This window comes from Hoplias malabaricus, chromosome 5 (genome assembly GCF_029633855.1).
Source record: "Hoplias malabaricus isolate fHopMal1 chromosome 5, fHopMal1.hap1, whole genome shotgun sequence".
Lineage (NCBI taxonomy): Eukaryota > Metazoa > Chordata > Actinopteri > Characiformes > Erythrinidae > Hoplias > Hoplias malabaricus.
In genome coordinates this window covers 13056671-13185743 of record NC_089804.1, presented here as the reverse complement: position 1 = coordinate 13185743, position 129073 = coordinate 13056671, and the positions used below count along the sequence as shown (strand labels likewise).

The 129073-nt window shown below is 41.7% G+C and overlaps 2 protein-coding genes, 1 long non-coding RNA gene, 8 other non-coding genes and 6 pseudogenes across 11 annotated transcripts; 4 read left to right on the top strand and 13 right to left on the bottom strand.

Moving 5' to 3' along the window:
• The first annotated feature begins 7824 nt into the window (after nt 1-7824).
• Nucleotides 7825-51318, top strand: LOC136697253 (chemokine XC receptor 1-like). The gene is made up of 3 exons (XM_066672291.1): nt 7825-7936; nt 25335-25545; nt 50472-51318. Exons 1-3 carry the CDS (start codon nt 7825-7827, stop codon nt 51316-51318), a joined length of 1170 nt encoding a protein of 389 aa, XP_066528388.1.
• A 3653-nt stretch (nt 51319-54971) lies between these two features.
• Nucleotides 54972-60193, top strand: LOC136697251 (chemokine XC receptor 1-like). The gene is made up of 3 exons (XM_066672290.1): nt 54972-54975; nt 55328-56241; nt 60158-60193. Exons 1-3 carry the CDS (start codon nt 54972-54974, stop codon nt 60191-60193), a joined length of 954 nt encoding a protein of 317 aa, XP_066528387.1.
• Nucleotides 60194-63633: 3440 nt separating this feature from the next.
• On the top strand, nt 63634-64405 carry LOC136696227 (uncharacterized). The gene is made up of 3 exons (XR_010802592.1): nt 63634-63756; nt 63918-64025; nt 64292-64405. It is a non-coding gene; the product is annotated as an uncharacterized lncRNA (long non-coding RNA).
• Nucleotides 64406-80272: 15867 nt separating this feature from the next.
• LOC136697250 (chemokine XC receptor 1-like) lies at nt 80273-81360 on the top strand (annotated as a pseudogene).
• A 35895-nt stretch (nt 81361-117255) lies between these two features.
• LOC136698421 (5S ribosomal RNA) lies at nt 117256-117374 on the bottom strand (annotated as a pseudogene).
• Nucleotides 117375-117586: 212 nt separating this feature from the next.
• LOC136698348 (5S ribosomal RNA) lies at nt 117587-117704 on the bottom strand (annotated as a pseudogene).
• A 219-nt stretch (nt 117705-117923) lies between these two features.
• Nucleotides 117924-118042, bottom strand: LOC136698542 (5S ribosomal RNA; annotated as a pseudogene).
• Nucleotides 118043-125825: 7783 nt separating this feature from the next.
• LOC136698333 (5S ribosomal RNA) lies at nt 125826-125944 on the bottom strand. Its single transcript, XR_010803097.1, has one exon. It is a non-coding gene; the product is annotated as a 5S ribosomal RNA (ribosomal RNA).
• Nucleotides 125945-126151: 207 nt separating this feature from the next.
• LOC136698331 (5S ribosomal RNA) lies at nt 126152-126270 on the bottom strand. Its single transcript, XR_010803095.1, has one exon. It is a non-coding gene; the product is annotated as a 5S ribosomal RNA (ribosomal RNA).
• Nucleotides 126271-126492: 222 nt separating this feature from the next.
• On the bottom strand, nt 126493-126611 carry LOC136698900 (5S ribosomal RNA). The gene has a single exon (XR_010803466.1). It is a non-coding gene; the product is annotated as a 5S ribosomal RNA (ribosomal RNA).
• Nucleotides 126612-126817: 206 nt separating this feature from the next.
• On the bottom strand, nt 126818-126936 carry LOC136698330 (5S ribosomal RNA). The gene has a single exon (XR_010803094.1). It is a non-coding gene; the product is annotated as a 5S ribosomal RNA (ribosomal RNA).
• A 206-nt stretch (nt 126937-127142) lies between these two features.
• LOC136698419 (5S ribosomal RNA) lies at nt 127143-127261 on the bottom strand (annotated as a pseudogene).
• A 222-nt stretch (nt 127262-127483) lies between these two features.
• LOC136698899 (5S ribosomal RNA) lies at nt 127484-127602 on the bottom strand. Its single transcript, XR_010803465.1, has one exon. It is a non-coding gene; the product is annotated as a 5S ribosomal RNA (ribosomal RNA).
• Nucleotides 127603-127810: 208 nt separating this feature from the next.
• Nucleotides 127811-127929, bottom strand: LOC136698329 (5S ribosomal RNA). The gene has a single exon (XR_010803093.1). It is a non-coding gene; the product is annotated as a 5S ribosomal RNA (ribosomal RNA).
• Nucleotides 127930-128137: 208 nt separating this feature from the next.
• LOC136698236 (5S ribosomal RNA) lies at nt 128138-128256 on the bottom strand. The gene has a single exon (XR_010803002.1). It is a non-coding gene; the product is annotated as a 5S ribosomal RNA (ribosomal RNA).
• A 206-nt stretch (nt 128257-128462) lies between these two features.
• LOC136698418 (5S ribosomal RNA) lies at nt 128463-128581 on the bottom strand (annotated as a pseudogene).
• A 221-nt stretch (nt 128582-128802) lies between these two features.
• LOC136698253 (5S ribosomal RNA) lies at nt 128803-128921 on the bottom strand. Its single transcript, XR_010803018.1, has one exon. It is a non-coding gene; the product is annotated as a 5S ribosomal RNA (ribosomal RNA).
• Nucleotides 128922-129073: the final 152 nt, after the last annotated feature.

The window sequence follows — 129073 nt, the reverse complement described above, 5'->3', positions numbered from 1 at the left end:
TTTTGGGGAACCCTGAAAAAAGTTCATAAAAACATGAGAGAAAAGTTCATAAAGACTCTGGCATGCAGTAAACTTGTATCACAGTTGTACGATGGCTACCTCTCCTGTGTTTGTTATTATTATTGGTGTCATTCTTTTGTACATAAACATTGCTTCATATTCCAGAGTCTATGGCAAGCTGTTTTAGCCTAAAATGACACCAGTGATAAGTCCTAACTCCACTTTAATAGTAAGAACTCTAATTCAAGATTTCTCTGATATAGTTTTTACTAGTAACAACTCCCATTTCAGCTTTCAACTACCACATTTTCGTCTTAAGTCTTATTTCTGAGGGAGTTAGTCAGGGGCCATTTGCTCTGAAGCCTGATGTTTAATTACACGAGATCTGACTTGACAATGGTTTTCCCGAGACTTGAAGTCGTTCTGTACAAGGAATAATGCCGTTCTGTTGAATGCCTGAGGCTTGAGGATGTCCTAAAATGTACACCGTACTCCAGGGTCCTGGAGGTTGTGGGTTTGAGTGCTGCTCCAGGTGACTGTCTGTGTGGTATTTGCTGTGTTCTCCCAGTGGGTTTCCTCCGGGAATATCATACGGATGTCTCACAATAGCAATTCGTTATTATTAAAAAAATTCTAAAAATTTAACCAAGACACATTTTTCCAAGCTAAAGGTTGTAGTATGTTGGTAAGATGTGTCTCTATACACTACATTACTACACTACTACAGTAATGTTAGATCTTCATATCATATGGATCTTTTACAGTAGAGATTTGTTACTTTAAAAAAGTCAATCAGCCATTCCAGCTAATTCCAGTAAATGTACTCAGTGAAATGGAAATATGTGGTATTTTGGCAAAATGTAATGAGTGTAGTTCTCTGATCCTCTATTAAGAGAATGAAATCTCTGAAATTTAAGGACATTGTTTGTGAGCACTGTGAGGAGTTGGTGTGTTCTCCCCATGTTCACGTGGGTTTCCTCCGGGTGCTCCGGTTTCCGCCCACAGTCCAAAAACACACGTTGGTAGGTAAATTGGCGACTCAAAAGTGTCCGTAGGTGTGAGTGTGTGAGTGAATGTGTGTGTCTGTGTGTGTCTGTGTTGCCCTCTGAAGGACTGGCGCCCCCTCCAGGGTGTATTCCCGCCTTGCGCCCAATGATTCCAGGTAGGCTCTGGACCCACCGCAACCCTGAACTGGATAAGCGGTTACAGATAATGAATGAATGAATGAATGAATGTTTGTGAGTAAGAAGAGGAGCGAATATCTGATGTCAGTCTAACTTTACCAACCTGTGTATAGATGCTGGAGAAGGAGTGTTGCAATGTGGTGAAACTGACTCTAATTAATGCTCAATTGCTTTCAAACAAGACATATTACAGAACGAGTTTCATGTCTTCCAGTGGCTTGGACTTTATTTATATAGTTGCAACCAGGATAGAACTCACAACTCACTGAAATGTGCGCATCGGACTATAGACATTTACTAAAAATATCCAGCCAAAACCATTCTGTGTCCAGAATGGAGTGGTTCTGTCCTGACCATGGAAGAATAGGGTGAAATGGGGGAAATAAAATACAAAGCAACCAATGGACTGTAGTCTTTAATTATAAAAATATAACGGCCTCCTGTGAGGTCAGTGGAATTCAGAGATTGGTCAGTGAGTGTAGAAACAAGGCAGTGGTCATAATGTTACGGTTGCTCAGTGTAAATTCATTCATTCGTTGCCAGTAATCACTTTCTCCTGTTCCTTTAAAACTGTCTGTGAGTACTACATTGTTTGGCTGTAATCAACATGACCACATTATGCAGGTGAGACTTCCTTAAAGAGAATGTCAGAGCTTTAATGTTTGGTTTGTGACAGTGATATTGAATAAAGCCTATCCACCTGTACTGCCAGGATAGAACAGAGTTGAGGAACTGTCACATAAAATACAGCAATTACACTCACTAACCAAGACAACACCTAAATACACTGAGGGTAAAGGGTAAAGTGGCAGGTGCTCAAACCATGCATCCAGTTCTGAGTAGCCTGCAGTCTTTCAGAGAAAAATAAATGAGTTCATGTAATTCTAAAAATATACAACAACTTCTGAAAACTGAACAAAATTTTAAAAAGCTGGTTCAGTTCTCACTGAATGAGGAACAGAGATGGTGGTGGGGTGTGAGTTTGACTATGTAAAAAGCACCCTCTTCTGATGTCAGGAACGTGGGGCGGACTGACAGAGGCGGACGCACTCGCTAAAGCACAGTATATTTAATAAAGAAGGATAACAACAAAACAAAGAGACTTTAACATAACAAAAACAAACAGGGAGCCAAACAAGTTAAACGGGACACGAGGAGCAAATCAGGGCAAACGGGACAGACAGACTAAAGAACGAGACGACAGGAAATGAAACGACAACGTGGAAACTTACAGAGACAGACTGGATAACACGACTGACATGACAAAGAACGAGAGAACAAGAGAACAATGACCAACAACAGGAAGTGCAGGAAGGGGACTTAAATACAGACACAAATGAGAAACACCTGGACAGATAATGAGGACGGGTTAACACATGACACGGACGAGAAGGCGGGACGAGGGCGGAGACAAGGATATAAACAAAACATAGCCATGTGCTTTTAGGGGACAACAGACATGACAGGACGAAGGCATGACAGATGCCCCCCCCATGAATGCGCAACTCCCGGGGCGCGTACTCCTATACCCCCCAGGAGCTGGCACAGGAGAGGGCAAGGAAAACAAGACAGGACTACAGATCGACGGGTGACTAGACTCAGGACAATACGGGAACAGACACTGGAGCTGGGGACACAACAGGACCGAATATACGAGACGGGACATGGGACATGACAGATGACTGATAAAGGGAGGTAATAAAAGACTGGAATGGACTGGACAAGACGGGAGTGGACACTTGAGACTGGATGGGGTGCTTAACATTAGACTGGACAGGGGTATGTGACTGGACAGAAGACAGGACAGGTGACATGACACTAGACGGATACGGAGACTGGACATGACTAACAGGGGACTGAACATGAGACCGGACAGAGGGTTGGAATGGGGACTGGACAGGAGACGGGACTTGAGACAAGACAGAGGGTTGAAATGGGGACTGGACAGGAGTAACAGGGGACTGGACATGAGACAGGACAGAGGGTTGAAACGGGAACTGGACAGGACTAACAGGGGACTGGACATGAGACAAGACAGAGGGTTGAAACGGGGACTGAACAGGGGGTTGAAACGGAGACTGGACAGGGCTGACAGGGGACTGGACTGGACTTGACAGGGGAACAGGGACCAAGACATTTGTAACCCACAGTTAACTATGGTTGTAACTGAAGAATTATTTTTGATCTTGTAAAACACAAAAAGTTGTTGTTTAATAGTTGTGTTTTGTTTATAGTGAATTATTGTCATGGTCGGCAATTAAAGAGTTAACCCCCCTTTCTGAGAACGGGGGTATCGCTCTTAGCCAATGGGTTGCTGCCAAACGGCGCATTGTCCCGCCCACTGCTTTTGCCTCCAAGTGCGGGCCTTGCTCTCTCTTTTCCGGCTGCAGTTTCAGTGTTGAGCGGGCTTATTGAACAAAGGAGACAGAGATTTGCTGAAAAAGAGAGTTAGATTAGAGGCTGCGCCATTTTTGTGCTGCTACGCTGTCCTCTTGTGAGATCGGTGAGAAAAGTTTTCTCTTTCTATAGTTAATTTGCAGTTTAGTGAGTTTTGTGCGAGTAAAATGTTACTAAGTGTGATTAAAGAAATTGTTTATATTGTAAATTGTATTAAGAATGTGAGTGAAATGGTGAATGTTTAAACTCTTAAGAGTAGCGTTAAACGACTCTTCATTCGTTTACAATTGTAAGGTTGGTTAATGTTACAGAAAGTGCTAACAAAGTGCTAGCAAGTGCTAACAAGTTGTGTTTAATTGAAATCTCATTGTGATTTATGACGCTGTCGTTGACAGGTCAGGTTTATTTTCCTTGGTTTTATTTTAATTGTCGATTGATGCGAATTGGATCATTCCACGATGTGATGGCGAGCCAACCCCACAGACGAGCCGGTTAACCTTTTCCCGTGCTGCCCTGCACAGTGCGGTAGACCAGCTACAACAAGGACCTCTGCTGCACCATTCTGCACCTGCTGTCCCTTCTTCTCCCCTCCCCCACACACACACGTACACAGACATTCCCTTGGACTTTTGGATGCTTTGCTAGGACTTTTAAGGACTGCTTTCGGACTCTACACATTCCACACAGCAGGAAGTGGACTTGGTATGGACAGGTTGGATCCATCCCTCCAAACTAAGGTTTTGTTGCAACAGTTGGTGAGATCAATGCAATTTGAGATTCATTTTTGAAGTTGAAGTGGTTTTATTGTGAACTGAAGCCTATTGTAAATTAGAAAGGTGCACCCAAATAAGTAGAAAGTATTGATAACTGTGATTGTGATTTAATAGAACTATTGGTACCAAAAAGAGAACTTTTATTTAAGAGAAAAATTATTTTATATTATTTGCTCCAAATATTTGATTTATTGTTTTGTTTTGTCTAAATACACAAGCCAGGCATGTACAAAAACTTTAAGCTTTTGTCTGAGTCTCATTCTTTTCCTATCTCCCGCATGAGCCGAACCTTCTGGCCCAAACCAAACCAAACCAAACCAAACCAAATCAAAATTTAAGTATTTTACATTTATTTTAGTAAAGTGAAATCCTTTAAGTAACTTGAGTGTTACACATTCACAGGGACTGACACAAACATAGTGACCGGGACAGGGAGAGAGACAAAGGCTGACACGGGCACAGGGACAAGGACAGAGACAGGAACCAAGACAGGGACAGACAGGGGAACCTATATAACAGGGGGTTGCCCAGGACTGGCTAATGTCTGTGGGGCAGTCTGAGGAACCAGCCTGGGCACAGTTCCGGGGATCGGCCCCGAAGTCCTTGGGGCCGTCCCACTGACACGACCAGGAGCTGCCGGAGCCACCGTCACGGGTGCCGAAACGGCCGTAGCCACAGTCACAGGGGCAGAAGCGGCCGTAGCCACAGTCACAGGGACAGGAGCGGCCGTAGCCACAGTCACGGGGACAGGAGCGGCCGTAGCCACAGTCACGGGGACAGGAGCGGCCGTAGCCACAGTCACGAGGACAGGAGCGGCCGTAGCCACAGTCACGGGGACAGGAGCGGCCGTAGCCACAGTCACGGGGACAGGAGCGGCCGTAGCCACAGTCATGGGGACAGGAGCGGTGGGTGCCGCCATCACGGAGACAGGAGCGGCTGAGGGAGCCGCCTTTACGAAGACAGAAGCAGCGGGTGCCGCCATCACGGAGACAGGAGCGGCGGGTGCCGCCATCACGGAGACAGGAGCGGCGGGTGCCGCCATCACGGAGACAGGAGCGGCGGGTGCTGCCATCACGGAGACAGGAGCGGCGGGTGCCGCCATCACGGAGACTGGAGGCCCTGCATCGACGTCCACGGAGGCAGGGGAACCTGCGACGTCGTCCACGGAGGCAGGGGAACCTGCGACGTCGTCCACGGAGACAGGGGAACCTGCGACGACGTCCACGGAGGCAGGGGAACCTGCGACGACGTCCACGGAGGCAGGGGAACCTGCGACGTCGTCCACGGAGGCAGGGGAACCTGCGACGTCGTCCACGGAGGCAGGGGAACCTGCGACGTCGTCCACGGAGGCAGGGGAACCTGCGACGACGTCCACGGAGGCAGGGGAACCTGCGACGATGTCCACGGAGGCAGGGGAACCTGCGACGTCGTCCACGGAGACTGGAGAAAGTGCGACGACGTCCACGGAGGCAGAGGAATCTGCGACGTCGTCCACGGGGACTGGAGAAAGTGCGACGACGTCCACAGAGGCAGAGGAATCTGCGACGTCGTCCACGGAGACTGGAGAAAGTGAGACGACGTCCACGGAGGCAGAGGAATCTGGGACGTCGTCCACGGAGACAGGAGAGGCGCGGGTCGCGTTCACGAAGACAGGAGAGATAGGCGCAGCTGGAGGCGCCGCGCTCTCGAGGACAGGAGTTTGTGCTGCTCGCCGGGCTCACGCTGGAGCTGTAAAGGGTTTAGGGGGTTTCACAGGCGCACCCTTCAAATCCCTCGGAGGTGCGCCCCTGTTAGCCCCAACATCGTCGTCCTGACGTTGAAGGCTAACAGCCCCTACCCTTAACGCCCCCCCAAAAATTTCCCCGGACCTAAGGGGATAATCCTCCAGCGAGGGGGGGACTCCAGCATGCTTCTTCCACCGACTCTTTCGACTCCCGCTGGCGCAACTACTCGATTCACGAGTCGTCTCCTCAGGTATAGGAATCGGAACAGCGCCAGGCAGGAGCTGGAGCCGGCGACTTCCGAGGCCACTTTCAAAGCCTCCCCCACAGGATCTTTGGGGCCTGTGCGGAATGGAGTCCGGCGAACGGCACACCCCTTGGGGTAATAGTTTGTGCTAGCTGCGTCCATGTAGTGGTTGGTCATTCTGTCAGGAACGTGGGGCGGACTGACGGAGGCGGACGCACTCGCTAAAGCACAGTATATTTAATAAAGAAGGATAACAACAAAACAAAGAGACTTTAACATAACGAAAACAAACAGGGAGCCAAACAGGTTAAACGGGACACGAGGAGCAAATCAGGGCAAACGGGACAGACAGACTAAAGAACGAGACGACAGGAAATGAAACGACAACGTGGAAACTTACAGAGACAGACTGGATAACACGACTGACATGACAAAGAACGAGAGAACAAGAGAACAATGACCAACAACAGGAAGTGCAGGAAGGGGACTTAAATACAGACACAAATGAGAAACACCTGGACAGATAACGAGGACGGGTTAACACATGACACGGACGAGGAGGCGGGACAAGGGCGGAGACAAGGATATAAACAAAACATAGCCATGTGCTTTTAGGGGACAACAGACATGACAGGACGAAGGCGTGACATCTGAATTGTTCCGCTCAGTTCAAACGAGAGCTCAAACTGTTCTAATATCTTGACATTTTAAAAAGATAAAAGTTTTGCTTCAAACCTAAAGAAACCAAATTAATTTTTTCAGGTCTTCACTTTGGAGAAAATCATTTTATAAAATTATTTGGGCACAAAAGATATGGGTAAGTTCTGCCTTTTTAACTCTGAATCATAGTTTTTGATTTATGTGAAGTTATGCTAATAACATAATTTTGGGAGTAGGACCACGCCCGAACTCCTCCTCTCATCCCTATATATACCCTGCAAATTCACGTCATTTCTGCGACAGACAAACTCGCCTCATTTAGTTCAGGAGACGGATCTTGACTCGACTGCTTCACGACGTCAGCTTGCTCCTCCGCGCTGAGTCATTCCTGCTGATCCCCATATTCGGAGCCGTGTTCGGCCTTTATCAAGCCCACTGAGCCTCCTGTTTTAAACTCGCTCCTGCTAAACAGCTATGGGACTGCCCGGTATCTGAAGTAACGTACGGCCGTTGTCACGCCTGCAACTGCTTCAACTGTTCTATGCTCTGCTGTCTTACCCGCTCCGGATCGGTGCTCTGTTCTCCTGCTCCTCCTCCCACTGCATTCGGCCTCCCGAGTGACCCCCCGCATATCCCTCCGACACTGGCGAAAGGCTTCGAGCCTCCCCTTAACTTCATCTTCGGCTACACTGCTACGGGACTGCCTCGCGTTTTTGGGGAACGCGAATCTACCGTCGTCATGGCTGCAGCTCCACATCTACGAGCTCTACAGCGCCTTGAGACTCCCATTTCCTCCTCTCCGGCAGAACAGCCTCGGCGTTCCAGCAACGTGCTCTGAAACAATGGCGTCGCTCACTCAGCTAAAGAGAGAGAAACCCGTCTGCCGGTGTAAGGATCCCCTGCGCAGCAATGCGATGACATCACAACCGTCTATCTCCGATGCCCCCTGCTGGAGTATCCTTCGTCTTCCCGTTACCCTTTCTGGTCGTGTCTAAGCTGGAGACATTAGCCTCAATGTCTTATAGTCTTTGCTGTCTCACAGGTCGGTGCCTTAGAGGGCTGTTTTGATAATATAATTATCCGAGCTGAATTGGATAATGGCTTAGAATCTGCATTATTTATGCACATCTCCCATGCAGTAGTTTACCTACACTGCTTGCCAAACTGGTCCTATCTGAAATGTTGGGAAAAAAAAAAAAAAAGAGAGAGCAAAGCAGGCAGCATGTTTAAGCCTCCATTCCAAACCGGCTCCTCTTTCCATCTGAACACTACCTTGATTGACAGCATCGCACCCATTTAGACAGCCCTCCGAGTTCATTTCGTTCTCTCTTATCCTCTCTACGCATCATCCCATCATATCATATCATCCCACCCGTCCCCCCCTTTTTCTTTCTCTACATCTGTCTCTACACATCATCCCACCCCTCCCTTTATCATCCCACCCCTCCCCCCCCCTTTTTCTTTCTCTACATCTGTCTCTATGCATCATCCCACCCCTCCCTTTATCATCCCACCCCTCCCCCTCTTTTTCTTTCTCTACATCTGTCTCTATGCATCATCCCACCCCTCCCCCCCTTTTTCTTTCTCTACATCTGTCTCTACGCATCATCCCACCCCTCCCTTTATCATCCCACCCCTCCCCCCTTTTTCTTTCTCTACATCTGTCTCTACGCATCATCCCACCCCCCTTTTTCTTTCTCTACATCTGTCTCTACACATCGTCCCACCCCTCCCTTTATCATCCCACCCTTCCCCTTTTTTCTTTCTCTACATCTGTCTCTACGCATCATCCCTCCCCTCCCTTCATCATCCCACCCCTTCCCCTGTTGCAGCCGCAGCTGCATGCCTCAGACCTTCTAGCTCGCACCCCTCTATAGGTGCTGCGGTGGGCCTGTCTCCTGTCCAGCGCTCTGACCACTCGACACGGTCTACTCTTCGTAGGTCTACTCTACACATCATCCCACCCCTCCCTTCATCTTCCCACTTTTTCCCCATTGCAGCCACAGCTGTAAGCCTCAGACCTTCTAGCCCACACCCCTCTATAGGTGCTGCGGCGGGCCTGTCTCCTGTCCAGCGCTCTGGGCATTCGATGCGTTCTTCTCACTGCATGGCTTCCTCATTGCTGATTCATTTTCTTTCCACCCCCTTCCCCTGCTGCTGCTCTATGCCTCATACTTTCCAGCTCACACCCCCTCTATAGGTTGCCGTTGCGGGTGTTGTTAACTTTTGCTGTGTTGTGAAGACAGGTGATGGAAAAGAATCAAAAAACACACTGAACATTTCTTAATACTGTCTTATGAGGCCGTCTGATAAATATACCTCATAATTTCCTCCCTTCGAGACTGTTAAAATCTCGTAAAAATTTAAGCAACCCATACATGTAAATGTCATAACAAATAAGTGATACCTTCCTACACACAATTTTAACATCACTTGCATTATGATGTAACAAAATTTCATGGAGTGTGAGGGCGAAAAAACCTGCCCGGCAGCCATCTTTCTTGAAAATCCTTCAAACATTTTAGACAGGAAAAATTCCCTCAACGATCCCTCTGCCTAGGCGATCACAAAAAATTGTACTCCAATCCAATTAAATTTATTCTATATGTGTAGGGAGTTGACTTAAGTAAATGTATATGAAAATCTCAGAAAATAAAATCAAACCAATGTCCAAATTCAGGCTGGTCGACCCATCGGACCTTCCAGTGGACCTGTCCCTACCTGACACACCCCTTGGCCCTAACATCGATAAAACAAACAAAAACTCTGAGATTTCAATACACTTACACAGATTACATTTCATCAGTCTATAAATCTTCATAATACACAGTTGTTACAATTTTTAATATCACTCATATAATGGTTTATCACTATCAAAAATTACTAATAATAAACAATTCAATAGAAACATATGACATAATATTTTCTTTTCAGCAATTTTGTCTTCTGATGTGATGTTGATGACATATTGAGCTTCAGCAAGTCTTCACCATTCTGTTTCAAAGTCCTTCTGTTTTATTGTCCTCTTTTGAGATTTTGGATCCCTGTAGCATTTCAGGAATCTCGAACAACCATCCTCCCTTACAGTGATCTTCCCCCCTTTTACTTTCTGGAAGAAAGAAATAATAGCCAGTATCTTTTGCAAAAATGACAGATGCACATAAACATCAAACAAAACTTTAATAATAGTAACATTAATGGATTAATACGTTTTATAAGCTACAGTGTATACTTCATCCTACAATCTTTATACTTGATTACTAAATAATAAACCTAACAAAATAAAAGATAATGTCATAAGTGAATGGAAAAATATATAATAGTGGATATTCAAAATGGATATCTTTCTACCAGGTTGTATTCCAACATTTCCTTCTCATGTTTGTCTGAGTCGGTTCTACTTAATAATGGCATCTGTACTTGATCTCCAGGCATTACAACTCCAACCCATTTCAAAATCATAGCTTTTGCACAAGTTAACAACAGTGTACAAAAACAAAACATTATACACACTGCTAAAAGAGCTGCTCCAAAACTTGAGCCAACATTGCTCCTAGTGGTCCGAATTTCTCCAATAACCAAGCATTCACAGACCATCCAGCTCCTTTTGATGGACCAAACGCCTCCCTTATATGCTTCAATGCTTCTATAACACTAGTCATATTATCAGAATTATCCGGAATCAAAGTATAACAGGCATCCCTTGTCAGAGTCAAAGCTACACATAAACCCCCTTGCTTAGCTAAAATGTAATCCAGAGCCATGTCATGTTTCAACAAAGTTAATCTGTGACTTTTTTGAGTATTTGACAAATACTGAAACCCTCTTATTGTTTCATTAGCAAACCCTTGTAAAGTGTACGTAATATCTATATGATCTGCTAAAAATGTCACACCATACCATGGGAATAATCCTATACCCCATTTTTCTCCTATACTGATTCTCCAATGATATGCTTCCAAGTTATGAAACTGAGCCATTTCACTTTTCTTTCTTCTCACAGAATTACCTTCAGAATTCCCTTCATCAGTTGCTTCAACTTTTTGGAGAGTATAAACCTCATAAGGAAGCTTTAATATTGCCATATAACAACAGCCTGTCCACCCATATGGTAGAAATATGTATGCTTTATCTCCACAAACCCACCAAATATCCTTAAAATTTCCTATAGTCACATTTACAGGCAAAATGTCATACTGCACCATTAATGTTCTACTCTGTTTGCTATCTGGTGTATGAAAATTCACTTTAAACAAAACGTCCTTAGGTTTAGGCTCTTTAAAATTCATCTTATAACGAGCACAATCAGATATTCCCATAAACATCCCCTGTCCATTGTGAGTATCATTGGAACAAAAACAGTCTTTAGTCTCCACAGATTTTACTTCCATCTCATCAGGCCGTGCTGTCAGTATATTTTCATGCCGATTAAGGAAATTCACATATGGCAACTTCATCAACCAAGTACAATTTAATCTAGGTCTAAACAAATGCACTGATAAAGCCATTATTATATCTTCTTCAGAGTTTTGCTGATATATTAACCACGATAAAGCATAAGATTGACACATAGCATGCAGTGGTTCTGGTACTGTCTCTAAAATTGATGGCCATGTGCTTGGTGATGGAACTTTCACCACACATGGACCAGTCGACATCGTACTCATTCTTACGGAATGGGTTATTTGCTGAAACCATAAATTTCTAGATGCCCATGGGTCTGTGATTTGTAACACTGAAGAATCAAATCCATATGCTTTCCATTTTGCTTCTCTTTTCTGTAATGCATGGTAATGGTCAGTCATTTCTTTAGATGTCCAGTCAGAATCAAAAAACTCTCTCTGCCCTTCTAAAGTGATTTTCTCAGTGGTTACTAAACCCTTTGAATCCATGTCTTCCATTGGGTTTCTAGCTTCAAAAGTCACTTGACTGATATTCACTTCATGCTCCATATTTAACTCTGGACCCTGTGTTATGTTTACTTCCTTCTGCAATGGAAAGGACATTAGTTCTGGAGTCTGGGTTACTTTTACAACATTATGTGATCTTGTTATTTTTCCCTTTTCAACAGTTGTGCTAGATTCAGATGTACCCGAAGCAGAAGTCATCATTGCCAGTGTAGTGCTATTCATCTCCTTTAATGGCATATCTAAAGTAGTAATCCGATTAGTTACATTATTTCCTTTACTTATTTCTGGAGCTAAAGTAATTGGCTTAATTTGTTCTTTAGTAACCTTTAGAGTCATTGCCATAGTGGTTTGGTCCTTAACTCTTTTAATAGATGTAAAAACTTCAATAGGACTCTGGTCCTTTATCATCACTATCACTGTACGAGTTATGTACCCTTCTCTCCACACATTTTGAAATGGCACAAACTTAAGCTCTGGCTCCAAATAAGTACAAGTGTATTCCCCTTGATCTTCCCATGTAACATTACGTAAAAGAATTGAACAATCATCTCTAACTCTGAACCACCTAAAGGCATTAAACAAAAAATACTTTCTCTGGTCATGAGGCAAATGATCAACTTCAGGTCCTGTTAACACCACTTTTTCACCACGACTATTTTTCCACTCAGGAGGACTATTACCCCCTGTATTAAATCTTCCACATTTACAGGGAAGATGAACCGCTTTACCTAATTTAGCTTTACCACCTTTAGTCTTGAAAGGTGATGACGTTGTTGAAATTATCAAAGGCATTAGTGTAGTTAGATGTGATCCATTTACCCCCTCACTAACTTTTGACACTGAAAAAATAAAATTCTTTAAAGTTTCATTCTCTTTAGTTCTCATACCGTTTAGGTCTAACCTTTTTCCGAACTGGTCTTGGACTCTTCTCTTGATCCAAGTCTCTGAACTGTTTTGAAATGGAATTACTGCTTTCTGGAATAGGACCTGCTGTTTCTGGGACATATTGAAATTCAATTTCTCCAAACCTTTTGTCTCATTTACAATCTGCTGTGTCATGTCTGGCATCATCAGAAATATACACGGAGTCATCAGCATCATCCAAACCAGGGACAATCTCCTCTTCAGGAGATCTACTCTGATTTGTTTCTTGCATGTTATTTTCAACCTCTTCTCCCTCATGTTCTTTTGGTCCTCCTGAACCTGCAACCTCTCCTCCCTTTGAGAAAGGCTCCTCTTCACTTGGTGCTTTAACACAGTGAGATAAATGATACCACGTTGGAGACCCCTTGACTTGAACTGCCGTTCCAGTACTGCGAACAACTTCAAAAAGTCATTCTCTGCGTTCGTTATACCGTTTTCTTCTAAATACCTTTACAAACACCTTGTCTCTAGGCTGCACTGTATTCTTCCTTTGCTCATCCAGTCTCTCCTGCTCCTCCTCTTTTCTTTGATTTTCTGAAATGTATGTGGATATTCTTTTATCTAAATTAGCTAAGTATGAAACATATGCTCTCATGTCATCTTCTAAAAGAGCTAAACTTGGACCTTTCCCACTTTTACGCAAACATGGCGTTGGCATTTGTCTGCCTGTCATCAACTCATGAGGAGTCATGTGTAAATCACACAGCTCACTTGAGCGACAAACCATTAATGCTAATGGAAGTGCTGCTATCCAATTTAACCCCGTGTGCTGACAGATTTTAACAATCCGATTTTTCAAGACACCATTCATTTTTTCACAAATCCCTTGACTTTGTGGATGGTACACAGCTCCCAGACGCTGTTTAATTCCTAATTTTTGCAAAATTAATTTCACCGTTTTATCCACAAACTCTTTCCCATTATCGGAGGATATTCGATCTGGAAGTCCCCACCTGCTTATGACTTCTCTACACAAAAACTTGGCAACCGACTGAGCATCCTTACGCTTGGTTGGACATGCCTCAGGCCATCGTGAAAACCTGTCCACAACAACCAGCATAACCCTCTTACCTTCAACTGGTTTTATCATGTCAACAAAGTCCACAACTAACTCACGCATAGGACCCCTTGGTGTTGGAATGTAATCAGGCGGAACCATCAACCCCCTGCGAACATTATTTTTCAAACAAATTATACATCTGCCAATTACGTAATCAATCTGTTCAAGCAAATATGGTGCCCAAAAACCATACTCCTTTGTAATCTTCCTCCTAACTTCTCCCCTAGCCACATGAGCTAACCCATGTGCCTCTTGAATCATCAGACCTAACAAGTCCGGGGGTGCTACTATCAGCCCCTCATGGTTTCTCCAGAGACCAGTAGAATCCCTGCTGGCACCTCGATCTAACCACAATTGTTTATCTATTTCAGGAACAGCTTCCTGCATTAAAAGTACATCATTAAGTGTCACCTTCTCTTCGAAGTCCACTTCATGGGTTACCAAAAATACTTCCCCGAGTTTGTCCGCTCCTGTAATGGCTTTGGCAGCTCCATCAGCTGCTCTATTCTTTTGTGAGACCCTTGATGCATCCATTTTATGAGCTGCACATTTAGCTATTGCTATTTCTTTAGGTTTCATCATAGCATGCAACAGTTTCATTATTTGAGCATGATGCTGTATTGGTGACCCATCAGTTTTCTTAAACCCCCTGTTTTTCCACACTGATCCAAACAAATGACACACATTATGGGCATACGCCAAATCTATGTATATGTTCACTCGCTTACCTTCAGCCAACAAACATGCTTCTGTTAACCCCACAAGTTCAGCAAGTTGTGCAGATGCAGGCTGTGCAATTACTTCAGCCTTTTCAACAACAAATTCGGTCCCCTGTGCTCTTACTATTGCATAGCCAGCCCTCAATTTATCTCCTACACGATAACAGGACCCATCAGTCCAATACTCCACTTCAGCCTCACGCAATGGAATAGCTTGCAGATCTAAGTCTCGAATACCTCTCTACGTCCCGTACACAGTCATGTGGTTCACCATCCTCTGGAGTTGGCAAGTTCTCAGCTGGATTTACTGTTACACACCTCGCTAGGGTGACATCTTCTTGTTCTAAGAGCCTATGATAATCTCTAATTCTAGGCATAGTTAGAGTATATTTACCAAAATTTAAAAGATTTCTAAGACTATGATGTGTAAGAATTGTCACTGGATAACCCATCGTGACAGATGATGCTTTCTCATACATTAAGTACACTCCCACCATTGCTCTGTAGCAACTTGGTAACCCCAATTCCACTTCTGAAAAGGCAGTTGAATAATAAGCAATTGGTTGGGGATTGGTTCCCGTACCTGTTGGCTGACAAAGAACTGCACATGCATATTTTCCTCCAGTAGAAGTGGACACGTATAACAAAAAATTCTTAGAATAATCTGGCAGAGCTAATGCTGGAGCCTCTTGTAACCTCTGTTTTATTGTCTCAAATGCTAAAAGGCCATCCTGTGTCCAGGAAAAATTACAATAAAGTTGAGCATTCCCTGTATCTTTAATCATAGCTCTCAAAGGTCTTGTTAAACTAGCATAGTCCTCTACCCATGCGGAGGAATACCCTGCAATACCCAAAAATGTCATCATTTCTCTAACTGTTCTGGGTTTGGGAGCTTTGCAAATAGCTTCTAACTGCTTACCAGAAATACATCTGTGTCCCTGTGTTATGGTCTGCCCTAAATAAACTACCCTTTCCTGACAATATTGCAATTTTTTCTGAGAGACTTTGTGCCCTTTCTCTGCCAGCACCTGTAACAAAGTAATTGAATCCTTATGACATGTTTCCTCATCTGGTGCACAGAGAAGAATATCATCCATGTATTGAATGACAGTACTTTTTAACTTCTGATCTACCCCAACTAAATCATCTTTCAATACTTTATTGAAAATGTGAGGACTATGTTTATATCCCTGTGGTAATCTCTTATACTCATAGAATTGTCCCTTGTAAGTAAACCCAAATAAACCCTGACTTTCTACACTTAGTGGAACACTAAAAAATGCACCACATAAATCTAATACTGTGAAATACTTTGCATCCGGAGGAATTTGGGCTAACAAAACATGTGGATCTGGCACTTCTGCTGGAAAGTCTGCTACTACTTCATTTACTGCTCTCAAATCATGTACTAAACGATAAGAGTTATCTGGCTTCTTCACAGGCAACAAAGGTGTATTACTCTGCGGATTCTGTGTTATCTTCAGAACATCTGCCTTCACAAGACCTTCAATTTGTGGTTTGATCCCTTTGATTGCTTCTTCATTCAAAGGATACTGAGGCTTCCACGGAGGTTTTGTTCCTGGTCGGAGTTCAACTTTCACTGGTTGAGCTGACTTCACAAATCCAATGTCAGTGCTATGTTGTGACCATAAACATTTTGGAACATATCGCAGCATTTCCTCTTTCAAAGAGTTTGAATCCATCTTCTCATTGTAAAGTGATTCATGTGTCATCCTGACGACTTGTGGATGTCCTTGTCCTTGAGCAGTAATCATAATCTTAATAAATCGCTGATCTTCACTCCTCCAGATGGAAAGATTCTCTTTAAGCGGTTTAAAGACAACTTCTTCTGCTTCTGCCATCATTTCACCTATTTGTTTCTGCTCACAATCTTCAGACACCAGCAAAGTCACATGTGGTACACTTTTTCCCATCTCAAACTCTTTATGCAAGTAATCATTTTTGTCTATCTTCATAGCAGCTCCTTGTGGTCCCAAAATTATGCAACATGAATGTAATTCAACTTGCTTTGGTTGATGACTCAGCCATTGTTCTCCATCTGATTGTTCAGCATCCTTAAAGTATTTCAGTGTACAATGAAATGGATACTCTGGAGTCTTTGCATCAGGCATGTTTGCTACAATAAACTTCTCCCACATCTTGGCTGGTTCCAAGAATTCTTCGCTAAGATTTCCAATCCAAAATACTGAAGAAGCTTCAGTCTCTGTTTTCATAATCAGTTGATCAATCATTTCACTCGGCACTTCCACCAGGAAGCCGTCTGGTGTGCATTTTATTGTACAGTTCAGTCTGCACAAAGCATCTCTTCCCAAAAGTGCAATAGGTGTATGTTCTGATACCAGTATGGGTATTGTAGTCTTCAGATGTTTATAGCAGAGCTCAATTGGTTCTGTGAGAGGAATCAGCTGTTTTACTCCCTCAAACCCGATTGTCCGAATCATCTGACCAGACCTGGGGAGGTGTATAGCATCTTCAGGCCGAATACAGGTGAAAGCAGCTCCACTATCTGCCATCATTGTCAATGGTCGATTATTTATTTTCACCTCTATTGTTGGATCTCTCTCCGGCAATATTGCTACCAGCTGACACCTCCCACACGAGTTCTCCGGGCATCCCTAGAATCCTGGTTCCGGGCCCCTATAAGGGTTCACAGGTCCCTTGATTGACCTTGGTTGTCCTCTGAATCCTCCTCTAAAGTATCCCCTGAAGTTTCCTCCTGGCCGGTTGCATTCACGAGCAAAATGACCAAACTGTCCACAATTATAGCACACTTCAGGAGGCTGCTGAAAGTTCAGACTGAATCTTCCTGGTCTTCCTCTTCCTAGATTTCCTTGACTTCTTCCTCTCCATGTCTGCACCTGACCAAACACTGGCTGTGGCCAGGGAGTCACTGGAGCAACTGATGCTGACTGGCTCACTTGAGGTTGAGTCTGATCCAGATGCGGTCCTGGCTGATTAGGAGGCTGACTTTGTATGACTACAGCTTGTTTCTTTTCTTTTTTCTTGTTGTCCACCAGTTGTATTTGGTTCAGCTTTCTGAGGGTCTCTTTATCCTGTATTTTCTGATCATTTTCCTTCTTTCTATATAGCTCCACTTGATGGGCTATATGATCTGTATAGACACTCTTTGCCATGCTTCCAAGACCCACTACTTCTGCCAGTTTACTTCTCACTGGTAAGGGTAGTCCCTTCTGTAATTTGGCTCGCAAAATTGACTGCTCCATCTGATTTAAATCTGGATCATTTCCTGTGACATTTCTCCATACCTGATGGACTCTTGACACATAGGCTCTTGGGTTCTCTTCTTCTCCCAAAGGCTCAATCAGGATATTGTCAGGATGCACATTGGTTGGAAATGAATCTTTCAATGCTCTCCACATTCGACCTCTGATTGCAGCAAACAGCTCTGGATCATTAACAGCAGTTCTTACATATCGTTCTAGGCCCGCTTTCTGTAGAATTTCTTCCATGGCTGGAACTCCCAGGAGATTTGCTAAAAGTCTCTTTATGTCACCTATTGCTGGCTGCGTTCCCACCAGAAGCTCTTCCAATTTTGAAATCCAAGGATGTGCTCCTTCTTGCAAAGTAGGCAACTTTTCCATGATATCTGACATATCTGTATTTTGCCAAGGCTTGTATTCCAAATTTCGTCCACGGACTATCACTGGACACATCTTTTCATGTGATTTCCCTTTCCTTGGACGCAAAGTGTATTGTCTTTAAGATTTTTTAGTGTCTTCATTTTTCAGATCCTCCTCATATGTCTGCAACTCTTTCAGTTGTGTCTCCAGTGAGCTAGAAGCATTATCTAAGTTCAATAAACATTGGTCTATACTTTTTTCTACTTCTCTCAAAGCTCTTCGCCTGTCTTCTCCTCTTGTGCTGGATGTTGCAGGAAAGAATCCTCTTTCAGAGAAAGATCCCTTACTCTTCCATCCATCATCACTTTCTTCATTCTCTGTTTCATCAGAACTTCCATCTCTTGAGTCCTCTTTCTTTCTACTCACATCTCCTCTTTTTTCTGCTTTAGCTAGCATTCGTCTGATGGCTGGATCATATCCACCCATGGCCTCCTCCTGGTCACTCAGATCCTCATCTCCAATGGTCCTCCTTCTCATTCTCAGTTCACCTCTAGTCTGCAGACGTCGAGTTTTCTTCTTGCTTTTGGAACTCGGATACAGTTTTATCGTTGTCTCTGCTTGTCCTGTTTCAATTATGCATTCATCTTCGTCTTCAATGTGATAATCTCCTCCTTGACTAATCACTGGAAGCTGAGGATAGGCTTTTTCACTTTTCACTTCCTTCTCATAAGGTGGTGGTGTCTTAACTGAGTCCACATGTGAAAAAGACACATTAACTTCGGCCATCTGTCTTTCGGTTTTCTTCGTAAGTTGGTTAATCGCTTCTACACTTTTCTCCCTCTTGTCTTTCGCCGCCTTCATCAGTTTCTGACTCTCTTGTTCAAATAACTGGAGAATGCCAAGCTCTATTACTTTTTTTTTCCTTTCGCTTTTCTCCTTGACGCCCTTTCTTCTGTCCTGCTTTATATGTTGATACAAGTACCTCTATTGTTTTAATTACATCTGGGTTAAGTGTCCCCTCTACCGGCCATGGTTGGTCTATGTCAGGCCATCGCTTATAAAATTTTTCTGACATTCTTGCAATGCCTTTTATTAAAGGATTATTTTTCTTAACTATATCAACAAGAGTAACCCCTTTTGAAACATTAGTGCCCATTTTTGGCATAATAATGACTAAATATGTTCCCAACTTACACTTATTAATTATTTCTCTCCCTTTTTTATTTATTTATTTATTTTTTTCTTCCTCTGTTTATATGCCACTATATTACCACAACCAATAAAAATCAATCCCCAATTGAATTTGCCAACTTCAGAGAAATCAAACCTTAATATGCAATACAATTCAAACCACTAAATCACCTTTACTAAGTGATATAACTACTAAGTGCACCATAAACCTAGATTTATTAAACATTCAATAACTATCTTGTAATTAAAGAATATACAAACTTATATAAGACTCAACAAGCACTTCTAAATATGATTACCACTAAATATTTGCAACCCCATACACTTATAGCAAAGCTTAGATCAGAAATCCCTTTTCAAATAATAATTTTTCTTCATAAACCACGTTGTTAATTCTTTATAATCAAATTATTATCTTAAAAATGAACAACATGTTGCCAAGCTTTCTTTGAAGAAGTCTATGTCATGTACTATAGCACCAATAATGGACTAAATGCAAATAGATAAACAAATCAATGAATTTCCAATTATTACTTTTTAATAATGAGACCTATTAATGATTTAATCTAAATGTATCAATGCAGGTGTTTGTGAAAGAAGTTTGTGGATAAAATGACTGGCCTTTGTGCAGTCTGCTCTGCTATGGGCAAATTTGACCCCCCTTTTTTCCTCCTGGTCCTCTTCTCACCGTCTCCTCACAGATGAGAGAACTCACACACATATACACACACACCCCACAGGATAAAAAGACAAATAGAAATTTAATACATTCAGCTTACTTCTTAGTAATTAAACATTCAATATGCTTATTTGTATTTTATTTACCAACTTTTAGTTCATTCATAACATTTTTACCCTTCATTCAACATTGTAAACACCTCCAACAACTCTTTATTGGCTTGAAGCCTAAACGACCTTAATCTCAACCCCCCTAAAAAGGGTCTAAAGTGATTGATGGCAATAAGTTCATCCTTAATGCAGCTCCCTTTAACATCTGGTTCGGCTTAACCAGTTTAGCATAAACATTTCACATACTATTCTATGACCACATGATAGTAAATTTCCAACACTGCATCTTGGTTCCTAAGATGTATATATTAAGATAAGATTAATGTACTATGTTGTACTCTTCACATATAAACATCGCAGTGATATGTTTCCCCAGAAAGCACCAATGTGAAACACTCAGAGTTTTCCAATATTCACACATTGGCAGTATTTTTCAATTATCAGTTGGCAGCTAAAAATTATTATTTTTCTCATATAAAGTAACAGTACTTCACAGAGATCTCAACACCATAGACTATAAAATTCACCCCCTTTTTCTGAGCAACTGAAATAACACCATTCCAACACACTTTATTAATTCAATTCTAATTTCCATCCTGTAGCAGCTCTCTCCATATAAGGCCATTCCTCAATTCCACTGGCCTAAAACAATTACCCCATTCAATGTATCTCAATTTCATCAAACTATTGCATTCAAAGAGAACACAAACAAATTACTGCTCCACCAATTCACTCTCACACACTATGTTAAATTAATCCTCTATTCCCTTTTATTTTAGATCATAAGCACAACACAAGCACCACACCCATAAAAAAAATTCTGTTCAAACGCACCCATTCTCAGGAGCTCCAAACCTCTGCACAGCACTATACATCAATATTTTCTAATTTGCCCAATAACTATTAGTTTCTATTTAAATCAAATCAACGTGGCTTTTATCAGTACATCACAAATCAAAGTCCTGCCATTTCTCTCTTTTTCAAAAGTGAATTTTAGGCCTTACACACTTTCAGAAAGAGACCCCCCTTGCAAAGCATAAGATTTCAAAAATTCAATAAAATGAGAGGAACTAGACCCATGATCCCTTTTTTTTCCCAATAAAAGCCATCATATGGAGATTTCAAATATTTTTCTCCTTTCCCCAATAACAATTTTCCCTTTAATTCCCATGATTAAACCTCACAGTTTCCCCAATGTACCCTATTAATTACTCAGCTTTACACCTTGCTCTCCTTTCTCCTATTCTCAACATCTAAAAACGTCTTTCTGGAGCTCATTGTCTATAATTCCTTAATGTATAGTCTCCAAGAAAGCTCATAAAAACGTTTCTCTGGAGCTCATTTTCTACTGTTTTCTTTAATTTACTGTCTCCCAGAAAGCTCATTTATTTTTACTTTATATATTTTTACTTTAAAAACGTTCCGTTCAGGCTCATTGTCATAAATAAACAAACCCCTCATTTTATTGAGGTTCATATTCATTTAAATAACTGTCCTTGAACGAAGCTCATAATTTTTACCATTACAAATTTCTTTCCCTATTAATTTCTAAATCTCTCATTCTTTATCACATTCCCTTTTTCTTTAAACACTCCCACAGAAAATTCATGGCTCTTTTACAGCGCAAGGGAGAAACCAGTTCTCCTCCACTTTCTCCTTTTTCTCTCTCTCTGACACTCTCTAGGCAGAGGTGTCCTTTCCCCCCTTTCTCTAAACACAAGGCAAGGCAAGGCAAGGCAAGGCAAGGCAAGTTTATTTATAGAGCACCTTTCATACAGAAGCAATTCAAAGTGCTTTACAGAAAAAGAAATTACATTAAAAGCCAGAGTAAAATCATAAATTCCAATAAGACAATTACATAAAAAGAGTAAAATGATTAAAATGATTAAAACAATTTAAAATGACAATAAATGAAAAGAAATAAAAGAAATAAAATGCCGTTACAGAAAAGTGCAGAATATTTTAAACTGAGCTGTAAGCCTGCTCAAACAAGAGAGTTTTAAGTCTTGATTTAAATGTGTCTAACGTTGGGGCACTTCTAATATTCTCAGACAGCTGGTTCCATTTAAAAGTGGCATAGTAGCTAAATGCTGCCTCTCCATGTTTAGTTTTGACCCGAGGCAGGACTAACTGACTAGTTCCTAAAGATCTGAGATCTCTGCTCGGCTCATATCTCTGTAGCAGATCTGATAAATACGCTGGTCCTACCCCATTGAGACATTTATAAACCAGTAATAACACCTTAAAGTCTATTCTATAACAGACTGGTATCCAGTGTAAGGATTTGAGGATGGGGGTGATATGATCTCTTCTTTTGCTCCGAGTGAGAACTCTGGCAGCTGCATTTTGAATCAGCTGAAGCTGTTTAATGGTCTTTTTTGGAAGTCCAGCTAAGAGACCATTACAGTAATCAATCCTGCTAGAAATAAAAGCATGGATAAGTTTCTCTAGGTCTGGTTTAGTCAGAAAATCTCTAATCTTACTGATGTTCTTAAGATGGTAAAATGCTGATCTAGTAACCGCTTTAATATGACTACTAAAACTGAGATCTGAGTCCATTGATACACCAAGGTTGCGAGCCAGTTCTTTAGATTTGAGGGCTCTCGAGTCCAGATACGTAGCCAATCTTTGTCTCTCAGTGCTATTCCCAAATAGTATAATCTCAGTTTTATCTTTATTCAGCTGCAGAAAATTGTGTCCCATCCAGTTTGTGATGTGTTCAAGGCACTTGCTTAATAAGTCAACTGGGCCAGAGTCGTTTGGGGACAGGGCCATGTAAATCTGAGTATCATCTGCATAGCTGTGATAGGACAGCCCATAGTTCTGTAGAATCTGGCCAAGAGGAAGCATATATAAATTAAATAAAAGTGGACCAAGAATAGAGCCCTGGGGGACACCACAGGTTACTGGCATGTTCTCTGAAATATTATTTTCTATTTCTACAAAGTAGTTCCTGCCTTCCAGGTAAGAAATGAACCACTTCAGGACTGTTCCTGAGAGTCCAACCCAGTTTGCGAGTCTATCTATAAGAATCTTATGGTCAATGGTATCAAAGGCAGCACTAAGGTCAAGAAGTAATAGAAGAGATACCTTTCCAGCCTCTGTATTGAAGCGGATGTCATTAATTACCTTGATTAGAGCAGTCTCAGTGCTGTGATTAGACCGGAACCCGGACTGGAATTTGTCTAGGCTACTGTTTATGGACAAGAAACCAGTGATTTGCCTGAAAACTATTTTCTCAATGATTTTGCCCATGAACGGTAGATTAGAAATTGGCCTGTAGTTACTTATCAGAGAAGATTCTAAATTTTTCTTTTTTAGAAGAGGCTTTACAACTGCAGTTTTTAGTGAGCTCGGAAAAACCCCCGACATGAGTGAGGTGTTTACAATGTGGAGTATGTCTGGTGCTATAGTGTGAAACACACTCTTTAAAAAATTGGTTGGTAGTGTGTCAAGACTGCAAGTGGATGATTTGAGATGATTAACTGTGTCAGTTAAAATATTACTATCAACAGTACTGAACTCTGACATTTTAACTAAGGAGTTTTTATGAGGTGATGGAGAGGGTACAGACTCATTGTTGGATATAGATGTACTAATCGCTTGTCTGATATTCTGGATTTTAGTGTTAAAAAAGAATGCAAACTCATTACATCTCTCAGTTGATACTAATTCAGGGGCCATTGGTGTGGGTGAGTTAGTAAGTCTGTCGACCACGGTGAAGAGGATTTTGCTGTTGTTAGTGTTATTGTTGATGATACTAGAGAAATAGGATTGTCGTGTTTTGCATATTGTCGCGTTGTATTGACGTAGCCTATCTTTGTAGATTTCTTTGTGAATATGAAGACTTGTTTTACGCCATCTGCGTTCTGCCTTGCGACACACACTCAAAGGCAACCACAGAAGGGAGGGGGTGAGGCACACACACTCAGCTGACACACACACATGCACAGCAAGACACTCCTTTTTTCTTAACTCACTAGGCACACACACATACTCCAACATCCTCCAAACAGCGCTTACACACACTCATCATTTTCAACACAATTTCTCATAGTCGACCCATTCACACATTAACAGCATGCTTTTTATTGCCGCCCTTACCTTATTTCCTTATTTCTTATTCCTTATTTTTAATTTATGCTACCTTATGAGGTGTAATAATTCAAAAAGAGGCAGCATCAATACAGTGTTCGTCAACAGTGTTTCGAGTGGGCATCCCTAATGAAATCTCTGCATCACACCTCCAGTTTCTCATCAAACTGACCCAAAAAATCACCTAGTGAATTTTTCAGGATTTGCGGCCGGGCTAATCCCGCCTCTAAAAAGAGGGCTTATCCGAATCAGCGGCTTCCTTTCTTTATTTAACTCTCTTATTGTCTCTTTTCCTCTTTTTTCCATATATTCCTTTTCGTTATCCTTAAAACCTTAAATTCCTTTTAACCTTAAATAAATTTTAACCAAATGCCACTGGGCCCAGGGCTTCTCACTATTTCAATACAATCCAATTCCACAATACTCAAAGCTTACTTTCACGCAATGACTGTGATTCATGTCTTACAGTTTCAAGCAAAAATAGGGCCCTGTTTACCCAAACGTGCATGTCATCATCAGCTCACCTTATCGTTACTAATTAAGCTATTCTACACTTATACTTCAACATTTCCTTTTTACTGTTTCTTCATTATTCCCTTTTATTTCCTTCATTTCTCTATTACAATGACTATAGTTAAAAATTTAGAACGGAGAATCTTTATCCAACACCATTTCCAACACAACACTACATACACTATTGAGTCTATTTATGAGTGCAACTTTTTCCGCATCAGACAGCCCAAACACCCAACCAGCGCTCAAATTTGTGAAAATCTCACCTTCTATTTGCCCACCTCCACCCCATCTCCACCCTTTCCTCATATTACTTTATCCAACGGGGGGGTCCGGCTTCATACGCATTCATAAGCTGCCCTAAACTCTTCCCCAAAAGACTTCTGAGTTTGCCTCCCCGTTCCAGCTTCTGCGGGCCTGGTCCGTACTAGCAAACTTAGATTTAAAGCCAGCAATGATTCAAATGACTGGACTTTATAAATTCACTGACTTGCTGTAATGATGACCTTCTCACACAAAAATAACTTCCTTACTTCATGTGTTGTTAAGTGAAGAATTGTATTAAGACGAGATTCAGTACTAATCTGTTTTTTCTTTGCTTTCCAAAACACAGTACAGATGCAGAAAATAAACGTGTACCGATGCATGATACTTATGATGAGGATGAAACTGATGAAATATGTCACAAGGAAACTGTAGCAAGAGTTGGATCTATTGCAATTCCCATATTCTTTACCATCGTGGTTTTTCTCAGTCTCACTTGTAACATAATGGTTCTGGTGATCCTTTCCCTCTACGAGTCCCTGAAATAACTGACCAACCTCTTCATCCTCAACTTGGCTGTGTCTGACCTGATGTTCACTCTTGGACTTCCATTTTGAGCCTGTTACTACATCTGGGGCTGGATATTTGGAGATGCAGTGTGCAAAGGTGTCAACTTTATCTTCTTTACTGGATTTTACAGTAGCAGCATTTTCCTGATGTTGTTGACTATTCAGCGCTATGTAGCGGTGGTCTACCCTCTGTCAGACTGAGAGACAGGTCAGAAGTTTGCAGTTGTTCCCATCTTGGCTTGGGTGGTGAGTGCTGCAGCAGCAATACCAGCCTCAGTGCAAAGCTGAAAATATGAACTGTTTTTGAGAGGTTTCATATGTCATACAGTTACTGTAAAAACACAATGTAGATGGAAAACAGTGCAGTGTTTTGTTTGATGAGGGAATAAAGCATACACAGGGAAAACACACCACACTCTTCACAGACAGTTGTAACCAACCTGGTCACTAATTATGGTATACCTCCTCCTATCCTCTAGGGGGCAGGAGGGAGGTTAACATGTCTAGGGTTATAAATAGGGGAAGCCAAGTAAGAGTAGGAGAGAGTTGACCTACAGGCACATGTACTCTCTGCTTGGAAGACCTCCTTGTGAGAAACTTTAAGTTTCAGGCTCATTGTGAGTATGTATTACTTATGCAACAATGCTGATGTTATGCTAATATAATGCTAATGCTAGTGCTAGGCTAAGCCTGTTTTTTATACTAGCATGCTAATGCTAATGGATTAAGAACATGTTAGTTGGGGAATTCATTTTCACCCTTTTATACAGAAGGAGGTTCTTAATGTGCGGATGGCTGTGATTTGAGAAACTGCTTGGAGGGTTTGCCGTACTCAAGTTCCTTCAAGTCTATATCTTCCACCTGCTGCTCATCCTTTCTGGACTGCATTTCAAATGGTGGGACTAATTATCTCCTTTTCCATTAAGGATCTACCAAACCTAAGCCCATGCTCCTATAGGATAAAAAGGACTGTGTTTTGAGGAGTTATTTTGTTTATGGGTTTTTTCTTTTGGTTTGTTTAATTGGTTAGTTGGTTTTGTATATGTTTTTTTGTATGTTTATATTATATGAATATATACATTTTTTTTCTTGTTATTAATGTTGTAATATTATGAGTAAGATAATTAGTAAACATTATACTAGATAAAAGGTCTCATTTCAGCTACCTTGTCTTCTTTTAACACTGTAGCATTTATGCTGTCCCATGTGGTATCCCCCTCATATTTTTGTAGCAAACATTCTAACAATATCGTTTAGGGTAATTGTTACATAGTGGCGCCCGAACAGGGACCTTTGGGATTCTAGCTGTTAATGCTATTTGTGTTCATAACTGTGTCTTGTGTTACAACTGTCCAACTGAGATGGAGGTTGGAGCCTCACCCCCACTAGATTTCACGGCTGGACCATTTGTCACACGTCGGGATGCAGTCAGTGAGATCATTGATACCTTGAGTCACCTGTATATTGCATCTGAGGAAGAGGAAGATGATAGGAGTTCGGTTGGCCAAGAAGAAGCACCTGACTGGCCATTACCCCCTCCACCTCCACCGCCAGAGGACAGCCTAGCAGACCAACTTCGGATCATGGAGGAGCGGATTTGCTCCCTAGAAACTAAGCTGCAAGAGCAACACAGTTGCTTAGGTGATGCCAGGACACTTAAAGAGGCACTGAGGACTGTAAAAGAGGAGCTGGAACAGAATGACAGAATAATTGAAGAACGACTCACATACCTACTGCAGAGACAAAATGAGAAACTCAAGGAAGTGATAGACCTTGAAGTAATGGAACTGGGAAAGACAGTGCTGGACTGTTTTAATAGAAGAGACAAACAACTGGAGAAGAGGTTTCAAACCCTACTGCCTGTAACCTCCACTCCCTTCCTGTCAACTCACAATAGGGTACGTACTATAAGAGATCAACAGGCCCAACCAAGCTCCACTGGTGACAGTTTGACTGCTACACCATTGAGCCCCCCCATCAAACTGGAATTCCCAAGATATGGAGGTCTCGATGAAGAGCAAGACCCTTTAGCTTTTATTGAGAAGTGTGAGGAGTTCCTCGCTGTCCGACCCCTGAATGACCTAGAGATACTAGCAGCCCTCACTTCTGTTCTATCCGGTACAGCTAAAGACTGGTGGAAGGCAGAAAAGAAGGCGGTCAAAACCTGGACCCAATTCAAAACGATCTTTCTTCGCTCATTCTTGTCCGAGGACTATCAAGCAGAGGCGGAGCGTCGGTTGAGGGACCGGAGACAAGGACCCCATGAGAGTATCAGAGACTTTGCTTTCCAGTACCGAGCTCTATGCTTAAAATGGAGGGAGGACATGACTGAGAGGGATCTACTCCAGGCTATTCTGAGGAACTGTAACCCTAGGCTTGCAAGCCTACTGAGAGGGACGGTCAAGTCGGTGGATGATCTTGTGAGAATTGGAACACTGGTGGAGAGGGACCTGTCTGCTGCAAAGAGTTACTGGAATCAGGTCCAGCAGGACACTGCAGGGAGTAGACTTCAGGCTTCTAAGACCAGCCGAAAAGGCTCAGCTCAGGACCCTGCTCACATGAGTGTATTCCAACCTGCTCCACCTCCCATTGGGATGCTGACACTACCACTCTTCATCAAAGGTCGGGAGTTCTTCGCCGTAGTGGACACTGGCAGCACATATTCTATGATGCAAGAGTCTCTGTGGGAAGTATTGAAAGAGAAGAAGGAGGTTTGGAGACCTTGTACGGGGAAAAATTTCCTCCTTGCTGATGGTCAGGCCAGAGCTGCCAAAGGTCTAGTAGAATTAGATTGTCAGTTGCATACCCACTGCAAGCACCACCCATTTTACATTATGGGTTATGGGGATTTGGCATTTCCACTTATTGCTGGCTTAGATTTTCTCTACTCATTCGGCCTCAACATCAATTTTCAAGACACCACGTACTGCTTGCCAGGGGATTTCCCAACCAGATTCTACAGGGCAGACATGGACAGCCAGATGTCACCACCACGTATAGCCAGCGTGCACCTCTACATCGCTGAGCCCATTAAAGAAGCCCCTGATGCCGAGTTACAACGGCAAGTAGAAAGTCTAGTAGCGAAGGCTGACGTTTCTGAAGATCTCAAGCAACAACTAGAAAAATTTTTACACCAATGGCCATCAGTATGCTCCACCAAACTAGGGCGAACGTCAGAGGTTCTTCACCGTATCACCACCACTGATGAACTCCCTGTCCGCCAAAGGCCTTACAGAGTATCGATGGAGAAACAACAGATAATCAAAGGAGAAATAGAAGATATGATAAGAAAAGGCATAATCCGACCATCCACTTCCCCATGGGCTGCTCCGGTGGTCCTTGTGCCCAAGAAGGATGGAGGCACGAGATTCTGTGTGGACTACCGGCGACTGAACATCAAAACCCATCTTGATGGCTATCCGATGCCTCAGGTACTGGAGATTTTGGAGTCCCTTCATGGAGCAACCATTTTCAGCACCCTTGACCTTAAGAGTGGGTACTGGCAGGTCAACCTGGAGAGGGACAGTATCCAGAAATCTGCGTTTGTCACATGCGAAGGGTTATATGAATTCTTGGTTCTTCCCTTTGGCCTAAAAAATGCAGCAGCAACATTTCAACGCCTGATGGAGATCGTTCTAAGAGACCTGAAGGGGAAAACGTGTTTTGTCTACATAGACGATATTGTAGTCTATTCCTCTTCGGCCAAGCAACATTTTCACCATCTTCGAGAAGTGTTGGAGCGTCTCCATCAAGCGGGTCTGACATTAAACCTGAAGAAGTGCAACCTCCTGCAAACCTCCCTCACTTTTCTTGGTCACGTGGTCTCTGAGGAGGGCATAAGTACAGAACCCAGCAAGGTGGAGGCAGTGAAGGATTTTCCCCAACCTCAATCTGTCAAAGAGGTGCAGAGGTTTTTGGGGATGGCAGGGTGGTACCACCGGTTCATTCCATGTTTCGCTGAAAGAGCGGCCGCCCTCAATGCCCTGAAGAAGAAGAATGCTACCTGGATATGGACGGAAGAATGCTCAAGAGCTTTTGAGGACATCAAGCAAGCCTTGATCACTGCCCCAGTCCTGATCTCCCCAGACTTCAGTAAATCCTTCCAAATTCAGACGGATGCAAGTGAGGAGGGACTTGGTGCTGTACTCTCTCAAGACATAGATGAGCAAGAGCATGTCATTGCTTATGCCTCAAGACTCCTGCGAGGGGCTGAAAAACATTACTCCACTGCAGAGAAAGAATGCCTGGCAGTGGTGTGGGCCGTTGAAAAATGGAGGGTGTACCTAGAGGGACGACACTTCCAAGTGATCACCGACCATGCTGCACTCACTTGGGTTTTTAACCACCCTAAACCATCATCAAGATTGACCCGGTGGGCCATACGTCTGCAAGGTTTTGACTTTACTGTCCGCTACCGAAAAGGAAGGTGCAACATGGTACCAGATACCCTCTCTCGCATCCACACTGGTCAAGTGGAGGGGATGGTAGCCACTTACCAGGTAGCTGGAGCAGTGGTGGAAGACTTGCCAGTAGATTGGACAGACCTCACTAGGGAACAAGAAACAGATGATTCTCTCCAGCCACTACGAGACGAGGCAAAAAACCCACAGGGGAGGCAAGACCGGATCCGTTTTGTATTTAAGAATGGTGTTTTATTCAGGGAGGTGCCCAAGCAACATCAGGGTCAAACCTGGCAAGTGGTGGTCCCAAACAAGTTCAGGAGAGCTTTTCTTCAATACGCCCATGACAACCCATTGGGTGGACATTTGGGGCAACTAAAGACACTTCTACGGCTATTAGAGGTAGCATATTGGCCTTCCATTCGGAAGGAGGTATGGGCCTATTGTCGTGGTTGCGAGATTTGCCAAAAGTACAAACCACGCATCTCCAAGCTTAGCGGATTATTACAGTCCACTCCTGTCGTCGAGCCGGGATATATGTTGGGTGTAGATCTCATGGGCCCTCTACCCAAGAGCCTACGGCAGAATGAACACCTCTTGGTTGTGGTGGACTACTGTAGCAAATGGGTTGAGTTGTTCCCTATCCGAGTTGCTAAGGCACCCCAAATCGCCCGAATCTTGAGTGATGAGATCTTCACCCGGTGGGGGACACCTGCCTATCTGGTGTCCGATCGAGGAGCTCAATTCACCTCCCACCTGCTCCATACCACCTGTCAGCAATGGGGCGTAGTGCAGAAACTCACCACAGCCTATCACCCCCAAACCAACCTGACTGAGCGAGTCAATCGGACCCTAAAAACCATGCTCGCATCCTTTGTACGGGATAAGCACCGACGATGGGACCAGTGGCTCCCTGAGTTTCGGTTTGCTATTAATACTGCATGGCAGGAGAGCACTGGGTTCACTCCAGCTGAGGTGGCATTAGGGAGGAAGCTCAAGGGACCATTGGAAAGACTTTTGAGTCAGCCACCTGACCCTGAACAGGCCGCCTACAAAGTCATCCAAAGGCAACAAAAACTGTTTCAGCAAGTACGAGCGAACATGGAACGAGCTCAGAATAAACAAGCCAAATATTACAACCGTCGCCGTAAGAAAGAGGAGTTCAGTGAGGATGATCTGGTCTGGGTGAGGTCCCATCCTTTATCTCGAGCCAGTTCTGGGTTTTCAGCCAAACTAGCAGAAAAATGGAAAGGTCCAGCAAAAATCGTAAAACAACTCAATCCAGTAAACTACCATGTAACTTACCTTAATAATCCCAAACAGGTCGACACCGTCCATATAGAACACCTCAAGCGGTACTATGGTCAGGCCGGGTCGACTCTTGGGGGGAGGGGTATGTAACCAACCTGGTCACTAATTATGGTATACCTCCTCCTATCCTCTAGGGGGCAGGAGGGAGGTTAACATGTCTAGGGTTATAAATAGGGGAAGCCAAGTAAGAGTAGGAGAGAGTTGACCTACAGGCACATGTACTCTCTGCTTGGAAGACCTCCTTGTGAGAAACTTTAAGTTTCAGGCTCATTGTGAGTATGTATTACTTATGCAACAATGCTGATGTTATGCTAATATAATGCTAATGCTAGTGCTAGGCTAAGCCTGTTTTTTATACTAGCATGCTAATGCTAATGGATTAAGAACATGTTAGTTGGGGAATTCATTTTCACCCTTTTATACAGAAGGAGGTTCTTAATGTGCGGATGGCTGTGATTTGAGAAACTGCTTGGAGGGTTTGCCGTACTCAAGTTCCTTCAAGTCTATATCTTCCACCTGCTGCTCATCCTTTCTGGACTGCATTTCAAATGGTGGGACTAATTATCTCCTTTTCCATTAAGGATCTACCAAACCTAAGCCCATGCTCCTATAGGATAAAAAGGACTGTGTTTTGAGGAGTTATTTTGTTTATGGGTTTTTTCTTTTGGTTTGTTTAATTGGTTAGTTGGTTTTGTATATGTTTTTTTGTATGTTTATATTATATGAATATATACATTTTTTTTTCTTGTTATTAATGTTGTAATATTATGAGTAAGATAATTAGTAAACATTATACTAGATAAAAGGTCTCATTTCAGCTACCTTGTCTTCTTTTAACACTGTAGCATTTATGCTGTCCCATGTGGTATCCCCCTCATATTTTTGTAGCAAACATTCTAACAATATCGTTTAGGGTAATTGTTACACAGTCATCCGGAGGAAACCCACGCAGACACAGGGAGAACACACCACACTCCTCAAAGACAGTCACCCGGAGGAAACCCACACAGACACAGGGAGAACACACCACACTCCTCACAGACAGTCACCCGGAGAAAACCCACACAGACACAGGGAGAACACACCACACTCCTCACAGACAGTCACTCGGAGGAAACCCACACAGACACAGGGAGAACACACCACACTCCTCACAGACAGTCACCCGGAGGAAACCCACATGGACACAGGGAGAACACACCACACTCCTCACAGTCACCCAGAGAGGTCCCTATTATTATTATTATTATTATTATTATTATTGTTATTATTATTTATTTTCTTATCTCTCTTTATCAGCTGCATCTAGGGTCTGTCCTCTGGAAAACATATTTGTTAATTTTGCACATTTGGCAGCATCTCCTTTCAAAGCATTTCCTTTTTTTATCCTGGCTTTTCGGCTCCACCTGCCCTCCATCACCACAGACTGTTGCTTTGTGCTTTTCTGCTGCTATATTTAATTTCACTGCTCCAGAAAAGACAACTTGTGGGCTCAACCAACATTTGGGAGGGGAGAATTCCCTCAGATGGTAGAACCCATCTAATCTACTGCAATGTAGGAGCTGTGCTGTCAGATGAATGGTGAATGAATGCATATTTGAATGGAGAACGAATGCAAGAAAAAGATTAGATAAGTGACAGATAAGTGTCAAAATTATTTTTCCCATCTCATCCTGCCGGGTCATCACACACTCACATAGACACTAACACACTCTCACCGATGGGCATTTTTTAACTGATCTCCCTACCAGCCTGTAATTTTGCTCTGTGGGAGGAAACCAAAGTGTCCAGAGGAAAACCATGCAGACAAAGGGAGAGCTCATCAAATTCCTCACAGACAGTGAATCAGGGCAGGGATGGAACCCACAACCCCAGGACACTGGAACTGTGCATCAGTGACACTACCTGTAGACCCCTGGTAAATAAATACGAGATAAAAACTACACTAAATTTAGAGACTATTAAAGGGTCAACATTCCTAAACCACAGAACAGTTGTTTCATGTACTGGGCTTCAGTTTTGTCTCACACTGGGTTTACTCTGCACACTTTTGAACTTTAGACTACATTTGAAAATCTAGTGGTAAGCAATGAGCTGGATTCTCTTTACTGCATATAAGTTGTGCTGAATGGAATCTTGAATGAACCCAGCCAGTGTCTCTCAATGCGAGTGTGAACACTGCTTCCACTTTCATCCTGAAAGAAAGTCACAGAGCAAACTATGAAAATTAATGAGCAGTGATGTATCAGCAGTTTCTAAATTATATCTATTTGTTTGTTTGCAGTAATATATCCCTGGAAAAAAAATAAACATGTACTGATGACTTATAAAAGCTTTTAGAGTAATAGGAAGTTTCTAAACTCAGACCTGAACGGCAACACCAGCTCTTCATTCCAGCAGGGGCTTGGGATTGTTTGATAATGTCTACATTTGTCACTTTAGAAGTGTTATTAAACCTAACTGTATCACTTGGTTTTCTGTGTGTGTTTGACCAGCCTTTAAACTAATGTTGGCATAAGATCTGTATGTTTTTTTGCATATTTCGATAAGCTGTTTAATAGATTTCACTGTGTTTTCTCTGGCTGCATGCCCTCAGACACCCAAAGAGATTACTGTTCCACATTCCCAAAAGTACATCCTAACGTTCCTCACTTACTCCACAACAGACAAACCTATATCTGGGGCAACACTACAGTTCCTTGATTACACAGTATCCATGCTGGGGATCAAACGGCAATCTACATAAAGTTTTGAGAGGGTTTTTAATGCTTTGTAAATAAAGTTTGGCATGTGTAATGTGTGTGATGTCCAAAGATGCATTGGTGCCATATCCAGTTTGTTTTCCTAATCTTGTGCTATCACCTCTCTAACACACACCTGATGTGGTCAGTTGCAGGCTGACTGCTATCACATCATCCAAGTAGATGCTGCAGATTGGTGGTTTTTGGGGAGACCCTCTAATGTTCCAAAGGATGTTAATACCTTAGAGTCTCTAGAAAAAAACTAAGTAAATACACTCAGAACATTATGATCACCTCCTTGTTACCACCTTCACTGTCCATTCTTTCAGCTCCGCAATTCTACAGTTACAGACTGGAGTCCATTGTTTGCCCCTTTTCACCAGAACCCCCAGAAAACCACCACAGAAATGGTATGATTTTGGTGGTGGATCATACTCGGCGCTGCAGTGACACTGATGTGGTGGTGGTGTGTTAGTGTGTGTTGTACTGGTATAAATGGATCAGACACAGCAGTGCTGCTGGAGTTTTTGAACCCATCAGGTCAGTGCTGGACGGAGAATAGTCCATCAACTAAAAATATCCAACGACAGTGTCGTGTCTGCTGATGAAGGGCTAGAGAAAGTCCAACACAAACTGTGCAGCAACAGATGAGCTACTGACTTTGCATCTACAAGATGGACCAACAGAGTAGGTGTTTGTCTAACAGAGTTGACAATAATTGGTCAGTGTTTAAAAACACAATTTTTAAACAGACTTTAATCTGTAATTATAAAATTACTAAGTGCTCCTGTGTGGTCAGTGGAACTCAGATAATAGATTGTGAGTGTAGAAATAAGGAAGTGGTTATAATGTTATGGTTGATTCGTGCAAATTCATTTATTCATTGCCTATAACTACTTTCCCCTGTTCAGTTACAATGCTTGTGAATACTACACTGTTTGGTCAGTAATCAACATGACTACATTTTGCAAATGTGACACTTCCATTAAAAAAAAAAAAGGATGCCAGAGATTTAATGCATGGGTCGTGTGGTGATGTGCATATGCTGTAGTGGAAATACTTATACACACATTGCGGTGGCATAAGCACTGCAAAACGGAGTCAATGATACTTAATTATTTAATTCATTTTGCTAAGCTTAATGTTTGGGAGCCATTAAATAATATGTGGTGTCTTTACCTGTCTAATTTTAGCTTAGACAAGTAGGCCATCTTCACATATTATACAGCAGAATTAATGAATTATGCTCATTGACCCGTGGGTTCTTCACTCTGAAATTGAATCTGAACTAGAAGTCATAATTCTATACAAAAAAAGTTATACAAACAAATAACCAAGGATTGGTTTTATCACACACTGGTTTATTAAAATTAATATCAAATTATGAATATTGATTATACATTCATATAATGAAATGGATTACAGCGATACATGAGGGAACAGGGAGATTAGTATATGAGGGAACTTTTCTATGATAATTACCCTAAATTCTAAAAAAGACTATGTTTATCCCAGCAAGCACTCAGCACCAACCTCCTGAGCAATGAAAGAAATGAGACCATGTAATCTTACATATCCGTGGAGAGGGCTGGAGATAGTTGGGAGTATATCGCTGACGCGTGGTGCTTGCCGGCGCGACTTCCTGGAGAGTTGCAGACGCGGGCCGTGCAGTTTGCAGCCGCGGGCATTTCTTTTCTCCTGAGACTTTCAGATACAGCGACATTTCAGTCGGAGCTGGTGGCGTTCTGAAGTTCACTGTAAGGATTTTCCGTCATCGCTGATCCGCTGCCTTGTGAGACACAGTCCCTGCCGGTCTCTCCTGGGCAGGTCTCTCCTCATCTCAGAAGGTCATTCTGAGGGTGCGTGTGGCTGTCTTCTTCATCATTGCTGGTCCAGAAGCTTTGTCAGAGGTCTCCTTCATGCTCTGGGTGTGGTGTCAAATTCTTGCTGGAATAACTACAGCCCACGTTTAAGGGGCCCAAGACTGTTTAAGAAAGCCATGAGTCTGACGCCTGCAGAGGAGCCTGCAGAGTCATTTAAAAAACCGAGTCATTTTCCTCTTTAGCCGTGAAAAAGGCTAAAAAGAAAACGCCCCAAATGTCTGAAGCCTTGAATTGAAGAGTCGAGAAGCAGAAGGGGCAGAGAAGGGAGAAGGCAGAGAGAGCAGAGAATTTGGCGCCACTGGTTTTAACCAGAGTTTAGAAGACCCGCCTTTAATACCAATTGGATAAGACTGGAGCCTCTCTTGCTTCCTGTACCTTGGTTGTGACATCACATACAATTTATGACACTTGACAAGACAAAGACTTGAAGACAGTTCCTGACCATCCCAGAATTCTGAATCATACTTTTGCAATATAAAAATTATATGTTAACACAAAGTAATATCATTCAGACAAATCATGTTTTACATAATTCTTAACCAAATAACGCACAATATGTGTCTACCTTGGTTCTACATAAATTCTTATAAACAAAAATGACTTTACACACATGTAAATTAATCCCACCCATTTTGATTGTCCAAATGAAATTAATTTGAAACAATTGTGCACATATGTGCCTTCAAATTGTTTTAAACCAATGGGAATTAAGGTTTAATTCTATAGTTTGAAAAGTTCTTTATTAAGCAGTTCATACAGAGCATAAACTGATCCTCAGGAGTGTCTCCCAAAACATTCTTTTCTTGACCCTGTGGGTCCTTGAGTCACATAAAAGGGTCCTTGGAGAGGGGTTTATGAGCCTGCTCTCTGTTATCTGAAATTCCCATCTGGCTTCTCTAGAGATGTCTCTGAATTAAGAGCTAAAGTTTGCGTATTTAAAATAAAACTCTCAGAAAGTCACAATTTCTTATTAGAAGTTAATACACATTCATCATATCACACTACAAATCCCTCCTTTCAGATCATGATCTCTTTCTAGAAGCATTGAGCTGATAATGCAGAGATGAATGTGAACAGCAAAGTCAGTGGAATCATTCACTCATACACTCAGGGTTGATGCCTTTTTGGGATCATTTAATATGAGAATAAACCTTTATTGGATTTGATCCAATATGCTGGTATTAGTGTTCACCTTACTTTAAAAGTGTCTGTTAACTAGGAAATATTATTGTTATCTAAGGAAATTTTCAGGGGTAGTTACCCATGCAAATACTTAAAAAAGTCTTTGCCTTAATGATAATTACTATCCAGTAATCCAGGGTGTTCCTCTATGCTAAAGCTAACTATTAAGAATTCTGATTTAACATGACTAGTGGGCATAAGCGTTGTCACTTTAGATTGTTGATGAAACAAAGAGACTGCATCACCCCCCTTTTGAATAGTTTGTCGTGGCTTAATGAATTAGCTGTGCATAGCGACAAACAAAGAAACACGAGTTAGAATGGAATATAATGCTTAAAGTAGAAATTAGAATTTTTTTGTCTAGATTGATATACCACGGATTACTTTATCAGGCAGACACAACGTAAGTACAGATGAAAGTTTATTTTATATATATATATATATATATATATATATATATATATATATATATATATATAAGTCTCATGGTGATTTGGTGATGTTCCATCTGGTTGTGAGGAACCCAATCCAGCGCTTTGCTGATCTTTATTCACATTCCTGAACAGAGGATGAATGGTAGGGGAAAGATTTAGGACCCTACCTAAATGTGGGTCTGACTCATGTGGCAGGAGCTTATGAGCTTGTTTCTCACTTTTCATGGACTTTTGGGCCAGTTTAATTGAGTTGTACTTTTGCAACTTGTCCCCCCTTTTCAGCCTTTCACGGAACACATGTTGGTCGTAACCATTTTTGCATCCCCTTTTTGCTCTTTTTCAGTCTCTGCTGGTTGACTACAAATGCGGCTCTGAGGAGTTTTGCAAACTGTCCCTATCCTTTTGTGTGTTGTATGTATTTTGCTGGACTATGTGATGTTTTACTTTAATCCCTTTTTGTCCTGCACTTGGGATTTGAATGGAATCAAAATCATGTGGGATGTTTTTGTGGTTACCCTGGTTTGTCTGGTCTTTTACTTTTTCTCTTTCTGGAGGCCATTTGGGATCTAAATGGGTGTTAGCAAAAGGGACTGTTATTGTGTGGACAGTCATTTGTTCATCATGAGCTGAGATTCTCTGGCTCATGGTATCCTTTGTCTTTGTTGGAGTGTGAAAGGTGTTAATAGTCTCTGTGGACCTGGTGTTTAGGTGACAGGACTGAGTTTCAAGGTGATGTGAGATGGGCAGGGGTTTGTGAACCTAGGCCCAGATTTTCAAACCCTTGAAGTCAATCAGTGGCTCAAGCCTGTTGAGCAGGTCCTTGCCAATAAGGAAAGGAATGTTTTCAATAGGAGACACATATACAGGGTGAACCCGACTTATGGGTCCTATTGTTATGAGCATTCTTGTCACAGACTTTATTTTGATACCAGTGTATGAATAAGGCACAAGGGACCAGTTTTGTAACTGCTATCTCCGTGGGGCGTGGTCTGCTGTAGCCCACACTTCATCAAAAAGTGTGGATGACATCAGAGTGATGTCTGATGCAATGTCCAAGAGAGCTTCTTGTCTAAGCTTCTTTTCTAGGACTGTGGTCAGGTTTAATCTATGATCACCCCCCTTTTCTGTTAAATGGCCCAGGAACTGTGGTGCAGGTGGATCACCTTGAACAACCGTGACATTAAGAGGAGTCTGATTTTCACCCCCCTTATTAAATTGGTCAGACGTGCAAGTCTGAATTGCGGGGGTCCTTGGGACATGCTTAGTTTCACCTGAGGTGTCTGACAAGAGATCAGCTGTCTGACGCTCCTCTTTACACAGGTGTGAAAACACCTGTTCAGCAGTTACTGGAATTTCTGTGCTAATTCCAGATACTTCTGACTCATTCGCATCATCTGAGCTTTCACACTGGTGCCAGTTCTCATCCCTGTTCTTGTTAGTCAAGTTAGGACAGGGGATTTTGTCTAGGGTTTTGTCGCGTGTGTGAGAGTTTTGGGGCCATCTGTGGTCCAACATATTTTCCTTGGGTGCTGGATTCTCATGCCTACTGGCTGGGAATTTATTCTGAGGTTGCCCTGACATTAACTGATTAACACAGGGGTTTGAGTGATGTTGGATTTCACCTGACCAGTGAGGATTGGAGTGAAGAGAACTCCTATCGGATTGTAAAGGTTTATTATTTTCCTGATTTTCTGTAGGCCTGTGAGATGGAGTGGGTTTTGGATACCATGATTCAGCCCTAGGGGCTTCCTCTAGCGCCATAGGGAAAAGTCTGAGTATAATGGCTAAAATTTTGTGGCATTTCTGGCTGTTGATTTAAAGTTTGCTGTTCTTTTAAAAAGCCTCTGAGTGCTAAGTCATGCAGCTGTTTGCTAGATAAGGTGCGTGGACATGTTGCAACCCCTAGATAATAACTAGTATTGGGATGGAGATTTAGGACAAACAGTGTTTTGAAATCTAACTCTTCTTCCATTCTTGGTTAATTTCGAGGCCCAAAATAAGCTTGTCTAAGGCGGTGATAGTACTGATGGGGTGACTCCTGCCTTTGTTGTTTAACTTGCAGGGCTGTGATCAGTCCTGCCTTTGACAGCTGATTGGAGAACTCCTTCTCCAAAGCGTCACAGAGCACATCATATTGTTTCCTCACATAGTCAGGTTGCCGTTCAATGAAACTGCTGACTTCCCTACTGGATGTCATTCTGTTCAGGTAGATTTTGTCATCTACCGTGGCTCCTGGGAACCTTTGCAAAAAGAAATCTATATCTTTTAGGTACAAATAGATTTCATTTGAGCCATCCGGCTTTGGCTCGAAGCGCGTTATGTGGTGCGCGATTCTGTCTAGGTCCCTGTAGGAGGGAGTCTGGTACTGTGCTGAGGGCACATAGCTAAACTGAGAGAACCTATGTTCAGCTGTGTTTGGGAGGACTCTGTTAACCTCCAGTGGTGGAGCTGGTGTAGGGGCTGTTGGTGCTGGGAAAGGTGACTCAGGGATACCTTTGGACTTTGGATTCTGCAGCTACATGTGAATGTGAGTGGTTCTCTGTTGGTTTCTAAATAGCGGTGAGTGTGCCTTCTCTAGCTCTGCTTTAACAATGTTTAGCTTGCTTTCTGTCTCTGACTGCAGGTGCTGAGACAATTTGAGTTAATCTTTGACTGCAGTAAGTTCTGCTGTTGTTTTTGCATGCATTGCCATTAACTGATCAGGCTCTTTGCGAGCATTTCTGATGTTCTACATTTTTGGGCTCATCATTTGTGTTTACACTGCTTCTAATTCTATCTCCTGGAAAGTGTGTTTAAGTTTTTCTATTGCTAGTGTAGCCATTTGGCTGGCTACCTTTATTAAGGCCTCGCCTTTAGGTTTCTCCATTAAATGGAGCACCATTAATTGTGACATCATATTTGCCATGTGAGAGGGCTCATCGCTGTGGATCATGGCTGTATATTCTGACACTGTGGCTCCTGTTGAGCATGCTAATTACAAATACACCTCAGTCAGGGGTCTTAACACTGATGCTTGGTGACTGGGTTGTGTGTCAGATTTAATACTAATTAATGTTTAATTAGATATGCAGTTTTAATTTATTTCACCTCAACCAATATTGATTTTATAATCAGTAATTGGTTACTTCTACTTATGGAAGAATGAGTAAAGGATAGAAGCAGTACCACAAATATAACTTACAATTTACACTTGAATTTGCTATACTCTATGAAAGACAACTGCTTTTAATTAACTTGCACTTACACAAGTCATTCCGCAAGAGTGCACCAGAGCAACTTTAAATGCAGTAACGCAAGTCATGTGAAAGGGGCACTATAAATTGACTTCAGTTGCATTAGCACAAGTCATACACAAGGGTGCACCAGAGAAATTTAAATGCAGTAGCGCAAATCATACAAAAGGGGGCACCATAAATTGACTTTATGACTTTAGTTGCAATAGCACAAGTCAGCCAGCCTCGCTTTAGAGCGAGTTCACTATTCATGTTGTTTTACAAATTCAAGGCACAAAATTCTGCGTGCAATTATGAGCGCGGTATTCGCGGTCTCACTACTTATGGGTTAAATCAATGCTTCTCACAAACAATTCTTTATGAACGTATTTTAACAAGCCGTATATCAGAGGAACAAAATTTGCCGATCAAAAGCTGGAATTCGCAGACTTTTGGGCAATTCAGAACATACACATACACGGAGATTCTCGTGCAGTGGTTACGTCAACCTCTCACGGGTAGAGGTGGGCGGATTGATCCAAATATCCATAATATTGATACCAACGCTGGTATTGGTATTGATCAATACTCGTGGAAAAAGATCGATACTCAAGCATTTTTCTCTCCCGCTAAAGTCTGTGGGTGTATGTTGTTATTTTTGTGCCACCATTCTGCACGCACGCGGATATTTTTGAGCCAGCAAGAAGGTTTTTGCAAGCGTGCATGGATATTTTGAGCGAGCAAGAAGGTTTTTGCGAGCACGCATGGATATTTTAAGCGAGCAAGGAGGTTTCTTGAACGCACACTACAACCTACACATCTTGCTCTCCTGTCCTACGCGCGTCTCTGACCCACACGCTCGCTCCACACTTACAGCCATTACAATGTGCCTCAGTTTCAGCCAATCAGAAACGTCAAATGACAAAGGTAATTTCTGATTGGATGGCTTGACCGCCAAGTGTTAAGTACATACAGGCCGGAGACCAGTAAATAACTTTCTAAAGGAAGCTTAATACTGCAGTTCAAAAACTGTTCATGTAGAGAGAGGAAAGTAGGTTTAAATCAACCCACCTGAGCAACCCTCCTCAGTTTTACACACACACACACACACACACACACACACACAAAACCTCAGAGGTCAGAGACATTGCACGCACAGAAACCAGAAAAAGTGCGTGCAGAATTGTGGAATTGTGGCACAAAAACGCATCCCACTCCACCCCCCCCCCCCCCCCCCGCTCTTGTCTTTTGCTTCAGCACCTGAAAATGGTGAAGACTAGCAGTATCGGTATCGGTATCAATATTGGCGATACTGACCCTGTATTTACTTGGTATCGGATCGATACCAAAACTCCCGGTATCGCCCACCTCTACTCACGGGTGTGTCATACGCTTTTCATGCAGGCGATTACAGTGACGAAGCACAGCTGATAAACCCACAGTATTACTTCACAATTAGGCACACGGCGCTGCCTAATAATTTCATGAATGAAAAGCGTGTTCACACTAATCATTAAATCAAAACGACAGTGAAGTGTCAATCATCGCTCACATTTGAGGCTTAATTTAGGAACAGGTCCTAGTTATGAATTAGAGGGGATTAAGGTTGGGAGGAACCAAGCACTACATAGTGGAGTCAATGATAATCAATTATTATTTTATTAATAATTTATTATTTAATTCATTCTGCTAATCTCCATGTTTGAGAGCCATTAAATAATATGTAGTGTCCTTACCTGTCTTAATTTTAGCTTAGACAAGAAGGCCATCTTCACATCTTATACAGCACAATTAGCTAGAATTAACTATTATTAATGAATTATGCTCATTGACCCGCTGTGGGTTCTTGACTCTGAAATTGAATCTGAACTAGAAGCTATAATTCCATACAACAAAGGTGCACACACAAACAAATAACCAAGGATTATTTTTTATCACACACTGGTTTATTAAAAATAATATCAAATAATGAATATTGATTATAAATTCATATATTGAAATGGATTACAGTGATAAATGAGGGAAGAGGGAAATTAATATATGAGGGAACTTCTCTATGATAATTATTACCCTATGTTCTAAGAAAGGCTATTGTTTATCCCAGCAAACTTTCAGTACCAACCCATGAGCCATGAGAGACATGAGACCATGTGACCTTACTTATCCGGAGATGGACAGGGAGCATGTCGCTGACGGTGCTTTCCAGCACCACTTCCTGGAAAATTGCAGACACGGTCCTTGTAGGTTGCAGCCGCGGGCGTTCCTTTTCTCTCCCTGTTCAGACACGGCGATGGACTGGATAGCTGGGAGCATGTCGCTGACACGTGGTGCTTTCCGGCGTAGGCCTTGTAGCGTTGCAGACGGGCGTTCCTTTTCTCTCCCCGTTCAGACATGGCGACCCCTCCGTTGGAGCTGGTGGCGTTTTGAATGTCTCTGTGGGGATTTTCCATCATCACTGGTCTACCGCCTTGTGAGAGAGAGACACGCCCTTGCAGGTCTCTCCTGGGCCTTTGCTCAGAAAGTCATTCTGAGGGTGCATGTGGCCTTCTCCGTCGCTGGTCCGGAAGCTTTGGTCACCACTTGGAGTGTCAGAGGTCTGGTCTCCTCCAATGCTCTAGACGTGGCACTGAATGTTTTGCTAGAGTTAAACTATAGCTCTTCTAACTATAGTTTTCTATTAGAGATAAAAATTAAAATAGAAAAAATCTGTTCTTTCTGGACCACAAGGGGCCCAAGACTATTGAAGAGAGCCATGAGAGAGCCTGTATCTGCAGAGACGTCTGCAGAGCAGGAGAGGTCTCTGACTACCCTATCTGAGAAGCATTGTCTGCTGGAAGCAGGAGAGAGACGTTCTTCAGAAAAAACGTCTTCCTCTCCAAAATTCTCAAAGAGTGTGTCTCAGAGGAGTGTTAAAAGAGTGAGGTCTAAGTGTGGTGTGTTACTGGCTTTTACCAGAGTTTAGAAAACCGCAAATACCTGATTTGTCCTCAATGAGGGAGAATTGGAGCATATCTTGCTCCTGAGTGGCTGTTTCCTGTACCTTGGTGGTGGCATCACATAGAATTTATGACCCTGGACAAAACAAAGGCTTGAAGACCATCTCTTTTGAATGAATCTCCAAGATTTTGAATCATAATTTTGCAGTATAATAGATTAGATATTAACACAAAGTAATATCATTAAGACAACCATGTTCTACATAATTATTAACCAATTACACACATAGTATGTGGCTACCTTGGTTCTACATAAATTCATATTATGAACAAAAATGACTTTAAACATATGTAAATTAATTCCACCCGGTTTGATTGTCTAAATGCAATTAATTTCAAACGGTTGTGCCCATATACAACTTGTTTTCCATGTAAGAACTCTGGGATATTTGAGTCTTTTAGAGTTAACAGTCTTTAAAAAGGTGTAAGAGGACATGGAATAAAGGTGGGTCTGTGTGTCTCTCAGCTTTGCAAAGATTCTTTTCTTGACCCTGGGGGTCCTGGGGTCAAAAAAAGGGTCCTTGGAGAGGTTTATGAGCCTGCTCTCTGTTATGTGAAATTCCATCTGGCTTGTGTGGAGACGTCTCTGAAACAAGCTAGAGTTTGGGTATTTAAAATAAAACTCTCAGAAAGTCAAATTTCATATTAGGAATTAATACACATTCATCATATCATACTACAGGTGTTAAAATACTGGTTTTACTGGTATAGGAAAAGTTACCACAATTACATATATCGATATGATTAATGTAATAATTATTGAACAAAACAGAACCTTCTGAATTATTGAACCTTCTTGTTGCCTGACCCCTCATGTCAAGTCAAGTCAAGTCAAGTGAAGTTTATTTATATAGCACATTTAAAAGACAGTGAATGTCAGCCAAAGTGCTCCACAATAAAAATCAACTAACAAACAAACAAGATAAAATTATAAAACATACATATAAAAAGAAATAAAACAAGTAAAAGAATCTAACAATAAAAACGTTGTGGAGAAAATACTGATGGCAAGACAACATAAACCAAGGCAGAACAAATGGCTAAAATAATTTAAAAGGACCCAAAGGCCAGAGAAAATAAATAGGTTTTCAAATTGGACTTAAAAGTCACTATTATAGGGGATTGCTTTATGAAGAGTGGGAGACTGTTCCACAGTCTTGGAGCGGCTACAGCAAATGCCCGATCTCCTTTGAACTTCAACCGAGAGCGAGGGGTGTCTAAAAGCAATTTGTTAGAGGAACGTAGGGCACGTGGGGTAGATCGAAAGCAAAGAAGATCCAAAATATATTTCGGAGCCAGGCCATGGAGAGCTTTAAAGACAAACAGTAAGATTTTAAATTCAACTCTGCATTTCATTGGTAGCCAGTGCAACGATGCCAACACAGGGGTAATCCTCTCCCTTTTCTTAGTACCGGTCAAAAGCCTTGCAGCTGCATTTTGGACCAGTTGCAATTGTGACAGGCTCGAATGAGATATCCTCAGGTACAGAGAATTCCAATAATCGATACGGGAGGAGATAAAAGCATGAATAATAGTTTCCAGGTCTTTAAAAGACAGTATTCTCTTAAGTTTTGCTATATGACGTATGAGTTGAAAGAAACTACCTCTAACAACAGTGCTTATTTGTTTTTCAAATGTAAGATCAGTGTCAAAGATGAAACCAAGGTTTTTTACTTGGCTGTGTACATTAGATGACAGACGCCCCGATTCATTGGCCATGGTTGGACTCAAGTGGGAATTTCCGAAAATTATCACATCTGTCTTGTCTTGGTTCAGTTTGAGAAAGTTCTTAGACATCCAGCACTCCACATCCCTCAAACAATCCAACGTGAGTTTTACTGAACAATTCTCTCCTGATGTCCGCAGAAGATAAAGCTGTCATCCACATAACAATGATATGAAACATTATATTTTTGAAAGATTGACCCCAGAGGGAGCATGTACAGGGAAAAGAGGATGGGTCCCAAGATAGAGCCCTGAGGTACACCACAAGTAATAGATGCAGGAGAGGAAGAGGAAGACTGTCCTATATTAACAGAAAAAGTTCAATTTTCTAAGTAGGAGGCAAACCACTTCAATGCAAGATCCTGGATGCCAAGTGATCTAACAGGATGGTGTGGTCAACTGTGTCAAAGACTGCACTTAGGTTCAGGAGAATTAAAACAACACACTTTACTGAATCAACAGCTAAGAGTATGTCATTTAATACTTTAAGAAGAGCAGACTCAGTACTGTGGTGTGCTCTGAAACCTGACTGAATGTCTAAGACATTATGTTTGTCTAAAAAAGAAGAAAGTTGATGAAAGACAACCTTCTCCAAGACTTTTGACAAGAAAGGTAGCTTAGAGATTGGTCTAAAGTTATTGAGGACTGATGGATCTAGGCCAGACTTTTTTAAAAGAGGCTGAACAACTGCATGTTTAAAACAAGAAGGCACAACACCATTAACGAGACTGCTGTTTATTATGGACAATATACTTGGACTAACTGAAGACAGCACATCCCTAAGAAGCGGTGAGGGGAAGGCATCCAGGGAGCAAGTGGTTGGTCTCATATGCAGAATTATATCAGTGAGATCCAACAATGACATGGGCTCAAACTGACTTAGGAATGCAGAACGCATAGGTAGAACAGAGGAGCCAATGTCACGGATCACGGGGCAGACTGACAGAGGCGGACGCACTTGCTAGAACTCGGAGAGTTTTATTTTAACAAAAGATATAACAAAACAAAGACAAGCTATAACGAAAACAACAAGACAGGGATTATAAACTACTTGAGACAGGGAAGGAAGAAAACAACACCACATGACTGGGAAACGAAACGACTAGACTAGGAGAGGGAAAGAGACAACACGACAGGACTCGGAACATAGCAAAAACACGACTTGACTAGGAAACTAACAATACAAAATGAACGACAACAGGAAGTGATGGAAGGGGACTTAAATACACAACATAGACGAGACGCACCTGGACAGATAACGAGGAGGACGGGTTAACACATGACACAGACGAGAAGGCGGAACAAAGGCGGGACAAGGGCGGAGACAAGAACATAAACAAAACATAGCCATGTGCTAAAAGAGCACATGACCGGGGAAAAAGGAGGTGACGAGACGAGGGCGTCAGCCAAGTGCCGGAGAAATGTTAAGTGTCTGTAAACTGTCGGCTTTGGAAATGAAAAACCTCATAAATTTATCACATAGATCAGAGTTTGCATCAAGCGTGGGTGAAGCCAGAGGGTGCAGTATCGTTTTAATTGTGTTAAAGAGAACTTTAGGACGGTGTAAATGCTTGGCAATGATATCGGCAAAATGTTTAGCTCTGGCTGCTTTTACCGCATGCTGATAATTATTCAGACATTCATTAAGAAGTTGATAGGAGATTTGGAGTCTATCTTTCTTCCATTTCCGTTCTGCTTTCCTACATTGCTGTCTGAGTGCACGAGTAACACTGTTGAACCATGGCTGAGACTTTACTTCAAATTGTCTATTTTTCAGTGGAGCAATTTGATCGATAATACCAATGCAAGTAGAATTAAACAGATCAGTCAGCTCATCAGTATTAGTGCCAAAAGGGGGATTTTCCATAATACAAGCTGAAGGAGAGGTTACATAGGCAGCAGAAAACTGACTGGCTGTATGGGGTGTGATGGAACGTGTACAATAATATACAGGCAGAATATTTGTAGGAGAAGAGCATGGAATTAGAAGATCAAACAGAACAGATCTATGATCAGACAAATATATATCTATAATTTCTAAATTGCTTACTGAAAAACCAAAGGACAAAACAAGATCCAGAGTATGGCCTTGCACATGTGCAGGACCAATAATGGACTGAGTCAGGTTAAAATAATCGATAAGTTGTGAAAATTCCCTGACCAGTGGTTTAGAAGGACAACAAACATGGATGTTAAAATCACCAAGAATCAGGACTTTATCTGTACTAGATAAGGTGACAGACAGAAAATCTGAAGATTCTTGAATGAAGTCCTTGTTAGGTTTAGGAGGTCTGAACAGTAGAATATAGAGTATAGGACATGACAATTCCACTTTACACAGCTGCATTTCAAAACTTGAATACTCTCCTGCAGGCAGTAAGTGGCATTTAAAATGGTTTCTGAAAATTGTTGCAAGCCCCCCTCCCCGACCAGTAGATCTGGGGGTATTAAAAAAGGTACAGTCACAAGGAGAAAGCTCAACAAGGGGGCTTGAATCATTTATAGTTAGCCAAGTTTCCACCACAAATAGAAAATCCAGACAGCGGGAGACGAAGAAGTCATTTAGTAGAAAAGTCTTGTTAACCAGCGATCTAGTGTTGATCAACACTATTTTAACTGGTGCCAGTTCTGAAACTGATTGTGTAAGATTGTTCAGGGTTGAGTGTGAATACACCAGATGACAGTGGTTACCAAAATTGACACTATTTCTTTGACCCCATGGTCTTATTTGATGGCGGCGAGATGCTGAATATATAGATGGAATAAGCTCTTCGTTGGTAGTGCATTCAGAATTCAAATGACTGCTCCCAGAGCATAAGATAGAAGTTTTACATGTTTAGCGCAGAAATAACTTGTGTGGAATGTAGTGTTTAATATTAATTAACACACACCACAAGATATTGTGTACATTTTGGACAATCAAAATAAAACACTGAGGCTGAGCATAATATTAATTATCATTATATTAGCGGTCTGTGGTTATGATAGACAACGCTAATGGGTGAAATTAAACTATAGCTATAAATCTAGCTGACCAGAGAAGCTGTGTAATATTTTCCCTCACTTCTCCCATGCACAGAGCAATTTTGCCAGAGGTGATAGTGGCAACATAGTTGATTTACATTTGAAGATATAGTGAAGTACTTGAGATGTAATTCTCCTTGGAAACACATCTAGTATTTTTGCTTTTTGATGCTCTTTATTCCATTAAGAGACATGGCATGTTAATGGAGCTTACAAAAACCTTCAAAATGTTCTTAGTAAAAAAGGTATAAAAATCTGCATGTTTTATCAATGTATGCTTTTGTCACAATAATGTTTTGCAATGTTCCTCTATCAAACCCAGTTTTTATTACTGAACATGATTTGATTCACAACTGTTAAATAAACTCAACTGTATTACTTTGGTTGTCTGTGTTTGAGCAACAACTGAAATGACTGAATGTTTATATTTCTGTGTTGGCATTAGATCATAATATTTTGGCATATTTTGAAAAGCTGTTTAATAGATCTGACCATATCCTGCCTGTGGCTGCCTGCTCTAAGAACTCAAAAAGTGTCCTGCTCCACACCACCAAAGTTCAACTGAATGTTCCCCTCTTGCTGACATCACAACTACAGAGAAACCTATACCCGAAGCAACACGACAGTTCCACAACTGCACACAATTCATGCTGGATAACAGACTGTGATCTACAGCTGAGACATTTGTGAAAGCTTTAAAAATATCTAGAGTTTTACTTGAATTAAGATGTGATGTAGACAATTTTGGCTGTCACTGGGTTGTGAGGGGCTGGGGGTCAGTGTGAAAGTTGTTCATCTGCCCAGTGTGTTTTTAGGTTATTTATTGTGGTGGTCTTTGTTGCAGTTGTTCTTTAAGATGCATTATTTCTCTTTTCAGTTCCTGTTTTATTTGCTCAAGTCCTTTTCTTGTGCTGTCTTTTACGTTTATCAGCTCATTCCTCAGTGCTTCTTTCTCCTGATTGGCTGTTTGTCTGACAGTGCTGAGCCACGTGATGGTGCATCAACAAAAAATTGGTATATAAATTCATGATAAATTATCATTATTATCTAAAATTAATACCACTACTACTAATAATAATTCATAATTAATAACCATAATTTAAGCAGAAATAATCCGAATAATGTTCCCATGCTACATTAGACAGATGTTGAGTTATTGATCTTGGAAAATAATAATAAAAAATAAAGATGCTTTGCAAGCACTATAATTACTGCACAATAAACAAAAAATGTCTTTCATTTCCTTGGGGTGAACAACGTAAAGACGTTGGGGAAAAGGAACACTTTTGTTGTTTAAGAACCAACATCTCCTGAATTGCACTGAACGACTCTCATATCCTGACTCGTTTTAATCCCAGAATAGAGCTTTTCTTTTAAAACAGAACCACCTTTTTTCACTTTTCATTTCCACAGTTAACACTTACAAAGTAAATCATTGCGCAAAGAAGAAATGGATATGTACAACTTTTTAAACTCTTTTTCTTTTATTTAAAAGTAGTAATGATTAAAATCATTCACTGTACTTTGTAACTTCCCTCACTTGATGTATTTATGACTTTTTGCAGATTAAATATGTCTAATGGAAACTGTAGCAATAGTTGGATCCAATGCTATTTCCATATTATTTACCATCGTGCTCCGTCTCAGCTTCATATTTTACATTCAGAGCACCAGAGTATATTATTTTACTCCTAAAATATATCTTTGGGACATTTAAAAAATATGTCTGAGTAATGCTAAGAAATACTTAAGATTAGTCCTCTGTTCTTAATATGTTTAAAAGTTATTTTCTTTGTTTTACAGAACAGATCACTACACCTACAAATGAATATAATACTGATTATTTCTATGGTCAATCAGAGTTTTGCTCCCGGGAATATGTAGCAAGAGTTGGATCTATTGCAATTCCCATATTCTTTACCACTGTGGTCATTCTCAGTCTCATTGGTAACATAATGGTTCTGGTGATCCTTGTCCTCTACGAGTCCCTACAATCACTGACCAACATCTTCATTCTCAACTTGGCTGTGTCTGACCTGATGTTCACTCTTGGACTTCCATTTTGGGCCAGTTACTACATCTGGGGCTGGATATTTGGAGACGCAATGTGCAAAGGTGTCAACTTTGTTTTCTTTATTGGATTTTACAGTAGCATATTGTTCCTGATGCTGATGACTATTCAGCGCTATGTAGCGGTGGTCTACCCTCTGTCGGACTGGGAGAAAGGTCAGAAGTTTACATTTGTTCCTATCTTCGCTTGGGTGGTGAGTGCTGCAGCAGCAATACCAGCATTAGTGCAAAGCTCTTTCATGTCTGACCCAGACGACCCCAACAGTCTTCGTTGTGAACCAAACAGTGAATCTGGCATACTTGTTTTGACATATTTACAGAACTTTTTCTTTGTAAGTGCTTTTGTTGTCATGGGTTTTTGTTACATACGAATTCTACAGACTGTCTTCAGGATACAAGCCCAAAGGAGACACAGGACTATAAAGCTGATCTTCTGCATTGTGGTTGTGTTCTTTGTTAGCTGGGCTCCTTATAACACTGTCATATTTCTGCAGTCGTTAAGTCATCATGGGATTGAAGCTTTTTTAGAGTGTAATGTCAGTAAGAATCTTGATTATGCACTTTATGTCTTCAAATTTCTCGCATTTTCCCACTGCTGTCTAAACCCAGTGTTTTATGCCTTTGTTGGTGTAAAATTTCGAAACCATTTGAAGATGTTTTTACAGGTTTCCCAAAGGCAACATGACACAGACCACGACCAGCAACGAATTACAGCAGTTTAGTCTCAGTGCTCAGTGTTATAATACTGAGACATCTATACGAGCAGTTATAGCAGTGCTGCTTGAGTTTTAAACACTGTGCCCACTCACTGTCCATTCTGTTATACACACCTATCGCATTGGTCCGTCTTGCAGATGTAAAGTCAGAGACAGTTGCTCATCATTGGACACAGGACACTGTTGGCTGGATATTTTTAGGTTGTAGGACTATTCTTAGTCCAGCAGAGACACTGACAAATTTAAAAACTCTAACGGCACTGCTGTGTCTGATCCACTTGAACCAGCACAATACATATGAAAACAACACCACCACGTCAGTGTCAATGCAGCGCTGAGGATAGTCCACCACCCAAACATATCTGCTCTGTAGTGGCCCTGACTATTGAAGAACAAAGTATGCAGAGCAACAGTTGAACAACACTCTGTTATTGTAAAACTAGAAAGTGCTGATGTATGGATAGTCGATCTGAGAGAATGGACAGTAGGTGTAAACACAATGAGGTGGTTATATTTGTATGTTTTACAGTTTGATGTGTAATATACACTGTAGATCCTTAATGGTGGTGTCTTTGTTATGTGTCTTCCATTATAAACATAAAATTAAACCCATCCAATGATTCTGTATCTCATATCTTCTGTAAGTACAACCCTCTCCAATAATTTTAGGTGTTAAAACACTGGTTTTACTGGTATAAGAAAAGCTACCATAATTACATATATAGATGTTATTAATATAATAATTATTGAAAAAAACCTTCTTGTTGCCTGACCCCTCATAATTAGAATGCCTGCTCCCAGAGCATGAGATAGAAGTTTAAATGTTTTCTGTAATATATGCCATTTTACATGTTTAGTGCAGAAATGGCTTGTGTTGAATGTAGTGTTTAGTGTGAATTAACACACACCACAAGATACTGTGTACATTTTGGACAATAAAAATAAAACACTGAGGCTGAGCCTAATATTATTCATTCATTCATTATCTGTAAGCGCATATCCAGTTCAGGGTCACGGTGGGTCCAGAGCCTACCTGGAATCATTGGACGCAAGGCAGGAATACACCCTAGAGGGGGTGCCAGTCCTTCACAGGGCAACACACAGACAATTTTGAGTCGCTAATCCACCTACCAATGTGGTGGATTAGGAGGAAACCCACACGGACACAGGGAGAACACACCAACTTGTCACAGACAGTCACCCGGAACGGGAATCAAACCCACAACCTCCAGGCCCCTGGAGCTGTATGACTGCAACACTACCTGCTGCGCCACCGTGCCGCCCCAGCCTAACATTAGTTATCATTATATTGGCTGTCTGTGCTTATGACAGACAACGCTAATGGGTGAAACTATAGCTATAAATCTAGCTGACCAGAGAAGCTGTGTAATATTTTCCTTCACTTCTCCCATGCACAGAGCAATTTTGTCAGAGGTGATAGTGGCAACATAGTTGATTTTCATTTGAAGATATAGTGAAGTACTTGAGATGTAATTCTCCTTAGAAACACATCTTGTATTTTTGCTTTTTGATGCTCTTTATTCCATTAAGAAACATGGCATGTTAATGGAATTTACAAAAACCTTCAAGTTTTTCTTAGTAAAAAAGGTATAAAAATCTGGATGTTTTATCAATGTATGCTTTGGTCACAATAATGTTTTGCAATGTTCCTCTATCAAACCCAGTTTTTATAACTGTACATGATTTAATTTACAACTTTTAAATAAACCCAACTATATTACTTTGGTTGTCTGTGTTTGAGCAACTACTGAAATGACTGCATGTTTATATTTCTGTGTTGGCATTAGATCATAATATTTTGGCATATTTTGAAAAGCTGTTTAATAGATTTGAACATATCCTGCCTGTGGCTGCCTGCCCTCAGAACCCAAAAAGTGTCCTGCTCCACACCGGCAAAGTTCAACTGAATGTTCCCCTCTTGCTGACATCACGACTACAGAGAAACCTACACCCGAAGCAACACAACAGTTCCACAACTGCACACAATTCATGCTGGGTAACAGACTGAGATCTTCAGCTGAGACATTTGTGAAAGCTTTAAAAATATCTAGAGTTTTACTTGAATTAAGATGTGACAACGATGAGCAACATCACGAAGACATTCTGCAAAACAAAATAGATCCACTCTATTGTTGGCCTTTTTCGACCATGAACTCTGGTTCTTTAACTGGTTCCTTTCAGGATCCATGAACCTTGGTGCCATCCAGAGGCCTGAGTTTGCATGAGTTTTGTTGGGAACCAACGCTGTGTCAATTCATAGAGCTGCTGTCTGTTTGAACCAGTACAGAACCAGAGCCATAAATAAATCGATAGTGGCAGGAAACTGTTATTGTTTATCTACTTTTTTTTTTACAGCAGTGAATGAACCTTGAGTCACAATGAGCACAGCTCAAGAAAACAAAGGAGCATTTTCTTATTTTTATTTCCTTGAAAAAGTCCTTTTATTTTTTATTTTATTAATTTATTTTTTTTAAATAAGAAAATGAATAACAGGTCTGCTTTACCATACATCTTTAGTCTCTGTGGAGCTTTAGTTTGAAATGCACACAGATGTCTTTATGGCTAGGTTTTGTTTTATGTGGTGGAATAATACTTGAAGAGCTTTGGTCAGGTTAGAGGTTTTTAATACCTTAAAAGGTCTGATGTGTAAAAATACAAACTCAAATCCAACACACGTTTTAAAAGACCTACACACCAAAATATTTAACATTTTCTAGGTTAGGCAGATCTTGAGTTATTGACCTTGGAATATAATAAGAAGTAGCAGAAGAAATAAAGATGCTTTGCAAGCACTATAATTACTGCACAATAAACAAAAAATCTCTTTCATTTCCTTGCGGTGAACAACATAAAGACGTTGGGGAAAAGGGACAAGTTGATTAGCTCCATGAAACCACCAGTGGTTTCAGACTAGTAACTGTTACATTCTCTGCTTCATAACTTTTTTAGTTTTTAAGATATTTGCATGGTTAAGGTGACATATGAAAGTTGGAACTGTGCTCTTTCAATTGAAGTGGTGTATAAAGACAGATAAATATAAAGACAAATAATGAGAAATCTGCCTCAAGCAAACTTTTTGCAATCCTTATTTTTTCTTTAAAAATATTGTATGAAGATTTCATCTTATGTTTTATAAAAGGAAATGCACATTTATCATGCAATACCATTTAACGGCCAGAGAGGGCACCCTAACCATTAATTTAACGCCTTATTCAAGGTGATTGAGCACTGTTTGACATCATTTTTGACACTTTGGATATTTATTACCACAATTATTCCAAAAGGACTAATATATACATTCCTAGTAAGTCCATTTTTGCTTGTTAGAACCTAATAATGCCCAAAATGGCTTTTCATAGCCCAAACATATACCATGTAATGTATATTGGAAGTAATTCATAAAACAGAACAAAACAAAAAAATGATGAAACGAATTTCGATTCCCCAGTTTTTTTGGAAATTCAGAAAAATAACTAGAGCCGAAGAACCAACCTCTCCTGAATTGCACTGAATTGCTCTCATATCCTGATTTGTTTTTGTTCCCCAGAATAGAGCTTTTCTTTTAAAACAAAACCACCTTTTTCACTTTTCATTTCCACAGTTAACACTTACAAAGTAAATCATTGCGCAAAAAAGAAATGGGTATGTACAACTTTTTAAACTCTTTTTTCTTTTATTTAAAGGTAATAATGATTAAAATCACTGTACTTTGTAACTTCCCTCACTTGATGTATTTATGACTTTTTGCAGATTAAATATGTCTAATGGAAACTGTAGCAATAGTTGGATCCAATGCTTTTTCCATATTATTTACCATCGTGCTCCGTCTCAGCTTCATATATTTCATTCAGAGCACCAGAGTATATTTATTTTATATATTTTATAAAATATATCTTTGGGACATTTTAAAAATATGGCTGAGTAAAGCTAAGGAATACTTAAGATTAGTCCTCTGTTCTTAATATGTTTAAAAGTTATTTTCTTTGTTTTACAGAACAGATCACTACACCTACAAATGAATATAATACTGATTATTTCAATGGTCAATCAGATATTTGCTCCTGGGAATATGTAGCAAGAGTTGGATCTATTGCAATTCCCACATTCTTTACCATTGTGGTCATTCTCAGTCTCATTGGTAATGTAATGGTTCTGGTGATCCTTGTCCTCTATGAGTCCCTGCAATCATTGACCAACATCTTCATTCTCAACTTGGCTGTGTCTGACCTGATGTTCACTCTTGGACTTCCATTTTGGGCCTGTTACTTCATCTGGGGCTGGATATTTGGAGACGGAGTGTGCAAATGTGTCAACTTTGTTTTCTTTATTGGATTTTACAGTAGCATATTGTTCCTGATGCTGATGACTATTCAGCGCTATGTAGTGGTGGTGTACCCTCTGTCGGACTGGGAGACATGTCAGAAGTTTCCAGTTGTTCCCATCTTGGCTTGGGTGGTGAGTGCTGCAGCAGCAATACCAGCCTCAGTGCTAAGCTCTGTCATGTCTGACCTAGAAGACCCCAACACTCTTTACTGTGAACAAAACAGTATATCTGGCATATTTGTTGTGACATATTTACAGAACCTTTTCTTTGTAAGTGCTTTTGTTGTCATTAGTTTTTGCTACATACGAATTCGTGAGACTGTCTTCAGGACCCGAGCCCAAAGGAGACACAGGAACATAAAACTGATCTTCTGCATTGTAGTTGTGTTCTTTGTTAGCTGGGCTCCTTATAGCATTGTCATATTTCTGCAGTATTTAAGTTATTATAAGATCGAGGCTATTTTAGAGTGTAATGTCAGTAAGCATCTTTATTATGCACTTTATGTCTTCAAATTTCTTGCATTTTCCCACTGCTGTCTTAACCCAGTGTTTTATGCTTTTGTTGATGTAAAATTCAGAAACCAGGTAGTGTCGCAGTCACACAACTCCAGGGGCCTGGAGGTTGTGGGTTCGATTCCCACTCTGGGTGACTGTCTGTGAGGAGTTGGTGTGTTCTCCCTGTGTCTGCGTGGGTTTCCTCCGGGTGCTCCATTTTCCTCCCACAGTCCAAAAACACATGTTGGTAGGTGGATTGGCGACTCAAAAGTGTGTGTGTGTGTGTGTTGCCCTGTGAAGGACTGGCGCCCCCTCCAGGGTGTATTCCCGCCTTGCACCCAATGACTCCAGGTAGGCTCTGGACCCACTGCAACCCTGAACTGGATAAGCGCTTACAGATAATGAATGTATAATTAATATTTATTTTGTTGTGCAGCAACACCTAATAGGGACCATTGAAGAACAGGATGAAAGCAAAAATAGAAAGCAGAGCAACATATGGACTGCAGTTTGTAATTATAGAACAAGATGCTGCTGTATGGTCAGTGAAGCTGAGAGTATGGACAGAAATATTGTGGTCATAATATTATAACGTCTATGTAGTCTAAAATGTAATTGAAACAGCTCTGGCTGACACTGTGTTTTAACATTTTTACTGGGGCAGATCGAGTACTATGCTACAATGTGAATTTATCAGCACAGTATCCAGAGCATGGAGGAAATACCAGGAGACAGGCCAGTACACCAGTAGACGTGGAGGGGGCCATAGAACTGCATAAACCCAGCAGCAGGATCGCTACCGTCTCCTTTGTGCAAGAAGGAACAGGAGGAGCAGTGCCAGAGCCCTGCAAAATTACCTCCTGAAGGCCACTAATATCCAAGTTGCTGCACAAACTGTCAGAAATAGACTCTTTGAGGTTGGTAGAACATCCACCTATCTATCAGGAGCATGCTAAGGTGTTTTAGGGAGGTCATACGGCAAGCGGAGGCCACACACTACTGAGCCTCATTTTAACTTGTCTTAGGGAATGCTGGATCTGCCTGTAAATTGAATTTTCACTTTTATTTTGAGTATGTTTCCAAATCCAGACCTCCATGGGATAATAATTTTGATTTATATTTTTGTGATTTTGTTCTCAAAACATTCCACTAATTTAATGAATAAAAAATTTTAACTGGAATATTTCCCTTCTTGGATTGGGGCCTGTTTTGGCGGAAAGGCTTGTGTGGTCTAATGACTTCCAGAGCTATGTCGTCGGGAGGTGTTAGCTGCCAGTAAAGTCTCCCATGGTGAACACGTCTGGAGTGAGGATCCATGATCCAAAAAGCACCCCTATGAACAGCCTAAAAGGAATAAAGTGTACCCTGCCCAGGAGAGGGTTTACTACTCCACTCTACACATACTTTGTGGATTTGGAGAAGGTGTATGACTGTGTTCCCCAAGAGATTCTATGGGAGTTGCTCCAGGAGTATGGGGTGCCAGGGTCGCTTCTGCAAGCTGTATGGTCCATGTACTCTCAGAGTTTGAGCTGTGTTCAGATCGTCTGCAGTAAGTCAGGCTTGTTCAATGTGGCATTGGATTTTGTCAGGGCAGTGCCTTGTCTCCACTCCTGTTCCTGATTTTCATGAACAGGGTAGCGAGGCATAGCCTGGGACAGAAAAGCTTTCTTCAAGGGGCTCAGGAGGTGGCATCTCGGCTATTTGCGGATGATGTTGTTTTTTGGGCTTCTTTGCATGGATGTTCCAACTCGAGCAGTTTGGCACTGAGAAACTGAGATGGTTCTGGAAACTGAGATGACAGACATAGCACACCTTTTTGCCACAGCTTGCATTGAGCAGTCAGTATGCCAATCAGCACCTCCAAATCTGAGGCCATGGTTATTTCCCGGAAAAATCTGTTATGCTCCCTTCAGGTAGGGGGGTGAGAACCTACAGAGGGGTCAGTGTGAACCTGCTCTTATCTGTGAAGAGCACAGGGCACCAATGGCAAATCTGTCAATCTTCGTGTTATCTGGCAAATGTCAGGCGCCCTGCACGGTGTTGGGCTGTGAGCACAAGCCCCACTTGTGGATGTCGGGCCCTCATACCACCCTCATGGAGCCTGATTCTGACCAAAAGTCTCCTGGTGTACTGGTCTGTCTCTTGGTATCTCCTCCATGCTCTGGAAACTGAGATGACAGACATAGCACACCTTTTTGCCACAGCTTGCATTGATGTGCCATTCTGGATGAGCTGCACTACTTGAGCAACTTCTGTGGGTTGTAGACAACGCCTCATGCTACCTCTAGGGGTGGGAGCACGGATAAAATGCAAAAGTGACCAAAGCATCATCCAAAAAGGATGAGAACAGAGAAGTGGTATGTGGTCACCACCTGCAGAACCACTCCTTTATAGGGGTTGTCTTCACAATGATTCACAGTGTTGCTTCCTAACTGGAAAAGTTGATTTCACAGAAGTGTGATTGACTTGGAGTTACATTGTGTTGTTTAAGTGTTTCGTTTATTTTTTGAGCAGTGTATTTTTCCAGTATTTCAAAATATTTCAATATATTAACTTTGTATATAAATAATGTTGTATCTCAAAATATCGAGATGCAACTTACATATTAATGAAAAAAAAGTGTTTTTTTTAAGGCAGAAACTGGCTTCAATATTTATCCATGAAAAAGTTAAAAGGAACAGTGTAGAAATGGTTAAAGATAATAACAAGAAACAACATAACAAGTTGGCATTGACAAGCCAACATAAGAGGTATCTATGTGTCACGCCCTCGTCCTGTCATGTCTGTTCTCCCCGCCATGTGCTCTCTCAGCACATGGCTCTGTTTGTTGTTGTCCATGTCTCCGCCCTTGTCCCGCCTTCTTTCCCTCCTCCTTGTCAGTGTCCTCGTCAGTGTTGTTTGTATTCCTGCCCCTTTATTATTAGTCTCAGGTGTCCTTGTGTGTATTTAAGTCCCCTTCTCTCACTTCCTCTTGTCGGACATTTCTCCTTTGTACTGTTTCAGTCCCTGTTATCAAGTCTGTCATGTTATCAAGTCTGTCTGTCTCTGCAGTTTCTCTGTCATTGTTTTCCACGTCATCGTTTCATGTTGTCGTTTCATTTCCTCTGTCGTTGTTTCATTTTGTAGTCTGGTTATCTCTTTAGTCTGTCTGTGCCGTTTGCCCTGTTTAGCTCCCCGTGTCCAGTTTAGCCTGCTTGGCTCCCGGTTTGTTGTCTTTCTGTTAAAGTCTCTTTGTTTTGTTATATTTCGTTAATAAAGTACTGTGTTTTAGCGAGTGCGTCCGCCTCCATCAGTCCACCCCGTGATCCTGACACTATGGAACATCAGTTAAAGATAAATGTGACACAATCAAAATATGACCAGATTTTGGGGAACCCTGAAAAATGTTCATAAAAACGTTGGAGAAAATTTCACTTGTATCACATTTGTACGATGGCTACCTCTCATGTGTTTGTTATTATTATTGGTGTCATTCTTTTGTACATACAGCCTACGATCGTAAAATATTGCTTCATATTCCAGAGTCTATGGCAAGCCGTTTTAGCCTAAAATGACACCAGTGATAAGTCCTAACTCCACTTTAATAGTAAGAACTCTAATTCAAGATCTCTCTGATATAGTTTTTACTAGTAACAACTCCCATTTCAGCTATCAACTACCACATTTTGCTCTTAAGTCTTTCTTCTTAGGGAGTTAGTCAGGGGCCATTTGCTCTGAAGCCTGATGTTTAATTACACGAGATCTGACTTGACAATGGTTTTCCCGAGACTTGAAGTCGTTCTGTACAAGGAATAATGCCGTTCTGTTGAATGCCTGAGTCTTGAGCATGTCCTAAAATGTACACCGTACTCCAGGGTCCTGGAGGTTGTGGGTTTGAGTGCTGCTCCGGGTGACTGTCTGTGAGGTATTTGTTGTCTTCTCCCAGTGGGTTTCCTCCGGGTGCTCTGGTTTCCTCCCACGGTCCAAAGATTTTATATACGAATATCATATGGACGTCTCATAATAGCGATTTGTTATTATTAAAAAAATTATAAAAATTTAACCAAGACACATTTTTCTAAGCTAAAGGTTGTAGTATGTTGGTAAGATGTGTCTCTATGCACTACAAGTAATGTTAGATCTTCATATCATATGGATGTTTCACAGTAGCAATTTGTTACTTCAAAAAAGTGAATCGGCCATTCCAGCTAATTCCAGTAAATGTATGTAGTTAATTTCAGTATTGTGAAGAAGACACTAAAAAAGACCTCTACGCCGACACCATTATTTCGCTGCAAAATAATTTGATTTATTACAATGAAAAGAACAGCATCTTAACCCTTTGGGGTCTATGGACATTTTCTAAAATTCGTCTTTAAAGTACTTGTCATATAATTATAGTGCCCTGAAAAACTTAAATCTGATTTTAGAAAATCTTTATATTTCTTATGAAAACATGTGGATGAATAGTTTTGGTGATTCATATAGTTTTATCAGAGTCTTAAAAACAAGCGAATCCACCAGTTAGACACGGCAAGAGGCAGAGGAGGCGTGTCTCAAGCTTATACATAGGCTCATAACTCAGGATGTACAGTAATTCAGGATGTTGCGTAGGAAAGAGAAGTTTCTGCACATTCACAGAGTGTTTGAACTGCATTTCTGCGCTGTGCTATTTCTAAGGTATTAAGAGAAACATCACAAATGGTCGTTGACGTGCCGGTGCGTTCTTCGACCTCAGTTACCGCCACCTTTGCTTTAGTTTCCAAGCCTGTGCTTCTTGATTAAGATGGTGTTTTGCGACATAATCGGCTACATTTTGAGGCTCGGGGGCTTTATTGGGTGAAAGTCAACCAGGAGCCACAGAGGTAGAGCAGAGTCCAGTAGAGCAGATGCAGTGCAGGGGCAAAGTGCATATTGTGACACAGAATTGTTTGATTAATTTATTTATTTTCTTTTGTTAACTTCAGAACAAATTTGAAAATTTACATCATCGCCTACATTAAACCTTGATTCTGTGTTCTCTAATGAATGATGAAATTTGACTTCAAATTTATTCAGAAATATAAAAAATTCTAAAGTAAAGCCACTTACAGAAACCTACAGCTATTTCTGAACATTTAATCATATCCCCAAACATTAACACATCTCCGTCTGTAGAGAATTTGGAGTATGTGACTGGAGCACACTGCTGTATCCCAGAATTCCATGTGGTTCCTTGGACCCTGACTTTAAAATCTTTTTCGATGCTGTCATCCAGAGACTTTTGCCAACTCGGTGATGCGAATTGTGTATTTGGACACACTATCCGCTCTGACGCTGCTCTAGCATACTGTCAAATTTCAAATTTAATTGTATAGTGCATTTTTTTCCAACCAGGCAGGTGAGCAAGAGCCGTCAGCAGCCAATCTTCCCTCAGTTGTCCTGCCGGACAGGAGGGCAGTCGTTAACTCAGAAGGAGTAGAGGGGTGGCATTATTTCAGTTTCTGTTCATGGATAATAGACTATATGAATATTGTCAGAGTGTGGCGAGCGACTCCGGCGGGTTTAACTACAACAGTCAGTCTAAAAGGAGAGAACCAGCAGGTAACTCTGAAACACTGGCATCTCCCTGCTCCAGCATCAACAAACCCGAGTGATCGTTCATGAGCGGTGGGACAACAGCACCAGTACCTCAGAGTACCGTGTAGTATGGAGGTATGCGATTTCGGATGCAGCCGTCTACTTGGGGGAATTGACTATCCCCGAGCAATCACTAACCCTAGATTTCTTTAGGTTCTAAATAAAACACAATGATAATTCAGGGTTTAAATTAAAGATGGCCGTTGGGGCAAGATATTTATTCACACCCAGGCTTTAGTTTCCACCATTTAATTTCCATTTGAGAAACTCAAATAGAGAACAAAGCCAATACAACAAGAAACGCCTACTATTCTGCAGTTTACTAATGTATATCTGGGGTTTGGTGAACATGGGTTTGCCATTTCTGTACATCTCTAAAGCACTCATTCAGCCGTAGGGGCTCACGGGCGCTTCCTCCCTTACCCAAACCCAGCGAGTGAGTGATCTCTGCACATAGTCTATCTTTGTCTACGCCTGAGTCCCTGCTATTGGTCTACAGAGGTTCAATCACCTCTGACCCGCCTGCTAAGAGCCGTAAGCGAATCCGTGCGGAGAGTGCTTCGAGGACAGCGGCACTCATTGGTCCAAAATTAACACTGGAATCTAGGAAAAAACACCCTAACCTTTGTATTCACGAAGCCATCACGCAAAAATCCTTCTATTGTCTGGGCGTCATTACGTAAAAAAACGTTCCGTTGCCTGGGCTCTAGGATCTCCGGAATATTTCGTTAGCATTAAATCCCAGGAAACAAGTTGAAAACAAGTCAGTTATTTCAGGACCAATTGACAACGTCAATGGACGTCCGAAATGCGTAGAAAACAAGTCCGTCATTTCGGGACCAATTGATAACCTCAATGGACGTCCGAAATGCGTTGGAAAAAAAGTCAGTTATTTCGGGACCAATTGATAACGTCAATGGACATCAGAAATGCGTTGAAAACAAGTCAGTTATTTCGGGACCAATCATTGGACATCCAAAATGCATTGAAAACAAGTCAGTTACTCCGGGACCAATTGATAACGACAGTGGACGTCCGAAATGCGTTCAAAACAAGTCAGTTATATTGGGACGAACTGATAACATCAGTGGACGTCCACAATGGGCTTAAAACAAATCAGTTAATACAGGACCAGTTAACGTCAGTGGACATCCAAAATGTGTCTGTTATTTTTGGACAAATTAATATTGTCAGTGGACGTCCGGAATGCGTTTTAAATCAGTTAAAAGAGAGAGAGAGAGAGAGAGAAAGAGAGAGAGAGCCCCTCCCCTTCAGATAACGGTTACTCTGAGTTTGAATACAGCGTCAAAATAAGTTTCAGTGGATGATTTTTCAACGGTTTGTGGAAGCAGGCATTACTAAAACAGCGGAGGAGGCTCGTATATTCAGAGGTAAGTGATATTTAATCTTAATAAAACTTTAGTTTCACTCATTCTGGTAAAGTATAAGTATTTAAAGAGCTCTAGCAAAGCAACAGCTATGCTAGTTTAGCATCTCAGTGAAGACAAGTGAAGGAGAAGAGGAGGATAATAGTTAACCCATTCTGTATAAAAAAAAAAATTCATAGTAATATTACATTATTAACAGTAATGTTTTTGACATTTATTTCAGCAGGTCTGGGTTGCAGTTACATGCAAGCCACCTTGCTAACAATGCGAATGTTAACCAAATATTAAAAGAAGTGCTGGGCTGGAAAGTAAAATCATACAATACCATTTGCGCAGGCCACAATTGTGCTTTTCCAAATATGTGAAAATCATCAGATGAACGGTACTTTTATCTGAAGTTGTGCGTAAAATATCGATGTATTGTACTCTGTTATTACTTTTACTTAGAAAATCAATACATATAATTTTATCAGGTGCACCAAAACATTTACATATGATACAATATTTTGTTAGACTGACAATTTTTTTTCCCACTTAGGTATCCAACTAACATGGAGTACTTTCATGTTACCAAAGGTTTAACTGTGAAATATAAATGTTGTGGGGAACAGTAATGCAAGTATGTATTTTATTATATTGTAGAACTAGTAATAATATTATAACTTATAAGCTGTGATCTGATGCATACATGTTTTGAGTCAATACTGTCCATCCTCCAGCACACCTTGCATATGTCACTCAAGCAAAAGCTAGAAAATGTGCCACTTTTCAATGTTGCAGAGATCTGAAGGTTTCGGTAATTTTATCAGGCAAGGAAGTCAACAGATGCATCAACAGCATTGTCACCAAATGCCCAGTGCCGGTAGCAAGTGAACCAACATCATACAAGTATTATTGTATCTTTTATAATTCTGAAAATATTATATATAATATGTATAATATTATTATAATATTTATAATATAATACTATAATATACTAGATTTATATTATTTTTTTACTGTAAGACCATTATTAATATTCTATTATATTAATATTTGTCTAATATCGTTTCCTTATTCTAGCTTATTTGCACTACACTATTGTTTTATTGATATAATTTATTGGATTATTATAATGAAGCTTTCATCTATTGTGTTCTGCTTTGTTTTTACAGTTGTCTGATGAGGTTGATGGAATCCATACCCTAACAGTGAACAAAATTCACCAGTTCAGCAATGGATTTACAGCTGTACTCACTAAAATACACATTGCCACACTGACGTTGAGATGAGAGGACTTCAAAGCTTACAGGTTTGATTTAAACATTTGACCTAAATAATAATTTAACAATTATTGCATCAATGTGGCTTCTGTGCTTTCATTCATTCATGTATTCATTCATTGTCTGCTTGTCCAGTTCAAGGTTGTGGTGGGTACAAAATATTTACATACTACCTGGATTCACTCTGCGCAAATCAAATCAAATCAAATTTATTTGTATAGCGCTTTTTACAACTGATGTTGTCACAAAGCAGCTTCACAGAATTCCAGTAAGACAAAGCAAGGTGGGAACACACCCTAGACAGGGCACTAGTCCTTCACAGGGCACCACACACCCACAAATTCACTCACGCACTCACACAATGGACACTTTTGAGTAGCCAATCCACCTGCCAATGTGTGTTTGGATCATGGGAGTAAACCAGGAGCACACAGAGGAAAATGATGGAGAATTAGGAAAAAAGTGAGCATATAAAAATATATATGAATCCACTTATTCATAGATCAGGCATGGGACATTTCCCCAGAGGTAAGAATATAGAAAACATGTGACTGTAATAATCAAATAATATAAAGACATGAAAATTATTTTAAACAAATGAGTTTTGTGGCAGAGGATATTAGAATGGTCAATGGGATACTTGAGTTTATAACTCAGGCCTATACTCTGTAGAAAAAAAAGGAGAATGGTGTAGCATGAGATTGTCTGGTACAGTATGATATATGACATCCTTAGAAGATAAGGATACCTTTTTAATTGGGCTCCTATGATATACTGCATACCTAGAAGATGAGGGTATCATTTTAATTGGGGTCCTATGGAATGCAACCTAATAGGAGGGGCGAGATGATCTCACCCCAAAAAGTGTATGTAAACTGTGGTTTTCAGTATGTCTTTGTGAGTGAGTCTGCAGGAGGCTTCTGAGACCGCTCACCAATTCTTTAAAAAAATAAAGAGCTTGCTGATCTTCCAAGAAGTCGTCTTCATCTTTCAAGTATTTTTAAAAAGAACTAGAAACTTTTATTAGAACTTATTTTTTCAAGTATTATAGTTAGACTAGATATAAGATTAATACGTCGTGGTAACGACATTTTGGTGGCCCATACTAAGGGGACTTTGAGAGGCCCCGACCGGTGGCAAAAGATCGTTATAAGCACCAGAACTTGTGCATTTCATTTTGGGGGTGAGATAACCAACCTCATCGTAGCATGCATCATTAAAACGGGTAAGCAGAGCCTTTTTTCATATAAATTCTGCATATTGATGAGCTTGTGTCTCTCTGCCACAAAAAGTTGTAATGCAGTTTGTTATGTAAAGAAGGCTTATTGGAAGAAAGGCATGATTAAACAACTTTTGAGAAAAAGGAATAAAAGGAAAAAACAGCCTTAAAAAAGTCCTAAATATAAAAAATACAGTTGTGGGTCCTTTAAAAAGCTGCTGAGACTTACACAACTGCAGAGTGGAAGCTCAGAAAAAAGGCCACAAGCATAAAAATACTAAAAAAAAACCTTTGGCTGAATAAAAAGTAATAACAGAAAGAGAAAGAGCTCAGAAAAGAATAGAGAAAAGAGAAGGAAAAATAAAAGTGCACAGAAAGAGAGAGAAAAAATGCGCATGAAAAGTACCAAGAGTTAAGTGTTGTGTGTTTGTTTGTCTATGGTTAAGTAATGGTTAATAGTTAAGTTAAATAAAGAAAGGATGTTGCAGATTGGATTAAGCCCTCATGCTGAGGCGGGATTAGCCCGGCCGTAAACCCTGAAAAATTCACTAGGTGATTTTTTAGGTCAGTTTGATGAGAAACTGGAGATGTGATATAGAGATTTAATTAGGGGTGCCCACTCAAAACACTGTTGACGAACACTGTATTGATGCTGCCTCTCTTTGAATTATTACACCTCATAAGGTAGCATAAATTAAAAATAAGGAATAAAGGTATAAGGAAATAAGTAGAGGTAGAAAATAAAAGCATGCTGTTAAAGTGTGAATGAGTCGAATATGAGAATTGTGTTGAATGTTGAAAGTGATGTGTGTGTGTGTGTGTGTGTGTGTGTAAGCTTAGTGAGTTTAGAAAAAAAAAGGACTGTTTCTGTGTGTGTGTGTTAGCGTGAGTGTGTCTCTAACCCCTCCTTTTCCCCTTCTATGTGTGTGTGTGTATGGTCAGCTGAGAGATGTTTGTGAGTGCCGAGTGCAGGTGGGGGAATGATCACCCCCCTCCTTTCTTTGGTTCATCATGAGAGTGTGAGCAGAACTGGTCTCTCCCTTGTGCTGTAAAGAGCCATACATTTTCTGTGTGTGTGTTTAGAGAAAGTAGGAAAAAAACACTGCTGCTCAGAGAGTATCAGAGAGAGTAAAAAAGTGTTTAGAGAAAGTGGGAAATGTGATAAAGAATGAAAGATTTAGAAATTAATAGGGAAATAAATTTGTAATGGTAAAATTTATGAGCTTCGTTCAAGGACAGTTAGTAAATAATTTTATGAACCTCTAAATTGAGGGTTTTGTATTTGTTATGAAAATGAGCCTTGAACAGAAGACGTTTTTAAATAAAAAGTAAAAACAATGAGCTTTCTGGGAGACTGTAAATTAAAGAAAACAGAGCTCCAGAAAGATGTTTCTTATGAGCTTTCTGGGAGACTATAAAACAATGAGCTCCAGAAAGACGTTTTTTAGATGCTGAGAATAGAAAAAAGGACAGCAAGGTGTTAAAGCTGAGGGTACATTGGGGAAATTGTAAGGTGTAATCATGGGTAAGTTAGTATTGGAGAAAAAATTTGAAATCTCCATATGATGGCTTTTATTGGGAGAAAAAAGAGATCACGGGTCTAAGTTTCTCTCAATTTCGCTGGATCTTTGAGATCTTATGGTTTGCTTGGGGGGTCTCTCCTAACAAGTGTGTAAGGCCTAAGATTCACTCTTGAAAAAGAGAAATGACAGGACTTTGATTTGTGACATACTGATAAAAGCCACGTTGATTTGGTCTAAATGGAAAATAACAGTTTCTGGGGCAAATTAAAAATATAAATGTATGAAAAATATTGATGTATAGTGCTGTACAGTGGTTTGGAGCTCCTGAGATTGGGTGCGTTTGAACTAGGTTTTTTTTCCAATGGGTGTAGTGCATGTATGGAGTTTGACTGGAATGAGGAGACTGTGCTTAACCCCAGACCCACTCAAAGGAATGCAGCTCCAGGAGAGCATTGTGGGTGTACAAAGAGACAGGATGAGAATTAAGAGATACACTTGTGCTGAGCTTAAATTATGTAAATGATACCAGTAATAATTGGAATAACATACATAAAATAAGGTAGGGAATTAATGTGGATAAATTAACATGTATATATTTTTGTCAAGCAAATTTGTGTTACAGGACCACCAGAATAAAGCTGAAAGCAGGTGGTGCCATCAGTACAAGGTAGAAGGAGAGAGAGAGAGAGAGAGAGAGAGAGAGAGAGAGAGAGAGAGAAGCCAAACTGAGTAAGGGAAGTGTGAATCTATTCTCACACATATACACAAACACAGGATTAGTTTGTTTACACTACAAACACACAGTTTAAGTTGAAGTAGTGACGTGAAAATGGGGAATAACTTAATGAAAACGAAAAAAGATATTATACCATTTTTCCTGATGTTGTTTGAAGGGGTAGGAACGAAGGCAGAATTGTCAGAATGCATAAAGCAGTGGAATAAAAAAACAGCTAAAAAAGAAAAGCATTGGCCGCTTAGAAGTTCATTTGATGTTGAATTATGCCAGGAGGTGAGAGAGATGGTGGAAAGAAAAATTACTAGAACTAAGGCCCAGGTAGGGAGGAAATTATGTTGCTTAGCTATAATACAAGCTTTTGAAACTCATGCAATTAAAATGAGAGGATGCAGGAGAAAGAAAGGGAAGTTCCTGGAAAAGATACAGTGACACAGTGACGAAGGAAGACCCCCACCGTATGCCCCTGAAATAAAGTGTGTCCGCTCCCCCTGTCCCCTTCCGGCGCAATCTCCGCAACCTATCTCCCACCCACTTCTCTGCCCTTGTGACTTCTGCTCTCCCACCCCCCAGCACCTTCTCATCTCTTGAGGTCAATGACGCCACAGAGTCACTCTGCACAACACTGAGCTCCAGCTTAGATCGCCTGTGCCCTCTGACTACCAGACCCGCAAGACCCATGCAGCCCCACCCGTGGCTTACTGACTCCCTTCGATCAATGCGCACTAACCTCAGAGCTGCTGAGAGGAGATGGCGAAAAACAAAAGACCCATCACACCTGACACAACTACAATCCCTGCTCTCAGCCTTCTCAACAAATGTCACCATTGCAAAAAAGTAATTCTACCAAGACAAAATCAACAAATGCTACTGACACCCGGAAGCTGTTTTCAACCTTCAAGTCTCTGCTGAACCCTCCACCTCCACCCTCTGCAACCAACCTCACCGCTGATGCATTTGCTGACTTCTTCACCAGCAAAGTTGCTGCAATCAGCAGCCGGTTTTCTGACCCCTCTACACAGCCTCCGGCTCCCCCTTCGAATCCTCCTAAACCTACTGCTTCCTTCCCTTCTTTCACTCCTCTCACAGAAGACGAGGTATCAAATCTTCTTAGAGGTGGCCGTCCCACATCCTGTCCACTGGATCCCATTCCTACCACCCTACTGCAAACCATAGCCCCGTCCATTGTGTCCGCAGCCACTCATGTAATTAATTCCTCACTAACCTCTGGAACATTTCCAAACACCTTCAAGCAAGCTCAAGTAAGACCTCTACTCAAAAAACCTGCTCTTGCTCCTTCTATAGTAGAGAACTACCGACCAGTCTCTCTCCTCCCCTTCCTGTCTAAAATCATTGAAAGAGCTGTCTTTAAGCAGGCAACAAAATTCCTCTGCCAACATAACCTTCTTGACTCGAACTAATCCGGCTTCAAGAGCGGCCACTCGACGGAAACTGCACTTCTGTCAGTAATGGAAGCTCTTAAAGATGCAAAAGTAACAGGTCAATCCTCAGTTCTCATTCTGCTCGACCTATCAGCAGCATTTGATACGGTCAACCACCACATCTTACTAAACAAACTCACTGACATGGGCTTCAAGAACAATGCACTCTCCTGGTTTGAGTCTTATCTCACTGGACGATCCTTCAGTGTGTCATGGCTTGGACAAACATCAGCGCGACACCACCTCACCACAGGTGTGCCCCAAGGCTCGGTGCTGGGACCCCTCCTCTTTGCCTTGTAAACTACCTCTCTAGGCCCAATCATACATTCGCACGGCTTCTCCTATCACTGCTATGCAGATGACACACAGCTTTATTTATCCTTTCCTCCAGGAGACACTTCAGTGGCAACTCGAATCTCTGACTGTCTCTCTGACATATCTACATGGATGAAAGAACATCACCTCCAATTGAATTTATCCAAAACTGAACTACTGGTCCTCCCAGCCAAGCAAGCTATTCTCCACAACATCAGCATCAAGCTAGGGTCCCTATCAGTGTCTCCCACCAAGGTTGTAAGAAACCTAGGTGTCATGGTTGATGACCAGCTGACCTTCGCAGATCACGTTACCACTGTAGCTCGATCGTGCCGCTTCTCCCTATTCAACATAAGGAAGATTAGGCAATACCTAACTCAACATACAACACAGCTCCTCGTTCAGACGTTAGTAATCTCCCGTCTAGACTATTGCAACGTCCTCAAGAGCACATGTCACGCCCCTATTAGTTGAGCTGCATTGGCTACCCTTAGCTGCTCACATCAAATTCAAATCACTAATGATGGCCTTCAGAGTATTCACTGGTTCTGCTCCCATCTACCTCAATAGACTCTTAAAACCATACGTTAGCGCCCGCCCTCTCCGTTCCTCAAAGGAGCGCCTACTAACACGACCAACCCCCCGTACAGGTCAGTTGAGGCTATTCTCATCTCTGGTACCACGCTGGTGGAACGAGCTTCCAAGCACTATCAGAGCAACAGAAACCCTCTCTTCATTCAAGAAATCATTGAAAACCCAGCTCTTCCGAGAGTATCTTTTGCACTGAATGTCTTTCTTTAATGCACTTATTACTTCCTGGCATATTGCACTTAATGTAAGGTATTTTGTATAATTTGTGCTGTAGTTCGAATGTTAGATCCTCTTTTGTAAGTCGCTTTGGATAAAAGCGTCTGCCAAATGCATAAATGTAAATGTAAATGTAAGTGTGCAGCAGACAAAACAGCCAGAAGCACAACAGTATCAGAGATCTCCTGTATACTGTTGGACTTGTGGTAAGCCAGGCCACTACAGTTGTGATTGCCAGAGTCAAGAATGGTATTGAAGGTGCCCAGGAGACCTAAGGGGGGAGTATCTGAATTTGGTTGCCTCAACAGTGGCAAATGAAGCACCAGTAGTGCCAATTAGCATAAATGGTCAACACTTTGTGAACAAAGTGATTCAAAAAATCTCACAAGCACTGAGAATCAAACACAGACTAGGGTGTGTTTATCATCCTCAGTCACAAGACAGAGTAGAAAGGAAAAATGGAATAATTTGTGCAAAGATTGCAAAGATTATGGCAGATAGTAAACAGAAAATCATTTGGTTAGATGCGCTGAATTTAGCATTGATGAGCATGAGAATGCCAACCAACAGAGTCACTCACCTAACGCCTCATGAAATGTTAACTGGTCGACCAATGCCAGTAACATATTTGAAGGGACCCACCTGTGGCCCCAACCTTGAACAGTTGCAAAAAGAACTACAAGAGTATGTCAAGTGAAAAAAATAAAAAAAAATAAATAATAAATATATTAATAAATAAATAAACTCCCATCAGCTACATCCACTGTGCAACAACAAAGCACAGACACAGGAGCAGAAGCAAGGGACCAGACAACGCCAGCACCAGACGTCATCAAGCCAGGTCCGAGCAGAGTACAAGACCGGTAACTAGGAGCGTCACTAGAGCTACACCACCATCAGCTGACTGATTCTGACTGATTGATGTTGAGTCTAGGCAACGGCTGGCAAACAGTCATCCAGACTCTTTTTTTTTTTTTTTTTTAGCTCAGTTTGAGGAGTGAGCCAAGCGCCGCCTCTGCTGCAGTAATAATAATAAAAAAAAAACACAGGACAACTAATTAAGTCTGACTGAATAATTTGACATTATGCCTGGTTGGCATCCATTTAGACATCCTGGACTTTGTGGACTGAAGGGAACCACTTGTGTATTGTTTATGTTGTCCAGTATCATTGTGATAATCATTCTGTCTGCTGGTATTTCTTACACAGGTAATGACCCACAAGGTAATTTGAATGATACACATGTGTTCATATCACTAAACACATCCACACAGGTCAGAATAAATGACATTTAGTTCTGTAATGGTCATTTAGTAATGGTCTAGTTCTAATTTCACCCAAACGTGAGAAGCGAGCAGTAGCCTTATCTCTAGAATATTCTGCAGTACAGCAGACTTGGAATACATCAGGAGGATTAGTTTGTTGTCCAATAAATAGTCAGCAAGTATGCATGGGGACATCAAGTTTTTCACCAGGAGAATACAATGTACTTAATGAATGGACATTGGTGAGAGGAAATAAGAAATACACGAGGTCAATGACATGCTTACATAGGCCAGGTATATCTAATTGTACTCAAATTCCAAATTGTGTTAATCCAGCTTAAAAAAAACCAAGACAACAATTTCATAAGATACGTTGTGCCTTGGCACTAATAATGGTACATTACCTAAATCAGTCCAAAATAGAGCAAGATTATTTTGTGAAATATCAGAATTTAGGAGCTAATGATACAATTACAGACATAAAGGGTAAGTTCCACTCAACTGGAACTCAAAAAAAAAAAAATTGACAATGTTCAAGCCATGGGATTTTCACTTTTAGTGCACATTGTGACTTGCTTATGTGCTATGAAAGTATACACCTTAATTATTCACACAGAGTAGTCATACACAAATGGGAAGCCCTAGAATTGTACATACTAATGGGAACTATTGATTCAGAGACTAAAAATGTTACTAATGATGACAATGATTGCATAGCGTGTTGCTCTAAAAAAGGGGTCCCAACAATTGTTCCATTGGGAGGTTTAGCTGAATGTGTAAATAAGTCTACAGTATGCCCATTAATTTGCTTATTGTGGAGCATGAATGTTAACTATAATCCTGAACGGGCTCACAGTTGTTCAACATTGTACAGACCATTCACTCATCCTCCACCTATGGTGCAGGATGATGGATGGCCATACCTATATTTTTTCTGTCAATATTCTGTCCCAAATGAGAGAGGAATAGTTCACAGATGCACAAGAAAATTAAATAGTACAGGTTGGGATCTGGACAGTAATATAAAGTTATTGAACATAGACTTGGGTGAGGGAACAGTACCAGTGGCTGATATATTTTGGGTTTGTGATGATGGTAAACAAATAGCTCAATCTTTAGCTCCTACCTGGAAAGGATGTTGTGCTCCAGTTACTTTATCAGGTCAGGTTGCACAATTACCTGTACACATACCAACAGCTCGGAACAAGCGAGATGTATCATCTTGGCTTGCAGGTAAAGACACTATATTTTCGAAACCTACTTTAACGTATTCTGGAGTGCCAATTGACGTACCAGCTGAACACATGGTAATGTCTCACTCTAATATTGACAGTTGGGTAGCCTTTTTTCCATGGCATCAGACTTATAAAAATGCCCATTGGATTAATTATATTTGGTACAACCAGCAAAGGTTTATGAATATCACTATTGGTGCTTTGGCTTCTTTAGGCCAGCAGATAGATGCAACTTCTAAAATGGTGGTACAAAATAGGTTTGCTATTGATTCTATGAGAGCTCCAGATGATGGTGTTTGTGTTCTGTTTGGGGAAGAGTGTTGTACTTACATTCCTATGAACACTGCTAAAGATGGTAATTTCACTAAATTTATGACACAATTAAAGGAATTGAGAGATGAACATGTGGCCAACACAAAGGGAGGAGTCCCTGGAGAGGGATGGTTGTCTGGGCTATTTTCAGGCCAATGGAAAGCTGTGTTGATTAGAATGGTTATGTTTTTGCTTTTGTTTCTTTTTATTTTGACGGGAAGTTGTGTTATGCCATTTATTCGCAATATGGTGGGAAAGATTATATCTGGACTCACAGGACAATATCCCGTACTTCAACCTGTACAATCCAGTGGATCTTCTCAAACTATTCGTGTGACATGTCATGTCCGACCTTACACCAACTCGGATCGTCAAGTCATCTGACTCAGGTGAAGTGCTAGCAACCTCTCCCTATAGTCAGCAACGTGCCTATCCATGTGATGTAAAATCACAATAGGTAGAAGATAACGTCTTCAGGAGCAAACACCTTCTTTGCATGCTTCATGTTATCCATGTATTTACTCATATGTTATTCTTTTTGTTATTATTTGCTGTACTCAATTATCCATATATTCATTTGTATTTACTCATGAGAAAATGCAGTTGCACATGCCATTCTTGTTTATTAGGAACAGGGACAGTTAAGCTTGCTAAATATTTACATATACATCACTCCCAGATAGACTCTGTATTGTATGGTAGTCAATATTAGGATGTAATTTGACCTATTGGGTATTGGCTGATTAGCCGCAAAGACTGTGAAAGTGTGTAAAGACAGGGCTATAAGGCTTGAGCAGTTGTGAAATGCCCATATAATGGGAGAAAGGAGGACCTGAAGATTCAGCATTATGGACCTATTACCCAAGAGAGGGTTTGTGCTTGCTTGATGAGCATGGTCTATGTATATAAGCTGTGCAAGCCTCCAGTTTTGACTGACTCTTAAAGTCACCCAGGACAGTTTGTCCAAGGACAGTCGACATTTTTAAAAGTTGTTATAGCCGCCCGTGCTAGGATGTGTCTTATTAAGGGTACCTGCCTGGTATTCTATCATACAATAGTATGACCTGTCTGGGAGGAATGCTGGTATGTTTTGGTATGTTTATTTTTTATAGTATGTTTTACTTTTTAGTCCAATTCTCTGCATTATTCAGACACATATATCCAGCTATTATACACAGTATATACTAACTATATAAATGTATATATGCACCTTTATTTACACTTATAAAAAGATGCAGTGGTTCACGACTAGTAGTCGTGAAAGGGGGAATGATGGAGAATTAGGAAAAAAGTGAACATATGAAAAATATATGAATCCACTTATTCATAGATCAGGCATGGGACATTTCCCCAGAGGTAAGAATATAGAAAACATGTGACTGTAATAGTCAAATAATATAAAGACATGAGAATTATTTTAAACAAATGAGTTTTGTGGCAGAGGATATTAGAATGGTCAAAGGGATACTTGAGTTTATAACTCAGGCCTGAACTCTGTAGAAAAAAAAGGAGAATGGTGTAGCATGAGAATGTCTGGTACAGTATGATATATGACATCCTTAGAAGATAAGGATACCTTTTTAATTGGGCTCCTATGATATACTGCATACCTAGAAGATGAGGGTATCATTTTAATTGGGGTCCTATGGAATGCAGCCTAATAGGAGGGGCGAGATGATCTCACCCCAAAAAGTGTATGTAAACTGTGGTTTTCAGTATGTCTTTGTGAGTGAGTCTGCAGAAGGCTTCTGAGACTGCTCCCCAATGCTTTAAGAAAATAAAGAGCCTGCTGATCTTCCAAGAAGTCGTCTTCATCTTTCAAGTATTTTTAAAAAGAACTACAAACTTTTATTAAAACTTATTCTTTCAAGTATTATAGTTAGACTTGATATAAGATTAATACGTCGTGGTAATGACAAAACCCATGCAGACAAAGTAAGAAAACACCAAACTCCAGAGGGGGGCACCAATGTAAATTAATAGTAAATAGGTATGGGATCATTATTAAAGCATTTTTCTTCATGATGTATAGGCACTGACTTCAAGAATAAACTTGTTTTTCTTGACTTACAACTCCGACCCCCTCATTAAGTATGATAAAGTAAACTGTTGCCACACCAACTGAAATAGTCACAGTCAATGGAAAGTCCGTATTATGTCTTAGTTTGTCATGCCAAGTCTATTTCTGTTTTTCTGTAGGGTGAACCTACAACATTATATCTGATAATTCACCTGAAAGATCAGGACTGGGAAACTGGTGTTTCCAGAGGAAGTCAGAGTGTGGTGAAAGCTGAGTTGAGGTTTGCTGTCATAGTGCAGTAGATGAGGCCTTCTTCACAAACTCCTGTATGTATCACGACTTCAAAATTGAATACCCTGCACACCTGAAAACATCATGACATTTCTCCAGAGATGCATTTTAAACATGGAGTTGCAGAGTGTGACTCGAGTGATCAACCTCCTGTACCTTTCATGCCTCCGCTGAACCAATGCACACAATTTCTGCATAGAAAGTTTACCTTTGCCAAACTCAAACAACACATTGGCCTGTGCGTGATCATGTACAGTATAACCTGTGGTATATGACTGCCAGTACACTATTTTCATGTTTCATTCTAACAGAAGATGTGTACTGAAAACACAAGCAATAATTTTCCTTCCACTGTCATATTTTTATTAATTAAATGTATTGGGTTAAACAGATAAAAAAAAAGGTAAATTTTAATGTATATATTAAAATGTCAGTTTTGCGTATTTCTTCTTCAGGTGGATTTTTATTAATTTAAAAATTGCTATATTTTTGATTTTGCCTTTTTACATAAGTAATTGTTTTGTACACTGTTGATTATGAAAGCTTATCAGTATTAAAATAAAAATGAAAATATAATATAGGCAAAATGGCAATAAAATTCTAAGTTTGAATTTAAATTTCCCTTTTGTATATGCAAGTTTTATCTCAAAATTACAATTCAATAATTCCATTTACATTTGCAATTTCATAGACTTCTATTGACATTTATTTTTTTTAACTGAATCTATATTGTGCATGTTTACAACTAAATAAACAGCACAGAAAGTCATTATGAATATTTGTGTTAATAATTCTGGTACACTTTAGTCACTACAGGGTACAAAATGGTTTGTCACTGGTGTGGTATATATAAAGCTAATGTTAATGATACATTTTAGCCCCTTATGGTTCCAAGTATATTAACTAGTACAAAAACATGACTACATAAAAGAACACTGAAAGCTACTGTATTGTACCTAAAAGAGGTACAGCCCCAGTGACAAGTTTTGTGCACTCTATACTTTGTACTTTGTTCAAATCTGTACTTCATTTTCTTAGTATGCAAATTTTTGTTTCATTTACATGTGTAATCGAATACAGAATATTATTTTCATTATATATATATATATATATATATATATATATATATATATATATATATATATATATATATATATATAATTTTATTTGATTTTTTTAATACATTTATACATGTATGCCATGTTTGAGTCACATATTTTGGGCTAATTACAAAAATTTGCCAATATGTTTATAAATATTTTGCTTTTACCTATGGGTGTAATGTTTTTCCAACCGGGATTGTGAACTGACAGGTACAATTAAATACTAATAGAAGTGTTACATAATGGAAACTATTAAAAGAAATAATGGTTAAACTATTAGGAACCATTAAGTGCTAATGGGTTACATGATGAAAACTGTTAGATGTTGACACCATTAAAATCCAGTCTGAACCATTAAATTCTTAATGGAACCTACTGTACTTTGAAAGTACATTTGTAATGTGACTCTGTTACTCCTCTTTTCAAAGTTTATGTTTGGATGTCTTTTCAACTTTAATTCAGTGTTTATTGAATGACATTTAGGTACATGTGTTGAAATAACGGCTTTAATGTGACTTTGTTAGTTGTCTTTTCAACGTCTGTGTTTGGACATCTTTTCAACTTTAATTTTCAACCTTAAGAAAACGTTGATTGAACGACATTTAGGTACGTGATTTCAACGTTGAAATAATGGCTTTAAAAGGACGTCTTTAATGTGACTTTTTTAGTCGTCTTTTCAACGTCTGTGTTTGGACGTCTTTTCAACTTTCATTTTCAACCTTAAGAAAACGTTGATTGAACGACATTTAGGTACGTGATTTCAACGTTTAGTTAGGGAGACATACGGATCTTCCCTTACCAAAAATATCAGAGTGCACAGACTAGTCACAGCAGTCAAATGACCACTATAGGGACAATTAAAAAAATGTAAATAAATAAATAAACAAACATACATTACACACATTGACATTTTTTTCTTCTTTAGGATTTTGATATTCTATTACTTTATATTTTAAACCTGACTTTCATATTGTTGAGAAGTTTAGAAAATGCCCTATGAATTAAGCTAAAACTGACATTAGCAGTGACTGTATGACCTCTATGGTCACACACAAACACAAGTGGGGGGTGGGGGTGCAGCCAGGTTTTGTTGAAATAAATGTCTCGATCAGGAAAATAAATTGAATTGGAAAATTATTGTTAATAGGTTAACTCTAAAATAAAACTGCATTTGTTTTCTCTTCCTGTTAAACATGGAAGACGCACGGGAGGACTGAACCATGAAGATGGATGCGATCCATAATCCCACGGTGCAACAAGATCCAGTAAATGTGTCCATTGTGACAGAGGTCAAGCAACTGCTGAATGTGTGTGGAAAGCAAACCAAGGCATGTATGCTGTGGGTGGGATTGATTCAGGCCCTCAACCTTCTGTATATCTACAAGCTCCAAACGTGACATGTGAACATTGCAGAGGGCTGAGAGAGCCAGAGAGGTTTGTCAACATGGCGAAATGCAGAACTCTAGCACCAACCAGCCATTGGGAGCATCTCCAAATGACAACAGAGACTTTAAAAATTATTTTGTCATTTTATTTATTTATTTATTCATTTACTTATTTATTTATTTTTGTGAGCTACAAGAAACAAATAAAATCTTCTCTTCTGACTGGATTTTTTTTACGCGGAGCTGCGTTCATTCCCACTTAATATTTTCCCGCTTAACCCTTTGGGGTCTAAGGATATTTTCTCAGTTTTATGAAATTCGTCTTTAACAAGCCCTAATGGACAGCTTGCTGAGAAATTAGCCAATATCTTCTCACTTCAGTCCAAAGCTCCTCTGTTTATATAGGTTGGTTGTTTTTGTGAAACTAAGGTAAATATATTTTCTAAGGTAAGCATTTTATTCACTTAATCTTATCTGTCTTGGACTGAGAGACCTATCTCTAGTGAGTCCTGGACCTTTAGACTAGGGACCACTGATCTAATTATTAAAATCCATTAAAGAAATCATGCTGCATTTTAGACACATTTTCACATGTGGCAAATCTCTATGTACAATAAATTATACTTAATAACTTATACATGAGTGGACATTATATTATATCTTTGTACAATATACATCATGTACTCAGTGAAATGGAAATAATGGAGCAAGAAGTGGGGTGAAACCCGAATATCCGCTATCAATCTAACTTTACCAACCTGTTTATCTCTGCTGGAGAAGGACTATTGCAATGTGGTGAAACTGACTCTAATTAATGCTCAATTGCTCTCAAACAAGATATATTACAGAACAAGTTTTATTTCTTCACGTGGCTTGGACTTTATTTATATAGTTGCAACCAGGATAGAACTCGCAACTCACTGAACTGTGCGCATCGGACTATAGACATTTACCAAAAAAAATCCAGCCAACAGCATCCTCTGTCCACTGAAAAAGGGCTAGAGAAAGACCAAAACAAACTGTATGGCAACAGATGAGCTACTGTCTCTGACTTTACATTTACAAGGTTGACCATCATGTTTGTAACAGAGTGGACAGTGAGAGTACATGGTAATGTAAGCAGCATTGCTGTGTCTGATCCACTTGTACCAGCACAACAAACACTAACACACCCCCACATTATTATCTGCAGCGCTGAGAATAATCCACCAACTAAATCATACCTTCTCTGCAGTGGTTCTGTCCTGACCATGTAAGAAAAGGGTGAAATGGAGGAAATAAAATACATAGCAACCACTGGACTGTAGTCTTTAATTATAAAAATATAACGGCCTCCTGTGAGGTCAGTGGAATTCAGAGATTGGTCAGTGAGTGTAGAAACAAGGCAGTGGTCATAATGTTACGGTTGCTCTGTGTAAATTCATTCATTCGTTGTCACTAATCACTTTCTCCTGTTCCATTAAAACTGTCTGTGAGTACTACATTGTTTGGCTGTAATCAACATGACCACAATATGCAAGTGATACTTTGTTAAAAAGAATGTCAGAGCTTTAATATATGGTTTGTGACAGTGATATTGAATAAAGCCTATCCACCTGTACTGCCAGGATAGAATAGAGTTGAGGAACTATCACCTAAAATACAGCAATTACACTCACTAACCAAGACAACACCTAAATACACTGAGGGTAAATAGGGTAAAGGGGCAGGTGCTCAAACCATGCATCCAGTCCTGAGCAGCTTGCAGTCACTGAGAGACAAATCATTCATGTAATTCTGAAAATTTATAACAACTACTGCTCACTAAACAAAAATAAAAAAGCTTTCAGTTTCTGTTAATGAGGAATATAGAGAATGGGGAGTAGTTTGACTGTAAGAACCACCCTCTCCTGAATTGTTCCTTTCAGTTCAAACGAGAGCTCAAACTGTTCTAATATCTTGACATTTTAAAAAGATAAAAGTTTGGTTTAAACCTAAAGAAACCACATTAATTTTTTCAGGTTTTCACTTTATCTTATCTTAGATTTAAAGCCAGTAATGATTCAAATGACTGGACTTTATAAATTCACTGAATTGCTGTAATGATGACCTTCTCACACAGAAATAACTTCCTTACTTCATGTGTTGTTAAGTGAAGAACTGTATTGAGACGAGATTCAGTACTAATCTGTTTTTTTTTTCTTTTCAGAACACAGTACAGATACAGAAAATAAACGTGTACCAATGTATGATACTTATGATGAGGAAGCTGATGAAATATGTCACAAGGAAACTGTAGCAAGGGTTGGGTCTATTGCAATTCCCATATTCTTTACCATCGTGATCATTCTCAGTCTCATTGGTAACGTAATGGTTCTGGTGATCCTTGCCCTCTACGAGTCCCTGAAATCACTGACCAACCTCTTCATCCTCAACTTGGCTGTGTCTGACCTGATGTTCACTCTTGGACTTCCATTTTGGGCCTGTTACTTCATCTGAGGCTGGATATTTGGAGACGCATTGTGCAAAGGTGTCAACTTTATCTTCTTTACTGGATTTTACAGTAGCAGTGTTTTCCTGATGTTGTTGACTATTCAGCGCTATGTAGCGGTGGTCTACCCTCTGTCGGACTGGGAGACAGGTCAGAAGTTTGCAGTTGTTCCCATCTTGGCTTGGGTGGTGAGTGCTGCAGCAGCAATACCAGCCTCAGTGCAAAGCTCTGTCATGTCTGACCCAGATCACCCCAAAAGTCTTCACTGTGAGTTTAACAGCACAACGACCATCATTGCTGTTACATTTGAACAAAACTGTTTTTTTGTGGTTGCAGTTTTGGTCATGGCTTTTTCTACATACGAATATTTCAGACTGTCCTCAAGTCCCGAACAAAAAAGAAACACAGGACTATAAACTCATATTCTGCATTGTGGCTGTGTTCTTTGTTGGTTGGGCTCCTTATAACATAGTCATATTTTTGAAGTCATTAGTTTATTTTGGAATACAGACTTTTGCAGATTGTAAAGTCAGTGATCATCTTGATTATGCACCTTACGTCTTCAAAACTTCTAGCTTTCTCCCACTGCTGTCTTAATCCAGTGTTTTATGTTTTTGTTGGTGTAAAATTCAGAAATCATGTGAAGACATTTCTACAGATTTTTTTTGTGAAAAAAGTTTCAAGGACCCCACCAAATGGCCAGAAATTCTGGGTTCTCAGGGCTCAATATAGTGACCATGAAACAACTATGGAGGTATCTTTACTCAGTAAGACTGACAATGCCGACAATCAGAACACACAGAGCATTACAGAAATTCCAAGGCCTTGGACCAGCTGTTGAAACTCTTGGCACATTGCTGTAATTATTATGTGGTATGTATTAAATAAGGTATTACAAAGATGGTGCTCTTTGAGGGATGTTCAATAAGATATATATATATATATATATATATATATATATATATATATATATGTGTGTGTGTGTGTGTGTGTGTGTGTGTGTGTAATCACCCTTAATTTCTATTTAATTGTTATCAATAGCAATTATCCTTTCAATTTTCTGGAAAAAAAGTGGAATTGTTTTTGTGGAAAGTCCATTATGCAGCTCACTTATGATACAATTTTCTATATTATCTGTTATTTTCAGAAGAAAACCACCCTTAAAAAAATCACATCTATGTACACATCTGGTGTGTTAAACGGTGGCTAACATATTGTCTTACAACACAAGTAACAATAAAATATAGTGGATGTTTCCATAACAAGGAAAATATGAAATGTTTTTAAAAGGTTTCATATGTCATACAGTTACTGTAAAAACACAATGTAGACCGAAAACAGTGCAGTGTTTGTTTGATGTGGGAATAAAGCATACAGTGTGGAAACATGCACAAAAACATGCATGACCCAAATAACCAGGCAAAATGTCATGTTTAAGTTAAAACCAAAGATTCATGTTTTCAAGTTAATCATGAAAATAACTGAAGATACAAAATGAAGCATGTTTTACACTTATATTGATTTACAGTGCAACTTGAAATACATTTGTCACATATTCTTCAAAAATTGCATTTTAATAAGTATATATTTTAAAAAACTATTGACAATATAAATATTTAAACTGAAAAAAAAAGTTTTACTAAGTAATTGTATTATCAATGTAAAGTAACAAAATTGTCATTTTTTTTAAAAGTTTTGTTTTACATTTTTTTCATGCCGTTCTATTTTTTTGGACTAAAATACTAGATTTAAATCTGTCAATCCACAATGTAAATAAACCTCTTTACATAACTCATTAACGTAGCTAAAAACTTTAATTCATTTCCTGTAGCCACTTCAGGGTCACTATGGGTCCAAAACCCACCAAGCTTTTCCAGTTCAGGGTCGCGGTGGGTCCAGAGCCTACCTGGAATCATTGGGCACAAGGCAAGAATACACCCTGGAGGAGGCTCCAGTACTTCACAGGGCAACACACACACATTCACTCACACACTCACACTTAAGGACACTTTTGAGGCGCCAATTCACCTACCAACGTGTGTCTTTGGACTGTGGGCGGAAACCGGAGCACCCGGAGGAAACCCACGCAGACACAGGGAGAACACACCAACTCCTCACAGACAGTCACCCAGAGGAAACCCACATGGACACAGGGAGAACACACCACACTCCTCAAAGACACTCACCCGGTGGAAACCCACGCGGACACAGGGAGAACACACCACACTCCACACAGACAGTCACCTGGAGGAAACCCACATGGACACAGGGAGAACACACCACACTCCTCAAAGACACTCACCCGGTGGAAACCCACACGGACACAGGGAGAACACACCACACTCCTCACAGACATACACCCGGAGGAAACCCACATGGACACAGGGAGAACACACCACACTCCTCAAAGACAGTCACCCGGAGGAAACCCACGCAGACACAGGGAGAACACACCACACTCCTCACAGACATACACCCGGAGGAAACCCACATGGACACAGGGAGAACACACCACACTCCTCAAAGACAGTCACCCGGAGGAAACCCACATGGACACAGGGAGAACACATCACCTTCCTCACAGAGAGAGGTCCCTGGAGCTTTGTGACTGCGACACTACCTAGAGTGCCACCGTGCCACCTATTATTATTATTATTATTATTATTATTAATAATAATAATAATAACAATAATAATAACAATAATTTATTTCCTTATCTCTCATTATCGGCTGCATCTGGGGTCTGTCCTCTGGAAAACATATTTGTTAATTTTGCACATTTGGCAACTTGTGGGCTCAACCAACTTAAACATATGGGAGGGGAGAATTCCCTCAGATGGTAGAACCCATCTAATCTACTGCAATGTAGGGGGTGCGCTGTCAGATGAATGGTGAATGAATGCATATTTGAATGAAGAACGAATGCAAGAAGATTAGATAAATGACAGATAAGTTATTTTTCCCATCTCATCCTGCCAGGTCATCACACACTCACATAGACACTAACACTCTCACCGATGGGCATTTTCCAACCGATCTCCCTACCAGCCTGCAATTTTGCCCTGTGGAAGGAAACCAAAGTGTCCAGAGGAAACCCATGCAGACAAAGGGAGAGCTCATCAAATTCCTCACAGACAGTGAATCAGGGCAGGGATGGAACCCACAACCCCAGGACACTGGAACTGTGCATCAGTGACACTACCTGTAGACCCCTGGTAAATAAATACGAGATAAAAACTACACTAATTTAAGAGACTATTAAAGGGTCAACATTCTTAAATCACAGAACAGTTGTTTCATGTACTGGGCTTCAGTTTTGTCTAACACTGGGTTTACTCTGCACACTTTTGAACTTTGGACTACATTTGAAAATCTAGTGGTGAGCAAATGAGCTGGATTCTCTTTACTCCTCAGTTTTTATTTTACATAATATGACTCATGCTACAATATACCTGTGACTGCATATAAATTGTGCTGAATGAAATCTTGAATGAACCTAGCTAGTGTCTCTCAATGCAAGTGTGAACACTGCTTCCTCTTTCATCCTGAAAGAAAGTCACAGGGCAAACTATGAACATTAATGAGCAGAGATGTATCAGCAGTTTCTAAATGGTATCTATTTGCTTAGTTTGCAGTAATATATCCCTGGAAAAAAATAAACATGTACTGATGACTTATAAAAGCTTTTAGAGTAATAGGAAGTTTCTAAACTCTGACCTGACTGGCAACACCAGCTCTTCATTCCAGCAGAGGCTTGGGATGGTTTGATAATGTCTACATTTGTCATTTAAAATTTAGCAATGTGTCACCATAAAACCCAGCATAAATCACTAACTGCATTTTGATTTAGAAGTGTTATTAAACCTAACTGTATCACTTGGTTGTCTGTGTGTTTGACCAGCCTTTAAACTAATGTTGGCATAAGATTATTTTATTGCATATTTCCATAAGCAGTTTAATATATTTCACTGTGTTTTCTGTGGCTGCATGCCCTCAGATACCCAAAGAGATTACTGTTCCACATACTCAAAAGTACATCCTGATGTTCCTCACTTACTCCACAACAGACAAACCTATATCTGGGGCAACATTACAGTTCCCTGATTACACACTATCCATGCTGGGTACCAAACGTCAGTCTACATAAAGTTTTGAGAGGGTTTTTAATGCTTTGTAAATAAGCTTTGGTGTGTGTAATGTGTGTGATGCCCAAAGGTGCATTGGTATCATGTGCAGTTTGTTTTCCTAGTCTTGTGCTATCACCTCTCTAACACACACCTGATGTGGTCAGTTGCAGGCTGACTGCTATCACATCATCCAAGTAGATGCTGCAGATTGGTGGTTTTTGGGGAGACCCTCTAATGTTCCAAAGGATGTTAATACTTTAGAGTGTCTAGAAACAAACTAAGTAAATATAATCAGAACATTATGATCACCTCCTTGTTACCACCCACACTGTCCATTCATTCAGCTCCGTAATTCTACAGTAACAGACTGGAGTCCATTGTTTGACCCTTTTCACCAGAAGCCCCAAAAAACCACCACAGAAATGGTATGATTTTGGTGGTGGACCATACTTGGCTCTGCAGTGACACTGATGTGGTGGTGGTGTGTTAGTGTGTGTTGTACTGGTATAAGTGGATCAGACACAGTAGTGCTGCTGGAGTTTTTGAACCCATCAGTGTCACTGCTGGACTGAGAATAGTCCACCAACCAAAAATATCCAGCAGACAGTGTCGTTGTGTCCACTGATGAAAGGCTAGAGAAAGTCCAACACAAACTGTACAGCAACAGATGAGCTACTGACTTTGCATCTACAAGATGGACCAACAGAGTAGGTGTTTGTCTAGCAGAGTTGACAGTAATTGGTCAGTGTTTAAACATTTTTAAACAGACTTTAGTCTGTAATTATAAAACTACTAAGTACTCCTGTGTGGTCAGTGGAACTCAGAGAATAGATTGTGAGTGTAGAAACAAGGAAGTGGTCATAGTGTTATGGTTGATTGTTATGGTAAATTAATTTACTCATTGCCTGTAACCACTTTCTCCAGTTCAGTTACAACTGCTTGTGAGTAATACACTGTTTGGTCGGTAATCAACGTGACTACATTTTGATTTATTTAATTCATTTTGCTAAGCTCCATGTTTGGGAGCCATTAAATAATATGTAGTGTCTTTACCTGTCTAATTTTAGCTTAGACAAGTAGGCCATTTTCACATTTTATACAGCAGAATTAACTACAAACCGGATTCCAAAAAAGTTGGGACACTAAACAAATTGTGAATAAAAATTGAATGCAATGATGTGGAGGAGCCAATATCTAATATTTTATTCATAATAGAACACAAATCACAGATCAAAAGTTTAAACTGAGAGAATGTATCATTTTAAGGGAAATATCTGTTGTTTCAAAATTTCATGGCATCAACAAATCCCAAAAAAGTTGGGACAAGGCCATTTTTTTCCACTGTGTGGCATCCCCCCTTCTTACAACACTCAACAGACGTCTGGGGACAGAGGAGACCAGTTTCTCAAGTTTAGAAATAGGAATGCTCTCCCATTCCTGTCTAATACAGGCCTCTAACTGTTCAATCGTCTTGGGCCTTCTTTGTCGCACCTTCCTCTTTATGATGCTCCAAATGTTCTCTATAGGTGAAAGATCTGGACTGCAGGCTGGCCATTTCAGTACCCGGATCCTTCTCCCACGTAGCCATGATGTTGTGATTGCTGTAGAATGTGGTCTGGCATTATCTTGTTGAAAAATGCAGGGTCTTCCCTGAAAGAGATGACGTATAGATGGGAGCATATGTTGTTATAGAACCTGAACATAGTTCTCTGCATTAATGGTGCCTTTCCAGACATGCAAGCTGCCCATGCCACAAGCACTCATGCAACCCCATACCATCAGTGATGCAGGCTTCTGAACGGAGCGTTGATAACAACTTGGGTTATCCTTGTCCTCTCTGGTCCGGATGACATGGCGTCCCAGTGTTCCATAAAGAACTTCAAATCGTGACTCATCTGACAACAGAACAGTCTTCCATTTTGCCACACTTCATTTTAAAAGACCCCTGGCCCAGTGCAAACGTCTGAGCTTGTGGAGTTTGCTTAGAAATGGCTTCCTCTTTGCACTGTAGAGTTTCAGCTGGCAACGGTGGATGGCACGGTGGATTGTGTTTACTGACAATGCTTTCTGGAAGTATTCCTGAGCCCATTCTGTCATTTCCTTGACAGTGGGATTCCTGTTTGAGGTGCAGTGACGTTTAAGGGCCCGGAGATCATGAGCATCAAGTAGAGTTTTACGGCCTTGACCCTTACACACAGCAATTGTTCCAGATTCTCTGAATCTTTTGATTATGTTATGCACGTTTGATGATGATAACTTAAAAGTCTTTGCTATTTTACGCTGGGTAACACGATTCTGGAATTGCTGCACTATGTTTCTGCGCAACAATGGTGGAATTGGTGATCCTCTTACCATCTTGGCTTCAGAGAGACACTGACACACTGAGAAGCTCTTTTTATACCCAATCATGTTGTCAATTGACCTAATTAGTGTTAATTGGTCTTCCAGCTGTTCGTTATATGCTCCATTTCCTTTTTCCAGCCACTTATTGCTACTTGTCTTGACTTTTTTGGATTTGTTGACACTGTGAAATTGTGAATCAACATATTTTTCCTTTAAAATGTTACATTTACTCAGATTAAACTTTTGATCTCTTATCTATGTTCTATTACGAATGAAATATTGACATTTGCCATCTCCACATAATTGCATTCAGTTTTTATTCACAATTTGTTTAGTGTTCCAACATTTTTGGAATCCGGTTTGTAGAATTAACTATTATTAATGAATTATGCTCATTGACCCGTGGGTTCTTGACTCTGAAACTGAATCTGAACTAGAAGTCATAATTCTATACAAGAAAGGTGCACACACAAACAAATAACCAGGGATTGGTTTTATCACACACTGGTTTATTAAAAGTAATATCAAATAATGAATATTGATTATACATTCATATATTGAAATGGATTACAGTTATAAATGAGGGAACAGGGAGATTAGTTTATGAGGGAACTTCTCTATGATAATTACCCTAAATTCTAAAAAAAGGCTATGTTTATCCCAGCAAGCACTCAGCACCAACCTCCTGAGCAATGAAAGAAATGAGACCATGTGACCTTACGTATCCGTGGAGAGGGCTGGAGATAGTTGGGATTATATCGTTGACGCGTGGTGCTTGCCGGCACGACTTCCTGGAGAGTTGCAGATGCAGGCCGTGCAGTTTGCAGTCGCGGGGGTTTCTTTTCCCCTGAGACTTTCAGACACAGCGACATTTCAGTCGGAGCTGGTGGCATTCTGAAGTTCTCTGTGGGGATTCTCCGTCATCGCTGATCCGCTGCCTTGTGAGACACAGTCCCTGCCGGTCTCTCCTGGGCAGGTCTCTCCTCATCTCAGAAGGTCATTCTGAGGGTGTGTGTGGCCGTCTTCTTCATCATTGCTGGTCCAGAAGCTTTGTCAGAGGTCTCCTTCATGCTCTGGGTGTGGCGTCAAATTCTTACTGGAATAACTACAGCCCTGTTTACTATAGTTCTCTATTAGGGACAAAATTAATATAGTCTATTTGGACCACGTTTAAGGGGCCCAAGACTGTTTAAGTAAGCCATGAGTCTGACGCCTGCAGAATAGCCTGCAGAGTCATTTAAAAAACTGAGTCATTTTCCTCTTTAGCCTTGAAAAAGGCTAAAAAAGAAAACGCCTCAAGTGTCTGAAGCCTTGAATTGAAGAGTCGAGAAGCAGAAGAGGCAGAGAAGGGAGAAGGCAGAGAGAGCAGAGAGTTTGGCACCACTGGTTTTAACCAGAGTTTAGAAGACCCGCCTTTAATACCGATTGGATAAGATTGGAGCCTCTCTTGCTCCTGATTGGCTGCTTCCTGTACCTTGGTTGTGACATCACATACAATTTATGACCCTTGACAAGACAAGACAAGACTTGAAGACAATTCCTGACCATCCCAGAATTCTGAATCACACTTTTGCAATATAAAAAATTATATGTTAACACAAAGTAATATCATTCAGACAAACCATGTTTTACATAATTCTTAACCAAATAACGCACAGTATGTGTCTACCTTGGTTCTACATGAATTCTTATAAACAAAAATGACTTTAAACACATGTAATTTAATCCCACCCATTTTGATTGTCCAAATGAAATTAATTTCAAACAGTTGTGCACATATGTGCCTTCAAATTGTTTTAAACCAATGGGAATTAAGGTTTAATTCTATAGTTTGAAAAGCTCCTGATCCTCAGGAGTGTCTCCCAAAATATTCTTTTCTTGACCCTGTGGGTTCTTGAGTCATATAAAAGGGTCCTTGGAGAGGGGTTTTACGAGCCTCCACTCTGTTATCTGAAATTCCCATCTGGCTTCACAAGAGGTGTCTCTGAACTAAGAGAAACTCTCAGAAAGTCACAATTTCTTTTTAGAAATTAATACACATTCATCATATCACACTACAAATTCCCCCTTTCAGAAATCATGATATCTTTCTAGAAGCATTGAGCTGATAATGCAGAGATGAATGTGAACAGCAAGGTCAGTGGAATCATTCATTCATACACTCAGGGTTGATGCCTTTCTGGGATCATTTAATATGGGAATAAACCTTTATTGGACTTGATCCAATATGCTGGTATGAGTGTTCACCTTACTTTAAAAGTGTCTGTTAACTAGGAAATATTATTGTTATCTAAGGAAATTTTCAGGGGTAGTTACCAATGCAAATACTTAAAAAAATCTTTGCCTTAGTGATAATTACTGGATAAGCAGGGTGTTCCTCTATGGTTAAGCTAACTACTAAGAATTCTGATTTAACATGACTAGTGGGCATAAGCCTGATTGGCATTGAATGTGAGCGTTGTCACCTTAGATTGCTGAAGAAACAAAGAAAAATAACTTTTCCAGAGGAAAAAGTTTTTTTAAAAAACAGTACTGTGTGCAGACTGCATCACCCCCCTTTTGAATAGTTCGTCGTGGCTTAATGAATTAGCTGTGCATAGCGACAGATGGTGATACACGAGTTAGAATGGAATACAATGCTTAAAGTAGAAATTAGAGTTTTTATGTCTAGATTGATATACCACGGATTATTTTATCAGGCAGACGCAACGTAAGTACAGATGAAAGTTTATATATATATATATATATATATATATATATATATATATATATATATATATATATTCGGTTGTGGAAGCTGACGATTAATACCATTAAAGGTATTCTGGGTGGCTGCTGCTCTTTATGACTTAACAAGGGTGTTGTTGTTCCGTTCAAGTCTCATAGTGATTTGGTGAGGTTCCATCTGGTTGTGAGGAACCCAAGTCAGTGCTTTGCTGATCTTTATTCACATTCCTGAATAGAGGATGAATGGTAGGGGAAAGATGTAGGACCCTGTGTGGGTCTGACTCGTGGCAGGAGCTTATGAGCTTGTTTCTCACTTTTCATGGACTTTTGGGCCAGTTTAATTGAGTTGTACTTTTGCAACTTGTCCCCCCTTTTTCAGCCTTTCACGGAACACATGTTGGTTGTAACCATTTTTGCATCCCCTTTTTGCTCTTTTCCAGTCTCTGCTGGTTGACTGCAAATGCGGCTCTGAGGAGTTTTGCAAACTGTCCCTATCCTGTTGTGTGTTGTATGTGTTTTGCTGGACTATGTGATGTTTTACTTTAATCCCTTTTTGTCCTGCACTTGGGATTTGAATGGAATCAAAATCATGTGGGATGTTTTTGTGGTTACCCTGGTTTGTGAGGTCTTTTAATTTATCTGTTTCTGGAGGCCATTTGGGATACAAATGGGTGTTAGCAAAAGGGACTCTTATTGTGTGGACAGTCATTTGTTCATCATGAGCTGAGATTCTCTGGCTCATGGCATCCTTTGTCATTGTTGGAGTGTGAAAGGTGTTAATAGTCTCTGTGGACCTGGTGTTTAGGTGACAGGACTGAGCTTCAAGGTGATGTGACTGTGAGATGGGCAGGGGTTTGTGAACCTGGGCCCAGATTTTCAAACCCTTGAAGTCAATCAGTGGCTCAAGCCTGTTGAGCAGGTCCTTGCCAATAAGGAAAGGAATGTTTTCAATAGGAGTCACATATACAGGGTGAACCCGACTTATGGGTCCTATAGTTATCAGCATTCTTGTCACAGATTTTATTTTGATACCAGTGTATGAATAAGGCACAATTTGGAGGGAACAGTTTTGTAACTGCAGTCTCCGTGGGGCGTGGTCTGCTGTAGCCCACACTTCATCAAAAAGTGTGGATGACATCAGAGTGATGTCTGATACAGTGTCCAAGAGAGCTTCTTGTCTAAGCTTCTTTTCTAGGACTGTGGTCAGGTTTAATCTACGAGCACCCCCATTTTCTGTTAAATTGCCCAGGAACTGTGATGCAGGTGGATCACCTTGAACAACCATGACATTAAGAGGAGTCTGATTTTCACCCCCCTGATTTAAATTGGTCAGACGTGCAAGTCTGAATTGCGGGGGTTCTTGGGACATGCTCAGTTTCACCTGAGGTGTCTGAGAAGAGGTCAGCTGTCTGACGCTCCTCTTCACACAGGTGTGAAAACACCTGTTCAGCAGTTACTGGAATTTCTGTGCTAATTCCAGATACTTCTGACTCATTCGCATCATCTGAGCTTTCACACTGGTGCCAGTTATCATCACTGTTCTCATTAGTCGAGTTAGGACAGGGGCTTTTGTCTAGGGTTTGGTCGCGTGTGTGAGAGTTTTGGGGCCATTCGTGGTCCAACATATTTTCCTTGGGTACTGGATTCTCATGCCTTCTGGCTGGGAATTTATTCTGAGGGTGCCCTGACATTAACTGATTAACACAGGGGTTTGAGTGATGTTGGATTTCACCTGACCAGTGAGGATTGGAGTGAGGAGAACTCCTATTGGATTGTAAAGGTTTATTATTCTCCTGATTTTCTGTAGGCCTGTGAGATGGAGTGGGTTTTGGATACCATGATTCAGCCCTAGGGGCTTCCTGTAGCTCATAGGGAAAAGGCTGAGTATAATGGCTAAAATTTTGTGGCATTGCTGGCTGTTGATTTAAAGTTTGCTGGTCTCTTAAAAAGCCTCTGAGTGCTAAGTCATGCAGCTGTTTGCTAGATAAGGTGCGTGGACATGCTGCAACCCCTAGATAATAACTAGTATTGGGAAGGAGATTTAGGACAAACGGTGTTTTGAAATCTAACTCTTCTTCCATTCCTGGTTCATTTCGGGGCCCAAAATAAGCTTGTCTAAGGCGGTGATAGTACTGATGGGGTGACTCCTGCCTTTGTTGTATAACTTGCAGTGCTGTCATCAGTCCTGCCTTTGACAGCTTACTGGAGAACTTCTTCTCCAAAGCGTCACAGAGCACATCATATTGTTTCCTCACATAGTCAGGTTGCCGTTCAATGAAACTGCTGACTTCCCTGCTGGATGTCATTCTGATCAGGTAGATTCTGTCATCTACCGTGGCTCCTGGGAACCTTTGCAAAAAGAAATCTATATCTTTTAGGTACGAATAGATTTCATTTGAGCCATCCGGCTTTGGTTCGAAGCACATTATGTGGTGCACGATTCTGTGTAGGTCCCTGTAGGAGGGAGTCTGGTGCTGTGCTGAGGGCACATAGCTAAACTGAGAGAACCTATGTTCAGCTGTGTTTGGGAGGACTCTGTTAACCTCCAGTGGTGGAGCTGATGTAGGGGCTGTTGGTGCTGGGAAAGGTGACTCAGGGATACCTTTGGACTTTGGATTCTGCAGCTACATGTGAATGTGAGTGGTTCTCTGTTGGTTTCTAAATAGCGGTGAGTGTGCCTTCTCTAGCTCTGCTTTAACAATGTTTAGCTTGCTTTCTGTCTCTGACTGCAGGTGCTGAGACAATTTGAGTTCATCTTTGACTGCAGTAAGTTCTGCTGTTGTTTTTGCATGCATTGCCATTAACTGATCAGGCTCTTTGTGAGCATTTCTGATGTTCTCCATTTTTGGGCTCATCATTTGTGTTTTCACTACTTCTAATTCTATATCCTGGATAGTGTGTTTAAGTTTTTCTATTGCTAGTGTAGCCATTTGGCTGGCAACTTTTATTAAGGCCTCGCCTTTAGGTTTCTCCATTAAATGGAGGGCCATTAATTGTGACATCATATTTGCCATGTGAGAGGGCTCAGCACTGTTGGATGATGGCTGTATATTCTGACACTGTGGCTCCTGTTGAGCTTGCTAATTACAAATACACCTCAGTCAGGGCTCTTATCACTGATGCTTGGTGACTGGGTTGTGTGTCAGATTTAATACTAATCAATGTTTAGTTAGATATGCAGTTTGAATTTATTTCACCTCAACCAATATAGATTTTATAATCAGTAATTGGTTACTTCTACTTATGGAAGAATGAGTAAAGGATAGAAGCAGTACCACAAATATACCCGTGAATTTGCTATACTCCATGAAAGACAACTGCTTTTAATTAACTTGCACTTACACATGTCATACACAAGAGTGCACCAGAGAAACTTTAAATGCAGTAACGTAAGTCATGCGAAAGGGGGCACCATAAATTGACTTCAGTTGCAATAGCACAAGTCAGCTACAGGGCTCCTGGTGTTTCCAGGGCTGGGTCACCTTATTTGCTTAACTCCTCCCCCTGGGGTAGATTCACTGGTTTGGCATAATTTAAACCATTCCAGTTCGGACACTGAAGGGACAATTGCCAGTCTTAAAACAAATACAGGGACCTTTGTTTGGGCGGCTTTAGAGCGAGTTCACTATTCACGTTGTTTTACAAATTCAAGGCACGAGATTCTGTGTGCAATTATGAGCGCAGGATTTGCGGTCTCACTACTTATGGGTTGAATCAACGCTTCTCACAAACAATTCCTGCATTTATGAATGTATTTTAACACGCTGTATATCAGAGGAACAAAATTTGCCGATCAAAAGCCGGAATTTGTAGACTTTTGGATGATTCAGAACACATACATGGATATTCGCACGCAGTGATTATGTCAACCTCTCACGGTGGTTTCATACACTTTTCATGCAAGCGATCACAGTGACGCAGCACAGCTGATAAACCCACAGTAGAGAGAGATATATGAGGCACTTTATGTAACTTCGTTTTGACAGGTCATTTGGGCCAATCAGAGCGTTCCACGTAATCAAGCCCCCCGCCCCCTTTTGAAAGGGAAGTCCCGCCCCCTTGTCCAATCAGAAGCGTCTATTTGACAGGAAGTCCCGCCCTCTCGTCCAATCAGAAGCGTTTATTTGATCGGAAGTCCCGCCCTGTCATGGACCAATCATAAGCGTGTATTTTCCCGCCCTTGTTCAAAAGTCCCGCCCTCGCTTCGTCCAATCACAAGCGTGTATTTTACCCCCGGATTTCCCGCCCTCCCCTCAACCAATCATAAACGTGTATTTTAACCGTAATTCCCACCCTTCGCTCTGTTTTATTACAGATATCTACGAACTACGACCCCCACGATGAACCCCTTTATCGCGCGCGCACATACGCGAACCCCCCACCCCTTTATCGCGCACACACGCGCGCACAGGCTCTGTTTCATCACAGGTGTCAAGTCACGAGCTACGCTTTATCAGGTGCACACTCGCTATCGTAATCGCTAACGATCAACCACCCCACCCCATTATCGCGCACAGACATTATCGAACCCCCCACCCATTTTATCACGTGCACAGACATTATCGAACCCCCCACCCCTTTTATCGCGCGCACACACATAAGTGAACCCCCCACCACTTTATCGCGCACACACATTGGAATTACAGGAATCGTCCAACCGTCTCAACCCCCCCCCCCCAATCAAACGGTCATGACACACACACGTACCCCCCCACACACACATACAGGATATACATAAGTAAATTTTTAATTTTCTAACTCCAAGTTCTAAATGATTAATGGTGTTTTAGTGATTAAAGATTGTTTTAAAATCGTTCATTTTCTCCCCCGATCAAAAAACGGTCTATGACCCCTCACCCTAAAACATACTGTTTTCATACGATAAAAATGACATTTGAAGATGCCTTAACGCTGCCCCCATCCTAAACCCTCCTCCTCGCTGTATGTCAGAAAAGTTTACGATAAGTGACTCAGTATATCTAGGAGCTCAAAAATCTACACATTACACGCTGACATTCAGCTTTGGATGATATACTGCTCGGACTGGAACCAAAATGTAAGAACTGACATTTATCATGGAAAATAAGATTAATTTAAGAATATTATTTTATATTTCATTTTAAAAAATGTTATTTATTTATTTAATTTTTAGATTAAGAACAAAGAAGAACAGACCTGATGGCTAATATTTTACAAGCTCCAAGAAAGTTACCCTCATCATCTCTTAGCCGTACTTCTTCACGGATCTCTGAATCAGACAAGGTTAAAACATTTCAATTAAGAAATGGATTGTACTTGGGATTTAAGTTTGATCATGAGAGAGACACACGGATGTGATAAATGTTTTCCTTCAAATTTACCACATCCTCTAAGTAAGAGTTCACAATCCTTTGGGGATGTTTATCAAAATTCTATGGATAGAATTCAGACTTTGCAAAACACTTTCAAACTGAACGTAACTATGATGTGGGAGCATACCTGGAATGAGATGAAATGATCAAACCAGGATGTTAAATTGTTTATGACCTGCTTTGACTTTCCTGAGCGCATAAAACCGCAAGATGCTCTGTTCGGTGGTCGAACAAACGCATTGCATCTCCATTATGTAGCACAGCCCGGTGAAAGGATTGATTACTATGATTTCATGTCCCTCTATCCTTATGTAAATAAAACAAAGAGGTACCCCGTGGGTCACCCCACTATCATATTTCATGATTTTCAACGGTTGGAAAAATATTTCGGGCTTATTAGAGCAAAAGTTCTCCCCCCTAAGGGCTTGTGGGCCCCTGTTCTCCCGTATAGAGTGAAAAGCAAACTCTTGTTTCCTTTGTGTCGAACGTGTGCTGAACAACAAATGCAAAATTGTAAACACACGGATGAGGAGAGGGCCCTGACAGGTAGTTGGTGTAGCGTTGAGGTGATGAAAGCCATTGAGAAGGGGTACAGAGTGTTGAAGGTGTTTGAAATATGGCACTTCCCTAATCATTCGAAATATTTGTTTACATAATACATCGACAGGTTTCTGCAGACAAAACAGGTTCAGGTTATCCCTCCTGGGTGGTTGATGAGGCCGATAAAAAAGAGTACATTCAAAAGTATGAGGAGAATGAAGGGATCAAACTAGAACAATCACGCATTGAAGTTAATCCTGCACAGAGATCTGTGACTAAACTGGCGTTGAATTCTTTATGGGGAAAAATGTGTCAGAGAACAGACAAACACTTCACTGATCAAAGACCCTAGTGAGTTTTTACAATTCATATTCTCGGATATGTATAACGTAAGTTATTTCTCCTTTCTGAATCAGGAGGTGGCATTGGTGCAGTGGCGTTACGCAGACGATAGATGTCTCAAACTGGGTAATGTTAATGTTTTTATCGGTATTTTCACCACAGCTTATGCTAGACTTGAATTATACAATGTGATAGATCAACTACAGCAGAGATGCTTATACACGGATACTGACAGCGTCATTTTCAAAAGTAAAGAAGGTGACTGGATGCCTCCTCTAAGTGATTACTTAGGAGGCCTTACGAGCGAATTGGACACAGGTGATCAAATAGTAGAATTTGTCAGCGGGGGTCCGAAAACTTATGGTTACCGCACTCTCAAAGGGAAAACTACGATGAAAGTTAAGGGTATTACTTTAAACTACACCAATGGTGAAATTGTTAACTTGAAATCCTTGACAGAACTGGTTAATGAACATGTGAAAAATCTTAATTCTGACGCGGAAATTATGACTACCCACAATCAAATTGTGAGAGATAAAAGAGGCTTTCACTTAAAAAACAAATCACTGATGAAAAGGTTCAGAGTTGTGTACGATAAACGTGTTCTCTTACCCGATTTCACAACATTACCATACGGATATTAAATAACTAACTAAATTAACTAAAAAATTATTAATCCAATGGGATTCGATTCTAGACTTCAGCTTCCTTTTTCTTGTATAGTGTGTGGACCAAGCTATAGTGGAAAATCTTTTTTTATCAAAATGTTGTTGGAAAATTGTACGGATTCCATGTCAAAAAACCCGGATCAAATTGTATGGTGTTATACGTGCTGGCAACCTCTCTATGATGAACTGCTGAACAAAATAAACATACGTTTTGTTCAAGGAATACTCAACTCTTTGTGTGATGATGAACTATTTCCACCGCACAAAACAAATTTATTGGTAATCGATGATCTGATGGAAACAGCTAGCAAGAACGAGGAGGTAGAGAAGGCCTTTACAAAATATACACACCACAGAAACCTGAGCGTCATCTATTTGGTTCAAAATCTGTATTTTCAAGGAAAATGTAGCAGAACCATCAACTTAAACACCAACTATATGGTGCTTTTTAAAAATCCTAGAGATAAACTACAGATAAGCATACTGGCACGTCTAATGTATCCGGGAAACAACAAGTACTTTTTAGAATGTTACCAAGAAGCAACTGCTAGACCTTATGGGTATTTATTTGTAGATTTAAAAGCATCAACGCCAGATGAACTTCGTCTCAGGTCAGGATTGTTTGCGTGGGAGAACCCTGCAGTGTATATTCCAAAGAAAACATTTGTAAAGTACTGAAAAATGTCTGCGCGTCTAAAGAGAAATTTTCAGATGTTGACATCTCTATTTCATGCTACCTCTGGAGAAAGGAAGGTTATATTACGTAAAGCTTCCTCAGATCTCATATTAGCCATCTGCGAATTAGCCCTAAATCTATTGAGAGGAAACATTCCTTTAACGTCTCGTCAATATCATCAGTTTAAAAGACAGAAAAAATTAATTAAAATATTTGCTAATAAAAGAACATCTGTGGAGGCTAAAAGAAAATCTGTTAACCAATCCGGATGATTTCTTCTCCCTTTATTAAGTGTCGCAGTCCCCTTCATCAGCAGTTTAATAACATCTGGTCAGAGATAACATGGAAACCGCTGATAAGATGTATTTGGTGCCTCAACACCAATTAGATAAACTTAAAAACATGACGAGTGGAAAAGAAACTGTTAGAAAAATGGTGGAAAATGATATAGACGATGTGATGCATCATATATTGAACAGATCTGATTTGATTCCTTATGAAAAGGCTAAACTTTATGCATCAGCCTTGCAAAGATTTTTAAACATCGTCAAACAGGGAGAAGAGGAAACGTCTCAATTAACCCTTTCCCTACCAGCTGAAAATAAGCCGTCGACGGAGGCGACTGAAAATAAACCTTTGATGAAGGATTTACAAACAACCAAAGATGAAATTATTAAAGAGGTTATAGCAAATGTTCCAGCCAGAACCCGAAAAAATGCTTCTTACATCATGGAGAAAATATTAAAGTCTGATGATGTAGCTTCATGGAATGATGAAGGTGAATTTATTTTCAATGGTCAAACACTAAAAGTATCACACATGTTGGATTTGATTAAAAATCTCACAGCTCCTCAAAAAGTATCTGATGACCGGAGACCGTTAGGCTGGGCTGAACTGTTACAAACTGTCGCAAACTTAAACATTCCGTTTTCAACCATTCCTAATGCAGGGGTTAGACGAAAAATATCTGATGTTAAAAAATCAAAAACGTTGTATTCTCCCCCTGCTTCCTCCCCTACAAGTTATGATTCCTCTTATCTTGAACCTGCTTTTAAATCTCCTAGATTTACCGCTTCAAACTGGTTGAATTTTTAATTAATCGTATTGTATATTTATTTCATAAATTATGAATCTTTGTAACAATTAATCATGTAATGTTTGTCTTTATTTAAATAAAATGCAATTTCAATGATTTTACATGTATCATCGTAATTTTTAATTAATCGTATTGTATATTTATTTCATAAATGATGAATCTTTGTAACAATTATTCATGTAATGTTTGTCTTTATTTAAATAAAATGCAATTTCAATGATTTTACATGTATCATCGTAATTATTTTATTTCAAATACATTGTAAATCTTTCACCAGAGTTAACACATTGCATACAATTCATAACGTGTGTGTTATTTTTTCTAGGGTACATTTTTTAACAAAAGCTACAACTATATCATCATTTCTTTTTAAATCATCACTATACATAGACATAATTTCATTTAAAGTATAACCTTTAGCTTTATGATATAAAAAGAATACACAATGTTGTCCGCAACAAACAGATTCGAACCTCTGAACTTGTTTAGAGTTATGTATTATTTCCAGACAGCTCCTTTTTAAAAAATAATAAATAGATTCAGGAAAGATGGGGGAATTTGGTCGATTTCCATATGAATCGAAAAAATATCCTGTGGTTTCATTGATTAGATATAAAGCCAGCCAGTGGCCCCCTGGCATGTGACTAGGGTCAGTATTTACGATGAACAAAGCAGGAAACTGCGTCAATCTGTTCTCGGGTAACTCATCACTAGCAAAAACACCGTAAAAGACTTTTCTTAGAGACGGACAACTTCTCATCAACTATGTAAGTTCTCCGGTATCCATGGTTATTGATAATCTATGAGAACATTTCGACGACTATTGATTTCCAAAATTGAATCAAAACTGGCATACACAATTAGATTCACAGTCCTCGGAAGAGGGTTTCGAAATCTGAGTTCCAGTCTCATATTACCCGAGTTTATTAAAGATAGATGCTGCCCACAGTCATCATCGGGTGTCAGGTTGAATGCAACCAGAGTGTAACCTTGGGTGTAATCTTGTCTGTTTATAGACAACCCCTGATCTTTAAGTTGTTTTCCTGAAGCTAAAATTAAGGAATGAAACTCACGGACCACATTCCCGTTTTGAAAATCCAGCTGGAATGGCTTTGAAGGGTGTTGTGTCCCATCTACATAGAGAGCTATAAACTCTGTATCGTAATGTTTAAAATTAAACGGATTTTTATTGTATGCACCGCTGAAAGCGTCATTATCGACCATTCCGAAAATTAATGTTTTAGGAAGGGGTCCGAGGAACAGGTTCTCTTGGGTACAGATACGACTGCCTGCGGGTACACTGAAGGTTTTCATAGAGACCCTATCTAACGGATATTTCGCTGTAGCGTTAAGTAACGCCTACGCATGACCCAGTTTCACAACTGGAGAAACTGTTACTTTTTTCACAAACAGTGATGCTGAGAGTAATTTGAGATTGTAATCCCTCGGTCCTTCTTTCATTAGACTAAATTCCTCTTTACTTCGAACCATTTTAATTTTTAAATCAACTCCGTTTAGTAAAAGTTTATCTTGAAAAAATATATCAGAATGGATGTGCCCGATTAAATCAAAGTTTTTACTTTCTGAGCTAAAAAGAGCCCTGTTTTTTAATCCATTATTACAACCTTGAGGGTCAGTTACATCCATCTGACCGGCTAAAACAACCTGGTTGAAAATTGCGTTTGAAAGGCGTCTGCGCCATAATTCATGATACACTCCATTATTGATCTGTAAGGGTAAGTATTGCTTGATTGACTGATGAGGCGATCCCCGAGCATAACATCTACTTGTGAAAATAGAGATGCTATGGGGTAGTTAATAATTCCGACCTTGGTATCGTTAGCAATATTTGACCCATCAGGATTTGTAATCTTACATCTTAGATGTAAAAAGGTGTTGTTCAAGTCCAGGTAGTCTTCTCCATTTCCTGCTACGTAAAACTCCAAGGGTCCGTTATCAGTCAAGGCGGAAAGTGGCGGTATTTCGACATAAGTATATTTTTCAATACTTGTTTGAGTGTAAGGTAACGTAAAAATGTCTAGCTCAGATTTGGTGCATTCAGTTGAAAGACTGTAAGAAAGCCATTGTGTTAGAAAATGTTCAATCTTCTTTGTTTGATAGAGGAGGAGGAGGACGAAGCACGCTTGTTGTCTCTTCGTTTGTTCTTTTTCACTCTGCCTCTACTCTCTGCAAGCTTTCGCTTTTTATCTGTAATTACAACGCGCCTCCCAGGAGGCCTCTTAACATTCTTGTGCGCAATCGCAGCAATTCCTGATCCATCCTGTTTTTGATTCCTGCTAATAATGTTGCTCACGACGTCACTTACTATGCCTTGCACGGCTGTTTTAAAATGCGGTTTTACAATAGATATACCCCTTTTAATAACAGGCACAGCCATCCTAAAAAGCGCTTTGAAGATTCCGCCTAATCCAGAACCATACATAGTCGGTGTTCCTTGATACCCCGGCAGACCACTTCCTACTTGATTTGTATAATATTCTATAAGATTTCTGGGGTCCGTGTAGCTTATACCGGTCATTTTTAAACGCGAAATTAATGTTTTGCGGGTCTAAAGTGAAGTTTAGCAATGAATTTTCCGTAGAGAAAAGGAATATGTTGATTCTGGTCTGATTTAATTTCAATAACTATATCGTTTATAAAACTCTTGCTCACAGGTACGTAGTGTGGCTTGTCGTAAGTTATTGTGACAATTTTGTTTTTCTCACCGGTTATATGTACACATCTCAACAATGGTACAAAACTATCCCCTACCCTTTGATAATGAATAATATCTGTATACACGTACAGGGTATAAAATCCTGCGCGGACGTCTACCGGATAGCGAGCCTCAGGTTCATCACGTGCAAGATTTTTCTTTGGTTCCAGACCTAATATAATTGATAGAATACCTTGAGCCCCCAGCGAATAACTTTGATCAGTTACCATATGTATTTTGTATGTATTAACATTATATTGGATTTTTATTTCAAGAGCTAACTTTTTTATAGCTTTATTCATTTCCTGAAGCAGTTATAAAATTCTTTTTTCATTCTGTCATCGAATCGGACAAAAAATATGCTTTCCCACGCTGTCAACGAGTACCATGAATGAGGATATTGTACTTCAGTGAGAGACACCTCCCACTCACCCGTCAATTCAATAGACTTGGCAAATTTGGTGGTGTAACATGAAATCTTGTTTTCAGGATAGATGTCTTTGGATGCGTTGCTCGGGAGAGTCACGTAGAACCCTGTCTCTTCCATGACTATATGATTATGATTTTCAAGGCGTTCCTATCAAATCTTTTTAAACTTTGATGTCAATCACATCCTTTGCAGGAATCCAAGAGTTAAACTTTTCAGGCCACCCCACCCATTTCACTAAACTCATCTTTCTCCTATTTTGTATTTTTCATCTAAAATTTTCTCAATTTTATAGGTTTTATTTTTTCTGACTATAATTTTTTGTAGCTCCTGTTCATAAAATGCCCCATCAATGTTTTCACCATCCATATCTTGCAGCTTGTAAACCGGAGGATCTCTCGGTATCTGTTCCAAAACGGTGAAATTTTCATTCGTATAGTTTTGCTCATATCCTTTTTCAAAATGTCTTTTCACACGAGAAATCTTTACAATGTCCCCGATCTTAAACTTAAAACGTAGTTTCTTGGTTCTTGAAGGAATCAACTTGTACAGTTTTTAAAAGCTTTGAATGAATTTGCTTAATTAACATCAACAGGTTTCATTTTGATAGAGCTGTGGTAATTATTATTGTAAGCAAGGACCATATCCTGCACCACATCAACGTATTTTCTCGTATTAACAGCTGTGAAATATTTCCACATTTTATTTTTAAGCGTCTTGTTAAAACGTTTGCAGACCGAAGCTTCTGCCCTGTGCCTGTTGCAAAATGTACGATATTATATCTGTTCATTAATCCTTGAAAGCTTTTATTAAAAAATTCTTTTCCTTGGTCAGTTTGTAGTTTTTTAGGAACTCTCCCATCCATCAGAATAGACTCAAAAGCTTTTGTCACCTCAACTCCTGATTTGTTCCGTAATACACGTACCCAAGCATATTTAGATAAAATATCTATACAAGTTAACATAAATTTCATATTCTCATTATTCTCTGATAAACTAGTCATATCCACTATATCGGCTTGCCATTGCTCATCCATGTTTTTCACAAAAACTCTGTTTTTCTTAAATTTAACAGAAACAGGTTTATGCAGAGTGTATGCATCCTGCTCTGCTAGCCAGGTTTTAAGTTCACCATTGTTTACCCGTTTACCAATTTGCTCAACAATAGCTCTTTGCAAACTCTCAACCCCTCCGTGAGATCCTGGGTCTGAGGGTGTGTAATAGATGTGTCTCATTAACTGCTTCGTCATTGATTTATATTCAGAAACCTTGGGGGTCTAAAATAAAAGTGTTAGATAAATAATATACTTTAGTTTAAGAATTAAACAAAACACCGCAGAGTCAAAACACACACTGTATGAATTAAATTTATATTATTACTTTTCAAAAAATCACACATTGTTTAAGATACATGAAATAATTTTATTATTAGTTTTCAAAAATCACACACAATTGGTTACATACTTTTTAAAATAATAAAAAATATATATATACAATAAAATAAAATAAAAAAAATAAAAAAAATAAAATAAATAAGCAAAATAAATTCACAATTACTTTTACTTTTCAAAAATCACACACATTTGGTTACATTTTGTTTTAAAAGAATAAAAAATAAAATAAAATAAAAATATATACATAAAATAAAATTAAAAATAAAAAAGTTCAGACGTGTTAGCGACAAATTCAGACGTTTTATTGAGTAGGTGAGGTGAAATTGTCCATGAGATGTTGAATTTGGTAGCCCCAGTAATCTACGTTGTCTTTATTGACATGTTCTGAGTACACGGGCAGAGCTTTGTCTTTGATCTCTTTTAGAGCTGTTGCGATATTCATCTCGTTTCGCAAATTGCACACAATCGTTTCAAACGACCCCAACAATTTTTCTAAAGATGGAAGATGCATGTACCCACAGAGATGCAATACTCTCGCTAAGAGAAATTTAAGACACGGGCGATAGAGTTTCTTGAGAAGCCTTTTAGCATTGATGTGTAGGTAAAATTCTTCCAGATCGTAGAGGCATGAATGTTGGTGTTTTCAACCATATCAACCATATCAGGCATTCCTTTTCTCTCCCCATTCAGACACGTCAACCCCTCCGTCAGAGCTGGTGGCGTTTTGAATGTCTCTGTGGGGATTCTCTGCCATCGCTGATCGGCAGCCTTGTGAGAGAGAGACACGCCCATGCAGGTCTCTCCTGGGCCTTTGCTCAGAAGATAATTCTGAGGGTCCGTGTGGCCTTCTCCGTCACTGGTCCGGAAGCTTTGGTCACTACTTGGAGTGTCAGAGGTCTGGTCTCCTCCAATGCTCTGGACATGGCATTGAATTTTTTGCTGGAGTTAAACTATAGCTCTTCTAACTATAGTTTTCTATTAGAGATAAAAATTAAAATAGAAAAAATCTGTTCTTTCTGGACCACAAGGGGCCCAAGACTGTTGAAGAGAGTCATGAGAGAGCCTGCGCCTGCAGAGACGTCTGCAGAGCAGGAGAGATCTCTGACTACCCTATCTGAGAAGCATTGTCTGCTGGAAGCAGGAGAGAGACGTTCTTCAGAAAAACGTCTTCCTCTCCAAAATTCTCAAAGAGTGTGTCTCAGAGGAGTGTTAAAAGAGTGAGGTATAAGTGTGGTGTGTGACTGGCTTTTACCAGAGTTTAGAAAACCCGCCCCAAATACCTGATTCGTCCTGATTCGACTTAATGAGGGAGAATTGGAGCATATCTTGCTCCTGATTGTTTCCTGTATCTTAGTAGTGGCATCACATAGAGGTTATGACCCTGGACAAGACAAATGCTTGAAGACCATCTCCTTTGAATGAATCTCCAAGATTTTGAATCATACTTTTGCAATATAAAAGATTAGATGTTAACACAAAGTAATATCATTAAGACAACCATGTTCTACGTAATTATTAACCAACTACACACATAGTATCTGGCTACCTTGGTTCTACATAAATTCATATAAAACAAAAATGACTTTAAACATATGTAAATTAATTCCACCCGGTTTAATTGTCTAAATGCAATTAATTTCAAACGGTTGTGCCCATATACAACTTGTTTTCCATGTAAAAACTTTGGGATGTTTGAGTCTTTTAGAGTTAACAGTCTTTAAAAAGGTGTAAGAGGACATGGAATAAAGGTGGGTCTGTGTGTCTCTCTGCATTTTGCAAAGATTCTTTTCTTGACCCTGGGGGTCCTGGGGTCAAAAAAAAAGGGTCCTTGGAGAGGTTTATGAGCCTGCTCTCTGTTATCTGAAATTCCATCTGCCTTGTGTGGAGATGTCTCTGAAACAAGTTAAAGTTTGGGTATTTAAAATAAAACTCTCAAATTAAAAAAGTCAAATTTCATATTAGGAATTAATACACACTCATCATATCATACTACAGGTGTTAAAATACTGGTTTTACTGGTATAAGAAAAGCTACCACAATTACATATATCGATATGATTAATATAATAATTATTAAACAAAACTATTGCCTGACCCCTCATAATTAGAATGCCTGCTCCCAGAGCATAAGATAGAAGTTTAAATGTTTTCTGTAATATATGCTGTTTTACATGTTTAGCGCAGAAATGACTTGTGTTGAATGTAGTGTTTAATGTGAATTTACACACACAACAGGATATTGTGAACATTTTGGACAATCAAAATAAAACACTGAGGCTGAGCCTAATATTAGTTATCATTATATTAGCTGTGGGCGGCACGGTGGTGCAGCAGGTAGTGTCGCAGTCACACAGCTCCAGGGGCCTGGAGGCTGTGGGTTAGATTCCCACTCTGGGTGACTGTCTGTGAAGAGTTGGTGTGTTCTCCCCGTGTCCATGTGGGTTTCCTCTGGGTGACTGCCTGTGAGGAGTTGGTGTGTTCTAACCATGTCTGTGTGGGTTTCCTTGGGGTGCTGCGGTTTCCTCCCACAGTCCAAAAACACATGTTGGTAGGTGGATTGGTGACTCAAAAAGTAAGTGTGTGTGTGTGTGTGAGTGTGTCTGTGTTGCCCTGTGAAGGACTGGTGCCCCCTCCAGGGTGTATTCCCGCCTTGCACCCAATGATTCCAGGTAGGCTCTGGACCCACCGCGACCCTGAATTGGATAAGCAGTTACAGATAATGAATGAATAAATATATTAGCTGTATGTGGTTATGATAGACAACGCTAATGGGTGAAATTAAGCTATAGCTATAAATGTAGCTGACCAGAGAAGCTGTGTAATATATTCCCTCACTTCTCCCATGCACAGAGCAATTTTGCCAGAGGTGATAGTGGCAACATAGTTGATTTTCATTTGAAGATATAGTGAAGTACATGAGATGTAATTCTCCTTAGAAACACATCTAGTATTTTTGCTTTTTGATGCTCTTTATTCCATTAAGAAATATGGCATGTTAATGGAGTTTACAAAAACCTTCAAGTTGTTCTTTGTAAAACAGGTATAAAAATCTGGATGTTTCATCAATGTATGATTTTGTCACAATAATGTTTTGCAATGTTCCTCTATCAAACCCAATTTTTATAACTGTACATGATTTATTATTCATTTATTCATTATCTGTAACCGCTTATCCGATTCAGGGTCGTGGTGGGTCCAGAGCCTACCTGGAATCATTGGGCGCAAGGTGGGAATACACCCTGGAGGGGGCACCAGTCCTTCACAGGGCAACACACACATTTGTGTTTAAATGACTGTGGCTACTGTCTTCATAAGAGGAGCCTAAGCTAAAAAGCTTACAGCACCTAGTATTCCCAGGCAGTCTCCCATCCAAGTACTAACTAGGTCCAACTCTGCTTCGCTTCCGAGATCAGACAAGATCGGGCTTTGTTTTTTTTTTTCTCTTTATTTATCCATCAATAATTAACAAAAACACAAAATCAAACATACACAGAATCCATCAAAACAAAATTTTCAATAACACATCATCAAATATATCAAACCACAGAATTCACAATAAACAGAAACCATCCAACCTCCGAAAAACTCCATTAATAAATATAGCAAAAATCAAAAGTCAACATACACAGAAATCATCAAACTCCAGGGTACCTCCATCAATCATATAGAAAAAAGACACAAAATACCATTCACAAAAACCAACAAAAACCCCAGAAAAACAAACACAGGAACACCAAAAGACACAAAGGAAAACACTCCCCCCCAACATAAACTCCCAAGAAAAATCAGGCAGCCCACCCACTCCCATGCCCATAAAACCAGAAAAATTCTCCCAAACCATTCCCACTGAACAAACCCAATTCTCCCAATACCACCCTCCCTATTCATACTTTCACATATACCTTATTATATTCATATCCATATATATATATATATACTCATATACATACACACACACACACCACAAAATATACTTTACCCTCATTCATTATTTATACCCACTCATGTGGGATCCATACAGTCCAGGTCGACGACGAGCTCTCCTTCAGAGACACCCACGCATGGGTTATCCCCTCCGAAGAGCACGAGGAAGTTATACCCCTGCCAACCCAGACTGCAGTAATCCCACAGAGTCCTAACTAATTTTACCACATTACTTTTAAATATGGGCCATGCCTCCGCCGCCGCGCCCACAGAACGTACCCAGTACTCCTTCGAGCCCACGCTGCCTATCTAGCCTCGGACAGCATGAGCTCGACGGTGTAGATGTGGGGAGACGTGACCCTCCCCTGCGTCCCAAAGAGGACCAGAGCCTCCCAGCCCATCACCCCCGAGGCCCGGGCAGGCGACAAAGAGATGTACTACACCCTCATCGTCCTGCTGACACACCCTACACGTGGCCTCCCCACTTGCCCACTTGACACTTGCCTTCAGTCTGCCGTACACCCACACAGGCATCGGCAGGACCGCCAAGACATACCACAACTTCGAGAGGAAGAGAGCATTGAGAACCAACACTCTCCCCCTCAAGAAGAGGGCCCTTGTCTTCCAGAAGCGCAACCTTCTGTCCATCTCCCCGAGCACTTCCTCCCACCTCAGCTGACCTGCCCTGACGCTGTCCCTTCCTACGTTTACGCCCAAGATACGGACGTGATCCTCCACCTCCTTGACTGTGACCATGCCATCCAAGGAGGGAGCGGATCCTAAACGTAGTAGCTTGGATTTTGTGGTGTTAATCCAAGCCCCTGATGCTGTACCAAAACGACCCATGAGTTCCAGAACTGCAACAACACTCTGTGCGTTCCTCACGATCATGGTCGTGTCGTCGGCGTACTGAAACACCTTGCTAAAGGTGCAACCGTCGCCTCTCGGTACTCCCTCGATTCCCCTACACGCCATCACCGCCAAACCCAGGGGCTCGACTACCAGGGTGAACAGAGCAGCCGACAGGGGGCACCCCTGCCTGACCGACATGCACACCCCGATGGCCTGAGTGAGGAAGCCATTACACTTGATCTTACACTGTACTCCCGTGTAGAGTATGTCAATCCACTTTCTAAAAGCGGATCCGAACCCAAAGGCCCCCAGGACCCCCCGCAGATAGCCGTGCTCAACACTGTCAAAAGCCTTCTCCACATCAAGGCTCAACAAGTAGCCTTCTGAGCCCCTCTTTTGCAGGAGCTCAGTGATGTGGCGAATGCTTAAGACAGCGTCCAGCACGTCCCTCCCCGGCACCGCATACGCCTGCGTGGTGCGGACAATATGCGGCAGGGTATACATTAATCTCCTGGCCAAAATCTTGGCCAGGATCTTATAATCTGAATTCAAAAGGGTGATGGGCCTGTAGTTGTTAAGAGAGGCCCTGTCCCCCTTCTTATACACCACCCGCACCAACCCCAACTTCATTGAGGGACACATCTCCCCATCCCCGAAGATGGAGTTGTACAAAGCCGCCAAAATTGGCACTAGAATATTACTAAAGGCTTTGTACAACTCAGACGGGAGCCCATCCCACCCCGGACTCTTTCCAGTCCTCAGGGCCGAGATGGCCTCCCGTACCTCATCCTCAGAGATGATCGCATCACACACCTCCAGGCAGTCCTGCAGCACCGCCGCAGAGACATGGCCCAACATATACCCTACCTCACTATTATTACAACCCCTACTCTTAAACATATTTTTATAATACCCCTCCACCTCTTTTAATATATTATTTATCCCTCTTACCTGTCCTCCATCACTCCTCCTTACCTCCCCCAGGGCTGCAGATGACTGCCTTCTCTTCTCTAAATTAAAGAAGGCAGTACATCTCTCACCCTCTATCTCCCTCTTTGCCTGACTCCTTACCCATGCTCCTCTCCACTTCTTCTCCTCTATAATTTCTAATTTATGTTCTAATAATATTATTTTATCCCATTCTACCTCCCCTCCCGCCCTCAATTTCTCTAATTCCCTTCTTACCTTTCTTTCCTCCCCCTCCCTCCAATACTTCATCATACCCCAATATTTTTTAGAATACATTTTAATATCATATTTTATATTATCCCACCATACCCTTACCTCATCATAATAAAGGGGAGAACCGACCTGACCTCGGATGATGTCCCCCACTGCCAACCTATAAAGTGGGTCCTCAAGGAAGGACGTGTTCAAAGCCCACACCCCAGGTCCCCTCTCAACCTCCGATGTTACCATGACTATGGAGAGAAAGGAATGGTCACTCACAGATGTTTCCACGTATTTCACAGATGTTACCATGTGACTCCATCTCCTCTTGCAGAGTTGCCAGATCTAAACGGCTTTGTTTGAGAGAGCCTTCCACCCACTGTTCTCGGAAGAAGACTCTCTCACCCTCATTCCTTTCTCTCCACACGTCCATCAGATCCTTGTCCCGCATCATGGCCTGGAGTGCGTCTCTGCCCACGTCCGACCCGAAGCGCATCCCCTCAGCCAGGTCCGCTCTCCCCTGCACAGTATTAAAATCCCCCACAACGAGCACCCTCTTCCATCCCCGCAGCTTCTGGCTGAGGGCCTGGAAGAAAGTCGCCTTCTCCCTCTGCTCGTTGGGGGCATGCAAACACACCAACAAAAAACCATAATTACACAACACACATTCCACCCCTATACATTTCCCCATATTTAATTGGAAGACCATTCTTGCTCGCTCATACGCACCCCTCCGAGCAAGAATGGCGACCCCACTCCCCAACCCTCCCTGACTTGCACTCACAAACACCTCCCCATCCCATTCCCTTTGAACTATATCCTCATGCACTCCCTCCCATCCCGTTTCTTGTAAGCATATGAGATCTGCCTTTTCCAACATGGCCAAAACGCGCCGTAATTTCTCCAGGGATGTAAAGCCCTTGGCATTAAAAGAAACTAAATTTAGGGCCATCTTGGAAAAGACAGATCTCTATCCCCCCACCTATACCATTGTTTCTATATATCATTACACAAAGACACATACACAATAATTTATCCTTTATTATATTTATACAATACAGGTAATATTATCAATCTTCCCCCCGTAATGATTTTGTGCAATCTCCGCGTACCGTCCATCCCCTCCCCCCCTTTTTGTCCAACATCTCTCCTCTCCCTAGCCCTTGCCAGGTTAGGTCGAGGTCTCAGGGCCCGCCGTCCCTGGGTTGTGTTCTTCAAACCCGAGTCCTCCCCAGCCCCTCGAGCCTCCTCCTCGGGTTCAGACGATGGCCCCTGATTAGTCCCGTCTGGGTCAGTCCTTACACTGTCCTGGTCCACGTCCATTTGCTCCCCCCATGACATTGTCAGAGGGGACCACTGATTGTCCTGTCTCACGTCCTGTTCGTGCACCACATTGTCAGTCTCAGTCTCCGTCTATGGCCCGTTCTCGTGACCACTCTCAGTTTGCTCCTCTCTGCCCTCCGCTTCAGGGCCTCTTTTGGCCGGGACTTCCTCCTCAACCTCTCTTTCCACCTCCTCCTGTTCCCTCTGTCTCTTTTCCACCCTGTCCACCTGCTGCCTCTCACGACACGCTGTTGCGACTGCTCCGGCTGACCCACGCACATGCAACCCATCGGGGCCCTTCGGCAGTCCGGGCACTTTGCCGCCTTACACTCCCTTGCAAAGTGCCCCTGTTCGCCACACTCACGGCACACGAAGTCGGGGCACTGCCTCATGACATGACCTGGTCTCATGCACTGGCGACATAACTTTTGCTGGCGGTCATGGAGCACCCTGAAGTACTGTGGCCCCTCCAGAGTCTCGAATCTCACGCTGTATGGTAGGGACAGCAGACTTGGTGGAAATCTTACCTTCACGAACCTTGTCCCATCCGCTACCATCGTGCCCGGAAAATACCGCCTCTGGATCGGCCGCAGGATAGTCACACCCCATACCCTCAGCTTCGCCGTAATGTCCTCATCGGATACATAGGCAGGCAGATGCAGAAAAGACACCATATAATCGGTGCGCAGCATCCTGCGCACCGTATACACGGTGTCCCCAATCTTTAGACCATCCACCAACTTCTCCGCAGCGGCCTCCGAGTCCAGCGTGAGCTCGAACTCGCCCAACTTCTTGGGACGGAGTGCCAACATACTCCCCGCTCCCAACAGACCCTCGACAGCTCTAATTATGTCGATCGAGGACACCTTTTTCGGGTCCTCGACCTCCAGTGCTACCGTGGCCTCACGTGTGAACCGTGGCCCTGACTCTGGCCTTGATGTTCCCGCACGCCCCTCTGCAACCCCAGAGGGCCCAGCCACGGCCACCTCTCGTGCTGCCGTTGCCGCCCTCCGTAGCATTGCCCTCCGCTCCTCCTCAGAGCCAGGATCCACGGTCTCACCAGGCCGCGTGCCACCCCCCTTCGCATGCCCACCACCTACTTGGGCCCCGACCGTTGTACCCGCCACTGGTACACTCTGGTTGCTTGAAGCCTGCACCACCTTCTTCCCCGGCCGCACCGCTTCCCAATGTGCTTGTGGGCCCATCGTCATCGCTGCTCCCTCGTGCCGCACAGAAAAGGCAGCTCCAGCAGTCAGGGCGGCGGTTTCTGCACACAGGGACACAGACATTGTTTCTTTATTTAAAACCCCAGGCTGATTCTCAGACCTGGGATTTGACTTAAATTTCGCCTTCATCGGCGCCCCAACGACACTCTCCCCCGCCACAGTTCTCCCCGAGTCCCGGCTCAGGATGCATTTACCACTCCCCGCTGTAGCAGCGACACCCCTCGCCATCAGTCCTTCCGACGAGAGTTCCGTAGCTGCAGCCACCTGTTTCCCCACCGCATTCTCTCCCCTCCGCTTCCCATCCACACCCTCAGTCCCTCTATCTCCCCCCATTGGAGCCCGAACCCCCGTTCCTTTTACAGAGTCTTTGGGCACCCCCTTCTCCCGCAAACTCTCATCCTTGCTCTCCCCCCTCAGTGTCTCTTTCCCCAGTCCAGCTCTCTTGCAGGCTTCCGAGGTCTCCCCCGCAAACCTCACCTTTTTGCTCCTCATGCTCTCTATTAATTCCCTCATCTTCACCTGCTCTTCCTCATCAAAACTATCATTCATAAAATCAATGAAATCATCCTCGAAATATTCATCCCCACACTCCACATACTCCATCCCGTCGTCACTGGATATATCCACATCCTCCTTCCTTCTTCCGTCTATAGCTCCCGTTACCGCTTTCACCCCTCTCTTCTCCTCTCCTCACCTCCATTCCTCTCTCAATCCTTTCACTTTCTCCACCTTCCTCCCTTCTCTTCTCTTTCTCCGCCGCTTTACTCCCGCGACCCGCTCCTGTTTCTCCCGCCGATCTCTCCACCTCTCTCTCTGCCGTCTCCTTCTCCCTCTCCGACGCCGCTCTCGCCGCCGACGCCACTCTCTCTCCAGCCACAGTCACGGCTCCCGCGCCCTTCACCGCCGCAGCTCTCGTACTTTCCACACTCTCCACTCTCGCGTCCGCCACCGCCGAGGCTCCAGCTTTCGCCTCCGACGAGGCTCCGGCTTTCCCCTTCCTCATTTCACCGTCGCACTCCCGCGCGGGTGCGCGGCGCGAACAAAACTAAAGAAAAACTCGCTTTCAGTCCACCAAAACCCCTCAGGGAAATCAAAAAACCGTTCAAAAAACGAAAACCACCGAAAAATCTTAACAAAAACCAATATGAGTACGTTACATCTCAAAAATTTTCGACACCGATAACACACACTCCTAAAAAACGCCACGCATGCGCCTTGGGCTTTGTAAGAGTGGTATGGCCGTAAGCGATCATTGCCAGTCCTTCTGAGAGTTAGCACCCCCACGACTCCGGCGTTAGAGCCCTCACAGCGGGGTGAATGGGTGACGTCTCGGCGTCATAGCCGGAAAGCTAAGGCTGATGCTAACGCTGAGGCCAAAGCTAGCCCACCGGGACACCACGCTCCTCCGATTCGCGTGTCAAACAGGTTTGCCCCGCTCAGCGAAGCACCCGCTGAGGAGCCTGTTAAGAGTGCTCTGGTTATAGGAGACTCTATTGTTCGGCACGTGAAATTAGCTACTCCTTTAGGGGCGCCGGCAGTAACAGTTAGCTGTTTATCGGGAGCCAGAGCGCCGGATATTAGTGGCAACCTTAGACTGTTAGCTAATAGGAGATATTCGAGGGTAGTCATTCATGTAGGGGCCAATGATATCCGTCTGCGGCAGTCTGAGGTAACTAAGGGTAATATTAGAGAGGTGATTAAACTGGCCCAGACGATGTCCGATGCCGTAATCTGCTCTGGCCCCATACCAATGCGGCGTGGCGACGAAGCTTACAGCAGACTTTGGGCGTTAAACTGCTGGATGTCCAAGTGGTGTTCCGAAAATCAAGTGGGCTTTATAGACAATTGGTTACGTTTTGAGGGCAAGCCTGGTCTTATAGGTAGGGATGGTATCCACCCCACGCGGGAGGGTGCTGCCTTACTTTCTTGCAGTATAGCACATAGTCTTTTAGTTAGTCAGCAGAGTAGTGTAGATAGCTGCTGACAATCCAGAGCCGGGACCAGGCCGCAGACAGACAGGCTAAACCGACCGTCTGCGAACTGTCTTGAGACGTCACCCAGGTTCAACTGTATTGAGACTGTGTCTTTCCCCCGAACTAAATGTAAAAGTAGAAAAACAAAATCAGCCTGTTTCAGCAACCTAATCAATATTAAATCATACACAACACCTAGCAGCAACACCTCAGAACTAAAATTTGGGTTACTCAACATAAGATCACTAAACTCAAAAGCACTCATCGTAAATGATATTATAAGTGATCATAAATTCAATGTTTTCTGTCTCACGGAAACGTGGGTTAAACCAAATGAATATTTAGCACTAAATGAAGCCACCCCCCTAGGCTATAATTATGCACATAGCCCAAGAATATCAGGCAAAGGAGGTGGAGTATGTGTAATTTACCAAAATACCCTAGAAATTAGTCTTAAACAATGTGACACCTTCTCTTCTTTTGAGGTTCTCTCCATTATTATTACAAATCCGGTCACAAAAAAGGACGCATTTTTATTATGCAACATTTACAGACCACCAGGGCCTTACTTAGAATTTCTGAAAGAATTCAGCGATTTTGCTACAAACCTAGCGGTGTGCAATCATAAAGTTATAATTGTAGGAGATTTCAATATCCATTTTGAGAAGGAAAGTGACCCACTAAAAAAGGCATTTACCTCAATCTTAACCTCTATTGGTATTACTCAAAATGTAACAGGGCCTACACACTACTGCAGCCACACTTTAGACTTAGTTCTGATACTAGGTCTTAACATTGACAAAATTAATATCTTACCGCAGTCCTCAGCAATCTCCGATCATTACTTAATTTCATATGAGCTACGTTTTATCCATAATATATGTAAGAACCCTCGCTATTCTACAAGGCGTATAATAAAACCATCTACCGCCCTACAATTTATAGAAAACCTACCAGAACTATCGACCCCAGTTCCAACTCCATCAGACCCAATGGACCTAGATGTACTAACTGATTACCTAGAAAATACCTGTCGATCTACTTTAGAAAAGGTAGCACCACTTAAACATAAAAGTATAAGACAGAAAAAGCTCGCACCATGGTATAACGATAAGACCCGTACTTTAAAACAAACATTACGAAAACTAGAGCGGAAATGGCGATCAACCAAGCTTGAAGTGTTCCATTCTGCCTGGAAGGACAGCCTTATAGAGTATAGAAATGCCCTCACTAAAGCTCGCTCAGCATATCTGGCCTCGCTGATCTCCCATAATAAAAATAATCCGAGAGCACTGTTTAGTGTGTTTTCTAGAATTACAAAAAATCAAGCAGGTTCTGAACAACTAATTCCAGCAACTCTCACCAGTAAAGATTTTATGGACTTTTTTAATAATAAAATTGAGAATATTAGACAACAAACTCTAGCCACAGGATCAAATCCATCCTGGCTGCCACCTGATGTGAATGAAATAAAACATAATATAACTGTAAAAGAAAGACTTGAAACCTTTTGCCCACTCCCACAATTAGAACTAGAGAAGATTATCACCTCCGCAAACTGTACAACTTGCACACTTGATGCAATTCCCACAAAGTTGCTCAAAGAAGTACTACCAGCTATTATTGATCCTCTTTTAACTATAGTAAACTCATCGCTTAGTCTGGGCCATGTACCCAAAGCTTTTAAACTAGCAGTTATTAAACCTATGATCAAGAAACCAAATCTTGATGCTAGTACACTGTCTAATTACAGGCCTATTTCTAATTTGCCATTTCTGTCTAAGATCTTAGAAAAAGCTGTGGCCCAACAACTTAGTTCATATCTACATAAGAATCATATATATGAAAAATTCCAATCTGGATTCAGGCAACATCATAGTACAGAGACAGCTCTAGTCAAGATAACAAATGATCTTCTTCTTGCCTCTGATCAAGGCCACGTATCCCTGTTGGTGCTTCTTGACCTAAGCGCAGCCTTCGATACAATAGACCACAATATTCTCATAGAAAGGTTAGAAAACATGGTTGGAATCACAGGGACAGCCCTATTATGGTTCAAATCTTACTTAACGGAACGTTATCAATTCGTAAAAGTAAACAATCTAAATTCAAATTATTCTAAAGTAAGATTTGGAATTCCACAAGGCTCTATTTTAGGACCATTATTATTTACATTATACATGTTACCGCTAGGCACAGTTATAAGAAACCATGACATTAACTTTCACTGTTACGCAGACGACACACAATTGTATATTTCAGCCAAGCCCGATGACAAACACAGATTAAAGAAAATAGAGGACTGTGTAAAAGACGTGAAAGGCTGGATGTTGCGTAATTTCCTCCTCCTAAACAGCAACAAAACAGAGGTCCTGCTTTTGGGTCCAAAAGTGACAAGAAATAAATTATCAGACTTAATTTTAAATCTAGCTAACTTTCCAGTTAAACCTGGTTCAGCAGCAAAAAATCTTGGTGTCATAATTGACCCGGATTTATCATTTGATCAACACATAGGTAGTATTACTAGGACAGCTTTTTTACATCTTCGCAATATTGCTAAGATTAGAAATGCCTTATCCCTCCAGGACGCAGAAACATTAGTACATGCCTTTATTACTTCAAGGCTTGACTACTGTAACGCACTACTGTCAGGATGCACCAGCAGCAATTTAAGAAAACTTCAACTAGTTCAAAATGCTGCAGCTAGGGTCCTCACTAAAACTAGAAAATTTGAACATATCAGCCCAGTTTTATCATCACTTCATTGGCTGCCTGTTAAATTCCGCATTGACTACAAAATTTTGTTATTAACATATAAAGCTCTACATGGGCTTGCTCCTGAATATCTTCAAGATACAATTTCCTATTATGAGCCCCCACGTTCACTCAGATCACAGAATACTGGATTTTTAAATGTTCCCAGAATTCAGAAGGCCTCAGCTGGGGGAAGAGCCTTTTCTTATAAAGCCCCCCAACTCTGGAATGATCTTCCAGAAAATGTTCGGGACTCAGACACAGTCGCAATCTTCAAATGTAGGCTAAAAACTCATTTGTTTAGTTTATCATTTGATAGCTAATGCTCCCCCATAGATAAAGGCGGCAGATCCGGGGGGTCCATGGACACAGGGAATTATAGTAAACTGAGACGCTGGTGCTGTCGTCCCGCCGCTTCTCGCGATCACTCAGGTTTGTTGACGGTGGAGCGGAGGGATGCCAGTGTTTCAGGATGCTCCCGTGTCTGTGTGTCCTCCTGGTTCTCTCCTTTTAGTTAATGCTGTCACAGTCAGATCTGCCGGAGTCATTAGCCACACTCTGGAAATTTTCATATTTTCTACTTTACAAACACAAAACAGTTCAAAACTAATTCCATCCCTTTACATCTTTCCGAGTAAACGACTGCCCACCTGTCTGTCTGGACACTGATGGATGACTGTCGAGATCCTCCTCCACGCTTCAGACCAGCTGCCCACGCTCCAGCAACCACCAAGTGCCTTGAAGCTGTCCCTACACTGAAGTTCTCATGGACTACTAACTATCATCACCAGTAGATTGACCAGAGGAGGATGGGTCACCCCTTGTGAGCCTTGGTTCCTCCCAAGGTTTCTTCCTCAGCTGGGGGAGTTTTTCCTTGCCACTGTCGCCCCTGGCTTGCTCACTTGAGGGTTTTACATTTGTCTTTACATTTCATGTCAAATCTTGTCTTACTGGAATTCTGTGAAGCTGCTTTGTGACAACATCAGTTGTGAAAAGCGCTATATAAATAAATTTGATTTGATTTGATTTGATTCACAGGGCAACACACACACACATTTCTGTTTAAATGACTGTGGCTACTGTCTTCATAATAGGAGCCTAAGCTAAAAAGCTTACAGCACCTAGTATTCCCAGGCAGTCTCCCATCCAAGTACTAACTAGGCTCAACTCTGTTTCGCTTCCGAGATCAGACGAGATCGGGCTTTCAAAGAGTGGTATGGCCGTAAGCGATCACTGCTGGCTGTAGAAGACTATTTCTATATACTCTTCTAAGAGTAATACTTGTTTTAGAGCTGCCTGTAAACGATAGACCGCCTGACACCTCAAATGAAAATGATTGGCTTTCCAGTTCGTTTTTTTTTTTTTTTTGTTAAGTTTTCTTCTTCTCTTGTGTTTAAATGACTGTGGCTACTGTCTTTATAATAGGAGTTTAAGCTAAAAAGCTTACAGCACCTAGTATTCCCAGGCAGTCTCCCATCCAAGTACTAACTAGGCTCAACTCTGCTTCACTTCCGAGATCAGACGAGATCGGGCTTTCAAGAGTGGTATGGCCGTAAGCGAGCACTGTTGGCTGTAGAAGACTATTTCTATATACTCTTCTAAGAGTAATACTTGTTTTAGAGCTGCCTGTAAACGGTAGACCACCTGACACCTCAAATGAAAATGATTGGCTTTCCAGTTCGTTTTTTTTTTTTTTTTTTTTCTTTTTAAGTTTTCTTCTTCTCTTGTGTTTAAATGACTGTGGCTACTGTCTTTATAATTGGAGCTTAAGCTAAAAAGCTTACAGCACCTAGTATTCCCAGGCAGTCTCCCATCCAAGTACTAACTAGGCCCAACTCTGTTTCGCTTCCGACATCAGAGGAGATTGGGCTTTCAAAGAGTGGTATGGCCGTAAGCAACCACTGCTGGCTGTAGAAGACTATTTCTAAAGACTCTTCTAAGAGTAGTACTTGTTTTAGAGCTGCCTGTAAATGGTAGACCGCCTGACACCTCAAATGAAAATGATTGGCTTTCCAGTTCGTTTTTTTTTTTTGTTAGGTTTTCTTCTTCTCTTGTGTTTAAATGACTGTGGCTACTGTCTTTATAATAGGAGCTTAAGCTAAAAAGCTTACAGCACCTAGCATTCCCCAACAGTCACCCAGAGCGGGAATCGAACCCACAACCTCCAGGAGCTGTGTGACTGCGACACTTTTTTTTTTTTTCTCTTTATTAATCCATCAATAATCAACAAAAAACAGAAAATCAAACATACACATAATCCATCAAAACTAAAGTCACATCAATACATTCATCAAATAAAACACACCACAACATTCACAATAAACAGAAACCATCCAACCTCCAAAAAAAACCCCATTAATAAATATTGCAAAAATAAAAAACAAACATACACAGAAACCAACAAAAACAGCAACACTGAAAAAACACAACACAACCCCCAAACGAAACCCCAGACTCCCCCCCATTCTTAAACCCCATCAAAACCCAGACAAAACTCCCAAAACATTTCCACAAACCAAAGTCACTACTGCCACCCTACCCATACATACCTCAATAAATCCATTATAATATTCATTTATATATATATACATATCCACATATATATATCTACCCACATACATCCTCATACATATACCCATATACATACACACATTCATACACAGTTATACATACCTACTCACACACCCACCTATATTTATATTATATACATACACCCCTACACCACAAAATATATTGTACACCAGTTTATAAAATAAAATCACACACTCATGTGGGATCCCTACAGTCCAGGTCGACGACGAGCTCTCCTCCAGAGACACCCACGCATGGGTTATCCCCTCCGAAGAGCCCGAGAAAGTCATACCCCTGCCGGCCCAGACTGCAGTAATCCCACAGAGTCCGAACTCTTTTAACCACATTACCTTTGAATATGGGCCATGCCTCCGCCGCCCCGCCCACAGAACGTACCCGGTTCCTCCGAGCCCACGCTGCCCATCTAGCCTCGGACAGCATGAGCTCGACGGTGTAGATGTGGGGAGACGTGACCCTCCCCTGCATCCCAAAGAGGACCAGGGCCTCCCAGCCCATCACCCCCAAAAGGTCCTGCCACACAGTCCGCCCCAACAGCAGGCGCAGCAGCCCCCGGAGGCGTCCCAAGAGACCCCCGAGGCCCGGGCAGGCGACGAAGAGATGGACCACCCCCTCGTCGTTCCGCTGACACACCCTACACGTGGCCTCCCCCTCGCCCCGGATCTGGCGGATCTGGCGCTCGGTGAAGATCGCGTGATGCCGAATCAGGTAATCGAGTTGTTCCCGAGAGGCCGGGGCACCCTTCAGCCCCCGACACTTCCACAACCGCTCGGCCACGTCAGAGCCATACAGCGAGCTCCAATAAGGGCCCCACTTTGGCTTGACGAAAGCGATGCTCCCGAAAAAGACATAGAGATCCTTCAACTTGGTCTGGCCAAACTCCAGTCCCTCCGAAAAGAGTACCTTCGTCTGGCCGACCGGATCTCCATGTCTTCCTCCCCTACCTGCCTCAGCCCTCCACTGCCCAGGCAGCGCAGCGATGAGACGCTCGTACTGCCTGCGCAGTGTGGCTACCGGCACCCCTTCGTCAACTTCGTGGACAGCGTCGATCACCACCTGCAACGGGAGAAAACCCGGTACGACTTCATACAGAAAGTCGCGCAACTGGCGCAGCCCCGCACTCAACCATAGCGGGTAGCACAGCATCCGTCCAGCCCACCGGACCGCCAGGTTCTGGAAGACCGGCTGGTCCAAAACTTCCCTCCTCCCTCCAGGTTCCCAGACCAGTCTGGGCAGGATCTCTCCCCATGCCTGGAAAACCTCTCTGAAGAAGGGAGGAATGTCCCGCAGCCACGAGGCCCTCGGAACCATCCAAAGAGCGCTCGTGCCCAGGCCAAACCCCCCCACCCCATCGAGGTGCTCCCACATGACATCCTTCCAATTTGCATCCACAGATTGGTCCAGGAACCTCCGGACCACCTTCACCCTCAGCGCCTTCATCCGGGCCAAGGGATCCAGCAGCCCCAGTCCCCCTTCCTCCACCGGCCCGATGACAGTGTCATACGCCACCCGTGGGGTCTTTCCGTCCCACAGGAAAGCGTTGACACTTGCCTTCAGTCTGCCGTACACCCACACAGGCATCGGCAGGACCGCCAAGACATACCACAACTTCGAGAGGAAGAGAGCGTTGAGAACCAACACTCTCCCCCTCAAGAAGAGGGCCCTTGTCCTCCAGAAGCGCAACCTTCTGTCCATCTCCCCGAGCACTTCCTCCCACCTCAGCTGATCTGCCCTGACGCTGTCCCTTCCTACGTTTACGCCCAAGATACGGACTTGATCCTCCACCACCTTGACTGTGACCAGGCCATCCAAGGAGGGAGCGGATCCTAAACGTAGTAGCTTGGATTTGGTGGTGTTAATCCAAGCCCCTGATGCTGTACCAAAACGTCCCATGAGCTCCAGAACTGCAACAACACTCTGTGCGTTCCTCACGATCATGGTCGTGTCGTCTGCGTACTGAAACACCTTGCTAAAGGTGCAACCGTCGCCTCTCGGTACTCCCTCGATTCCCCTACACGCCATCACCGCCAAACCCAGGGGCTCGACCACCAGGGTGAACAGAGCAGCCGACGGGACACCCCTGCCTGACCGACCTGCACACCCCGATGGCCCGAGTGAGGAAGCCATTACACTTGATCTTACACTGTACTCCCGTGTAGAGTATGTCAATCCACTTCCTAAAAGCGGATCCGAACCCAAAGGCCCCCAGGACCCCCCACAGATAGCTGTGCTCAACACTGTCGAAAGCCTTCTCCACATCAAGGCTCAACAAGTAGCCTTCTGAGCCCCTCTTTTGCAGGAGCTCAGTGATGTGGCGAATGCTCAAGACAGCGTCCAGCACGTCCCTCCCCGGCACCGCATACGCCTGCGTAGTGCGGACAATATGCGGCAAGGTATACATTACTCTCCTGGCCAAAATCTTGGCCAGGATTTTATAATCTGAATTCAAAAGGGTAATGGGCCTGTAGTTGTTAAGAGAAGCCCTGTCCCCCTTCTTATACACCATCCGCACCAACCCCAACTTCATTGAGGGACACATCTCCCCATCCCTGAAGATGGAGTTGTACAAAGCCGCCAAAATTGGCACTAGGATATTACTAAAGGCTTTGTACAACTCAGACGGGAGCCCATCCCACCCCGGACTCTTTCCAGTCCTCAGGGCCGAGATGGCCTCCCGTACCTCATCCTCAGAGATGATCGCATCACACACCTCCAAGCAGTCCTGCGGCACCGCCGCCGAGACATGGCCCAACATATACTCTACCTCACTATCATTACAACCTCTACTCTTGAACATATTTTCATAATACCCCTCTACCTCTTTTAATATATCATTTATCCCCCTTACCCGTCCTCCATCACTCCTCCTTACCTCCCCCAGGGCTGCAGATGACTGCCTCCTCTTTTCTAAATTGAAGAAGAAGGCAGTACATCTCTCTCCCTCTATCTCCCTCTTTGCCCGACTCCTTACCCATGCTCCTCTCCACTTCTTCTCCTCTATCATTTCTAATTTATGTTCTAATACTATTATTTTATCCCCCTCTACCTCCCCTCCCGCCCTCAATTTCTCTAATTCCCTTCTTACCTTTCTTTCCTCCCCCTCCCTCCAATACTTCATCATACCCCCATATTTTCTTGAATATATTTTAATATCATATTTAATATTATCCCACCATACCCTTACCTCATCATTATAAAGGGGAGAGCCGACCTGACCTCGGATGATGTCCCCCACTGCCAACCTATAAAGTGGGTCCTCCAGGAAGGACGTGTTCAAAGCCCACACCCCAGGCCCCCTCTCAACCTCCGATGTTTCCATGACTATGGAGAGAAAGGAATGGTCACTCACTGATGTTTCCACGTATTTCACTGATGTTACCATGTGACCCCATCTCCTCTTGCAGAGTGCCAGATCTAAACGGCTTTGTTTGAGAGAGCCTTCCACCCACTGTTTTCGGGAGAAGACTCTCTCACCCTCATTCCTTTCTCTCCACACGTCCATGAGATCCTTGTCCTGCATCATGGCCCGGAGTGCGTCTCTGCCCACGTCCGACCTGAAGCGCATCCCCTCAGCCAGGTCCGCTCTCCCCTGCACAGTATTAAAATCCCCCACAACGAGCACCCTCTTCCATCCCCGCAGCTTCTGGCTGAGGGCCTGGAAGAAAGTTGCCTTCTCCCTCTGATCGTTGGGGGCATGCAAACACACCAACAAAAACCCAAAATTACACAACACACACTCCACCCCTATACATTTCCCCATATTCAATTGGAAGACCATTCTTGCTCGCTCACACGCACCCCTCCGAACAAGAATGGCGACCCCACTCCCCAACCCTCCCTGACTTGCACTCGCAAACACCTCCCCATCCCATTCCCTTTTAACTATATCCTCATTCACTCCTCCCCATCCCGTTTCTTGTAAGCATATGAGATCTGCCCTTCCCAACATGGCCAAAACGCGCCGTAATTTCTCCAGGGACGTAAGGCCCCTGGCATTAAAAGAAACTAAATTTAGGGCCATCTTGGAAAAGACAGATCTCTTTCCCCCCCACCTATATCATTATTTCTACATATCATACACAAAAGACACATACACAATAATTTATCTATTATTATATTTATACGAGACCCGTAATATTATCCGTCTTACCCCCTGTGATGATTTTGTGCAATAGTACGTCCAGTGGACGTACTCTCCGCATACCGTCCATCCCCTCCCCCCCTTTTTGTCCAACGTCTCTCCTCTCCCTAGCCCTTGCCAGGTTAGGTCGAGGTCTCAGGGCCCGCCGCCCCTGAGTTGTGTCCTTCAAACCCGAGTCCTCCACAGCCCCTCGAGCCTCCTCCTCGGGTTCAGACGACGGCCCCTTATTAGTCACGTCTGGGTCAGTCCTTACCCTGTCCTGGTCCACGTCCATTTGCTCCCCCCATGACATTATCAGAGGGGACCACTGATCGTCCTGTCTCTCGTCCTGTTCGTGCACCACATTGTCAGTCTCAGTCCTTGTCTGTGGCCCGTTCTCGTGACCACTCTCAGCTCGCTCTTCTCTGTCCTCCACTTCAGGGCCCCTTTTGGCAGGGACCTCCTCCTCAAACTCTCTTTCCACCTCCTCCTGTTCCCTCTGTCTCTTTTCCACCGGCTGCCTCTCTTTCACGGCACGCTGTTGCAACTGCTCAGGCTGGCCCACGCACACGCAACCCATCGGGGCCCTTCGGCAGTCCGGGCACTTTGCCACCTTACACTCCCTTGCAAAGTGCCCCTGTTCGCCACACTCACGACACACGAAGTCAGGGCACTGCCTCATGACGTGACCCGGCCTCAGGCACTGGCGACATAATTTTTGCTGGCGGTCATGGAGCACCCTGAAGTACTGTGGCCCCTCCAGAGTCTCGAACCTCACGCTGTATGGTAGGGACGGCAGACTCGGTGGAAACCTGACCTTCACAAACCTCGTCCCGTCCGCCACCATTGTCCCCGGGAAACACCGCCTCTGGATCGGCCGCAAGATAGTCACGCCCCATACCCTCAGCTTCGCCATAATGTCCTCATCGGATATATAGGCCGGCAGATGTAAGAAAGACACCATATAATCGGTGCGCAGCATCCTGCGCACCGTATACACAGTGTCCCCGATCTTCAGACCATCCTCCAGCTTCTCCGCCGCGGCCTCCGAGTCTAGCGTGAGCTCGAACTCTCCCAACTTCTTGGGACGGAGTGCCAACAGTCTCCCCGCTCCCAACAGACCCTCTACAGCTTTAATAATGTCAATCGGGGACACCTTTTTCAGTTCCCCGACCTCCAGTGCTACCGTGGCCTCACGTGTGAACCGTGGCCCTGACTCTGGCCTCGATGTTCCCGCACGGCCCTCTGCAACCCCAGAGGGCCCAGCCATGGCTGCCTCTCGTGCTGCCTTCGCCGCCCTCCGTAGCATTGCGCTCCGCTCCTCCTCAGAGCCAGGATCCACGGTCTCACCAGGCCGCGTGCCACCCTCCTTCGCATGCACACCACCTACTTGGGCCCCGACCGTTGTACCCGCCACTGGTACACTCTGGTTGCTTGAAGCCTGCACCACCTTCTTTCCTGGCCGCACCGCTTCCGAATGTGCTTGTGGGCCCATCGTCATCGCTTCTCCCTCGTGCCGCACAGAAGAGGCAGCACCAGCAGTCAGGGCGGCCGTTTCTGCACACAGGGACACAGACATTGTTTCTTTATTTAAAACCCCAGGCTGACTCTCCGACCTGGGATTTGATTTAAATTTTGCCTTCATCGGTACCCCAACGACACTCTCCCCCACCACAGTCCTCCCCGAGGCCCGGCTCCGGAGGTGTTCACCATTCTCCGCTGTAGCCGCGACACCCCTCGCCACCATTCCATCCGACGAGAGTTCCGGAACTGCAGCCACCTGTTTCCCCACCGCATTCTCTCTCCTCCACTTCCCCTCCACACCCTCAGTCCCTCTATCTCCCCCCATTGGGGCCCGAACCCCTGTTCCTTTAACAGAGTCTTTGGGCACCCCCTTCTCCCGCAAAATCTCCTCCTTTCTCTCCCCCCTCAGTGTTTCTTCCCCCAGTCCAGCTCTCTTGCAGGCTTCCGAGGTCTCCCCCGCAAACCTCCCCGTTTTGCTCCTCATCCTCTCAATCAACTCCCTCATCTTCTCCTGCTCTTCCTCATCAAAACTATCATTAATAAAATCAATGAAATCATCCTCAAAATATTCATCCCCACACTCCACATACTCCATCCCGTCATCGCTGGATATATCCACATTCTCCTTCCCTCTTCCTTCTCTATCTCCCTTTACCGCTTTCACTCCACTCTCTTCTCCTCTCCTCACCTCCATTCCTCTCCACCTTCCTCCTTTCTCTTCTCTTTCTCCGCCGCTGTACTCCTGCGACCCGCTCCTCTTTCTCCCGCCGATCGCTCCACCTCTCTCTCTGCCGTCTCCTTCTCCCTCTCCGACGCCGCTCTCGCTGCCGACGCCGCCCTCTCTCCCGCCACAGTCACGGCTCCAGCGCCCTTCACCGCCGCAGCTCTCACACTCGCCACACTCTCCACTCTCCCGTCCACCACCGCCGAGGCTTCAGCTTTCGCCGCCGACGCGGCTCCGGCTTTTCCCTTCCTCATTTTTCGCCGCTCCCTCACTCACACAGAGGTGCGCGGCGCGAACAAAACAAAACAAAAAACGCGGTCAAAAACCGCTCTTCATTAACAAAAACCACACCACTAAGTCAAAAAACCTTTCATACAAAACAAAACCGTCGAATACTCCTAACAAAAATCGCTCTAAACTCTTAAATTTAAATGACTTTCGCCTCCGATTCTACCTTCTCTCTGAAAAACGCCGCGCATGCGCCTCGGGCTTTCAAGGAGTGGTATGGCCGTAAGCGATCACTGCTGGCTGTAGAAGACTATTTCTATATACTCTTCTAAGAGTAATACTTGTTTTAGAGCTGCCTGTAAACGGTAGACCACCTGACACCTCAAATGAAAATGATTGGCTTTCCAGTTCGTTTTTTTTTTTTGTAGTTTTCTTCTTCTCTTGTGTTTAAATGACTGTGGTTACTGTCTTTATAATAGAAGCTTAAGCTAAAGAGCTTACAGCACCTAGTATTCCCAGGCAGTCTCCCATCCAAGTACTAACTAGGCCCAACTCTTCTTCGCTTCCGAGATCAGACGAGATCGAGCTTTCAAGGAGTGGTATGGCCGTAAGCGATCACTGCTGGCTGTAGAAGACTATTTCTATATACTCTTCTAAGAGTAATACTTGTTTTAGAGCTGCCTGTAAACGGTAGACCACCTGACACCTCAAATGAAAATGATTGACTTTCCAGTTCGTTTTTTTTTTTTTTAAGTTTTCTTCTTCTCTTGTGTTTAAATGACTGTGGTTACTGTCTTTATAATAGAAGCTTAAGCTAAAGAGCTTACAGCACCTAGTATTCCCAGGCAGTCTCCCATCCAAGTACTAACTAGGCCCAACTCTTCTTCGCTTCCGAGATCAGACGAGATCGAGCTTTCAAGGAGTGGTATGGCCGTAAGCGATCACTGCTGGCTGTAGAAGACTATTTCTATATACTCTTCTAAGAGTAATACTTGTTTTAGAGCTGCCTGTAAACGGTAGACCACCTGACACCTCAAATGAAAATGATTGGCTTTCCAGTTCGTTTTTTCTTTTTAGTTGTTTTTTTTTTTTAAGTTTTCTTCTTCTCTTGTGTTTAAATGACTGTGGTTACTGTCTTTATAATAGAAGCTTAAGCTAAAAAGCTTACAGCACCTAGTATTCCCAGGCAGTCTCCCATCCAAGTACTAACTAGGCCCAACTCTTCTTCGCTTCCGAGATCAGACGGGATCGGGCTTTCAAGGAGTGGTATGGCCGTAAGCGATCACTGCTGGCTGTAGAAGACTATTTCTATATACTCTTCTAAGAGTAATACTTGTTTTAGAGCTGCCTGTAAACGGTAGACCACCTGACACCTCAAATGAAAATGATTGGCTTTCCAGTTCGTTTTTTTTTTTTGTAGTTTTCTTCTTCTCTTGTGTTTAAATGACTGTGGTTACTGTCTTTATAATAGAAGCTTAAGCTAAAAAGCTTACAGCACCTAGTATTCCCAGGCAGTCTCCCATCCAAGTACTAACTAGGCCCAACTCTTCTTCGCTTCCGAGATCAGACGAGATCGAGCTTTCAAGGAGTGGTATGGCCGTAAGCGATCACTGCTGGCTGTAGAAGACTATTTCTATATACTCTTCTAAGAGTAATACTTGTTTTAGAGCTGCCTGTAAACGGTAGACCACCTGACACCTCAAATGAAAATGATTGGCTTTCCAGTTCGTTTTTCTTTTGTTGTTGTTTTTTCTTCTCTTGTGTTTAAATGACTGTGGTTACTGTCTTTATAATAGAAGCTTAAGCTAAAAAGCTTACAGCACCTAGTATTCCCAGGCAGTCTCCCATCCAAGTACTAACTAAGCCCAACTCTTCTTCGCTTCCGAGATCAGACGAGATCGGGCTTTCAAGGAGTGGTATGGCCATAAGCGATCACTGCTGGCTGTAGAAGACTATTTCTATATACTCTTCTAAGAGTAATACTTGTTTTAGAGCTGCCTGTAAACGGTAGACCACCTGACACCTCAAATGAAAATGATTGGCTTTCCAGTTCGTTTTTTCTTTTTAGTTGTTTTTTTTTTTTAAGTTTTCTTCTTCTCTTGTGTTTAAATGACTGTGGTTACTGTCTTTATAATAGAAGCTTAAGCTAAAAAGCTTACAGCACCTAGTATTCCCAGGCAGTCTCCCATCCAAGTACTAACTAGGCCCAACTCTTCTTCGCTTCCGAGATCAGACGGGATCGGGCTTTCAAGGAGTGGTATGGCCGTAAGCGATCACTGCTGGCTGTAGAAGACTATTTCTATATACTCTTCTAAGAGTAATACTTGTTTTAGAGCTGCCTGTAAACGGTAGACCACCTGACACCTCAAATGAAAATGATTGACTTTCCAGTTCGTTTTTTTTTTTTTTTAAGTTTTCTTCTTCTCTTGTGTTTAAATGACTGTGGTTACTGTCTTTATAATAGAAACTTAAGCTAAAAAGCTTACAGCACCTAGTATTCCCAGGCAGTCTCCCATCCAAGTACTAACTAGGCCCAACTCTTCTTCGCTTCCGAGATCAGACGAGATCGAGCTTTCAAGGAGTGGTATGGCCGTAAGCGATCACTGCTGGCTGTAGAAGACTATTTCTATATACTCTTCTAAGAGTAATACTTGTTTTAGAGCTGCCTGTAAACGGTAGACCACCTGACACCTCAAATGAAAATGATTGACTTTCCAGTTCGTTTTTTTTTTTTTTTAAGTTTTCTTCTTCTCTTGTGTTTAAATGACTGTGGTTACTGTCTTTATAATAGAAACTTAAGCTAAAAAGCTTACAGCACCTAGTATTCCCAGGCAGTCTCCCATCCAAGTACTAACTAGGCCCAACTCTTCTTCGCTTCCGAGATCAGACGAGATCGGGCTTTCAAGGAGTGGTATGGCCGTAAGCGATCACTGCTGGCTGTAGAAGACTATTTCTATATACTCTTCTAAGAGTAATACTTGTTTTAGAGTTGCCTGTAAACGGTAGACCACCTGACACCTCAAATGAAAATGATTGGCTTTCCAGTTCGTTTTTCTTTTGTTGTTGTTTTTTCTTCTCTTGTGTTTAAATGACTGTGGTTACTGTCTTTATAATAGAAGCTTAAGCTAAAAAGCTTACAGCACCTAGTATTCCCAGGCAGTCTCCCATCCAAGTACTAACTAAGCCCAACTCTTCTTCGCTTCCGAGATCAGACGAGATCGGGCTTTCAAGGAGTGGTATGGCCATAAGCGATCACTGCTGGCTGTAGAAGACTATTTCTATATACTCTTCTAAGAGTAATACTTGTTTTAGAGCTGCCTGTAAACGGTAGACCACCTGACACCTCAAATGAAAATGATTGGCTTTCCAGTTCGTTTTTTCTTTTTAGTTGTTTTTTTTTTTAAGTTTTCTTCTTCTCTTGTGTTTAAATGACTGTGGTTACTGTCTTTATAATAGAAGCTTAAGCTAAAAAGCTTACAGCACCTAGTATTCCCAGGCAGTCTCCCATCCAAGTACTAACTAGGCCCAACTCTTCTTCGCTTCCGAGATCAGACGGGATCGGGCTTTCAAGGAGTGGCATGGCCGTAAGCGATCACTGCTGGCTGTAGAAGACTATTTCTATATACTCTTCTAAGAGTAATACTTGTTTTAGAGCTGCCTGTAAACGGTAGACCACCTGACACCTCAAATGAAAATGATTGGCTTTCCAGTTCGTTTTTTTTTTTTGTAGTTTTCTTCTTCT

Bases quoted from the DNA above. Each gene is read 5' to 3' on its own strand.
- LOC136697251 (XM_066672290.1), top strand. The intron at 56,242-60,157 runs GTAGTGTCGCAG...GTCTCATAATAG, and splicing joins ATGTAAAATTCAGAAACCAG to CGATTTGTTATTATTAAAAA.
- LOC136697253 (XM_066672291.1), top strand. From the start codon at position 7,825: ATGGCGTCGCTCACTCAGCTAAAGAGAGAGAAACCCGTCTGCCGGTGT. The intron at 7,937-25,334 runs GTATCCTTCGTC...TGTGTTGTTAAG, and splicing joins CTCCGATGCCCCCTGCTGGA to TGAAGAATTGTATTAAGACG. The intron at 25,546-50,471 runs TTGTAACATAAT...TCTCAGTCTCAT, and splicing joins GTGGTTTTTCTCAGTCTCAC to TGGTAACATAATGGTTCTGG.